Source organism: Sceloporus occidentalis, unplaced genomic scaffold (assembly GCF_023333645.1).
Source record: "Sceloporus occidentalis isolate IW3139 unplaced genomic scaffold, rSceOcc1.0.p SCAF_17, whole genome shotgun sequence".
Taxonomy (NCBI): Eukaryota; Metazoa; Chordata; class Lepidosauria; order Squamata; family Phrynosomatidae; genus Sceloporus; species Sceloporus occidentalis.
In genome coordinates, this window is record NW_028316997.1 from 4,889,432 (window position 1) to 5,033,610 (window position 144,179).

At 36.4% G+C, this 144,179-nt stretch overlaps 1 protein-coding gene across 1 annotated transcript; it reads right to left on the minus strand.

Moving 5' to 3' along the window:
* Nucleotides 1–50,509: 50,509 nt before the first annotated feature.
* LOC149302773 (PDZ domain-containing RING finger protein 4-like) lies at nucleotides 50,510–112,376 on the minus strand. Its single transcript, XM_089482062.1, has 8 exons — nucleotides 112,308–112,376; nucleotides 71,602–71,855; nucleotides 70,746–70,848; nucleotides 59,686–59,784; nucleotides 58,442–58,504; nucleotides 54,470–54,571; nucleotides 52,681–52,797; nucleotides 50,510–52,033 (listed from the first exon to the last, which is right to left on the minus strand). The coding sequence occupies exons 1-8, from the start codon at nucleotides 112,374–112,376 to the stop codon at nucleotides 50,510–50,512; spliced, it is 2,331 nt and encodes a 776-aa protein (XP_089338188.1).
* Nucleotides 112,377–144,179: the final 31,803 nt, after the last annotated feature.

Genomic DNA, 144,179 nt, shown 5'->3' on the forward strand with positions numbered 1-144,179 from the left:
TGTGAAATTTGACACTGTTTAATACCTTGTTAAAAGTAGCGACAAAAGTTTTCCTATTTACATTTTATGAGTTCCCTCAGTTGGGTTGTATTCTGATTTATTTGTATGGAAATGGAGAGCTATTCTCCAGGCAATAATTATTTTTTTCTGAATATTCACGCAATTAGGAATCCAACACAAGGCCATGTTTATCAAGACAAAACAGGAAAAAAAATCTTAATTTGGAGCAATCACCAGAAAATTTCCCATTGTTTCTATTTGTGATGACTGCTCAGCGTCTAGACCTTTTGCCTTGATAATTAGGGCCCACATTTCTAAATATTTTTAGTGTCCATAAAATGCACGTTACAACAGAACTACGAAGTTTATGCAACACAAGACAAAACAATTATATTGTCCTTTTATGTATATTCTACCTTCAAACCATGATTAAAATTATCCTTTCATACAAAATAAAATAATACTTCTTGAGTAATGCATATTAATAAGAACATTATGAGTAAGAATTTGACCTTTAGATATTAAGACCTGAATGCTGAATACCACTGGAATGAATATGTAAAAGCAATAGGAATCCATTATTCACTATTTTCAGTTTGAAGGTTAATTTATTTGCATTGTTAAAAGTTAAAAAATACAGTTAAAATTTAAGGGGGACAGTTTTCAAGGACTCTAGTTTAGGAACTTCCATTGTTCCAGGTTCTGTGGGATCCATTTCCATGATCCATAAGTCAGAAAAGCTGCTGTATTTTAATTCGCATTGTAGTTCAACATCAACAAAAGTTACCCATTTCTAGATTGTATAGTTGTCTTCTCCTGATCTGTTCTGTACGTCTCTAAACTGAGATTTATAGATATGTTTTGTAATTCTTCAATTATGAAGTTGTGGCTTTGTTGCATACTTAGGTATACAGTGTTATAACTAGACTTGTGCATTCGTCTTCGGGCGAACATGAAAACGAACACGAAGAGTGCGTTTTCGTGTTCGTTCCGAAGACATGAAGAAGAGAAGACAGTGCTGGTAAAACGTAGGCGAAGACGAAGACTCACACACGAAGAATCTTCGCCTTCGTCTACTATTCTCCCCGGTCCCTTCTCCATCTAACTTACCTTATCTTCACAGCATCGCGGGAGTTGACTGAAGTGGAAATCCGCAGGTTCGTCGTCAGGGGTTACAGGGCAGTGTGAGTGAGCCTATTGGTCACCTGCAGGGTCTTCCTCTGGCATCAACCAATTGGTTGATGCCAGAGGAAGACCCTGCAGGTGACCAATAGGGCTCACTAGCACGGCCTTTTTAACTCCTGATTTCCGCTCCCGTTAACCCCTGCGATGCTGCGTTGGATAACGGGAGCAGAAATCCGTAGGGTAAAGGGCTGTGCAAGCGACCAATAGGCTCACTCGCACGGCCCCTTACCACTAGTTGCTAGGCAGAAAAAAAAATAAAGCAACCTGGGACCCTGCTGCAACACTTAAAAGTCCGTGCCAGTGACCAACAAAGTCGCTGGTACGGACATTTAACTGACACAGCAGGGACACCAGTGGTCTCCCCGCTGTGTCAGTTAAATGTCAGTGCCAGCGGCCAACAAAGTCGCCGGTGCGGACATTGAACTTAGCATAAATAACTTACTATAACTTTGGACACATAGCATATGCTTGAAATCCAAAGTTATTATGCTACTCAATGTAAAACCAACAGAGGGCAGCATTCTGTCCGAAGATATATTAGCCATATGTGGCAGTGTGTTCATTTTCATCTATTAATTATTTAAATAAAATATATCCGCACTCGCGGACATTAATTCTGTCGAACTTGCAAACTCTTTTTTTCTATTTATTTTGGGGTTTTTTTGTATTAAACTGTTAGACGAAAGCATCATGGGAATGTATTTTATTTGAATAAATGCAAATGAGCACACTGCCACATATGGCTAATATATGTTCGGACAGAATGCTGCCCTCTGTTGGTTTTACATTAAGTTGCATAATAACTTTGGATTTCTTTCAAGCATATGGAACAATGCTACTTAATGTAAAACCAACAGAGGGCAGCATTCTGTCCGAACATATATTAGCCATATATGTTCGGACAGAATGCTGCCCTCTGTTGGTTTTACATTAAGTAGCATTGTTCCATATGCTTGAAATCCAGTTATTTATTATGCTACTTAATGTAAAACCAACAGAGGGCAGCATGCTGTCCGAAGACATATGGCTAATATATGTTCGGACAGAATGCTGCCCTCTGTTGGTTTTACATTAAGTAGCATAATAAATAACTGGATTTCAAGCATATGGAACAATGCTACTTAATGTAAAACCAACAGAGGGCAGCATTCTGTCCGAACATATATTAGCCATATGTGGCAGTGTGCTCATTTGCATTTATTCAAATAAAATATATTCCCATGATCCTTTCGTGTAATGGTTTAATACAAAACCCCCCCCAAATAAATAGAAAAAAAGAGTTTGCAAGCTCGACAGAATTAATGTCCGCGAGTGCAGACATTTAACTGTTGCAGCGGGGAGACCAGCGGATCATGGGACTATATTTTATTTAAATAATTAATAAATGAAAATGAACACACTGCCACATATGGCTAATATATCTTCGGACAGAATGCTGCCCTCTGTTGGTTTTACACTGAGTAGCATAATATTCTGCCCGAGAATATATTAGCTATATATATGGTAGTGAGCTCATTGGTCACCAGCAGGAGGCCCCCTGCTGGCGACCAATAGAGTTGCTGATACGCACATTTAAACTACTGGCGCCAGAGCTGCTGCGGTACGCGTTAACCCCATATTAACCCCTTAACCGGAAAAAACGAAGAAAAAACGAATATTCGCCCGAAGAGAAGACAGGAACGGGCGAATATTCGTGGAATACGAAGATTTTTTTTTTGACGAAGACGAGCACGAAGACGAAGACGTAGAGCCCCCTGGTGCCCAAGTCTAGTTATAACTGTTATTTTCACATATGACTACTCATAGCATTCTACTGAAGAAGTCATAGTCTCTTCATTTTTTTGGATAAGGAAATAAATGGACCTTAAGAAATATCACTTTGGTGTTTTTCCAGAGGGTCTGATAAAATGTGCAAATACAATCATTTTTTATAGAGGTGTCCTTTTACTGTGTTGGAGACTTTGTCAGAATATTTTTCATCAGGCACAGATGGAAAATTATAATTCCCTAGTGTACCATAGTGGCACAAAGACTGATTGGTGTAGCTGTAAAGGGTGTGAAGTCATATTAGCTCATACTTGACATTCATATACAGTCAAGAAGATAAATCCTACATAGGTACGACTGATTCTTAACCAAAAAAAACCCCAGGAGAAGAAGTCCATTTCTCCTAGCCATGTCTTTTTTTTCGCAATTATAATTGCAATGCATGGCTCACTAATGCTTCAGTTCAACACATTGGAGATATTTTCTAGGGTGACATTAACCTTAACAAGTTGGTCAGTTCATATTTTAAATGCCTACTTTTCGTGGTACTTTCTAATAACAGTCAGCTTATACAGTATAGCTATTATATTAAGTGATGTATATTTCTCAAAAAGTTTAAATTTCATTATAGATATATAACATTCAGGCTAATTTTTTTTATAATATTACAAACTAAAGGATAAATCAAGAGCAGCACTATGGAATTGTTTTTTCCCTCTCCTATGAATTCAGGCTTTGTGAAATGAACACAATGGTTATCAGCCAGTTCATGTATTAAAAAATCTCAGAATACTTAGGAGAAGCTCTTTTCTTTCCGTATATTGCAAATATCAACTGCTAAAGACTTCATTTGTTTATAACACGAACATTTTCTTGAAGAAATAGAATGGTAATGGGCATCTCTTAAACACCTCTTTAGGACTGTGTATTTACTCACATACTGCATCAACATATCACTTAGCCTCCTGTAATGGTTATAGGACAATGATAATCACAGTAAATTTATTATGTTATATTCGGTGTAAATGATAAAGTATAACCAATCTGTGCCGCATTGATACTGAATACTTCAACTTGTTTTGTGTGAAGAAAATAGATTAATGTACCGGTATTTGTTTTTAAGACAGAAATATTAGCATAAAAGGGGCATATATATTTATTTGATTTAAGTATTATTTTGCTCTTAGAATACACAAAACAATCATTTTAGGGGACAAAAACAAGATCAAGCTGTAAACATAACAAGTCATTGAATTTACTTGAATACTTAGTGAAAATCAGAATTATAATTCATAAATTATCCTTGAACGAGAAAAGACAGAGCTAAACACATTTATTTAGATTAGTTATTGCAATAATGAGGAGGTCATTCCTCATTGTTTGTCAAATGTAGATTCTGGAACAGAACAGGTAGGTGATACAGAGTAGCAGGTGAAGTGACAGGGTCATCAGATTTCTGTGATAGAGATTTACCAGCATGAATGCTATGTAGGCTTATGATAATGATGACAAAAATGTAAACAATTTGTTGATTTTACATAAAATCTTACATAAAAGAGAGATGGTAATATTTCATGTTATATATCATATTATAATTTTCTAATGTTGTCCTCAATATTGTTTCAGCAATCAGAATCTCTGTTTACTATTTAATAATTATTATTACTAATTATACTGTTGCCATCGCAATGTGTGATAGGAGATATATCTTAAACTCCATGTTTTCTGGATTCATAATAGCCTATTGAAAGAGCACATATTTCATAACTAGACCTTTTGAAGCTTGCTAGGCAATTATAATTTAGGGAACTAATTACGTTTAGAAAATACTACATAATATAAACAACTGTAGAAATATAAATCTAAATTATGAACTAATTATTAAAATAAAGGTATTTTTTTTCAAAAATGGTTTGAGAAATTGCTTTTCTCAGAAATCCTGTTTGTGTTAGACTGTTCCTAATGTCTTAGCCTAATCCTTATGTAAAATGTATGAAACAAAACTGACACACAGAAGGGGTTTTTATAGAACTATAAATCTGATTTGCACGGGGTTATATCCAGACAGGGGCAGGTACCTAGAAGAGGGTGGCCAAGAGACACTAGCATTCAGTGGACAAGGATAAAAAATCTGCAATCGAAACTTGGCTGGACCATAGCCAACAGGGTGAAGTATTCAATCAGTGGTAGGTAAGCAGTCCCATTGAGCCCATGAGGTGGGGAGGAGGCAAATGTATATAGGAGATTCTGCAAAATCCCCCATGTATTTACAAAAGGACCACCATGAAAATGTAAATAGACCACACAGCTATCATATGCATTAAAGTACATATTGTGGCTGGAGTGCCCTTTTAAATGCACAAATACAAAGCACATATCTTATGGATTTTATCACACCATATGCTACAGAATAGGTGTTTTAAATAGCATTTACACTGCACTGATTCGCTGATTTGTTGTATGTATGTACAGGCCCAGCCCGACAATGGAGCCGAGTGGGGCAACCGATCCAGGCGGCACTTTTGAAGGGGCGGCACTTTTGAAGGGGCGGCACTTTGCCGCCCCAAGCCCTTTTTTTTTAATTCAAAGCCGAGAAGAGAGAGAGAGAGGGGCGCCGAGTGGTTTTATCTTACCAAGTTGTCAGTACCCACTCGGCGCCCCTCTCTCTCTCCTGTGCGAGACCTCTAGCTCGGTCTCGGTGCCGGCTTGTAATGTTGAGTGCTGGAAGATGACGTCATTTCCGGCGCTCAGCATTATAAGCTGGCACCGAGACCGAGCAGGGAGACTCACCGCATGACTGCTGAAAGGTAAGTAAGGGAGAGGAAGGGTAGATAATGGGGGAGAGGAAGGGTAGATAATGGGAGGGGGGCGGCAGGGAGAGGAAGGGTAGATAATGGGGGGGGGGGGCGGCATTTTAAACTTCGCCCCAGGCGGCATTTTGTCTTGGGCCGGCCCTGTGTATGTATATATATATATATATATATATATATATATATACATATATATCTATATATGCATTTGTTTATATATATATATATATATATTCACACATACACACATATATATACCTGTGTATATTATATATATATATATATATATATATATATACTCATACAGTCTAGCTGGTTACACTGTGCAGTTTTAACAACTGATTATGTTTATTCCTACATGAATAGCACATAGAAGTATTGCACTGCAATGTAACACCTGAGGGTTTTCTTGGCATTTTTTGAGTTAAACAAATTTCAAAGGTTATAAAACACCTCCAGGCAACTGTAATATAATCCTTTCATCTAAAGGGATGAGGAAGAGCGGCTTTATTTAATGCCAGTCAAGCACTATGTCCAATAACCATGCTGCTGGCAAATCCCTACTGGCTCTTTAATGTACAATCATCCCTACAAGAATGATTGCACCATTCATTGTATATATGGCAGATAGAAGGTTATTGCATGTTGGCTATCAGAAACTAGCACATTTAATTGCTATAAATTATTGGTAGAGCTCCATCTTTTGATTGGTTAACATGTTGTTTTGCCAAGTCTTATCCCTTGTCAGAAGATTTACAGAACTGTGACGCTCTCTTTGGTAGTTCAAATAGCCAACATAAAACCCCCTCTTGTGAATTATCAATCAGCTGTTGCTGGATATAGTGCCACAACAGACTTGGCACCGTGACCCTCTCTTGCACCAAATATCATTAATGTTAAAATGTTAATTCTTTTTTTAGTTTTAATTTTTCAGCAATTCTAATCTGGATTAGAGGAGCAATTGTATTCATTATAACATTTGTATGATTTATGTTTTATTAAAGTATTAAATATCAAGGAGCAAGGAGAAAATGTACATTAACATCACCTATAGTCAAATATAATAAGTGTGTTGCAAATAAAACAAATATAGATACAAAGATCTACCAACTTTTATTTCTATGTGCACGGTACATACTTGCCACCACAAAGTCATCATGTGCCAGCTGACATAGAACCAATAGATGGCAGTGTCAAGATAACATGCCCAGGTTTTTGCCCAACAGGGTAGGCCAAATACCTAGCATCCTCTTATACTGCAGCCTGTGTTAGCTGACACACTAAATAGCTAGCACTCCGTAAAGACTCTGCCCTGCCAATCCTAGAATTCAGTATCCTAACACAGAATGAAATAAAGAAAAAAACATACATAAACAAAAATAAATAATTTGACGTAGTGCTGGGCTAGGCAGTACATGGCCATATAGTGTGACAGAATCCCAGAGATTTCTGTTTCAGGTTGGTGCTTTTAATTAGTATTTATTAGGTTTGCGCTAATGTGGTACCACATACGGTCTTGCAGTAACTTCATCCCATAAGTAACATCCGAAGGGTGCTGCCAAACCCCGCTTTATTTCTGGCTAGTTCAAAAATGAATCCAATTCCTAGGGAAGTTCATATGGAAACTCTGCCAAGTCATCTGTTGTGTTTGCTATATGAAACTAATTGGCCAACTAAAAATTGGTTAATAACAATATTATATATTCCGTGTAATACAAACGGACATAACGGATACAAGAAACTACTCACTGAATAACCTCCATTACTTTTTATAATAGAGCAGAATTTACCTAAATCATCCAGAAAATCACAATAGGATCATGTTTTGTATATAGTCCCTATAATTTCATACCATAAAACTTTTGCTGTGAAATATGTGATCGGTGTTGGGACATGTCATGTAAGTTTTGGAAATCTAGATATTTAAATGTACATACATATAAAAATGTAAGTGTGCTTAGATCATAATTCAGAATGTAATATTGCAATATATTTTAATCAATCAGAAAGGGATGTCCATTATGTTCAAACACCAGGAAATGAGTATGAACTTAGAAGAAAAGTGAATTATGTCTGTCAAAATAAAAGCTACTAACTGGTTATTTATGATGATTGCTCAATTTGCCAAAGCATTATGTGTTCTGCATTAGTCCTAACAGTTGCTTTTGTCATTCCTCTAATAGTAGACATAATTTTTGTTCAGTGAAAGGCTAAGTGCTACACTTGTAATATATTTGTGTGTTGACCTTATGTATTTGTTATTACTTAAACTACTATGTCAGATTTCCTTGGTGATAACGGCAAAGTGTATACTTAGATCTGAGCCTTATTTACTGATATAACTGCCTTTGTAAATCAAGTTCTCGACCCTAATGTATACAATCTGGAATTTGTTGATGATAATGTTACCTGTTAATGGGTCAGGGATAGAATGTGCTTTTTTTATCCCCCATGCATCTCCTCTAGGTCTCATTAATTTTATATGTTGCAGAGACCACAAGTCTTCAATGAACCTTTTTGAAGTCCACATGGAAAATATACATTAGAGTCAAAATGTACACGTTATTCTTTTATTTCAGATATGGTCTGACAATTGTAAGTCTTGGTGATGCTTTACTATGATAGGGCGGGCTGAGAGAGCATTATAGACAAAGCTGTTGCTCAGTTCCACAATATTCAGATTTTAAACTGCTTGATAAAATATTATTTAGACTGATAAAAGTTAAGTTAGTTGTAGTTTTATATCTTTTGTTGAACTAGTTTTTTAATTAGTTCTCGTGCTTTGCAGGTCAGGCTGACTTCTAGTTTTGTCCCATACTGGCTGCATACCTATACCAACTGAATCATTTTTTTGAGAAATTAATAATTTAGAAAACTCTAAAGAACATGGGGAACATTTAGGGTGGTTTAAAGTGAAACCATTGTGCACTTACAATACTGTTTTTAGACATATAAATATGGCAGACTCATAAAACTCAAATTTCTTTCATGGTTTAACTTATACTTATGTCTGCAAGTATTATAATTTCTGTAATTTATAACTCTCTGAATATGTCAATACTGTAAAGTGCTTCTGTTCCCAATATTTTGTTAAAATGCGAAGTACCACATGTAACTCTTCCCATACCAGAAGGACCCTTTTGCTTAAAGGGGTTAAAGTTTGATAACATGGATGGTAGCTGACAAGCTGTCACCATTCTATACCCTATTGTTGTTCCATCTTCTGCTTGTGGAATAACCACAAAATGAAAGTCTTATCTAAAAATGCAGACTTTGTAGCGAAAACTGCCTGAGTACCCATAACAAACTACAAAGATTTTTCTTCTCTAAGCTGGGGTTCTCAGTATAAAGAGTAAGCATTATATGAAGCTGCCTCAGTATAATCTATTATCCCTAGACCGGCAGAGAAATATAACTAAACAGATTAATAGCAGGGCAGTTATAAGGTCACTTTCACAGAGCTGGATGCATTTTTAACTGCCCAGATGCTAGTTTTGGTCTATCCTTTTCTCGGTCCTTTCTAGAAGATAAAAAATGAGCAGCAATTATATTGTCACTGTATTTCAAATTCTTTTTCTTTTTACCCTTTTACAGTTCGGTCACATAGATGGTTCCTTAAATGAGTTTGAGAAAAAGAAAGGCGTTCTACCTTATCAATTAATTGTGTTTATTGATCACAACAAAGCCCTTCCCATAACAATAATTAATGCATTGTAGTTAAAAAAATGTCTTAACATTTAAGTCAAAACTTAGACTGGACTAAACTCACATTCTGATTTTTATTTCCTAAAAAAGGATACAACTTTTTTAATAGTTAAATATGGAACAAGGCAGTAAACTCAATATCTAAACTACTCTAACTGTAGAAAGGGGCATTAAAACAACATAAACACGCTAAAATCTATTTTACTACTAGCTTTAGAGAGTTCTTCATCTGAAAAGTACTATATATGTAGAGACCATAATTTCCTTAACAGGCAAATTCAACATCCTTGTCTATTAAAGAGATACATTCCATACAAATCAGTGCGTGTTCTGACTTTTTCAAACAAATACTTTGAATCTTAATTTCTAATGTAATGTAAGGTAAAGTATACACAGATAGTGTGCACATTATGGGAGGTGTGACAGCCATTTAGAGGGGTGCTATTTTAATTGTATTTTGTATGTATTTTGCGAGTGCTGATGTTATTCATATTAAATCTACATATTAAAGCTGATTGATATCCACTTAGATATAGACAAATATTTTGTTTATTATACATTTTATGTTTGGGAAATCTGTAACATACTAGTTTTTCCTCTTATATTATGTATGATTTTTTTTCCTCTGCTATCCAACAATGACTGAATATTTTTCTACTTTTATACATAAGCTCGCTTAAGCAGTGCCCTCCTTACCTTTTGTTTCCACACTGGTTATGCACTACTTATCCTGTATGATGTTGCTATGTAAATAATAATTATTCTTACACTATTTTGTACATATTTTTTCATGTTTAGTCACTACACATTTTGGTTTGCAAACTAATAAATTAAGGTGGTAGAGTAGCACCTTTTTTTGTGTGAGCTGCTTTTTACATTTATTTCTATATTGTTTTAACTTTATTTTCAATGCCTATATTATTTTGTTTTTTTTGTTAGTTTTTTGTTTTGTTTGCATAATCAGTTTTTTTCTGGAGCTGATTTTGCTCCTCCAAGTTCTATTTTAATATATGTATATATATATAATTATAAAAAAATGACCTCCCCAAAAAAAAGAGCTAAGGAACATCCTGGTTAATATCATTAATGTATCATGCTTCAGGTGACAAGGTCTTTAATCATTAAGGCCTGCACAGGACCAGAAGAGAGAGGTGCTGCAGAGATCTGCACTGCTAGGGATAATTAGCTTTGGTCTCTTGTTCCTGACTGGTAAGACAAGAAGGGATAAGAGTATTGGAGTATTTCTGCCTGTGTCTTCACTAAATTTGCAAGCTTGTTGCCCTCCCAAAAAAACATTTTAGAATGCAAACCACCACCACAGCACCAAAATGTACAAACATTACATAATGTAAAACAGTGCAAACAGGTGTATAACATGCTTTTATATGCCATATAATTCCAATAAAAACATTTCTTGAAGCATGCATCTTCATGTTTCTCATTTGTGATAGGGATAGAACAGAATAAGTTGTAGGGGTCTGCCAATACATGAGATGATGCACTTATCAAAAACAATCATATTATACTAAACTATTCTTCGCCTACTGGGAGCTAGTTGAGCAATATTTATAAAAATTGATGAGGTCCCTTTAAGAGCTGGTGTTTCTCGCGCCTGCCCACTCAATACAGGAGAAGAGGTGGCTGTCTGAGGCCAGCATGAAGGAGTATAAGGGTGTGATGCTGTTTTTTAGGGTGTGGGCCAGGCCTCATAGTTCTAATGAATAATAATGTTAATGGTACAGCATACAAATACATTTTAGAAAATTGTATGCTTTCAACTTTGTGAGACTAGTTTGGGGAAGGCCCTTTCCATTCCAGCCTAAATGTGCCCCTATGCACAAAGCAAAATCCATAAAGAGATGGCTTGGGCTCTCTACCTGCCTATCTTCTTAACATAAACTGACACATATTTGCTATAGAAAAGCTTAAGAGAGAATTCAATGTTCTTCTTTATTGTCTTGGATCTATGGCTAACCCATCCTGTATCTAGTGCAGCCATGTTGTCATTATTAGATTTACATATCTGTGAATTATGAATATGGAAGATGATGGCTATTTCACTCCCAATTAACCCTATATGTTAGTTTGTTAAATTATTATTCTTTTCTTGTATTGTTTTTCCTAAATTTGTAGCTATGTACACCAGGACTGTTAACTGGCATTGGTTACTTATCTCAGAACTGTATTGATGTATGAGCATTTGGAAATGTAGGAACAAAAAAACCTCAATTAATTGTTTTTTTTAAAGACATTTTTAAAAACTGGAAGTTTAGAAATATTACAAGCTTTCGCAAAAAAACCTGTAGTCTTAAATCTAAACATGTATAACCCATTGATTCGACTTCCACTAAACTCCCTAATTTTTTCCTTATTTCAATGCACAAATAATGTCTAGACAGTTGTGGCCGCAACATCTCCAAATTATATTTTATTTTGACAGTTAAAACTATTTCCTGTGAATTTGCATTCATTCACCTAACGTATATGACTGTACATTATTCAAAGCCATATAGAATTGCAAATGTTTCATTAATATCATCCAATAACCTCATTTTCAAATCCATTTTGGACCTGAAGCAACTTCTGAGGCCTGTTTATGTTTTGTGATTGAACTATGTCAATTTAAACTTCTTTAAGAGAATGAAATTGTTTTCCTTTATAATGTTGATTTTACATTTTATTATGGTTTAATTTTCCTCCAACTGTAGCCTTGTATACAATTTTTATTAAGGTAATCTGTATATAAATATATCCTTTGCCAATGTGTTGCAGAATTGGTCCAGATTCCATGAAAAGCAGTAACTCACAAAAATGATGATTCCAGAAAACATAGATATTTCATTAGCATTCAAATATCTACTGCTCCTCTCTGCATAATGCAAAAATTGTGAAAAAAGACTGAAATAGCCTTATCTGCGAAACATAGGTCTGTTTTGCATTGCTTTCATCATGATCTGACAGACTGGATAAATTGGGTTTATTTGTAGCCCTGCTGGTGAGACAATAACAATATCATTTACCCTGAGCAAGAGAAATAAATATATTAAAAACAATGTTGAAATATTCTGATGCAATATGCAAATGCCCTCATAAATATCATTTTAGTAGGTAATCATAGTTAGGCGATACAATTCAACCAGTGAATAGACAAGTCAAAGAGAGTCTGATAATTTAAAATACATTTAGTCACAGTCCTGTATGCATACACACTTTGAAATGGCAGGCATCAGCAACTGCTGAATTGAACACAATGGATTTATTTTTCTTTTCATAAAATGTTTAAATAAAATAAAGATTAGAAAATATTTTATGAAAAGAAAAAGAAATCCATTTTCAACATTTTTGTTAATTTTATTCAGTGTTAATTACAATATCTATACTAGGCATTGGTTTATTATGCTCAGGGGAGGACTGGCCAGGAGGCCAGGTAAAGCCAAGTTAACCCCCCTTAGCTCCCCTTCAGTAACGAACATACATTTTGGCACACATCTTTACGCACACTCTTGCTCTAACACATACTTACACACACACACACTGATACTGCACACATTATTGTAATAGCAAATTCCTCTTTCTTTATGTTTAATTTCAGTGTTGTTAATATTTTCAAATATGATGTATTAATTCAGGTTTTTTTATACATGTGCGAAATGGAATTACACATACCATAACAAATCATACCATTAAAATGATTTAGTGATCAGTTGATGAATTTCAAACACACACGAGCGCGCTTCCGACAAAGAAGGGGCGTGGCTTAGCCTCCATGTGTGTGGCAGCCTGGCGGGGAGGCGCTAGGGGGAAGGGAGGGGAGGCGTAGTCTTCTGACTTCACCTCCTATCAGGTGTCAAGAGGGGGAGGAGACCATAGGAGAGGGGGAGGGGATCCTGCTACCTACCCCTATATAAACCCTACAGACACCTCGCACAGGGCTTACTAGTTGAGCTGTGTACCTGTTCTTTCTACATACCTTAAAGTCTTCCTGGTTTTGACCCTCGGCTTGTGACCCCGTTATTGAGATTTGCTGCCTGCCTGGACCCTGGATTGAGACCCCGAAACCGAAAGTCTTCCACCTGCCTCGGCCCCTGGACCGTGACCCCGATACCGATTATTTGCCATCTGCCTTGACTACTGTACCGTGACCCTGACTTCTCTTGTGGATTTTCTCTCTGGATTAGGTGTTCTGGACTTTGCTATATTTTCCTGAACTAGGCTCCACATCGCGGCCTGACATTGCATCGCTGTTTAAGAAAATATTCACTGCAAAATATAAGCTTAAAATATTTTTATAATGTATTCAAAATGTATTCAGAGTACTATAAATAGTAAAAAAAACAAAAAACTTGATTCTCCATTAACAGAAATTCAAACAATTATTCCAATCAAATATTGCAAAAGAGGATACGGTAAGGTACATAACATCGTCCAGGTTCTCAATGAGTTAAAACTGCCTACTATGTTTTAAAATATAGTGTACTCTAAACAAATCAAAAGTTTTAGCAATCAGTTGAGGAACTTCTAAAAAATGAATAGTTTCAGTGAAATGTCCATTTGTGGGAATTAGAATTGTTGTGTGGTTTTAGATATTATTTGAACACATGTATATGTAATTTCAGATTTAAGATAATTGCACAAAATGTGAAAATCAATATACAGTATTTACCTGCACAGAATACTGTTGCAATTCAACTTTTCTGTAGTCAACATTAAAGACACAGTTTTAGTAATGCTTTGTTAAATGTGCATTTTCTTCTTTTTTTCTGCAGGGGCTTAAAAAAGTATTTTTTTCTTACAATATGGTGTAGTTGTCGAGCAGAGTAAATCTAACATGACTAGACATAGCTTGATTATCATGCAAAACACATTCTGTAAATTCAGCCTTCAAGTGAGGTGTGTGACATGGGGAGGCAAAACAGCAGGTAGCCTAGTAAAAGAGCTATATGAGCAGAACTTGGACAAATACACAGATGTACATGAATTTTAAATGCAGGTGAAGAAGAGATGACTCTTGTGCCTGTGTATTGGCGCTAAGCAAATGTTCACAGCTGGATCTGACAAAAGCACTTATTCGCTAAAGATGTAAATTGACATTTAGATTCTTGCCCAAGAACAGACATATCAGTGACAGTCATGCATTTCAGGAATGACACTTCTTCACAGCTCATCCACATGGAATTCTAATAGCAACATTACAGGTGGCAATGTGCTTTTTGGAATATGTTACACCATGTTTCTTTATGAGCTGGTGGTCATGCTTCTGTGATTCTGCTAAAGCTATATTATTTTGAGTATTTTTAAAAGACACTGATTTTAGCTCAAAACGCATTATGATTTTTACATGTTAAGAAAACAAAAGTGGGCAGATTTAATTAAGCGTGTATTAATTATTAATATATTATGAATATTAAGTACATTTTAAACACATATCATAATTGTCTTTTCTGTGGTATTTTAAGCCCTTAAGAGCAATGGGCGGTTCCTAAACCCATTGAAAACAATGCATTTTTGAGCCCGTACATGTACGGGCCTTGTCATTAAGGGGTTAAAAAAATGGTATTTGTCAACTTGTATACCACCCTCCATTTTCTGATGACAAGTTAGCTACTCTAGCGTCTTTACAGGACAGTGTGCCATTGGCAGTCACTTCAGAGAAACCACTTCATCCCCAACCTCAGAATTCAAAGATCCCAAAGACAGAAAGACATATCAAGTTGATAATCCAACGTACCTGACAATGGACATGATATTCCTAATGCGTAACCATAACTTAATATACAATTTCCTATATTTATCTTCATAATTAGCCACATTTCTTTCTTTTTTATTTGTTTTTCAATCTAAATGTGTACGTCCCTTCTTTACCTATTTTATTTACCCCACTGCTTGCACCTCTACATTCTTTCCACACTAACCTACTTCATTTACATCTACCTTAGTATGCTGTGATCTATACCTTATTTTTAGTCTTTTTTTTGTACTGATACATTCCCAAAGATATCTCTTTTTGATGTTTTCTGTTTATATTGCTTATGACCAGGCCTGGACTGGGACAAAAAATAGGCCCGGGCATTTAAGCCTGAGCAGCCCATATTTATTTATTTATTTATTGTTAAAGCCCACCCTTCATGTACCATCTTTGCATTTAATCATTCACACAAATCATTAACACATTCATTAATGCAGTCTCACAAATCATTCAAGCAATTCATCCACACATGAATTCATTAATTGTCATACGCATTCACACAATTCATCCACACATTTATTCATTCATTCTCATACGCATTCACACTACCCCCTCTCATCATCTTATCTGCCCCTTCTCACTATGTTCCCCCTTTTCACTATGTAACCCCCTTCCCCACTTCTCAATATGTACCGCCTCTATCTATCCCCTCTCCCCCTTTCTCACTACCTAACCCCCCTCTGCCCCTTCTCACTGCAGCCCCTTCCCTCACCCTATTTACCTTGTTGCCAGAGCAAGCAGCAACTGCGACCGCGCCTGTGGCAGGGCAGGATTGACTTAGGGGCTGATGGAGCTGCAGCTCCAGGCTCCTACCTTAAAATAGGCCCAGTCAGGACCGGACTGACTGGGCCTATATGGCCGCATTAAGGCAGAGCCCCTTAAGCCCGCCGCAACTGCAACCGGGTCGGCCACTCTAAGGCAGAGCCGGCCTTAGGTGTTCTGGCGCCTTGTGCGGACTACTCCTCTGGTGCCCCCCCATCCCAAAAAAAGAAAGGAATAAAAACTTGTAACAAAACTCCCCTTTCTCACTATCTATCCCCCTGTATCACTATCTACCACCTCTGCCTCTTCTCACTGTTATCATTATATACTGAGGCAGACATTGACGGTGGTACAGCATAACACCTACCACTATATACTGAGGCAGACAATGACGGTGGTACAGCATAACCCCAATCACTATATACTACGCCAAACATTGTTGTGGTGTAGGCCTACCACTTCATTGTCTGGCTTAGTAGTAGGGATGCACCGAAACGAATTCTGGACTGAAACCGAAAATGCAGCATTTACCTGTCCGAAACCGAATATGACCTCCCCACACCATAAAAAAAACCCTTTTATTTAAAGTAAGTAACACACCAAAATAGGACAAAACAATTAAAAAACAATATTATATGTATATATATATGATTGTTAACAGCAATCACATTCCTATCATGCCCAGGCATACCCAGATTCCAGGATGTACTCGCAGACTTGGCATGATAGGAGTATGATTGCCCTATCTACCCCTTCTCACTCCCTTCTGCCCCATCTACACCTTCTCACTCCCTTCTCCCCTATCTACCCCCTTTCCCCCTATCTACCCCCTTTCCCCCGTCTCACGCCCTTCTCCCTATCTACCCCCTCCTAACTATCTACCCTCTCCCTCTTTGAAGTTCACTTACCTTTCAGGAGTCCTGCGGTGAGGGTGCAAGGCCTCTGCCTCCCAGCTCTGCCACTGTATGGAACAGTATAGAGTGATGGGAGTTATGATGTACTTTTAGAGCATAATTAGATCATGAAAAAGACATTGGAAATGGTACAGCATAACACCCATCACTCTCACACACTTACCAATCCACACATATATACCAATCCACACATATATACCAATCCACACCTATATACCAATCCACACCTATATACCAATCCACACCTGTATACCAATCCACACGTTTATACCAATCCACACGTATACCAATCCACACGTATATACCAATCCACACGTATATACCAATCCACACATATATACCAATCCACACATATATACCAATCCACACATATATACCAATCCACACATATATACCAATCCACACATACACCAATCCACACATATATACCAATCCACACATATATACCAATCCACACATATATACCAATCCACACATATATACCAATCCACACATATATACCAATCCACACGTATATACCAATCCACACATATATACCAATCCACACATATATACCAATCCACACATATATACCAATCCACACATACACCAATCCACACATATATACCAATCCACACATATATACCAATCCACACATATACTAATCCACTCTCACTGAATATTTTCCTACCTTTCCTCTTTTCTCCTTACAGCTCCTTTTCCTCCTCTTCGCTCCTCTTCTTCAGTTCTTCTGTCTTCTCTGTCTTCTTCCGGTTCAGAGGGCATGGACAGCGGTGGGCGCGGCTTCAGTGTTGTGCGCCGGGATCTAACAACAAACCCCGGCGCACAGCAGCTGTTGCCGTGCGGATCACAAGGGAGCGGTATCGGAGGTCTTTAGCAGACCTCCGGCTCCCTTGAGTGATTTTAAGCCGGGCGCAAGGCGGCACCCGGTGCGGACCGCCCCCTAGAGTGCGACGCCCTGTGCGGTCGCACACCCCAAAGGCCGGTCCTGCTCTAAGGGGCCGGGAAGCCCCCACCAGGGCCGGCCTTAGGGGTTTGCGGCCGCACAGGGTTTAAATTAAAACATCAGGGTTTTTTTTCAACTTTATTTAACATCCTCCATGTTAAATAAAGTTAAAAAAAACTTTATTTAACATGGAGGATGTTAAATAAAGTTAAAAAAACCCCGATGTTTTAATTTAAACCCTGTGCGGCCGCAGACCCGTAAGGCCAGCCTTGGTGGGGACTTCCCGGCCCCTTAGAGTGGCGGACCCGGTCGCAGTTGCGGCGGGCTTAAGGGGCAGTTGCCCCTTATGCCCTGCGTTAATGCGGCCGTAGGTAGGGTAGGGGCCTGGAGCTGCAGCTCCATCAGCCCCTAAGTCAATGCGGCCCTGCCGTGGCCCGGCCCACCGGGCAAACGCCCGGTGTGCCCGATGGCCAGTCCGGGCCTGCTTATGACTTGAATAAGGTGGTTTGATGCGCTCAGAAGCTTGCCTGATAAACTAAATGTTTGCTATTGCCATATCCTGTTTCACACTTACACCACTGAACTAAAACTATAACTGATGTATATTGCAACTATGGGATTTCTAGTATATATTTGGTGGGTTTTAAATGAGTCCTAATCATATGGAACCTTTTGTATATATGACAAATAATTTGTTCCTCTAGGCTTATCCCTATAGATCATCAAGCCTGGGAGTAACATGAGATACAGGAGTCACATGAGTTGTTACTTCACTGCTTTTTAAAACTGAAAAAAACTTAATTCCCCACAACAGAAGAAGAGTTTTCAGTATGAAGCTATTGTTTCTCCACCCCTGTGAGTAATATATTGCCAAGCAGTTATATCATTTTTTTTCCAGGAAGTACAATGTCTCATTTAGAACATGAAGTAGACTGCACAGAATTGTCAATAGACAAATAAATTATACTGTTGATTGCAATAAGCATGTCAGAATGCTTTGTGGATTGCTTTGTAACCTTTCCAGAAATCTCTAACTGTATTAGGGAAACGATTGCAATAATGAATGCAATCTTATAACTCAGCCATTCATTATTTCAGATAAAGGTATTTTGACTTTAAACATATAAATTGATTATGTTTAATGAATGCATAACATTTGGAATGTTTGTGTTCATTTTGCAAGTACTTTAAACATTTTACAGTATTCTTTATATATTAATGGAGCAAGTTAAAAGATTTCGAAAAAGTAACAGTTGGAAATATGTTTTAAGAAACTCATTACCCAAGGCTATTCTAATGAAGAAAAAAGTATTCGAAATGTGAACTAATGAAGTAAAAAGTAATGAATATTTAATTTGTATAATTTAAAGAAGCACTTTTAAGAATCAGAGCTACATTCTTCATAAACATAATATTCATTAGGCCTTAACAGTAACTTGCATGCAATTACCAGATTCTTCCTTCAGTATATTACATGATATATAGAAGTGGAGAAAAATCCCTCTGGGATAAGCCGCATAAGTCGTATTTATAATTTTCATCCGCTACCAGTGTTTCACCAAAGTCTTTTCTAACCTACATATATTAATAACACGGTAAACACATTAGGTAGACAAAAGCATTTATTAAAAAAAAACCTGCTGAAGAAAAATAAATAAGTAGTAAAAGCTAGGTATGAGATTAACCTGTTAAGAGATTGTTACACATGGGTAATGTAACATTTTTTCAGGATTGTTGAAGTGATCAAGTGAAATTAATGTGGATCATACCAAATAGTAAACTAGAGATTAAACAAAACATTTCAGAATTAACACCAGTAGTGAAAAATGGAATACAATGGCACATAAGAACCATTCAAGCCCATTTAGTCGCTGTGGAATTTTAAATCTATTTAAGCCCTTGGCCTTCTTTTATGCCTATCATATGTATGTTTTAAATAACCTTTACCACTTCTGCAGGGAGGCTTTTCCACTTCTTATCCTATATTTCTTTCAGTGGAATTTTTTTTTATATTCTCTCACCCTCTAAATTAATTTCTTTGAATTATACTCCCCTCTTGTAATTTGTGCCTCATCTATCAAGACTGTATATCCTGCCAACTATTAGAGTGTTAGTATAGATTAGTTAGATTAATATATGTGTGGATTGATATATGTCTGGATTGGTATGTGTGTGGATTGGTATGTGTGTGGATTGGTATGTGTGTGGATTGGTATGTGTCTGGATTGGTATGTGTGTGGATTGGTATGTGTGTGGATTGGTATGTGTGGATTAGTATGTGTGGATTGGTATATATGTGGATTGGTATATGTGTGGATTGGTATATGTGTGGATTGGTGTATGTGTGGATTGGTGTGTGTGGATTGGTGTGTGTGTGCATTGGTGTGTGTGTGGATTGGTGTGTGTGGATTGGTATGTGTGTGGATTGGTATGTGTGTGGATTGGTATGTGTGTGGATTGGTATATGTGCGGATTGGTAAGTGTGTGAGAGTGATGGGTGTTATGCTGTACCATTTCCAATTTATTTTTCATTATATAATTATGCTCTAGTACATCATAACTCCCATCACTCTGTACTGTTCCATACAGTGGCAGAGCTGGGAGACAGAGGCCTTGCACCCCCACCGCAGGACTCCTGAAAGGTAAGTGAACTTCAAAGGGGGAGAGGGTAGATAGTTAGGAGGGGGTAGATAGGGAGAAGGGAGTGAGACGGGGTAGATAGGGAGAAGGGAGTGAGAAGGGGTAGGTAGGACAAAAGGGAGTGAGAAGGGGTAGATAGGGCAATCATACTCCTATCATGCCAAGTCTGCGAGTACATCCTGGAATCTGGGTATGCCTGGGCATGATAGATATGTGATTGCTGTTAACAATCGTATATATATATATATATATATATTAATATTGTTATTTAATTGTTTTGTCCTATTTTGGTGTGTTACTTACTTTAAATAAAAGTGTTAGATTTTTTTTTTATGGTGTGTGGGGGGGTCATATTCGGTTTCGGCCAGGTAAATGCTGCATTTTCGGTTTCAGTCCAGAATTTGTTTCGGTGCATCCCTACTACTAATGAAGTGGTAGGCCTACACCACATCAATGTTTGGCTTAGTATATAGTGATAGGAGTTATGCTGCACTATTGTCAATGTCTGGCTCAATGTATAGTGATAGGGATTACGCTGTACCACCGTCAATGTGTGCCTCAGTATATAGTGATAGGTGTTATGTTGTACCACCGTCATTGTCTGCCTCAGTATATAGTGGTAAGTGTTATGCTGTACAACCGTCAATGTCTGCCTCAGTATATAGTGATAGGTGTTATGCTGTACCACCGTCAATTTCTGCCTCAGTATAAAGTGATAAGTGTTATGCTGTACCACCGTCAATGTCTGCCTCAGAATATAATGATAACAGTAAGTGTTATGCTGTACCACCTTCAGTGTCTGCGCCGGTATATAACGGTAGAAGCTATGCAGTTTTAAAGTGTGTGTGTGTGTGTGTGGGGGGGTGCCACATACAGGATCTGCCCCAGGTGCCAAATACTCTAGGTACGCCCCTGCCCTCAGGAAGAGATCACCTCATCACACTCCATCATGCACTCTCCACTATCATCATACCCAATCTCTTAATAAAAGGCTTACTCATATTGACTAAAGTATTTTATATACATATTTATATTGCACTCTCCTTCATATATTATATGAGCTAAAGGTTCTATAGATTAGTTTATAGGCAATTGATTGGTTGCATTCCAATTCTGCAAAGGTTAAGTAATTACTTACACACACATGCACAAACACACACTGTCAGATACCACAGGAATTTGAACCTGCAACCTTGTGGAATCTAGGCGAGCCACTTATCCACTACTCCACCAGGTGGATTGTGTCCCGGCCTGGATTCCCATCCAAGCCGTGTGCCCTGCCAGAGGGCTTCGAAGCCGTGTACCCTGCCAGAGGGCTTCCAAGCTGTGTTCCTGCTGCATGCCCTGCCAGATGGCTTGCAGCCGTGTTCTTGCCTTGTGCCCTACCAGAGGTCTTCCAGCTATGCTCCTGCTGTGTGCCCCGCCAGAGGGCTTCCAGCTATGCTCCTGCCATCACCCCATGTTTATTTCCTGCTAGTTCTCAGGACACCTATAGATGGCGCCCAAGAGAAGGACTAAGGCTAATGTGGAGCACAGCCCAGAACTCGATACATCATCAGCCTGCTTACGGCCATGCTTTGAATCGGAACCTGCCCCTGCATTTAGACTACTACCTGAATCGGTAGCCAGTGTCCTTACGCACACACACAAGGTTTTGTGCTCCAGCACTAAATAAGTTAAATAATCAAATACACATGACCTCCCTCCTAAAGCACCTTAGAACTGTCTGTGATTCCTCTCTTAGGGAGCTCTAGACAGTGGGTTCACATCGTGTTACATGACACTGTGGTTAGCCATAGATCTTTGTGGTAGACAGCATCCCCCCCCCCCGTAATATGCAGCTCTCTAGGCTTTTTTGGGCAGCTAGTTCTATTGGCAGTGAACTCTGCGCTGGTCAGGGGACCAGCGCTGCACCTGTGACTAGAAAAGAACAAAGACATCTACAAAGCCATGTCCAGTTATGGTCATACCACCACCCCTAAAGACATCAAGTCTTAAACTTGTTTCAATTGGTTTACCTTTACTAAATTATATTACCTGGACAACCTACTTGAATCTTTCTTTGACTGAATTTATCAAATCAGCTTTTGGGGAGAAAAGCATATAATTTTATATAACTACTATTATAATTTGATTTGGTTTTATGTTGTTCAGACTTTATTTGAGACTTTATTTTAGTTCATTATCAAATTCTATGTCCAGGGTTTATATAGATTAGTTCTGCAAGCATGCATCATACAAGCAACACAAGGTAACTTTTTCTTCCAAACAGTGGTTGTGGAGAGATTTAGATTTGAAATTATTCTATATAAGGGGGGATGGGGGGTTGTATGTTGCCAACAGGAGGGCACGTAATTACCATAACTACTATGTCTGCCTTAGGCTGATAAAGGATTGTAAAAAGTCATTAACAAGAAAATGATATTGACAAATGATATATTTTGTGACTCTACATGGATACCATGCTGTGCTATGGATTCTACATCCACCATTTCTTAGTAAGCGTGTTAATTGTTTTTTGCTATCAGCCGCACTGAAACATCCTCATTTCACTATATAATCTTGTATGAGGAATGGTATGTAATAAATAATATTCTCCATAACTGCAGGCAGTGTTCTAAGGTTATTAGAAACCTGTTTATCAAAATCTCATTTAATGCTCTCTGAGTGGAAAGTACCAGAAACATGCAATATTGGTGCAATTGGGGGGACACATGTCTTTACTCACTAGAAGTGAAATTCATGAAAAATTCCACTTCTTTCCCACTGCTTTTAAAGTAATTTATCAGTGGCTGACCTTAAAGCGCCAGGTCAGACACAAGTCCATTCCCATTTGCATTTTTTCACACATACATTGCAATTTTGCAATGTATTTCTTGCCCAGAAAATGGACAACTGTAGAAAAAGTTTAGCAGACCCAAATTTAACTTATATTATTTATATATTTCTGAAAATTAGACAGTCCAGGGTATTCTACTAAGGTTATCAGATGCCAGCTGAAAAGCACCAGGACTGATTTTACCTCTCCAGTTCAATACTGATACCCATTATCATCAAAGCTACCAGTTTTGTATGTAGTTCTTAGAATAGGGCATAGTATCGTTACCCTGTGGTTTCAGGAAAGGCACATCACCTTTTCATCTATGTTGACATAATAGTATTATAATATTGGTCATGTAAATCATAAGCCATATTTTTGGGGTTTTTTTTATTATGTAACTACACTGTTTATGCTGGCAATGTTGATGATGTTAATAAAGCACCCACACCCAGAAGCAATTCTGTAGAATTAAAAAGAACTGTAGTGATGTTAAGATATACAAATAGCAAATCAACAAATTAAAATAGGAATTTTTATATAAGAAATTATATATTACAACAAACACCTGAGGAAGTCAACAAAATGGACAGATGTTTAATTAAATATAAAAGAAAAAAACCCAACCCACTTGCGAGAGATTATCTTTTTTCACTAATTTTAATGAAGCTATATTAAACTATATTAAGGACCAGTTTCCTACAATTAGGACATTTATCTGTTGTGGATTATTTATGTTAATTGGGGATATGAATTCCTTTGGTAATGGAGAAGCATGTTAGGACTTGGAAGAAGCCCATGAGAGGGGTGAAATGCGTCTGCTACCTGTTCATAGTTTACGTTGAACACCAAGGAGGATCCAGGATTCTGCTGTCTGTTACAGAGAAACACAGGACTTCGTGATTCTGACTTTGTGCTTTGTCTGATGTACCTTGCAGTTTCTCAAACTCTTTGAGTAAGCACAATACCTTTGTGCTTTTTGTAATAAATTTATGTTTTTAGATCGTACTCTTTTATGTATTTATTTATTTTATATGAACCTTTCCCCCTGAGCATGGAATGAAAAACCTAATTTTACCCTCCCAGCACTAATTGAGGATTCCTATATCATATTTCTGTTTTAACTATTGTAGCACCAGTCACTTTTATTATATACTTAACGTTGAAGGTGTTGTTGGCAATATTGTTTTTGGATTAAAAAACTATTTATTAGAAATTATTTAAACTTTATTATTTCTTCAATAAGACTCTAACAATTTGAATAGCTTGTAATACAACAAAACATGGTTCTATTCTGTTTAGTATCAGTTTCTTTTTTGTTCATCTGTTCAAAATTCTAACATTTCATTTTAGTTCTTGCGTGTTTAAAGGAAACCATTTATTTATTTTCTCATAATCATTTTTGTGGAAATATTACATTTGCCTGGAGACACAAAGGAAACAATGTATATAATAATAAACGGGTTTTCATGTAATGTTTTTTTTTCCGTGTCTTTTATTACCAAAATGCACAAAACATTAATCAATGATTCTCATTCTTGCCTAATAAAAAAAAAATCATCAACTTTTGAGATATCTCTTGGGCAATTGTATCTACTAGAACTCTGGCCTTTTAATCTGCCAGTCTCCCTAGCCTACAGCCCTTTAAACTCCACATGTTTCCTTGGAGCTTCAAAACATATCTGCTCATAACAAACTTGGTAACCAAGAGAACCCCTGCTTAACATACTTCATAGAGCACAAGTCACATAAACCCAAATATATATATATATATATATATATATATATATATATATATATATAAGAGAGAGACAGAGAGACAGACAAAGACAAAGAGAGTCTATATATATATATATATATATATATATATATATATATATATAAAGAGAGAGAGAGAGACAGAGAGAGGGAAGGACGTTATTCTCATTTTGCTTTTTGTAATGAACAATTATAACATGACTTAGAGAAAAACTTTGTCCCAAAAGAAACAATTAGACAGAGGAGAGACCTTATTCCAGACATGATGATATATCAAAGCAGTCTGTATGTTATTCAGATTGATGAAAATACATTCAAATAACCTATTAATAATGAGCTTAGAAACTGAGGGCATTAGTGTTTACATTGTAACAGTTTGCTTTCATTATTTGCAACTAGTTTCCTTGAGAGAAGTTACAGGTAATAAAAGTATTTTCAACTCTGTTCTTTCAAAAGTTCACCTGTTGGATTTATACAGCATTTAATGTAGTGTGATTGTTACTGAAGTCAGTATTTTCAGGGCCATATTCTGTCCTTGAATGTTCTTGTTCTTGAATGTACAGTAGTACTACTACTATCAAACAAAGCCATTTCCCTTTCAGGAAACGTATTTGTCCATATGAAAATGATTGTATATAGTAGTTTGATATAGTAGTATGCACATTTAAAACATTTAAAACAAACTATAAAGGTAAGCATCACTTGGATTCCAGAAACAAGAATTTACGTCAACAAAGAAAGTATAAATCAGGAATACAAAAGGAAAACAATATGTTTCATAATATACCTCAGTAGTACACTACGTAGCTGTGTTAATTCCCTCTTTTAATTATTCACTAATTTCATGCATACTTTGACTAATTGTTTAGGATATTTAAATGAGCTTCCTGGATTGGACAATTTAGCTTATGATTAAGCACCTATGTGCAAAACGCGCTAAGTGTGTCCGGCTCTATGTCCTTTTGTAATCTTGATTGAAAATAAAAGAGATTTATACTTTCTTTGTTGGCATCAATTGTCTTTATTGTTCATGGATTCCGAGTGATGCTTACCTTTATGGACTGTATGCTTTCTGGCGAAGGTGAGAACGTGCCACTTTCTTGGGGGAGTTGAGGGTTTCATCTGGAATGGAGAAGCCCAGTGTTTGTGAGTGTTTCATTATTTAAAACAATCTGTACTTTTATATGGTATTCTAGCTCCCTAGGCTGGTTACTAAACACCCCCACACATAGGCCCTCAGGTACCATATCTGGCATTTTATTGTTAATTCCCCTGCCTCTACAACAACTGAAGCCAGTGCTCAGTGATGTCTTATCTAATCCATAAGGTACCAAGGGCAATAGTCAGCATCATATTTTTAGATGATGAATCGTGACTTTTTACATTGTCTCTGTTGAAAGCCACCCCCTCGTTTTACAGAGTATAGTCTATTGAGTGAACCCTCTGTCTCCTCATATGCCTCCTGATTCTTCTTGGCAGACATACTATAGATGAAAAAATTTGTTAAAATGATACTATGAAATGAAATACTACTTCAATTATTTAAAACATACGATTGATATACCTTTAGTTATGGGACTAAAATGTATGTAATGATCATTTATATTCACAAATGGGCGGAGGAAGATGGGCAATGAGCAAACAGAAAGTTGGTGAAAGGCAAAGGATTGGACACTATGATTTGGGCAAAACGACAAAGGGAGCTTATATGAAACAAACAATGTAAATTCAACAATCATCGTAGGAGAAAGTAAGGAAAACAGAGTATGTGCATTTTTTTTATTCTAATATTCATAACTATCTCCTATACTTTGATAAAAAATATATATTTATTACATAACCTCATTAAAATACAATTTAAAATTAAAATATACTATATTTTTATCTTCCTGACAATGCATACTACTTTTTTGAAGTTCCTTTCTTGTGCACTATACAGTAACTGAATCCTTGTAACAGTTAGAATTACAATATATAAATATAGAGAAACTTTATGTTTTGTGTAACAAGCTATATACTTGGTTTACAGATGTGGAATTTGAGACTATGCCAGTTTTATATGCGCATACGTGATGTTATTCTACATTTAACTGTGTATTCTTTTCCCATTATTTGGCTTATAAGAAAAAAGGTTGTCATAAACAAATTCATACATATAAATGAATGTAGCATATATAACATTTGGTGTTCCTGGCTACATTTAAGAGGCTATAAAATTACAATATTTTAACCTGCCTTGATTAATTAGGCTTTTGCATAAATGTGAATTAATATAAATTCTAAGGCTATACCCCTGCGTCATATTTACATCCCTTATTTCTCACATTTTGTTGAAATATGCCTTAACTGTTAATTTCTAGAGAGCACCTGCTTAAGTTATTGTCCATTTTAGCCAGAAATCATGTTGAAAAAATATTACTATGTTCGGTAATTGTTAATCTTGTTTTGCTTTACAAAAGCATTGTTAAAATTATTTGTTACAGCATTAAAAAAAATGAAAAAATGTTAGCGTTCATAATGAAATTGAACTAAAAGCTAGGGAAAAAATGAATTCTATGACTTTAACGTGATTTGCTCCATTAAGCTCCTGGGCTTTTTATAAATAACACATTACTGGAAAGGTAAACCACTAAATTAGTGTGATTCCAGCTTCAATAAGAATGTTTGTTATAGTATAATAGAAACACTTACATCTCTTAACAGCTGTTGGATATGTGTAACTGATCACAGTTATAATCTGGCCACAATATATGAAATAACACATGGTTTTATTTATTTATTTAAACATATTACAGCAGTATATTTTCAAGGACTGCTGTCGTTGCAAAAATACTGCATTTCACGTTAATATCGCTTAATCTCCTATTCATTGCCCAAGGCATTAAAAGCTTGCAGTGAATCAGAACACAATAAACATATACCTTGAAGAATTCACTGCATGAAATTTCTAATCTTTTATACTACATGCCCTTTATATATAATTATATGCTATAAATGATGTAAACAATATAAGAGGTTGTCAATATTGCTCAAATAAGCACTTAATATATAAAATTAAGACGTTTAGGGAGAGAAGGACTTCAGTAGTGCTTAATTGATTGGTGCCATATAGCATTACATGGTTACAAAAAGAATATTACATTAAATATATGTATTGTTTTCTTAAATTTAGCCAAAATCTGTGTGTGTGTGTGGGGGGGGGGGGTAATGGATAGAGCTTAGATTACAGTACATGGTGTTTTGTTATTACATGCTACTTCATATCCGGATAAGGGGTTTTGAATGTAACAATTACCTCTTTTAAATAACCTCTGGTTTCTTCAGACAAAGAAGCAAACATGACAAAATCCCATCTGTTCACTGTGTGCTGGGTTTCCCAGACATATACATTGACAAAAATCTTCCAATTCCAATTTTAACATGATCATTAAAAAAATAAATTTTTTCTTTCAATCTGAATGTTGGCAATACTCAGATGAACACTTTCAGAATATTTTCCAAGAATAAAATGGAAAATATATATATATATATATATATTCTGTTAAATACATGAACTAAATGCTTAATAGCTAACAGATTATATATTTTACAAATGATTTTGCAATATCACTCATAACATATCTGAAGACAATAAAACCATTATTGTAGACATTTTAATCACAGTTCTTTTGAGTTGTGTGTACTGAGACAGAGAAATACCTTAGAATTTACTTTCTCTTTACCTGTGCCTTTTCTCACCTTTTGAACATTTCTCATAATTTCAATTATATTCAGCAGCCAGCGGATACCTATATGAAATATAGAGCTAAATTTAATCATGTGCACTTTCAAGGTGAAAAAAGAAATATTTCTTTGGTATGAATAAAATAAAAAGTGCAAAATACAAAATAATAAGTTTCATATGTCGGTATCACTGAATGTCTTTTCCATCAGAAAGTCCTCAGGGTACAATTTAAATACATGAACTAATAGAGTAAAAATGTGAAATGATTCACGAAACACAAGGAAACTGTTCATTTAATTGTGGATTGTGAAAATAACAAGCCATACACAGTTAATAAGATCATCAGCATTCAAGTCCACATTGATTTGAAATGTTTTCCCATTAAGAACTGATTGTCTGTAAATTATTATCAAGACACTAATTTCAAGTTTTCGTTGGAGACATTATAAAATACAAAAGGGCATTTTCATTAATTACTTGCAGCATAACTACCTCACAGTTAATTATCACCTATTTCTGCCCAGAAAATGTTTGGCTAGGTAATATTAAGTTAATAGTAAGGGATACAAAACAGGATAAGAGCAAGTCTGTCAAAACCAAATTTGACCTGTTTGAGCAAGTTGACTGTGGGCCAATTTGTTTCTGAATTAAACTGAGCAAACCATGTTTATGCATCTCACAATATACTCTTTGTAGTTGTTCTCATAGCAGCTTTTTTGTTAGTCATAGTAATATAAATTTAGAATATGTCTCCTCTTTATAGATTGTATGTTGGCCTTATTGCCAACAAGGCCAGTGGTTAGATAGCAGTGTTCAGGTTTTGTAAAATATTTTCCTTGTATGTTTTTGATTAAGCCAAAAGGTTGACTGAGTGCAAATAATCAAGAATATACAACATGTATAAAGTAGTATTGGGATACGTGAGATGTAATAATTGGTATTATGGACCATAACATATTATTTATTGCTTTATATAGTGCCATCATATTAAACAGCGCTGTATGGGTGGCATTATTTAACTGTGGCTTGTGACATTTAGAAGAAGAACCATCAAGTGTCAAGGTCAGTTTTCCCTGAGATCAGCCTCAGAGGATTCTCAACAGGTGTGGCCCCTTTAAATTTTCATGAGCCCCCCTTCAAATCTTGGGAAGGATTCTGTAGAACCTAGCATTATCTCTTTCACCACCCCAGCAACTTGGCCTGCATCTTCCACTGTTTATGTCCACATGATATACTCATGACCAGTCTGCTTTCATGTATCTGTGGAAGAGGTGTTGGGCCCTTAATGTAAATACTTTCATTGCGCGAGTCAGGCACCTTTGCATTGGATTTTAATAGTAATTATTAGTAGTTATGTGACAAATATTTTGGTCTTTACACATATTTGTCATTAACTTCAGAGCAAGGCAATTAGTAGACAATAGGTCTGACTATATCCTGTTCATTAAGCTTTATTGATGTAAACCTAGGCATTTGTGCTGAGTGAAAATCAATGTAATAAGTCAAGAGAACTCTTTATTATCACCGCCCTTCACATATCTTGTAGTTATCTGAAACCTTTTAATCTAATATGGGTACATTCATGTCCACACCAAGAATGATTTCTGAGTAAAACACATAGATCTTAATTAAGATGATTTTTTTGCTTTGAATGTAAAATAATTATTCTTTTATCTATTGGAAGTATTAAATTAACAAAGGCAACTCACACTAATCTCACAATAAGGATAGTAACTAACATGTGACTCCAGGACATTTACATGTTAGTTAAAAACTTGATGTTGTTAGAAAGATAAATATATAAAATTGAGGAATATAGAATGGTTAAGCAATATTGTTCTGCTTTACAGACATACAATGATGGTAACAAATAACAAATTGAAAAAAACATCAGCGTTGGAATAAGCCTTTTATATGATTTGAGCAACTCATTCTTAATGCAAGTGATATATACATAGTTAATTTAGTGTTCTCTTATTTTATGGTATATTTTGCATTTCTTTTTACCATATAATATTTTGTATGTTCAAAAATATATTTCTACCCAGAAAGCAAAAAAAAACACCCCAACATTAAAATATATATATATATATGTATATATATATAAATTATGTATTTATAATAATATCTATATGTAATATAAATAATTATATACAGCAAGTGCAGTTTTCAGAGGTGTTTTTTTATGTACAAAATAAGCTGCTGCTCATTTGGAATATCAGTAATGGAATGGTAAAACTGATTGCAGCGCATGCATGTTGCAGGTACATTATTTCAGTAGGATGTATATATTGGCATTTACATGACAAAAAATAAATACACTACAGGCGTTCCAGTGTTTATTATGCTTGTCATAAAGATAACAAAATATGTATTTTAACTGTCAAAGGGCTAAGACTTCATCTATTTGAATAAAATAATGGAATACTTGCATGACTTATATTGTCTTTTGGAAATATGTTGATTTAACAGATCATCAAAAGTTCATTATGGTAGAAACATTATAAGAATACTATAAGTGTTTTTATGGTAGCTGCAGTCATCTTGAATGCCCTTTTATAATGACTTAATTAGACTCTCTGGTTCCAGAAGGGCCATTTGCTCCTGCCTTTTAGACATTAGATATCTGTACACAACCCGCCCATAAGTTGACTATACCATCATATTAGTGATTCTGTAATGAATCCTCATTAAACAGATAGTGATAGAAATCCTCATTAGAATGTTAAAATACCCCATTAAAGCCACTTAAAAAAAAGAGGAAATGTCTTACCTTTAATATTAAAATGTATTGTTTAGGAGATATTCTTGTCATTATGCTTTATACAAAGGTTCAGAATGCCAACAATTAGGTTGAGTTCTATGGTTCTCATCACTGATTAGCAAGTAAGAAATCACATAGAAATGAAAGCTTGCTTGCAATTTCTAGTATGTGAAAATATGGAAATATAGAACATGATGAAATCTTGAGCTAAAGCCCCAAGCTGATGAGCATTGACCTTTTGCTTGCTCACGTACGATTGATGCCTACATTGATATAAGACGTTGTAATATTGTAATTTTAACACAGGGAATCCACAAATACTGAAGCTGAGTCTTTAAGACCTTTTCACAATGAAGTATCCATTTTAACTTTAAGTGGTCACCTCTCAGCTGGACTTTTTAATGAAGGTCAAGACACAAAGAGACATCAAGTACCTTAAAAAGGGCAAAATATAGCAAGTGTCAATCATTTTATTTACCCAATAATAACTTGAAAAATTATGATAAGCCAAGTAGATAAACATGTTCTAACCATAATGGATTCAACAATGGAAATGTTGCAATTATTGTGTATGTTAAGTTAAATGAAACACTAATTCAATTTATTTTAAAGGCCAATATAAATCCACACAAATGAGCAAATAACCGAATTGCATTTAACTATTACCGTATTTGCTCGATTATAAGACGACCCCCCAAAATCGGAATATTAATTTATGAAAAAAAGAAAAATCCTGAATATAAGACGACCGTATAGGAAAAAAGTTTTACCAGTAAATGTTAATTCATGTAAACTATGTGAACAATTTTTTGTTAATAAAAGCTATGATTGAGAAAAATATTTTGTTTTTATTTCCTTTTTTTTTCCAACCTGCCCCCCCAGTTATGCACATCTGCCCTAGGCAGAGTGGCGTATAGAGGGTTAAAAGGCATTTCTGGAGGCAGAGTGGCATTAAGGGGGTTAAAAGGCATTTCACAGAGCACTCTGCCTCCAGAAATGCCTTATGCCCCCCATTTAACACTCCCTCCTCCTCCATCCTCCAAACATACCGGTGCTTCTGAGTCCCCCGGTGCTTAGTCCGGGCAGTGTGTAGAGCTCTACGCGATTCGCGTAGACAACTTCCGCTCTATGCGAATCGCTTAGAGCGCTATACGGTGCCCGGACTAAGCACCGGGGACTCAGAAGCACCTGAGTCCCCGGTGCTTAGTCCGGGCAGTGTGTAGAGCTCTACGCGAATCGCGTAGAGCTCTACACGCTGCCCGGACTAAGCACTGGGGAGTCAGAAGCACCGGTAAGTTGGGGGGGGGGCATAGCACAGGAGGATCCAGGTCCCCTGCATCTGAGTCCCCGGTGCTTAGTCCGGGCAGTGTGTAGAGCTCTACACACTGCCCGGACTAAGCACTGGGGGCTCAGAAGCACCGGTAAGTTGGGAGGGGGGGGGCATACACAGGAGGATCCAGGTCCCCTGCATCGCTGCAGGGGATCTGGATCTTAGTCTCATAGTCAGACCTATTTGAGGTCTGATTATAAGACGACCCCGATTATAAGACGAGGGGTATTTTTCAGAGCATTTGCTCTGGAAAAAACCTAGTCTTATAATCGAGTAAATACGGTATTTTGGAAAGATTTTTCAACCTGTATCATAGTTTAGACTGGTTTATGGTCACTTTTAGACTTGACACTCCTCTGACAACTTAAAATAATACAACATTTCAAAAGCATAGAAAAGCAACAGACTGTGTGGATATCTGCACCTTTAACTCATTAAAAGAAGTGTCAGTTTAAATTAATGGCTATGACTAAATCGTGGTATACCACAATTTATAGCTCTATTTAAAGCCTGATCAGGTACAATTAAATTAGACGTGATACATAGCATAACACATTTAAGCCATATGGACCTGATGGCTGAGCACGATTTTGAGGTCATTCTGACCTGGATTCCAACACTAAAAACCAGGAAACAAAGGTCAATATATTCAACTCATAATGAAAAATTGGTTTTGAAAAACTGTTAGTGATTAGAAAATGTGGTAAAAGTAGAGGGATATGCCTGCATAAGACACTGGTATAAATATCCATACAGATAAAATCCCTCCTAAGGTTAGTCCAGTTTTAACTGGTCTAGACTAATTTATGTGGAAGTCACTCATCTAGCATTCACTCCACTCTGATACACGAGGATACTATAAGGAGTAGACTATTTTAATAATTGGTCTCTAAACCTTGAAATTTGGGTAGGCTTGGAGATACTTTGAAATGCTAAATGATCAGGATTTCATGTGTTCTAAAAACGTTCTAATTCCCATCTTTTTGGCTTGCCAACCCGTTGTGCAGCCCCAGGACTACCTCCACTTTAGGGAAGCTGGTAGAGAAAGTAGAGAAAATATAAAGTGCTCACATAGCCCAAAACTAGAAGATAAATATAAATGGAGCAACACATATGTTATTCTGACTATTGTAGAAGCCCCACTACAGTCTACAGTACCTCTGCCTACTGTAGGGCAGCATGGCCTGGTATGCCATAAAATCCACCCAGTCTACCTTTTGCTTCATTCTGACAAACCTTTGTTTGAAATCTTAAATAGTTATCCAGGTTCACTAACCACAAAACCTATCAACTGTTCTAAAATTCCACCTATGAATTTAATGACATAATTGATTAGAATAGTAAAATGTAACAAATCACATAATTCTGCACAAAAAACAATTTTTAGAGGCAATTCATCTAAATAAAGCATAAATATTACTGTTTTTAAACATACCATATACTATGTATATATATATACATATATATATATATATATATATATATATATATTGTACTGATTTTTATTGAAGTGTAAATTATGAATGAAATGGTAAAACCACTTGCTTTTATAAGACATGATTACACGGGTTAATGATCTTTCCATATTGGATCTCTTTCCTACATGAAAAAGATAAATATATCAATAAATATTAACATCTCATATATGTTTGCAGGCTGTTGGCTTTTAACAGCAGCACCAGTAATTTTCTGTTCTGGAGAGTGAAACCATTACTTTTCTCCATCATTGCCTACTATAAAGGCAATACAATTTTGACATAAATAACCAATATTTTATTACCAACTAAAAAGTACTACTGATTTGTGTTTTTCATTCTCACGTAATACTGCCCTTTTTGCCTTTGGCATAACATGGACGAACTGAACCATCAGGCATTCAAGCACAGAATAAGCATTATAAATTCAGGTCACCCCTGAAAGGGGCTTTAAAGGAGAAGCAGATCCTGTACCCCAGAACTGATGAAGACGTCTTTACAGCAGTAGAGCTGTGCCATGTTTATTTAAAAAGCACCCCCTTCTTCACGTATTCTTATTACTAACTCATCTTCCTAAAATTGTATTTTTTCATCACTTTTAGAGGGTTGATGCATGATAGATGCAATACAGAATATTCATCTCTCGGCATAATTAAATGTTTTAAAGAAATCATCAGCTGCTAAACATACTTTTCTTCTGGATGAAATGCACCCATTTGGCTTTGGCAGTTAGTTTTGTGGTGTTTTTTGTGCAAAAACCCAGCAAATATTTATATTGTGATGTGGCACTTAATACGGCTTATTTTATATCCCTTTGCTGAAGTCACATTTTTTTGTCTGTTTTTTTTTGTCTGGTTTTTTTAATCAGTTTTTTTTAATCCTGGTTTTCTCACATATTCTAACGTTAGAAAATGCCCTACATGTAAAGGATTTCAGAATTGAATTCTAGAAGAAACAGCAGCGTAGACTTATAGGAAATCAGAGTATATTTTACCCAAGAAAATTCCGCTGACTATGTTAGCAAATCCACCAATGCAGTATAAATCCTATAAATCTTTACACGTTGTATTGCACTTAATTTGGAAAAAAAGCATGAAGCATCCAGGATTTATGAATAAAAGCTACAATGTTACAATGCGTCCATTCTATCCGTCTGACACAAAATAAATGACACCTTGGCGAAATCTCCCTGAGTTGGTACAAGGACTTGTCAGCACACTATACAGTGATCGAGTCTGAGAGGCAGCCATGATAGGCAATACTGTGAAAAATGGAGGTAATAATGTATCCTACACTTCACAGAATAGTATTCCATCATGTTGAACCCTTATTTGCAAGTTACACATTTAATTCCAAATTATTCTGTGTTTACCATTGATTCAGATGAAAGTGGAGTTGTGTGAGCTAAGGGATATTAAGAGTACACGCTCTATTTTTATGAAAGGTCTTCTTCATGAGGAGATAACTCATGTGTGTATCTATCACTTCAATTTAGGTTGCATGTTGCTTTGAGGTGAAAAAGGGTGGTAAATCCGTCTTCAAACTTAATGCAAGGTAAGCATCTGTGAAGCATTCTAGGATAATGAAATTTTTACGTGCAGTATTTGGTATTCCAGGATTCATAAAGGTTATCAGCAAGGCTTTCATAATAAAAATAAAAAAAAAAATTCCTCAAAGCTTTCCCTAGCTTGCACTAGGAAGACAGGGGTGCTATCAGTTTGACATTTCTGTCAGAACTGGTATTTTGTACCACTGGATGATTCTTTCAAATGCCACTGCTGTCATCTACTCAGTTTTAATTATACCTGAGTGAAGTTTTCAATGGCAGGGAGGGCAAAACCCCCCCCACAAAAAAACACAAAACTTAATTAGTTGGTTTAAAGGTGGCTTTTTATAGTAGAATCATCTAGTAAAATGCAAACACCCTCACTGCATATTTCCCGTTGTGATGCTGCTAAAGATTTTACAAGGGCTTGAAATCAATACACCAAAAAAATATACAGTCGCTGCACAAAGATGACCTTCGGCTTAGATGCTCCAAGCTTTCCGTTTGTATTATGATCCTGCTAATTTATTGTTAAGCCATTTGTTAATGAGCCAAATTGTGGCCCAATAAACATTATTACCTGCTGTCTGAACCTTTACAGATAAGCAATTAAGAATGCATCTTAATAAAACAGTTGCGCAGTATATTTTAATGACTTTGTTATTAAATATGAACCATGTATACGAAATCATTCCATGGACACTTGGGCACAGGAAATAATTAAAACTAGCATGCGTATTATATTTGCAGTTCAATTTAAAACCTTGGAAAATATGAGCACAAGAAAAGGTGCATACTGGCTCTGGAGCCATGAGTAATAGTCCCTTAATGTATGTATGAAAACATATATGGGTATAATATGCCAAATATTCAGTGTACAAGCATTACCAATACAAAAACTCCAAATATTTTAAACAAACTATCCGCTTGTGATAATTGTAGTCGTTAACTTTCTTGTATATAAGAAGAAGGAGTAGAAGCCTCCATTAACCTAGTAATATGTAAGAAGATCCTACAGACTAATAGAAGCATTCTTATTTTTCATAGAATAACCATTGGGTTAACTAGTGACCCCCTCCCCCCTGACAAGTGTGATCTTATTTTTAATATAGATAATGTTAGAATACTGTAAAAACAGACAAATCTATGGAATTCAATGGGATACACCCAAAGTTATTTATAGAGCTTTGGAATATCCTGGCAAAATGTTTATCGGACTTTTTAAACCGGTCAAGATCGACAGGAACTGTTCCAAGAGATTGGAATTTGCCAATTGTAGTACCAATTTACAAAAAAGGGGAGCAGGGAAGACTTGGCCAACTATAGACCAGTAAGTCCTATGTTAGAAGTTGGGAAATAAATAGAATGCATGTAAATGGTTTGCAACATCAGAAACTGAATGGGTTTACTGCAGGAGTTAATATTTTATTAGGTAAGGTATGTCTTTTTACAAATGATACAAAGGTCTGCAACATAGTAGACATGCCTGGAGGAACAAGTCAAATGGCAAATTATTTTAGTAAATTAGAAGAATGTGGCAGCTGCAATTTCATGTTGATAAATGTGAAATAATGCACTTGGGACGTAAAACTCGCAAGGCAGAATATAGCACTGGGTGGACTCTCCTGTCAGTGACAACAGAAGAGACTTGGGAGTAATTCTTTCTGAAGACTTAAAGGTAGTCAGGCAATGCAATAAAGTGTCACACAAACCAGCAGGGTACTTGGTTGTACAGCAAGAGACACTAGTAGCAGGAAGAGGGAGGTGGTTCTGCCAAATTGTAGATCTTTTGTCAGACCTCATCTAGAGTTTTCTGTACAGTTTTGGAGACCCCATCTTCAGAAGAATATTGGCACATATTGCGGAGAGTTCAAAAAAGGGCTACTAAAATGGTTAATAGTTTTCGGGATAAAGAAGACTAAGGGATCTCAATATGTATAGCAGGGCCGGCCCAAGGCAAAATGCTGCCTGGGGCGAATTTTAAAATGCCGCCCCCCCCTTATCTACCCTTCCTCTCCCTCCGTCCATGCCCCCTCCCTGTTCGGTCTCGGTGCCGGCTTGTAATGCTGAGCGCCGGAAATCTTCATTACATCACAAGCCGGCACCGAGACCGAACAGGGAGACTCGCCGCAGAGGAGAGAGAGAGGGGCGCCGAGCGGGTACTGACAGCTTGGTAAGCGAAAACCACTCGGCTCCCCTTTCTCTCTCTTTCGCTTTAAAAAAAAAAAAAAAAAGGGCTTGGGGCGGCGAAGTGCCGCCCCTTCAAAAGTGCCGCCTGGAGCGGTTGCCCCACTCGGCTCCATTGTCAGGCGGGCCCTGATGTATAGTTTGGAAGAACAAAGAGAGAGTGCTGATGTGACAGAAACATTTTATACACTTTAAAGGGACATAAAGTGCAGAAGGGAACATTATTTAAGAGGATGAGAAATGTTAGAAAAGGATGTCATAATCTAAAAGTAGAGGGTCAGAGGTTTAGGTGTAATGTAATGTAAGTAAGTGTTACTGAGAGGCTGGTAAGTAAACGGAACAGCCTCTCAGCAGGAATGGTAAAGGCTACTATAGTGAATGAATTTAAATATGCGTAGAATGGACATAAAGCTGTACTGAATCTAATTTAACACCAAGGACTGATTAATGTCTTTACATAGGGAAAAATTATATCAGGTGGGCCAAACAATTCTGATCTGCCATCTAATTGTTGTTTTATTTCTGTAATAATGTTCTTTAAAATCTGCTAGATGAAATAACACTGGGCACCACTCACAGTGGCTATGGATTATGGCATGATACACATCATGAAAAGCATCTAAACCACGTAAAATCAACCATATTCTCAAACTTCAAATTGAAATGATTGCTTACTCCGTTTCCTTCCTCCCAATATTGCTAATACGGCATAAACCGCATAGGGAATTATTATTTTTATCCATGACTGGTGATTTAATCTAAGACATGATGAAAGCTGGTGGAGAATCTTGATTTTTGTTGTATCTAAAGTTTATGTTACTGCTTGTAACTTGTATCTCCCTCTTGGACATGTTTCTAGTTGAACATGCTTTTTTTTTTTAAAAAAAAATCTTGACTTTTACAGTTTTTATATGTCTGTAAAACAGGTAGAGACAAATAAGCATAATTACACATTATAGCATTATGTTACCATTTTAGTAATAATAATAACCATAATAAAAATGTGTAAGAGAAAAAACAACATGTGGAAAGTACAGGACAACCAATCTCATATCTTCTACCAGATCTGCGCGGACACATTAAGATACTTTTAAAAGTGCAAGATCTGTTCCAGTTTACACAGCACAGAGAATATATTCTTAAATAGTTATTCACCATGAAGCATTTGCTGAATGGGCCCAGAAAAGTTCTTACTGAGTAGCACTGGGGTAGCTACAGGGGTCACAGCTGCAACCCATTCTTCCTGTCTCTCCGTGTTGGTTCAAAATTGTTTAGAAAGGGCCCTTCGGACCTGGACCTGGACCGCACCGATCAAGGTTGGAAGGGCCCATTCCAAACTATTTTGAACCAGCACTGGGAGACAGGAGCGCATTGTGGTCACGTGGACCATGCTGTGAAACCAAGGCTGCCTACACACTGTGCAGGAGCTGTGAGAGGTAAGCGGGGGGACAGGAGGTGGGATATATGTAAATGTGTTTGTGTATATATATATATATATATATATATATATAATGTGTGTGTGAGCATGGACATGTGTGTGTGAGCATGCATGTGCACTTGTGTGTATGAGCATGCATGTGTACTTGTGTGTATGAGCATGCATGTGTACTTGTGTGTGTAAACATGCATGTGCACTTGTGTGTGTTTGAGCATGGATGTGCACTTGTGTGTGTGTAAGCATGGCTGTGCACTTGTGTGTGTTTGATCATGGATGTGTACTTGTGTGTGTTTGATCATGGATGTGTACTTGTGTGTGCATGAGCATGCATGCATGCATACGTGCGTGTGTGAGCATGGATGTGCACTTATAGGTGTGTGTGTGAGCATGGATGTGTACTTGTGTAATATTATGGATGTGTGTGTGTGTGTGAGTATGCATGTATACTTGTCTGCGTGTGTGACCATTAATGTGTACTTGTCAGTGTGTGTGAACATGGATGTATAATTGTGTATGAGCATGGATGTGTAAGTGTGTAAGTGGGGTGAGATGGAATGTGTGTTAGTGAGTATGAGTAAGTGTGTGTAATTTGTGTGTTTACATATGTTGTATGTTGGAAGGGGAGCAAGGGGCAAAGAAGACACAGACCAGTTGTGTGGGGGCAAAGATGACATAGACCAGCTGTTGACATTAGGGGGCCCGGGGCAATCTTTCACACCAGGGCCTGGTGGTTTCTAGTTACGCCCCCGCTGGGTAGTCCACTATACCCTTGTTTCGTGAAGATGCAGTTTTCATTGCTAGAGGTGCCCCTCCACCAATATCTTTGGATAGAGCATCTCATAACCCTTGGATTGAGGCTTTGTTTTATACCACAGATAAAAATCTAAGCAAATTTAACAAATGGGGCACTGAGTTTGGGCCCAAGTTTTCATACTTGGGCCCAGGCCATATAATTTACTAGATAATCTGATAAAACCTAAAACACCTGGGATTGCCCATTGCCTCTACTACTCTGAGGAAGTATATGTGTGCTAATCTGATACACATTTTACCAATCCATACGGAATCCTTGAGCCAGAAGTATCAAATGTGCTAACATAGCTAATAAGAATCTGTATGTCAACTGGAAGGACAGGTTATCAAAATATATAAGGTTTTCTGCTAAAATGAAAGTTTTTAAAAGGTAGACCACACATATAGGTTATTTTAATATAAACCACTGTTATTCATGTTTAGGTATTATCCACTGTTTAACCAACCCCTTTCCAAGGTATACCCATAACGATTTTATACTGAGACAGGTAAGCCTTAGTCATTGGTGAAGTCCCATTCATGGGATAATTCAGTTACCATTATTGTATCCCATTTGATCCAGTTAATTGCTCCACTAAGACAAATGATGTGAAAGAGCTCTTATGAAAAATTTACAGTAGAAACTTAATGAGGTGAAATACCGAGCATAAGCAAATATGAAGCCCTTCTATAAAAAAATACACATGACAAAGTACAAAATCTGCAGCTGACATGAATAATTCACTCTTTCGTGGTATGAGTCAGATCATAATGTGCATTTGTTGCCATTAAATAGTGGATCTATCAGATGAAATATGGAAATTACAATACTTTAATAACTTCCTATATGAACGATGATGAAACTGCCTCAATGATTAAGAGAAAGATATGTTATAATGAACTAAAGTCACTCGAGTGTAAGGTAATTTTAATTCAAATCTCCATCTGCTTATGTATAATTAAGACTCATTTAACAAAATAATGCCAAGCAGAAAGAACTAAGAAATAAGGTGTTACAGAATCTTAACACATGAAACTACAGAGGCAAACTATAATGGGTTATTAATATGCAACACCTTAACCAAAATGGGAGATCTGAACCACCTACCAACCTTTTTTAAATAAAATTTCAAGAAGAGATATATGAAATTGTTAGAGTACCCAAGAAAGCAAAGAGAAAAATGACATCTATTTATTTTTGATGCTACATTTTGACATGTGCTTGACAGTTTTGCTGTTGACATAAATATTGATGTGATTCATCCTGTTCCCAGTATAGCATTAAATAACTTTAAGATAGCACGGTCTCTCCCATTAAACATATTTTTGCATTGCAGAAATTGCCAGCTGGGTTAAGTAAAAAAAAAAAACAGCTCTCCTTTTGAAATGCAAAATGGGGTATTATGTTAATCTTTTGCAAATGTAATCTGGCAGCGCTTCTCTAACTTCAGTGTTTCAGTGTTTTTAAACACAGACATCAATCCTTTCATTTTATGCCAATCTTAATTCATTGTAAAACAGTGCATGCTATTCAGATAAGGAACCTTATTGTAAATGTATTATTTGTGTACTAGAACTATTAATTTATTAACCTATCCGGGACTGGATTGGGGATAAAAAGCAGCCATGGCACTTTAAGGCTACCATGTGCTAAATGGTAGGTTTGTATGCTCTAGCAGCGTGGGGACGTGTATATTAAGCCGGCAGCCCCACACTACACTTACTGGAGCGACAGTAAGAGAAAGCATGAGGTACTATTGGCCAGATGCCCAACGCCACTTGCCCACTGCACCAGATGGCTAGTCCAGACCCAAAGCTATCCAAAAAACTCACATGGTCCTAAACAAGTATATATGACTTTAAAAGTCCTATATAATTAGAAGATTATGTGCAGTGAATGTTAGATAGTAGACTGAGAGCAGAACTAGTGGTAAAGCAAAGATATAGAAAAATATAAAATATTGCTTGTGGTTTATAAATTGTGTAAACCAGGGGTGGGGTTGTCATGGATTTTCTGTTAATGATCATGATTAAATTATTCCTCCCCTATGGTGACAATTTGGGGAAGGAAGTTAAGTTCAGGACGGTTTAAAAAACTGTTCTATTTTTCTGTATCTGGAATAATCTTGATGTCTATTATGTTGCTAGAGACCAAGCCAAATGTTTTAATGGTTAGATGTTAGAGGTACAATGCATTCTTGTAGGAGAGGTAATCCCACACAATTATCACCACCTCTATCTTTTTTATAATGAGTAATTAAAGATAGAGGTAGGTACTTCAGAACAAAGGTGTCCATTACTGACATGCAAGCAAGACATTCAGGATTTGAAAACAACCAAGGGTAGAATCTTAGAAGTATCTTTTGATGTTGTGTCAATGCGTAGGTAGAAACGATTGATGTTTCATGCAGTTGTAAATACTCCTAAACATTACTACTTGCTAAGAATTTCAATGGATAAGACCTTAGTCAATCAAGATGTATGAAACACATTGGCTTTTAACATATTTTTATTGTAAAATAGCCAAGCCGATGACTCTTGACACAGCACAAATTTTTTTTTTATGCACTTGTAAGCTGTCCTACCATACCGATGGTACAAGGATGGACGGTGCACTAGATGGCTTTATCTACATTTTTTTTTTTGCAGTAGCATATTGTATATTCAAGATCTTTCCTGCATGGACCTTAATTTTCTTGTTGTAATGTTTCTTCTAAAACCAGCAATTGGTTGTACCTGCTCCTCTTCTGGGCTACTAAATATTAGACTTAGGCACCGGCCAACTCTTCGTATTCGTGTTCTTCTTCGTTGGGGAAAAAATCTTTGTATTCCACAAATATTTGCCCATTCCCGTGTTCGGTTCGGGCAAACATTTGTGTCCATTCTTCGTGTTTGTTTTTTTTCCATTTGTTTTCTGCCGTTTTTTGTAGAAAGGGTTAATACGGGGTAAACTCGGTACACACTATGCAGCAGCTTTGGCGCCAGGATTTTAAAGGCACCTGCACTTCATTGGTTGATGGCAGACGAGCCCCCTGCTGGAGACCAAAAGAGTCGCTCGTACAGACTCTTAAAATCCTGGTGCCGCAACTTGGCCCGCTCCAAGAGTTAAAAGTCCGTACGAACGACCAATAGAGTTAGTCGTACAGACCTTTAACTCTTGGAGCCAGGAGACCATGGTCTCCCCAGGCCAAGTTCCACCGTCAGGAGTTAACCTACGTATTTCCGCTCCCATTAACCCCTGTGATGCTGTATAGATAATATAGGTTAGATGGGGAAGGGACCAGGGAGATTAGTAAACGAAGACGAACACGAAGATTCTTCGTGTTGTGTGTCTTCATCTTTGTATACGTTTTGCCGCCACCTTGTTCGTATATTCGGTATTCGGGCCGAACAACGAAAACGCACCCTTCGTGTTCGTTTTCATGTTCGTCCGAATATGAATGCACAAGTCTACTCAATATACTATTATCTATTAGCGAATAATAACAATGATGGGATACAATACAACTTAAAACCTTTCTTTCTCAAGTACTTTGTTCTATTTTCAATTGTTTTTTTTTTTACACAACTTTCTATACTGAATAAAGTGAAGCATCATTTGTCATTTTGTAGCAACAATATTCCCATTTAGAGGTGCAGCTCCACATACTCCACATACAAATTGATCAGTTTTGTAACTAAAAGCAGCATCAAGAAATAACATAGTACTGTTGAAAGCCCAAACATTGCCCAGAATTAATTCTTAAATCATGTAAACTTGAACAATTATTTTTCATGTGACACAAAAACAGGAACTGATAGGTTAGTGCCATAGAAACAGAAAAGCATTTTTAAAGGTTCTGTGTACTTTAGATGTAATGAAACAAACAAACAGGAGAGAAAATAAAACAACAGATGGTCTACAGGTAATTTGCTGAGTTAACCAAGGAGTGCAAATATGGCTTGTCTAAATGAGACGGTGAATGTAATGTATGATCTGCTGCTGAACATTTTTATAGTAGATTGGATTTCACAATTTAGCTGTGTCACCTATAGCTGGGCAAATGTTTGCAAGTAATGATTTATTATACAAGCATTAATGCTATATAGATTTCATCACTGAAGATCTGGATTTATCACACACTACATATTAAACTATTAATTTTAGTTCAGGCACTTTAGTTCAGCCACCTGTTCTGTAAGAACATAAATTCTGCAAAAGCAATGCCATTGTCCTACTGTAGCTATACACAGTATATTTCCAACAGAGTTGAACTTCTCAGATGTATAATTACCAAAATATAAATAAATAAATAAACAAAAGGCGTAGGGGCCCATCATTTAAAACGTATGAGGGGCATATTTTCCCTAAATACTGCCTTATGTGAAATAAGGAAAATGCAGCTGTTTGAATACAGATAACTTAAAACAGTGAGCTGCATATATATATATCAGTTATATATCTGTTTAATAAAATAGAGGGTCTCAGCAGAAATCCTGTACTCGACATCGCTTTATAATGTTGGAATTCATTCTTGACATTAGCAACTAAACAAAATGCTACAGGTGACACCCTAAGAAATTTGAATAATCGGTTTCCATAAAATGTAGAATATTTAGAAATACCTAGTTAAATCTTTGAACTGTAATTGTGCTGCAATGTTTTGATCATTGCTTAACAATATTTTTCTGAATAGTATAGAAATGTGTTTTCTTTTGCCCAAATTTGCCATTTTAAAGTATTGCGGTACCTACAAAGCTAAGCTCTGCCTTGGGACACAATTCATTGTTAGATGACAAAAGAGAATGTACCTACAAAATATTTGTCTGCCAAAAGGCTCTTTTGGACATTGACAAAATGCTGTACCCCACACAAAAAAAGGCATTTAGCATCCCCAAAGGATATTTATATAGCCCTTGTCTGATGTTATTTAGAACAAAGCAAGAATTCAGTGCATTCCCAGGGAATTCCATTTAAAAAACACCTAAGGCTTAAATATTGGGGATTTCGTCACATTATATGGCCATATATTGCTTAGCTCATCACTACGTCAAAGTACCCCGAGTTTGGTGAATCCTTTCAAATTTGTCATGGCTATATTGCTTATCAAGGAGCTGAATCAGTGGGACTGCATACCCAGGACGGCACTATCAGTCACTCCCTCTATGAGCGCTGGGATGTGACATAATATCCTAGTGCTCCACATTTTGAGGACTTGCAGTGCTGGGCAGAAATGAACTATAGAACCTGTGTTAACATGACACAATCCTCCATAGCGTTAGTGGCCCGTTGAGACTTCAAGAAGCCTGATCACAAAAGAGGGTGAATGGCTCCATGTAATGTGGCAGAAGGGCTGAAGCACCCCAGGACCTGCATTCCTAGGCCTAGTCTGGAATATGCCACTGAGAGTTTGTGTATGTGAATGATGTTAGCATGTGGGAATGTTGGAGTGAGTTTCCGAGCAAAAAAATTGCACTCAGGTCAGGAGCCAATATCCTTAGACTCACCCCTGACTCTACAAACATTGTACATTGAGGTCTACTATCTAGCTATTTTCCAATGATGATTATATGATAGTATGATTAGATGATCCATCTATTAGTATATCAAGTAGGAAAATATTTTAGGGGAATATTCTGACTTTCTAAATTTCACTGGCTTTAACAATTAGTAAGCATGGCAATGCTCGAGACAGGATTGTCATGCTTTAGTAATAAATATTTTTAAATCATTCAACCTCTTTCATAAATCCCTTTTGTTTTTCTACGGATATTTTTTTTTACTATTTTTTTTTTCATTAAGCTGCTATCTAGAGATTTCTCTTTGACATTCATCAGACGTGTTTTAAAGGAAAGAAAATTATCTCCGAGAAGCAATGTCATCCATTGATTTGCTAAGAGTTTACAATGAATTTTAATGTGAATGATAACTTGTAAATCTCAGGAGCTGCTAAAGTTGACTGAGTAGATAAAGGTGATTTAAGAACAAAAGGAAAAAGCACACTTTAATGATGGTACTCAGCTAAAACTTTGTCTAAACCAAAACCATTGCTAATCTTACCACTACGCTGCTAATTTCCCTGAACTTGTAAATGTCAGAAAAATCCTTCAGGCATTTGCTTGTAGAAGAGCCTGAGACAAGGCAATGACAGGTTAAATTAGAATGCAAGTAATAGACAGAAAGGTATTGGAAGTGTGATATGTTAGGGAGTACTCCCTGCATTAAAGAACAGTATATCAAGTTTTTGGGTTACTGTGTCCAAATTATGTATGTTCTCTAGCAAAGTATAGAACTAAAGGGTTTTTGTTACTAGGAAGGACATTATCCCTTTGGTCACAGCTCAGTATATTGAGTGTAACAATGATAAGTGTTTGGACATTACATTCATAATTATTCAAGACTTAATTACTTAATAATTTAAATACTTATCAATTGTGTAATTCCTAATTACTTCTTTAAGTACTTAAGTTATTTTACAGGAAGAAGTATTTACCTTATTCACATTTTGAAATGTTTCTCTGTCTTTGGATTAATGAAATGCTGTTTAATACTGTTAAATGTGCAGACTTTTATAAATGTATAATCGGCTGTGTATTATTCATTTATTACAGGAGAGTAGTGATGTTAGGACTGGGCTAGACAAAACTTGCAATAAGTTAAGACTGATGGCTCATGTAGCTGCACTTTTAGGTTCAGTTCACAAATGATGTTTATCTGGTTTTGATTCATGTTTTAAACAATATTAGACCCAGATTGCTCTATAACAACAGATTTTAACCCCTTAATGACAAAGCCCATACATGTACAGGCTCAAAATGTATTGTTTTCAATGGGTTTAAGGACCGCCCATTGTCCTTAAGGGGTTAAGCACAGTATTATAGTGTTGGAACAGGTTAGTCATGCAGTGGTTCAATGTGAACCTACCAAAACCTCTTGGAGTACATTTAGCCAGAATTTAATCATGTAGCACATGTAGATTTAAGGGGTTAGTTTTATGTCATTGGTGTAAGGTGTTTTGGGTGGGGTTAAGGAGTCATAGTTATAGGGGAGCCATTTTTTCTGTGAATTCACTAACCTGTTTTCAAAACCTGTTTTTGTCCCACCCTTCCTCTCGTTACAATATGGTTAAGTTGATTCATTTTGCTTTGTTTTTCCCAGTTTTGTCACATTGGCGAAGCTAGATTGGTAAAGTCGCTTGGTAGAGTGGCTTTTAGTGATAACTAGTTTGACTTGGTTCCAGTTGATGTGGTAGGTTTCACGCTGGCCTGTGGCTCAGAACCTGGGGGTGTAGGGGTGTCTTGGTATGTTTCTTACAATTGATCTTTAGATAATTTATATAGTGATCAAGCGCTAAAGTATACAAGAATATATAGCTCCAAAAAAATGTAAATACTACTCAAAAGAATAAGTGGATGCTGCGAGCACTAGAGGTATACCCCCTATACCCAAAAAATAAATAAATATATAAAGTGTCGCGCAAAAAGAAAAAACAAACAAAAAAAAACAAAAAAAAAAACCACAATTTAAAGATATAAAATTCACCAAAGTTGTGACACACACAGTGTATAATCCACCAGAAATATAATTGAAAACAATACTTATATCCTCAATTAAGTGGAATTGGCATCCAACCGTTTTCAAATGGAGGCTTGTTGACATATGAAAATCAAAAACAAATAATAATCATAGTGCTTTCTATATTATATCAGTGAAAGACTTCCCCCCCCAGGATAATATTGCACTCACGTAAGGTTGAGCAAAACAGCTTGCTCAAACTAGACAAGCGTTGTGGGATTTCTCTCCCAAGTTGTATCTCCTCCGTTGTTTACGTTTGAACCGTTTTCTGATCCATACAAATAGCGAAATGCAGATGGGGAGACAGGATATGTATTGCAAAAAGATTTATTTGCAGCAATAAAGTGCAATGTGCTCTTGAATTAAAGTACTGAAGAAGCCTGCTGATAGGGCGAAACGCGTTTAGGTGTTTGACGTTATACCCGGGAGCTGTTTCTCGCCGGTTGGAGCTACAAAGAGGACTCCGATACTTTGAGACTTTAATTCAAGAGCACATTGCACTTTATTGCTGCAAATAAATCTTTTTGCAATACATATCCTGTCTCCCCATCTGCATTTCGCTATTTGTATGGATCAGAAAACGGTTCAAACGTAAACAACGGAGGAGATACAACTTGGGAGAGAAATCCCACAACGCTTGTCTAGTTTGAGCAAGCTGTTTTGCTCAACCTTACGTGAGTGCAATATTATCCTGGGGGGGGAAGTCTTTCACTGATATAATATAGAAAGCACTATGATTATTATTTGTTTTTGATTTTCATATGTCAACAAGCCTCCATTTGAAAACGGTTGGATGCCAATTCCACTTAATTGAGGATATAAGTATTGTTTTCAATTATATTTCTGGTGGATTATACACTGTGTGTGTCACAACTTTGGTGAATTTTATATCTTTAAATTGTGGTTTTTTTTTTTTTTTTTTTTTGTTTTTTTTTTTTGTTTTTTTTTTTTGTTTGTTTTTTTTTTTTTGTTTGTTTTTTCTTTTTGCGCGACACTTTATATATTTATTTACAATTGATCTTTGGATAAGTTGTTGCCACTTTGTAAGTGGTGGAGTGGGAATATTTATAATATTGAGGGTAATTATTTTATTTTTGGGGAATTGTTATTATTGTTCAATTGTGACTGTTTGACAATGACTTTGACAAGCTGTGGACAAATATATGTTCCATTTAATAAACGTGTATGTGTCTTTATTGGGGAATTCGGGGATTGTCATGCATAGGGCAGACATATAGCTATTTAGAACCAAAAGCAATGCATAAGACCAAGCAAGACTGTTTTATAGTAGATAATATACTAGGAGATACTCTTATTTGCCATCAGATTAAATGGATGAAATGGGTAAAAAGTGATTCTTATGTAAAAAAAAGGTAAGTAAAAGAATGGGATAGTGAGCATAAACATTTCATTGAATCTTTTTCCGGCACCAGAATCACTTTTATACATAACCTTTATGTTTCTATCAGGTGAACATATTCAGCACAAGCAAAAAAGAAAAAAAAAGACATAACACCACAAAACAGGTATTTTTGACATATCACCCAATGTTTTGAATATAATTGGTATGGAGGTCTTCATTTTAATATTAATATAATAAAGTATTTTGTCATGACTATTTTGAGCAATAGAGAAGCATAGCCCCTAACTTTTCAGGTGCCCAAATTGCCATACCTGTGTTGGGAGTGTGGCAAGTGGCAGGGAGAGGTATGGCTATCCTTAAGTTCGTGGGTGAGAGGCATGACCACCCATCTGGGTTACCTGACTACTCACCTAGCAAAGCTAGGGCTGACTTTCTCTTCTTCCCCAATTAATGCATGAGAGGCTTATTTACAAAGGGATAGTTACATGCATAGTACTTTATAGGTAACAATATAATGATACAAAGGAATATACTCAAGGTAAATACTTGGTAACATTAAAGGCTATTCGAATAAATTGAAGCAAATATATTATCTAAATCTTGCACATCCAATTTTCACCTATTTTTTCATAGTGTTATGTTTCTTATGTCAATGGCTACCATTAAGTAAAGTAAAACGACAGTAACATTAACCATTTTGTCAAAGATGAATAATAATTTATTTTGCTTCCATTTTAACAGTTATCATATCTAGCTACATGACTGATGCCAATACAATTCCTGGTAATGCCGCCCACTGACACCAGACTTGGACAAACACAGCTGTAATTTACATTTTTTCATGTTTTAACCAAACATGTTTGTAACCATAAGATGATATGTGGCACAATATAAAGTCTACAAAGGAAGTATAGTTGTGCGTATGCAAAAAAAAGATACAAAACGGTTTCTTTTGGTATTTATATTATCGTGAAAGTAGAAAAAAAAAATCAAGAGGACTAAATCCAGAATGAAATTTACAACAGATACCATACATAATCGTAAGAAAACAAATGGCTTTTTTTCAAGTTTCATTTTGTTAAAAAAAATGTATATCTTAATATTTTCACGGGTAATGAAATATTAATCATACTTGTTTATGAAAAACAAAATGTAAAATTGCTCAATACTTTTGCTTACAAAAATTGAAACTATAAACAGTCACAAAATATATATAAAAATGCCACATTGAACGAGGCAATCGTACGCTACCTAAAAAGGTAGCATACTTCTTGGCAGCCATACTCAAACAGTAGTGACTGATAAAAAGGCATTGTGTAATCTGGTACCATCAGGAGACTTTTCACCATGTGTCATAAGTTCTTGTATTGTCATCCAGTTGTCCAAAATCTTTTTGTTACGTTTCTTCATCATTTTTTTGTGACTCAGTTCAATGATACTAATTTCTTTTTTGCTCTCGCTGCCGCTTTGAGGGCTTTCTTTTAGGCACTCCAACCTGCTACGCATCATAAACTCTCGCCTTCTCCTCTGCTCCTTGGCTCTCATAAGGTGTTGTTTCCTCTCCTCTTTGCTCCAGTAACGACCCATTTTCATTTCACTCATTGTATCATCATCTGTAGTCATTCCACTTCTCTCTTCCTTGATTTTTAAGGCACGTTCTTTTAAAATCTTATCTCGTATTGGTCTTTTGGCGATGTATCTTGTTCCGTCACTTCTGATCTTTACCTTCCATTCCATCCTTGGCTCTGCTGACCTTTGTGAATCCTTGCACATGGTGACCAAATTAAGCTGGCTTTGTGAATATTCAACAGCAGATTTCTGTTGAATAAGTTGCATGTAACTTTGATAATGTCTTGCATGAATGGGTATATTTCCATATCTATATGTAGAACTGTGATAAGGGGAAAGGTATGGAATTTCCTCTGCACTTTGTTTCTTGAGTTCTGAAATTGTCCTGCTCTCAAGCACATTATCCTGAAACTCAGTACTCAGGTTCTGTTCATTAGCTTTATGTTTGTTTGGTGCGTTCTCAATTTTACTTAGTCCAGATGATAAATGATTTGTTACAATAGTGCTTCTGATATTTTTTCTGTTTGTAATACTAATTATTCGCTGGAGAGAGCTGTCAGGGGATCTGTCTACAATTAGAGGAGTGCTCCTACAACTCTCAGCTGTGTTGTAAGCACTTGAGCTGTCCTTATCTGACCTTTCCAGGTTTTTTATGACCTCACTCACTTTATCCCGCTGAAAATCTGTACTGGTGTTATAATTCTGGAATCCATTTTCCTGGATGGACCAAACACCCTCTCTCTGTTCTCTGTTTTGGCGTTGATGAGCCTGCATAATACTTTGGCACTCAAGCTCTATATTTCTCAGTTCTTCATTCAACATCTGTAACTCATGCTCCACTCCACCCTGTTCTGCCGTGCTACATTCAATAGTGCTGCTAGAGTAATACAGATCATACTCTCCTCGGTTTCGAATCTGGCACTTAAGCTCTAATAGCTGCCTATACCTGTCACACTCTTCGTCTTGATTGCCAACAAAATCAGAATCCATGTACTCTCCTGAAGCAAGACTTCCATTACAGTGCAATTCAATGCTTCCTATTGTTTCTTGACTTTGCCGTAACTCCCTGTTTGTTTGAAGAGATATGTTAGTGGGACCCTCCGCTGTGTTTTCTAGTTCTGAGCTCTCATCGTTGCGTTGGCTTTCATCAGTCCTCCCAACTCCACTATCCTTTTCATGGTTGTTGGATGAGGACGTTGCTGTGTCTGTAGTGCCATCTTCTTCTTCTCGCTTTTTATGCTGAAATAAAAAGGATATTTAATGGACTTATTATCACCAGGTACACTTTTTTTTATGATCCTGTGTCATTTATTGATTTTAGGGAGCAAGTAAGATAAATAACCAATTATATGGATGATTTACAATTTAATTGGGAATGTACAGTATTTATTTTTTAATATCAAATTATGCTAAAATAACTATTTAGGTGCCATAGCTTTGTATGGTACATCACTACAAAAACTGTATTTATTATAGGAAAATGGAACAAAAATAAAGGTAATTGTTGAAAACCCTTTCTTTAATAAGTGCTCAGAATTGTTTTGACTAGCAGCACCATGGACAGGGACACTGTAAGACAAAGCTGTTGGTAGCAGGGTACAGAGCCACTTACAATAAACTCATAAAACAAAGACATATCCCAACACACATTCAACCACAAGAAGCATTACCTCTGCTTACATGGTTATAAAATCACTTTATCTTAATGTGATGTTTGTTTTTGATTGTTTTTCAACAATTGCAATGGAATAACACAATATCCAAACAATTGAAAGGAAAAATCTTACCCATGCAATACAGGACAAACAGGAAACAATAACGATTTTGTTAAATCTCAATGCAAATTAAATAAGATGCTGTTGAGTTGCATATTAAATACTATGTACCTCTTGCACTTCATTAGCTGTGTACTGCATAGCTTCGTTATGTTGTTCTTCCAGCAGTTCCATGTTTAATTCCTCTAAGAATTCATTCCTTTCATCATCCATCCACCCTTCATCCAGCTGTAAAGAATACATTAGCACATTACTTTAACACTAGCCCATGGTAATGAAGTGTATGGCCTAACAGCAATGACTAGGCTTTTCCTTTCATCATAATGGCTTTCTTCTGGAAAAATAAGCTTTTTATTTGCTTCATAATAATACTAATAATAATAACAACATATCTTGGATGCCTTTCATCCTTTAAACAATAGGACTCATATTATTTAAGGTATAAGATAACAAAAGAGCTCTTTTAGCATTATAAGCTCCACTACTGTGCCTAGTGCCAGAAATTGGCTGTGTGATAATACAAGTTGTTTGTTTACGGGTTAAGCTATTATTTAAATTCTTTAAAATCCATTGTTGTAATTGGTATAAGAAATGAATTGAATTCTCCCATTACCATTTGTGCAATAACCTGGCACAAGGTACACAGACCTGGAAAACATCCAATTTAGGAAAGCCACTAGGGACAACAATGTGCATCAACCAAGAAGGACGTTGATACCTTTTATTGGACCAACATCTTCCTTAAAACTATGGTTTCCAACCATTTTCCCTGAAGTTCTGTTTAATCATTGATGAAGTAACATGTGTTGAAATGGTGATATTTCTTTTGCCTTGTAGTGCAGTCATATTGTAATTAGTGCACTGCGTTATTGTTTTTTTCCTCTGAAAGTAACCACCTTACATGAAGATATTATTTTCTTCTGCCTGCATGTCTTTTGGCATATTACTATTATGCATTATTTTTGTTTATATGGCACCAACAATGTTTGCATCATTTCTCTACGATACATATATTCAAGGGGTATTGCACAACTAGAATTGACAGACTAAGACAAACAAAAGCAAGGTTACAATTTAGAGGTATATCTTTTTGGACATTTTTAACAATATTTATATATTTATATATATTTTTAACAATATTTTATTGTACACACACTGGTTTGAGAGAAATAATGCCATTATATTAGTTTACCGTCATGGCTTCCATTTTGGCTTTGTTTTGCTATTCTCTGGAAACACAGATTTTATATTGATAAGCAAAACTAAAAGCCTTTACTATTTTTCCCTCAAACATTTATATGTGCCCCATCTGCTTTTGTATTGCTTTTGTATTGCAAAAAGTGTCAGCCTTAGACCTTAGATATTAATTTTGTGCACTCTACACCACAGCAGAATGAAGTGCTATTTTAATGCTAAATAGACATTTTATAGCTCGCTCACCATACAATGGTAGCAGGACTAGCCAAATGTAAGTGTAGCGTAGCACGACACCTTACTATAGTATATTAATAGTAGCCTAGTGTACGGCCTAATGACAATGGCTGTTTTTTTATTTTCATCATGGCACTCTTCAATAAAAGGCAGACTAGGCAAGTACCCAGTGGGAGACAAAATAGACAGAACTCAATGTTATTTCTGACTGCTCACAATATTTTCATTTTCAGCATGAGCTGTACACTTTGGTAATGTTCTGCTCAACTCTGACTAATCCCCTGCTTATATAGCTTTAAAGTTGTATATAACAAACCGCCACACTGACCCAAGTTCAAAATGGAAACTCACACCCTCAGGTGTCTTCATTTTGAGCTGTCAGGTTGGATAAACAATACATAATTCAATTATTACAGATTGGTCAGAGAAACAGTATGACAAGTTGTTTTATTGAAGTCTCTCTACTAACCGGTATATCTGGTCTTCCAACCAGCAGGACAATTTTCTTGCATTCATCGCTGGACAGCAATGCCACGGCCTCTTCTCTGTTCTGTATATCTTGGCCATTAATCTAGGTTAAAAAAACCAAACCAAACAAGAATGGCACATCACTTTCCATTGCCACATAGAAACACAGATAAAAGGACTAATATCAACTAATTTGTGATAAAATGTACAGACAGTGAAATCCACACAACAGACTCATCCCCTACCCAAGACGGTAAATGCTGTCACTCAATTATATGCTTAATATAAGAACACTATTGATCGGTGAAAGATGGCAAACACCAGAAGAGGCAGTTATGTTCATAAATGTCCAACCTGCGCCCCAGTAACATACATCTAGCAACACAATTAACCAGCCTCTGACAGGTGACGTTCATCTTTCACAGTTCAGAGTAATGGAAGTGTCACTCTGAGATAATAGCACTGGTAGAAGGAAGAATGGCAATTCTTTAGCTGAAATCACTCATACTGTAGCGATGCACTGAGCCAATTAGAGAGAACTGCAGTATTATCTCTCGCCAGGCAATACTTAGAGGACACTGCTGATTGTAATTCAATGTAATCATTCTGTAATCCTGTAAAATAAAATGCCTTTCTCTATTAGGTTGCAATAAATAAACTCTAAATTGGGTATCCTTTGCCCACACTACTGAAACTTGAATTCATAGGGAAAATAGCTCAAACAAACCCAGTTTAACAAAATGTTTGATTACATGGGAATATATGCCATGTAAGTGAAGCTAATGCATTAAAGTGTTGCATTATGTCACCTTAAATTACCACACTTCTAGTTAATTAGATTTTTTAAGGCAGCTGTAAATCCTTAGTTGATGATGACTCTAAATACTACAAGACCTTAAACATCAGCATCATAATTCATGGCTGGAAAAGCCTGTGAATCAAGCCTTGTACATGATGAAATAACTAAGCTGCTTTAGACAGAAAGAGGTCCAATTATAATAATGAACATCCCGAGAGTTTAGTTAAAACTGCCCTCTACATGCATCATATTTCATAATTACAACCAATTTGGTTGTAAGGACAATTCATTCTCAGATCCTAATGTGACAGTTTTTGAATTCTGCTTATCTGCAGATGTATTTGGCTTTGTCACATTGCAGTCCTCTTGTTAATACACTTGATTGCAACTCTGTATACTTATTAATAGCAGATTTATGGGAGTCATTATGGAAACAATGTGTGTACTTTTATTGTAAATTCAACGGGTACAACAGCATATTACTTTAGAGCAGAAACAAAACAAAAAGGGTTTTTTATTCCCGGTAACACACTATTTTGTTAGGAATTCTGCCATCATTTGGTAATTATTCTATAACATGAGCTAAGAACTTTGAATACAGATTGGAACCAGCCTATTTAAGGAAGCTTATCATATAATTTCTGTGAACACGGGTTACCAACACAAACTTATCTCGTACCCACCTTTGTTTTATTTATTTATTTATTTAGGCTATATGTAGCAGTGAATTGATCTCTGATGTGTAATCTCTCTGTTTCTAGGTCTTGTCTGAATGAGTGATGATAGAAGAATTGGCCCTATCGACCCACCCTAACTATGTCTACAGCTCTACATGTTTACTCACATGCTATCTGATCATTGAAGGCTAGAATTATATTCTGGACCATATAGGCACATAGATAGGTATGTCCGAGCACTAAAAATCTAACCTGTGTTAATTAACATCAATTTTAGAAGCGGTATCAGCTTCATTGAACTGTCTGGTTTAAAATCGATGGTAGTAGAGATTCTACATTTTCATTGACCACACATAGTTGTGAAAATACTCAAGAATAAAGATGATGGAAAATATATTTACTTCCAAAAACAGTACAAGATTTATTGTTATAGTTTTCGTTGCAGATGAACTGGGAGACGTTATATTATTACAGAGCTCTCTTTTCCTACTTGCCAGTTCTCTTGTTGCTGTAAATTACAGATGATATTATGTCATAATCCAGTTTATTGAGTCTGTTACTAGCAATAAGCAGAAAGATTTTGTCTGACCAAGGCTTATGCCGATTATTACTCTCTACTAGGCCAGGGGCGACAGGAACGCAGCCACAAGCTAGAGGGAAGAAGCTAGAGATGGAACTCTGGAACATTTAATTGGTCAATCGAGCTGCTGTGATTTAAGTCACTAGTTTCTTATGGTTATCAATATCAAGCACCTCATGTGTCATACAGGTCCATATGTGTCCATATGTGTCAACATGTTATAAGGCAGAACCTCCTTCCATAAAACATATTCTTTCTATAGAGTTTCCATGCAAAGAACTTTAGCAAGGGCTGGTGGGTATATTACGCAATCACCACTTATTGTTGGGATCTTCTGATATGTTTCACAAAATTTCAAAATTACAAATATATCAAATTCCTGGAAACATCCTACAAACTGATTGTAAAGTGCACTGGGAACATTTAACTCGTACTTCTAAAACACTTTGTTTTCAAGTCAGATTTCCATAAAAAGTAAATCAATGTATTAGAAACTTGCTAATAGTCTAGCTCAGGGGTGGGCAATTAATTTTCCCATGGGGCCACATGAGAAATTGGAATGGTTTTAGAGGGCCAGACCTCTACAAACTACAAACTCCGAAGCCTTGTCCATTTTGTTAACTTATGTGCTGTTTAATAAAGTTATTCAAGCCTACGTCATTGGTAGAGGTGCTTGAATAAGTAAGGCCTGAATAACTATTAGCACAGCACAGAAGTGAACAAAATGAACAAGGCTTCGGAGTGCATACCGTATTTTTCGCTCTATAAGACGCACCTGCTGATAAGACGCACCTAGATTTTAGAGGAGAAAAAAAAGGAAAAAATATTTTGAGCTAAAAAATGGGCTAAAATATTTATTACAATAACTGAATAAGCTATGAACACAGTAAGACACACGCAGTAAGACACACACAGACACAGTAAGACACACACAGACACAGTAAGACACACACAGACACAGTAAGACACACACAGACACAGTAAGACACACACAGACACAGTGAGACACACACAGACACAGTAAGACACACACAGACACAGTAAGACACACACAGACACAGTGAGACACACACAGACACAGTAAGACACACACAGACACAGTGAGACACACACAGACACAGTGAGACACACACAGACACAGTAAGACACACACAGACACAGTGAGACACACACAGACACAGTGAGACACACACAGACACAGTGAGACACACACAGACACAGTAAGACACACACAGACACAGTAAGACACACACAGACACAGTAAGATACACACACACACAGTAAGACACACACACACAAACACAGTAAGACACACACACACAGTAAGACCTCCCTCCCTAACCCCCCTTCTCAGTATCTCCCCTCTAACTCCCTAACCCCCCCTTCTCAGTATCTCCCCTCTAACTCCCTAACCCCCCCCTTCTCAGGATCTCCCCCCCCGCCCCGGTCACTTACCTTAAACTCCTGTGTTGGAAGCGTGAGGCGTTTGTCTCGGGTGCCGGCGCTTCACTGCTGATCGCCGGCGTCTGACGTCATATGCCGGCACCCGAGACAAACGCTTCCAACACAGGAGTTTAAGGTAAGTGACCGGGGCGGGGGGGGGGACACCGGACTCATTGGTGAGTCACCAGGACACTCCTTGCGGGCCGGTCCGAGCTATTCAGCGGGCCGGATGTGGCCCGCGGGCCGTGCTTTGCCCAGGTCTGGTCTAGCTCATAAAATACCAAAAAAGGATGCCAGCGATCTTATTTTGGTCATTGCAGTCTGCAGGGGTTGTCACCAGAGGGCTTATAAATGTAATAATGCAAAATTTATAATTTCCAATAAAAGGAAATACATTTATTTCACATTGCTGGCTGTATCACATAATGCCAAAATCCCCCAAAAAAGAAATAAAAAATAACTTAGTAGGCATACTTGTAAAATCCTGTCTCCTTCTCGAATGCGACCATCTCTTGCAGCAATACTATTTGGATCAACCTAAAGCAAGGACAAATACCAAAAAACAAATAAGATACAATGCTATTACAGAGTGAAGAGAGATTAAAGTGTACAATTAAAGAAGCATTTGGAAGAATGTTTAACATATTTTATCTTTTTTTTTTTTACCAAGTTCATCTTTTTTAACAGTACACTGTAGGTCATAAACCCTTCTGAAATCTGATGAACGTCACTTTTTGTTATGGATAAATTCAAGGCGCTTGCTTTAAACTAACAGGTAGGGCTCTCTGGCTTATCTAAGTTGCAATATTTCAGGAATGAATAATGATCTAGGGGCCATACTGGGAGCACTATCTATCACCTTTCGCTTGATGGTTATCCTAAACCATTCATTTAGCACTGTCATGCCAGGAGCTATTATTCAAGCAGAACACCTCAAGTGTAGCATTAGGTTTTAGGTTACATTTCATATAAAATGTTACATAATCTTTTTTTTTAATAGCCTCTCTCCAAAATAATAAATCAGTCTTTTATTTAACTGTAGAATGCTATGTAATTACAAAAAAAACCCTTCATTCTTCAAGCAAATCAGTAACGTATCATGCAGAGAGAGGATTTTTGGCAATTGAAAATGAAATAGTGATTTTAGTTTCAAGCCAAAATAATAATAGTAAACATATTGATGAAATGCTTTTCTGCTGATGGAAAATACTGTGTTTGCATCATTGTTTTAAATGTATCAAATGCGACAAACCCTGCAACCCTGCTTGTTACAATGTAACTGCTCTTCTTGTGTGTTTTAGCCCATTCTTGTGCTTGATAGCTTGGTGACCCCAGTCGCCCCTCTACCTTCCCCCAATAAGCGCATAAAGGATGCACACAATGCCTCAGCTCCTCCATGGAGACAAATAGCTCTTTTTGTAAATAGAATATATTCATCACATTCTAGTCTACTGATTAAACATTACATATTGACGTATTTCAAAAGCATAGAATAAAAAAACATTCAAATCAGATAGAATATTTCAATCTCTTTAGTAGGAGCGGCCTGACCTGTTCTTAAAATATCTTCTAAGGGTCACAGTTTTGGGAAGACATGTGCCTCTTTGAAACCCTTTTGCCAAATCATTTATTCTGACTAATGTCTGCTTCATGTCTGTCATTCATTGTTATTTTCTATTTAAATATCTGCCCTTCTATGTACTATGTACTCACTGTACCTCACTGACATAGATGCCTGTGTCTTCTTCATCATCTGTTCTGTAGCAGACTGTAAGGCCCAGCCTGTCTTGATTAGTAAGGCGACATAGCTCAACCTCCTGTAAAAGGCGAAAACACATAGCATTAAAATGGAATTCATGCCTTTTGTAGAAAAGGAATCAGAATTTGTACTTGAAGGTTCTTTATATACAAATTCAAAGTAGAATACACTCTAAATAAAGTCCATACATCTACTCTTGGAACTGATAAACACAAATACGGTCTTATCATTTTAAAACAGTTTGTAATGTAAATACAGATTAGTCTCTTTTATAGAGTAAGCGTTACAAATATTACTGTATCTGTTAACATTAATTCATTTCATTATAGCTTTTATGGCCAAAGAACTGTAATAAAAAAACACGTATGGTCCCTGGCTCTGTATATTTGTCCAGTTTCAGGGTTGGATTAACCATAAAGCAGACTAAGCATTCAGGTTACATTTGTACTATAGAAGGAGGGTCAATCTGACTACCATCTTGCATTGCGTTGCTAAGAAAACTTCCATTTGACTATTCACCAAAAGTTAATTTGACTGCAGTTAGCAGTTGACTCAAAATCAACAACCTGTCAGATGCAACAAAAGTTAGCTAATTTCTCAGAAGTGGACAAGCTGCCTCAGAACCTGTGATAAAGTTGAAGAACAATAATTGAGTTAATCCCAGAGAGGCTCATATGACAGAATCAACCATTGACTTGTATGATCAACTGAAATAAAAAACTAGATGGAGATGACAAAAGTTACCGTATTTGCTCGATTATAAGACGAGGTTTTTTTCAGAGCAAATGCTCTGAAAAATACCCCTCGTCTTCTAATCGGGGTCGTCTTCTAATCAGACCTCAAATAGAGGTCTGATTAGGAGACTAAGATCCAGATCCCCCGCACCGCTGCAGGGGACCTGGATCCCCTTGTCTCCCCCCCCCCACACACACACACACACACACACTTACCGGTGCTTCCTGCTGTATTGCCGGGGCAGCGGGTTGACGTCTACGCGATTCGCGTAGACAACGTCCGCTGCAGCCGGAAGGAGGCGTGGCTAGCAGCGGGGGTTGTCTGCGTCCGTCGCGTAGACCTTCCCCGACTGTCAGAGATCAGAGTTCCCCGCACCGGTGCGGGGAACTCTGATCTCTGACAGCCGGGGAAAGTATACGCGACGGACGCATACAAACCCCCGCTGCCAACTCCACCTCCTTCCGGCTGCAGCGGAAGGCGACGTCAACCCGCTGCCCCGGCTGGAAGCACCGGTAAGAGAGGGGGGAGGGAGGGGGGAGAGAGTGTGTGTGTGTGTGTGTGTATTAGTTAAATGGGGGTATAGGGTGTGTGTGTGTGTGTGTGTGTGTGTGTTAAATGGGGGCATAGGGCATTTCTGGAGTGGCGTTAAGGGGGCATTTAATAGAGCACTCTGCCTCCTGAAATGCCTTATACCTCCCTATATGCCACCCTGCCCCATAATATGCCTTTTAACCCCCTAAATGCCAGAGTGGCATATAGGGGTATAAGGCATTTCTGGAGGCAGAGTGCTCTATACAATGCCTTTTAACTCCCTTAATGCCACTCTGCCTCCTGGAATGCCTTATACCTCCCTATATGCCACTCTGCCCCACAATATGCATTTTAACCCCCTAAATGCCAGAATGGGATATAGGGGTATAAGGCATTTCTGGAGGCAGAGTGGCACATAGGGGGTCAAAAGGCATACCATGGGGCACAGTGGCATATAGAGAGTTAAAAGGCATATCATGAGCCACAGTGCCATATTGGTGTGGCAAGCCTGGGGGCAGATGTGCGTAACTGGGGGACAGGTTGGAAAATACAAGGAAATAAAAACAAAAAAAATATTTTTCTCAATCATAGCTTTTATTTAAAAAAAATAGTTTACATGAATTAACATTTACTGGTAAAACTTTTTTCCTTTGGGGTCGTCTTATATTCAGGCTTTTTCTTTTTTTCCTAAGTTAATATTCAGATTTTGGGGGGTCGTCTTATAATCAGGGTCGTCTTATAATCGAGCAAATACGGTAATTCGAAATTTATAGCAACCTAATGATACATTAACAAAAACTGCCATGGTGCTCAATGAAACAGCAACTTGATGTTTTATATGCTGATGAGTTGCTGTTAAGGTTGGGTACTATTGAGTAATTTTGTAACTTAACTCATAATTCAAACCTTTGGTAATAGGTCTGAACGTATAACTTTACAACCTACATGATGAAGACCTTACCACCCTCCCACAGTTTGAAAGAACGTATGTATTTTTATAGAGTAAGCATTGAAAATATAACCAGTATCCCCGCTTGTCATGGGGGAGGCTGAGATTTGATTCCCTGACAGGGTGGTGTTATTATAGTACTATGTAATCTGGTGCCACTCTATACATAGAATATTAAGTGCTTTCTTTTACTTCTCAACTCTGAGCTATAATGGTTCTTTGTGTTTGTACAGACACTCCAGCAGCAGTCACGCTGGTTTCAGCACTTATACTGATCCGTTGTATGTGAAAGGTTTGGGAAAACAGTGACAAACTAAGTTTCTACAGCAGTTAGATTACTATATAAACCTATCCTAAATCCTCATGGCATGATGATGATATACAACTGGGAGTGACTACCCTCATTGCTGCATCAGAGATGACACTTTCAAACATAAATTGCTCTTCCAAGGAGTTTTCCGATAAGAACCGTTATAAAATATGGCACTTGGAAAGTAATCTACAGCAGCAGGGAGAAATCACTAAATTATTTTCCACAGTCACAATCTCTAACATTGAAACTAAATCTCTTCTGTTGCATTGGGTTGCAGCCCAGCCTACAATAAAAGCAGCCTTGCATAGTGACATTTTTTGTTTCATCACATTGTTAGATTTTAAGGGTTTCAAAATTATCCTATGCAACTGCAATCGCATACCAAAAATGTGGAACTGGTTTAATGGAACCCGTGATTCACTGGATATAATCATTTTTAAATGATTATAGGATTCAACTTTATATTTAAGTTCTAAATTGAAATGGAAACATTTAAGATATATTAAAAAGTAAAATTAGCAATAAATGACTAAAGGGGGTTAAAATACAGTATGTTAACTAAAATCATCAAACAGTCATGGTTGGATGAGAGAAATAACAGCTAAAATAAGGAAACAGTTTGGGAATTATTTTTTTTTTTTAAAAAGGGAAATCAGTATCATAATATACATTGTTCTTTGTCCATTCTACATGGCTTCAGTATGTTATAATATGGGATTTACATATAGAAGACCATTGGAAAAGTTCAGCACAGTTTATGTGAGGGGTTCCAAACGCATGATGCTAAATCATGCACCAAGCATTAACAGAAGTATGAGCGATTCAAGGACAGCTACAACACAGCAGAACTTGCAAACTACAAGTAAAGAAGACAAAGTACTGAAAACAGCTGTACGGAGTACGGTGCTGAAAACATGAATGTTCAGGCTGCTGTCCATGGTGCTGGAAATATATAACATATAAGAATAATACGTGTGGTTCCTACATGTCACTGAAGTATATTATAGCTTCACACTATGTATTTTTAAAGTTTTTATTGATGTTTGAAGGTTGGTATTTATTTTTATTTGTCAATTTTAATCAAGTTATTTATCCAAACTAAAATCTTAATGATAAAAACATTTGATATGCTAATTATACGGCAAACAAGTCTCAAATCTCCATGATGCATTTGCATGTACTAAACAAAGACATCTATAAAGCTTATTTCTGCTAACTAGCACACAGTAACAGCAGTTCTAGATTTTTGTAACTAGATAGTTTCGTATAAGCCATTAATATGAAATTAACACAAACACTTTCCAACAGTCATATGGCTAAGCATCAGATATTTCACAGCATGCTATATTATTGTATATACCTCCAAACACCAGTTTGTCCCACTCTCTGCTTATGTTTTAACCTGCATTACTGCTCAGTGCTACAGAAAATATGTTCTGCTCACTGCCTTTACCCATTCGAATACTTAACCCTGTGTGATCAAAAATATAACTGCACCATAAATTGCAAATTTTAAGAGAGATGCCTATAAACTTTTTTCATTACATTTCTCAGAGTGTATCCTACTATGTCACACTTGCCAAATAAACTGTTTCATTTACCTTAAGTAGACACTCACTTTGGTTGTAAACACAAGTTTAAAAACACACAGAACTTCTAACTACGTTATATTTTGTGTGTGACAATACTCCTTTACACCATTTGTACAGTCACTGAAACTTTGCATTTCCAGATAATGCAAACTGGTAGCCGTTACAGCAGAGGGGACTAGAAAAATAATTTTGGCCATGTTATATTGAAACAAATGGCCTTTTTGTAATCCACTAATTTATACTGTACATGCTCAGTTGTACGTTAAGTAAATTCTATAGGAAAAATGTTTTGTTGTAGTAGTAGGCAATATTTTTATTCTTAGTGGACAAAAGTCAACTGTCGTAAATAACACAATAATATACTTTAATAAATTTTTTTACATAAAATGATATAATTCAAAGTGTTCATTCATTCACATTAATAACAATGTATATGAAATTGGACCATTTCAGAAGGATTCTCAACCATCATGATCATATTCCAGTGCCAAATAATTTGCAATCACATCATATGTGTGTTACATTTCTGAAGAAAAGCAAAACACAAGAACCTCTGATCCAGGGGTGCGATAAATAAAGCGGGAAATTAATTTCATCATTGGCTAATGTTTCAACATCAGCAATTGCCAATTCTCCCTCTAAATTAAATCGTTACCTTAGGGTCACTAATGTTGTGCTCAGGCCAGTCTAAGACATTATAAGTTCTGCTGAAGGAACCCAACCGTAAAACTGTCCCAGCATGTTATGCTTACTGAATACATTTAGATTGGCCCCAAAACATCAATATTTAGGGACATTTTCACAACACAACACACAGATATATATATTTTATTTATTAGCACTGATTACTTTAGAATGTGCCCTGAAACATTACCTCAAGCTGTTCTAAAATTTTAAACACAAATAAAGCATCAGGCAAATATTTAAATAATAAGGATTTTAGTAATAAGAACCTCTCATCTAAATTTATATAAAAAATTGATTCAACTACCAAAATCAAGCTTTCAAAATAAAGTTAGTTTTTCTGGTCGAATGCTCTTTTTACATAAAAAGGCATGCGCCATTGGTGAATATAATTATATGGTTCTTAACTTATAATAATAAAGTTGAAAACACATTTTAAGGCTTTCATGCACATGCCTTCTTTCATATGCCATAACATTACTCAACATTAAATAATACTAAAAACTAAATAAAATGGGGGGCAGCAGTTCTATAAGGTTCAGTAGGAGTTAAAGGTGTATACCAAGTTTAAACTCATTGTTTGTTGGAAAGGAGAAAGCAACACAATTGATAAAATGTTCAATAGGAATGCGATAATGAAAAAAAAGAATGTTATTTTTATTTAAAAAAAAGTCAAGTCATTTTGTGTAACAATATAGTGATTCTGATTCTATAGCACTGGTGTCTATGTGGATTAATAAAGCAAAACAGGGAGAAATGTCTGATAAATGATATATATCAAATGTCTAAAAAATGACATTTGTTTCCATTTTGCAGATCCCCAAGATGTATTTCTTTCCTCATGCAGTCTGTAGTATTATGATATAAGATTAATTTATCACAAAACAATCTTGCAGGGAAAATGCATTTAAAGAGGTTTCTTTAAAGTGGCCGCCAACCTGTAAACAAGTTGAATCTGTTGACAGCTTTGCAATCACAAACAAAATTGGATTCCCTTCTGTCTTTTCACTTATCAGTGATGACAGGCAGAGAATGCCATGACTTTTCGAAAAAGAAAAAGAGAAGGAACAAATCAGAATTGATGTCAGATTCACCTAAATAGATATGGTCACTAGTGCTGGGAAAAAAAAGACACTTGTGTTTATCAATTCCATGTGCTAGATGGAGATAATGCCCTGGCCGGAGGACTGTTAACTTGTATTATCTTTCAATTTTACTCAGTATTGCCATATCAGATAATATGTTAATTGTGTAGAAAAAATGTATCTTCTTTTTATCCATTATCAAAGGAAAAAAAGTGTGCTATGATCATTATGAAATAGATAACAAGGAAAGCATAATTATTGTTATCATCAGCCTAAAAAAAGGACAGTCTTTGGGACTATAGCATTAAACATAGGAAAGTTTGAGCCACAGAACTAGAGTCTCCAACCTTTTGCGGAAGTGCTCAGGGAAGGCATGGTTAACGGAACTGATACTGATGAGAAATGAACAAAGAAAGAAGACAGAAAAACAAGAAGAAGCAAGAGAAGAAGCAGAGATAAGGAAAAGGAGACATTCATTTCTGAATGGAAAAAGCCCTTTGAATATTGTCCAAACTGAAAGGGCAGGAAACGAGAATAAAGGGATTATATCCACCTGCACAAGTCGAGTACATGCCATCTCTTTGTTTCTAGGTTTATTATTTAACCATTAAAAGTAGTATTAATATTAACATGAAAACACATCTAACATTGGGCCTATATAAAATAATTAGCCTGAGTTTAGAGGAGCAGGCAATGAGAGGCATTCTGTCAAAACAAAAACACTTAAAATACAAATATTGGTTAAGATGATTCTTTTATTGTCTAGTTGAACTGCAGACTTTCAAGATTAGTTTTCAGAAATTCTTAAACCCAAGCCCAAGTATTAAATATTGAACTGTAGACAATTCTATTTTTCATCAACCAAGTACAAATAATGATGACTTATAGTCTATTTGTCACAAATATGAGTAACCAAGTTCAAGGTAATGCTTCGGTCATGTTACCATTGTCAAGTTGTGTATGACTTGATTTATGGCGCTTACTTGTACCTGTACAATGAAAAGCTGAACGACACCAAAATAATTTATGTCTTCAAAAAAGTCATGCTTTCTCTTTACGTGACAAGTAAAATAACAAAAAATGTCTACATAACAATATCCAACAATTAGCAAATTATTTCTAAACAATTACCCTCATTAATTTTGTAGACTCACTGGTAATATTACATGATCAAGAAAATTGTGCTTCTTTTTTCTTCAAGTTAACACAATCTTCATGACTCAGCGCCAAGAAATAACTCTATTCTGGCCACTGGCATGATTTAAAGGTTTCAAAACTACATTTTAACCCTTGTCAATCTCATAAAAAGCACAACTGGACTGACCATACATCTCTTCCTAGGAAATATTTTATCAGTGTATTATAGTGTCCATTATTTCTTCTTAAAGGGCATCAATCTGCTCATGCAAGTATAACTACTTAATTTAAGATTAGCAAATCCTATAACATCTAAAATACTTCTACATATATTAAGTAGACAACAGAATAGAGAGAATTCATCGAAGTTGATCGCACAATGACATTGTACAACCAGTAACACTATTAGCAATTTTTCTGTTTTCCAGAATCCATCCACACATCACTAGAATTCAAAACTTTTTTGGCCAAATGTTTGGTTCTGCCCTTAACAGGGAATTGAGATGTCAACCAAAACCTAGACAGAATAAATAATGAATGATATACTCAAAGGTATTAAAAATGTGGAGTCACCAAAACCCCCCACAATTACTCTATAAGAAGACAGGACTCCACTGTGCCTACCTAGAACTGAATGAGAACTGAATCTCATCTGACATCAAATCAATGATTACAGTGGGACGATTAGCAAAAAATAGAGGCTACTGAAAATCTGGGCATTTACTAGTGTGATATTACTCATGTGAGCTTTTAATAAAGATGAATAACTAATTTAAGAAGGCAAGCTTCTCCACGTTAAATCACCCATAAGTGAAAAATCTGTCTGCTATTTTAACAGTTTCTTGAATGTCAAATTAAGTGGAATAAACAGCGTTATTTTATTATATAGTTCAAGTATTAAACGTAACCCTTTAAATTATAAAATGTACATTTCTCCAATATATTGCTAAGCTTTTGATGGGTTCATACTGGGTTTAAAATTATGCTCAGACCATCTGGATCGATCTCACCAGCCTTGCCAGTTGTTTTGACAAGCTCATCAAGTTATGGTATCATAACACTGCGCGTTCAATTAACGTATGACCTGCATCTATGTTACCTGAATGTATTAAATGCTGCAAGGCATAACAGCCTAACTAAGAACTCATAGGGTCTGACACTGAGTCTCAGGGTTTTTACACCCAGATTATCAGGGCCACACAATGTTTACCTGGTTCCTTCTACATTTACATAATATCTTTACAACTGGTGCTTTTTCACAGATATAAATCCTTGATACATACATGTAATTTATATTTACCCCCTGGGCGGTAATATAATTATTTTTTTTTAATCAGGAACTATTTTAATGACTTAATTTGTTTTTTTTGTAGGTGAACTAACTCATTTTACTGATGTGCCATGCTCCATAGAGTCTGAGAGCACATATGAATACTTACCTGAAATGCAGGGGAAAACACTAATGTTTTTCAATTAAAGTTCTTGCCAGGTAGTCCCTAAAATGAACTTGCTTCATTGACTCTGTGGGCTGAACTATTAAACAGATATTTGGTAGGCTGCCAAGGTCAGCTCATTTTGAAATTTTTCAGATATAGATAAAAAAAAATGGTGGTTATACCCATACAGAGTTTCTACATGCAAAGTTTTATAAGAAATGTAATGGCCAAAAGCAACCAACGAAATGGTGAATTCAACAGGAACGTTCCGTCGATCACTATAGTAATACCTTTGTACTATAATAATTTTTTAATATAACCCACAATATGCCCCTATTTATGGCTGATATCCTTGTGTTAGATACAGAACAGCATGCACAGAAATGATTCAGAAAATTCCCAATTACAATATTCTGGAAATTCTGTAAATGATTTCCTAAACAAAATGATTTACATATTAGTAAATCATTTTGTTTAGTAAATCATTTACAGAATTTCCAGAATATTGTAACTGGGAATTTTCAGCTTTTATTATAGGGGTATTTGTTCATGAAATCCCTATATTCTGAAAACAAGCTGTATTCTTACATATTAGGAATATTCAATGGTGATATCTATATATCAGTAAGATACATATGTTGGTTATATCCAGATGAAAAATTAATTTTCATGAAAAAATATGAAGTAATAGAATTTGAAAACAAGTGTGATCAACAGAAATACAATTACATAGCTTACTCTTTACAAGCATAGTTTATTAATAGTAAATTATGCTTAAGCTCTCTTTTATTAAAAAAAAGGAATTCCTTTGGGAAGCTATTGTAAGGCAAGGTAAAGCCCCAATATTTTTCATAAGCCTCTTCATGGACAGGAGTGTCCATGTACAAACAGGTTGCCTATCCCCACTAACACGTATTCCCAAATCTCTTCAGATGTGAACCCGGTGGCATCATGTTTATGCTGTCAGCAAAAAATCAGCAAATGAGAAAGGCTAAGACAATTGGTGTGACTGTAATGATCATACAGGCCTAAGTCCCAAAGGGGACTAATGAGGACCTATGAGAAAAGGACTGAACACGCTCCTTCATAAATCACTGGGCACAGTATGACTTGGCCAAATGTAGACTAAGCATTTTCATAGAGTAACATCCTTTTTTAAGGCTGTCAAGTGGGCTCCTCTCCTCTGCTTTTTTGATACTTTTGAAAATGTTGCTCATACTCCCTCCATTACCTGTGTCTGCTCCCCCCAGTAAGACTTTTTTAAGACATGGGGAGAGTCTTTATACATAGGAGCATCCAGATTTTAAATAGTTATCACATTAAATGTGTCAAAACAAGGTTCAGAAACACATAATATATGATATAATTCAAAATAATTCAAAACCTTTTTGTATATAGCTGGGGAATTTTGTATTTACTCCTATATTCCTCATTGTGAGTCTACTAAAAAGTGCTAAATGCCACGTTCTTCTTTAATCTATGTGCCACTGCGCTGTCTGCGACAGTGGGTTCTTTTTTCTTTTAGCCTTACTGACCAGTTTCATATAAAGCTCTGCTTTAATGACACCACCTTCTTAATAATCCCTTATTTAAAATACTCTCATAATATTTTTTTCCTTAGATCTAAAGATGTCTAGGCTGTCACAAACTGACCTAAATACGTTTCCATGTTAGAAAAATATGCCATTCTAAAATCTAAATCCTTTAGTTATTTAAAATAGTATCTCTGCATATGGGGTACTTCACAACGATGTTTTTCTGATGCTCTATTCCAGTTTTCAAAGCTGAGCATAGAGATCTGTACCTCTGTATTGTATGATCGCCCTACACACGCCAATTCCACCGCAGCTCACTTAGTAACCAAAGATCTGTGCTGATTGAGACCATCAACAATTGGAACCCTTGAAATCAACACCCGCAAGCATTGTATAGTAATTAGGCACAGAGGGAGATAAGTAGAAATAGCGGGCCATACTATGGTTAATCTTTTGTGTGCCTTCTATAGATTTACTAACACGCTCACTAGAGTAAGTAGGTTTATCATATAGATATAGTAGATATACTCATATCTTCCCACCAGTCATCAATATGTGAATCAGAAGATCTATTGTTTTTTTAAGGTTTTTCATTATCTACCAGATGTATTGCTTTAACCTTGCTTTAAAAACACTGAAATACATTTTAATAAGGTGAAAACATAAAAAAACAACTTAATGTATGGCAGTGCAAAAAAAACCACTTTTGGTGGCCATTATGTTTACAAAGGCTCCGATGTACAAACTGTTTTTTATAAATACTTTTTCTGTGTTAGATGGATCGTACATACCACTGTATATTAAGTTGAAAATACATTTAAATATCTCCACAGCAGAAAATTCATTATAAAAAGTTGGTAATAGAACAATTGATTTTCTTTGTTTTGACACAAAATACAGAAATACACTAGGCACTATTTGATTAGATGTTGCAAATAATACATGTAAACACAATTATAAATGAGCTCTGCTATGCATGGACGGAAATATGAGCTGTCCGACAAAATGAGAAATGAGCTTACCTCATACTCAAAGTCTTCGGTTCTCTCTCCATCAGCAGGCAAGCTAGAAAGATACTCATTACCTTCATAAAATTCATGCTCCATTGGATGAAGAGAATGGCAGCTATGTGGGAGAAGTTGGTGCGAGAAAACCATATGAGACAATGTTCTCTTTTTTAATTAAAAAAATGACAAATTTATCTTTGGCTTTCTTGTTTCAAGGGGTTAGGACGGGTTGCAAATCTAAAGAAACACTGAACAAAAAGATATGTTTCTTTTCATTTACTGTACACTTAGAGAAGTCATTTTCATAGCTTAAATTGGATTCCAGGCAATGATCAGTGCACCAAATCAAAAGAAATCTTGCACTGCATTTATAACAAAGGCACAGCAATGTTCCACAGCTACAGGATTCCAATCCTTCTTCTTGAACACTAGCTTGTCTGCTAATGAAGCCATGTCCACAATTCATATAAAAAAAAAATGCACAAACGTGCGCACAATAACTTCAATAAATACAGCAGTACAAAATATTGAAATCTGCCATTATGGCTTAGGCATTAAGTTCTAAAAAAAAAGTACTTTCTAGTCTCTACGTGGTGCTTGAAAGCATGATCAGGAAGAATATCTTCTTATTCATTTTTACATTCTGAAATAAGTTTTGGGTAATTGTGTGCATACTATACAATGCCCAGCATGAGTCTTTTTATAGGAAGGAGCTATAGGATTTTTTTGTTTGTTAAGCGTAGCTGTACACTTCCTTGTCTTGAAATTTATAAGGTGCTATCACCAGCTGGGAACTCTAGCTTGATACAGTGTCAGTCCTAGATGTTAAATCAACCATCAATAACCAAAAAATATTGGGAAATGTTCTTACCTGTCGGAGAGAAGAAAGGGGCAAATGTCAGGAACAGGAGGAGTAGATGGCCGGAGTTTGGCTAAAGCCATTATATGTTCAAAGGTAATGTCGGTCTGTGTGCTGACATTAACAAGATGTACCTCCTGTGAGCTTCCATGAGCTCTATTAGCAGGTGCTCTTCTTAAAACCTGAACTACTATTGGTTCCTTAGCATTTCGCAAAGCTTCAACTGCTTCTTCATGAGTAGCTTTGGAGAGATCCTTTCCATTGACCTATTAAAAACAAACAGAATTCAAACATTAAATGCATTTTACAACCTAACACAAAAATACCCCATATTAAAAAAGTAATTATAACATGGGATTGCGCTATTACATTTATATTGCAAAAATCTAAAATAAAGGGTTAAAGAATAAAGATCTTCCTTTATAATCTACTTCAGAAACTGTAGTTATTTTATGGAGTATGTGTTTTATGCCTCTTGGTTCTTCCTGAAACAATGCCTAATGTTATCTTAAAGAAACAGTAAAGACTCTTAACAAGGAAGAGTTACATTTAATTATATGCTGTATATAAAGACTGCATTAATGTTGTTCTCTGATTTTCTATAATAAAAATAAGTATAGATATTTGTGATCGCTTCGAACAGAAAGACAAACTGAAACCGTGATATTGCAATAAAACACACCATGCCTCAGACATTCAGGACTTCATCAAATTAGTTCAAGTTTCTTTTCATACAGTGCATACAAGTTTTGGAAAGCCACCAAAGGGCTATTTTTTCACACAACTTTTGTACAAAAGTATGCAGAACCAACCCAACACCATTATATTTTCAGCAGACAATGTCCATGTTGTTTGGACAGGGCCTGTCTAAGTGGTAGAAAACTAAGGCCTAAGGTAGATGAATGAGACAGGAGAGGCTCAGCAACAATGTGTAGAATTAGGTTTGGTGCATGCCAAAACACAATGTGTTCTTCCATACACAAATTACAAAAAATTAAAAAGGATAAAAAGACGTGCATGTGAGTTGGTGAGTTGGGCCACATCTTGGCTTCTTGCATGAGATGTGGATGACCTGCCCTATGTTTAGACATAGTTTAGACATTACAAAAAATAATTATATATATCATTATAAACACATTATCTATAGATCTTAAGTATGTTTTATCTAAAATTAGGAATAATAATTATAGATAACAGAACTTTTTAATATTACAGTAAAATATGTGCCATTCATGTACCGTATTTGCTCGATTATAAGACGACCCTGATTATAAGACGACCCCCCAAAATCTGAATATTAACTTAGGAAAAAAAGAAAAAGCCTGAATATAAGACGACCCTAAAGGAAAAAAGTTTTACCAGTAAATGTTAATTCATGTAAACTATTTTTTTTAATAAAAGCTATGATTGAGAAAAATATTTTTTTTGTTTTTATTTCTTGTATTTTCCAACCTGTCCCCCAGTTACGCACATCTGCCCCCAGGCTTGCCACTCCAATATGGCACTGTGGCCCATGATATGCCTTTTAACCCTCTATATGCCACTGTGCCCCATGGTATGCCTTTTGACCCCCTATGTGCCACTCTGCCTCCAGAAATGCCTTATACCCCTATATGCCACTCTGCCTCCAGAAATGCCTTATACCCCTATATCCCATTCTGGCATTTAGGGGGTTAAAATGCATATTATGGGGCAGAGTGGCATATAGGGAGGTATAAGGCATTTCAGGAGGCAGAGTGGCATTAAGGGAGTTAAAAGGCATTGTATAGAGCACTCTGCCTCCAGAAATGCCTTATACCCCTATATGCCACTCTGGCATTTAGGGGGTTAAAATGCATATTATGGGGCAGAGTGGCATATAGGTGTATAAGGCATTTCAGGAGGCAGAGTGCTCTATTAAATGCCCCCTTAACGCCACTCCAGAAATGCCCTATGCCCCCATTTAACACACACACACACACACACCCTATACCCCCATTTAACTAACACACACACACACACACACACTCTCCCCTCCCCTCCCCTCTCAGCCCTCTCTTACCGGTGCTTCCAGCCGGGGCAGCGGGTTGACGTCGCCTTCTGCTGCAGCCGGAAGGAGGTGGAGTTGGCAGCGGGGGTTTGTATCCGTCCGTCGCATATACTTTCCCTGGCTGTCAGAGATCAGAGTTCCCCGCACCGGTGCGGGGAACTCTGATCTCTGACAGTCGGGGAAGGTTTGCGCGACGGACGCAGACAACCCCCGCTGCTAGCCACACCTCCTTCCGGCTGCAGCGGACGTTGTCTACGCGGATCGCGTAGACGTCAACCCGCTGCCCCGGCAATACAGCAGGAAGCACCGGTAAGTGTGTGTATGATGGGGGGGGTGTGAGACAGGAGGATCCAGGTCCCCTGCAGCGGTGCGGGGGATCTGGATCTTAGTCTCCTAATCAGACTCTATTTGAGGTCTGATTAGAAGACGACCCCGATTAGAAGACGAGGGGTATTTTTCAGAGCATTTGCTCTGAAAAAAACCTCGTCTTATAATCGAGCAAATACGGTAATACAATTTAATGATTAGTTTTTTAAAATGTTGTTATCGATAACATTTATTGTTATACCTATTTATATAATAGAGAAGCCCATTAAGACAGTCACACATCATAAACATACTTTGTTAAGCTGAAGTCACTGTAGGCTTCTTTTCTCTGCTGGTAATGCATTTAACTTTTTGACCTTTAAATAGATCAGTCTTGTACATTTGATATGATATAAGCAGTTATGACAAAATGCACTGTACTAGAAGTTCATCAACATGCTGAAAGTCTTCTGTAAAGGTCAGAAGTATATAAATCATACGTTCTCCTAGGAATACTGAATACTTAATTGCATGTAACTAAAGGCAGTTGTCTTAGCAATTAGCAAAATGATGGGTATACTTAAAAGAATTTGTTTTTATTAGAAAACCAAAGTTAACAAACCGCTCCCTTTTACACCCACTTTTTTACCAACATTTCCTTTACTCCGACACAGGTAGCTTCACAAAGTAATTGGGGATTCACAAATCACTACTAGAGGAGCTTATTATAGAACTGAATTATGCTTGTGTTCTTTATTTATGGAGATTGGACCTACAAAGCTTGATATGACAAGTTACAATATACAAGAGACTTGACCACATCTGACTGCATTTTTCAGTGACTACTCATCACTACTCAAGATTAAATACTAGAAAGAAAACTTGAGAGGCTATAGCTATTGAATGCAGCATTTGAATCCCACCCAACAGTACTGGGTGGTAAAATCTCATTATCAACCTCCAAATTCAGATTATGGGGCCTGTGGAAGCAAACCAAGGCAGCAAGGTGAAATATATCTACTGTGTTGGAAATTACTAGGCAATAACAGAAATAGCCATATTTGCATATCTTTTCACACTCGTCATTATTTTAGATCACTCAGGGTTTGGCACGCAACTCTACAGAATGTTTCTTTAATAATTACAGGAGACTTGTGTCTTGTGCTGTCACAATATAGCGTATTTGTGTCATTTATGCTTTCACAAACATTCTGCTATGTCTTGTTAAATAAAAACACTTTATCTAAAAGCAGAGTCCCTTTTTTCTATGCTTTGATGCAACAGCAAAACATGTAACAGCAGTTAGGAAAGAGAAAATAACCAATTATGCCCCTTCGAGTAACATTTATGGCTTTCATTAAATTCTAGAAAGCAATATTTCAGTAGTTCATTTCCAGGGCCATCTCCACCTTTATAGTATGTTGCTTGTGATCAAATAAGAAAACAGTAAAAAGCTATATAATCCATCTAGAACTGCCAATTATGGTTTTCATTACAACCTAATTATAGTATATAGCTTTCTGTTATCTGAGTCAGACGCAATGTCCGTGCTTCCTTATCCAAGGAATTGTTCCAATATGAAGTAATAGCTTCTAATTTAAGAACAAAGGTGAACTAAGTGTAGTTAATGACCAACCGATACAAGTAATTGCCTTCTTCATAATTTCCAGTCCAGAAAATTCACCAAGATGTACAATACTGCAATGCTAGATTATTGCTCTTAAACGCATACCCTTAACAATTATAAACACTAAGGCATTTAACAAATTGACATATAATTTTATGGCAAATTCCATCCTAAACAAGGTCTCATTCACCTGCGATGACATCATGTGTAAGAAATGAACCATCCATTGTTTTGAAACATTAAAACTGCAATTTAATGAAACAATATATCGGTTCTCCAATAAATTTCACTGTGGCTTTACAACATACCAATTAAAATCTATCGAGAAAGGACAAATGGCTTCTCTGTGAAGGGGCATTTGTTATGCTTCCAAACAGGACAAGACTGGGGATTAAAATGGCCCTAACGTTTTAAGGCTAGCGGCCGATAAATGACATATGTAGCGTGCAGCAATGAGTATCTAGCACACGGCCGCACACTAAGGTATCAGATCTGCTATGCATGCGTCAGTAAAGAGAGCAGCATCGCCTGGCCCCAACCCGACGGGCATATGACTAGGTTGCCAGATAGGAAGACTACGCCTGCTTTCAAAAGTGAATCATGTACAGATGTTCTATAAATGGAAATTTACAACAAATTCTGTTCATAACAACTATATATATATATATATTGGTTATAAATATAAGTGCAGTATTCTCATATCATAACCATGATTGCATTAAATGGAAAATTAATAATGCAATACACGGTACTTATGTGAATGCAACATATTTATGGAAAATGTGTGGAAATGTGGGGGGAAAAAAAGCCACAGTTGAGGGTCTGGGAATCAAGCAGAGGAGGGTGGGCAAGATGTGTTGGGGAAATTACCAAGTACACTCCTTTGAGTTAAGCATTATCAGCCAAAGACACATTTTTTTTATATAAAAGTCCACATATAGCTAGAAAGTATGTAGCAGGCAACTAGCATAAACCCCACAATGAATGGATCCCTTCTATTCTTCTTTTAGGAGCTTTCTATGAATCCCCTTTTGATGAATGCATGTTAGACAGAGCAAGACAGACTTGCTTATGATCGTTATATTAATATACTATTCGGCCAGACATGACCTCTCTGCTAAAAATTGCCAGGCTCCCCACAAAATAGGTAAGCAGTTATTACAAAATAGTCTTCTAATAGCCATAATTCTAACGAACCACTGAACACATTAGTTTGACCTTAAGGTGTATGAAAAGGGCATCTCTTTTATTCTACACTTGTTAAAATACTTTACTTCCTAAGAACATTCTCTTATGAGAAATATTTTTACTTCACCCAGAAATGATCACATCAGATTTAGTTAATCACAAATTCTCAGATAATGACACAAACACCTTAAGTGACACTTTACATGATCTATCTTTATAATATACTGTTCATTATGCATGGACAGAGTCAAAGGAACCGTACGCTTACTACCATTGAAACAGTTCAGAAACAGACAATGATATTCTTCACAATTTCCCTTTCAAACTAAGTGGTTTCAACAGATTGATGGCTGCATTCTGGCAAATTGCAGTACTCACACTTGTGCACTCAAGACTTTTAACTCTATGTGACTACATACGCAGTGAATAACGTTGCTTAAAAAAGGTTTTTGAACATTGCAGATAATACATGTTGGATAACTTATCGTCACAGTGACCTTCTCCATGAAATCTAAAGGCGCGTTAGTCTCAGTGTTAAGGAACTCAATTAAAATGTACAAAGACTCTAAGTGCCACTAAAAGTTGAACAAGTTTTATTCTTATCACACATATTCATTGCATAGACACTATTTTGCAAACCTCTTTGTAAATAGTTTAAGAGGTACATTATATAAAAAGTTAGCTAAAAAAGCCCCTAGACTAAGAATACAGTGGTATAAAAAAAATAAGGTTACCTCTCTGTTTTTGGATTTTTTTTTGGTAGATTGACTTCAGTGGCTATTTCTGATGTGTGTGTGTGTGTAACATAACATTATGACCACCTGCCTAATATTGTGTTGGTACCCCTTTTGCCACCAAAACAGCCCAGACCCGTTGAGGCATGGACTCCACTAGACCTCTGAAGGTGTGCTGTGGTATCTGGCACCAAGACATTATCAGTAGATTCTTTAAGTCCTGTAAGTTGTGAGGTGGGGCCTCTATGGATCGGACTTATTTGTCCAGCGCATCCCACAGATGCTCAATTGGATTGAGATCTGGGGAATTTAGAGGACAAGTCAACACTTTGAACTCCTTGTCTCCCTTAAACCATTCCTGAACTATTTTAGCTTTGTGGCAGGGCGCATTATCCTGCTGAAAGAGGCCAATGCCATCAGGGAATACTTAGTCTATGAAAGGGTGTACATGGTCTGCAACAATGCTTAGGTGAAAGACGACTGGCAGGACCCAAGGTTTCCCAGTAGAACATTGCCCAAAGCATCACACTGCCTCCACTGGCTTGTCTTCTTCCCATAGTGCCTCATGGTCCCATGTGTTCTGCAGGTAAGCGCGCACTCGGCCATCGGCGTGATGTACAAGAAAACACTTTTCATCAGACCAGGCCATCTTCTTCCATTGTTCCATGGTCCAGTTCTTATGCTAATGTGCCCATTGTAGAGGACGGAGGTCAGCATGGGTGAGTCTGATTGGAACCTATTGCTTGAGTTAAATTGGATTCCATTTGCTCTATAGGTTTAACACTGTATGCATCAATCTCTGCATTCTAAACTATTCAGTGGAATCGAACTAGTGCATTGACAGTTATATTGTAGAATTCAACAGTAAAATGAAAAAAGGACCCTGTCAAATCATATTTCATCCTAATAAGTATAAACCAGGAGTGTTATACACAAGGAATCATTTGAGATCCTAATTTTAAAGCAATAAAGATGCACAAAAAATGTATATGTTAATGGAATTAAATGCTTAAATCTATATACTGATGAAAATACTTATTTTCAAAATTCACTTTGTCATTAACGGTTATTAGCATTTTTGTACAAAATACTATATATATGTTTATACCTTTTACTGAAGACTTAAAGAATAAAAATGTATTTTCATTATATCAAATACAATATAAATTATAAAAATGTGCAAATTTCACTGTAAATGTCCAGGTATCATTCTGGTAAACAAACACAAGAGTCAATGATTTAGAAAATACTGTAAAATGAAGAAATCCTCTACAGCATAGTTTTGTATAACCATCCAACTGAATACCCATTCACCAACAACTCAGATCTTAAAAATGTTTAACTGCATGATCAGCTTTTCCTAGGTACTAAACAGCAAAATGTCCCTGTATCTTGCCCATTCATCTGCAATTGTTATATCCCATTCCTGTCGGAGAATAAGAATTGTTCATTAATAAATTCCAAAACTTCTACTGACCATTATTCTGGACCCAACAGATGAAACATTTCTCCTGTGCAATGAAATGACATTTTTCTCCTCTACAATAAATCCTTACATCTCAATTCTTAAGTAACCAGTGTTTATGGACCAGAATGATATGAGTGTATACTATTATACTTTATTATTAGCTATACATAGAACTATTGAATTATCCATCTATACGCACTTCACAGTCAACAGAACCTAGACCTTAGCTAGCAAGATTTTATGTGCTTGTCTCATCAAAACAATAAGCACTTGAGGCATTTTAAATTACTTTAAATAGATAAAATAATCACAGTAGAAGGCAAGTAGATGCTATCCAGTGTTCCATGTCAGTGTAAATTACCTTGAGTTTTAGACTATGTACATATAATCAGTAAAGATTATTGAGATAGTATATGAAAACCTGGAAATGCTGAAGTGTTATATTAACTTAAGCATTTACCAAGTTCATTTGTAGATCATCTAAGACAATTAAAAATGAAGATTAGCAGAGGAGGCATTCAACTGTAAATATGAAAAGCTTTGCGATGGATTTAACAAAGCTAAGATATAGAATAATTAGGCAAGTGTTTGGAGACTGAGGTCGTGAGTGCACAATACTGCTCAGTATAAAGTAAATGAAACAAAGTAATTCAGATAAACTGATTGCTTGTGAAAGACACAAGACCTATACTTATTAACCCCTTAATGACAAAATGCATTGTTTTCAATGGGTTTAGGGACCGCCCATTGTCCTTAAGGGGTTAAACATTTTTTGTTGGAGAATATAACAAGAATGAATATGGATTTTGGAATAAGCATTGTAGGCTAGATCTAAATATTTTTGCAAGAATCAGTAATGTGTAAATATGTGTTAACATTACCTAACTATTCTGCAGCGTTTCAGAAACCTTAATTTACCTACCCAGAAGAGCTTTTATATGTTGTGCACTATTCCAACTCCAGTATGCATCACACATTCTTATAGTATTGTAAACTTCTCCACCGGGAACACCTTGAAATTATGATTTAAAAATACTTATCTGCAAACACTTAATAAATCTAGCATTGTACCATGGTAGAGCCAGTTGTTCTTACTTACAGTATCCCTTTGACTTCACTTAAGTTCAAGAATTTTATTTCTAGTGCATACGTGTTTAAAGTCACTCACTTTGTAGCCTCTGACACTTCTACCAGAAATCTATTCCAGTTATCTACCCATACTGCAGAAGAAAAATACTTTCTCACAATACATCTGAGCAATACATCCTATGGTCAATTAGTCCAGCTTCTCTCTCACTTTTCATATATACCTCTCTTCTGTACTTTGTTTTGTCCCTTTATTATATTTAAGTGTTTCTGTAATAGCCACACTCTCTTTTGACTTAGCTCCAAGCGATACATATGTCAATCATCTAGTCTTTACCGATTATTTTTTCATGTTGTGAACCATGTTTACAAGATCAACTCCAGAGTTTGCATATGCTATTTATAAACAGTGACATCTGACAAGTTATCTTGAAATTATACAACCACCTCTATTTTCATGTTACTAATGCATCCATCTAGCAGGTTCCAAGTTAGGAATCAAAGAGCAGTACAAGCCCACACAGTTACAAGCCGATACAACAAGTAGCCAGATCCAGCTGAAACAACCAGGAACCTATTGTGGGTTAAATACAGGTTCACATTCCCAAATACACCCATCAGGTTAAGTTCCTAATGATAGCCTGTGCAGGCAAACATACTGAAATCCTGCCTGTAGTCAGTAAAGTAGTTTGGAAAGTGTAGGAGAGTGACAAAGTGGTTAATGGCTAGCTTATGAAAATAATAGGAAAAATATGATATTATTGTTATTATTATATATAAGATGTAGCAGCTCTCTAGCTAGGTACATTATTGTTTATGAACGACTATCGCCATTCAGCTACTTTAACTAAAAGATTCTACATTAGAAAATCATTAGTATTTTGTACCTGCATGCGAAATTCTGTCATTTAAGAAATCCAGTCTAATTCTAGTAATGAAGCAGTTTCAGTTAAGCTAGTTTAGGTTTTGTTAGTTGGGAGTAATATTAACAATCCCTTATTAAGTCAACACCTCCTATTCATTTATATTGAGACATATTAACACAAGACGCAAAATTATGTAGTAAAATCATTTATTTCATTTATTATTAGAAATGTTATATATATATATATATATATATATATATATATATATATATATATATATATATATAATATAAACACTAATTTTCAACTGCCAAAAAGACGGTTTGTTAAAACTTGTTTTAGGCAAAAGATCAAATTCTACAGTCAATAAGTCCTCTTGGTGTTATTGAAAAAGAAAACAAGTGACCCTTATCATCTGACCCCCTTCAAAAACAAGAGGTATCCATCAATGAACTGTCCATTCTAAGAATGATTTACGATTTCCAATCCATTTTGGAAAAACAAAGCAGGGGCATTTCACTAGACAGGTCAAGGTTTTCTCAAATTGTTTCCTTGGCTGAAGCAGGTTGAATTATCAGAAACACTTGCAGTTTCCATATTTTTGATAGCTAATAAAACAAATGGCAGCTTTCACATGCATGAGTGAAATATGTTAGTGCTTGTATCCTTGAAGAACAAAACCAGAGAAAGTTCTATCATGCATTTTGTGTCGTGCAGTACCATATGGTTTATGGCTACATCATTTCTATGCACAATATAATTAATCAGAGATACTACAATTCAAATGACAATGGAAAAATATACTCATGTTTTGCCTTCAAGGCTTCACTGAAAAGACTGGATTACATGCAAAGCAAAAATGTTCCACTTGTAGAGTACGTCATAAAGAGATAAAACTCTAGACGGAGACCATAGTAAAGAATATCGTGTAGTTCATACTTTGTTTAGACCTAAAACATTGAGATTTTGCCTTATGTAATATTTGTATGACTCTGGAAGGTGATGGTGCACTTGTACCACCAAGACATCACCGTGAAGTCACGGAAAGACACTTTGTAGTAGTTACTTGAGGTGCAGATAGGTTATCTGCACCCATAGGTCCACGGGTTGCTATTCAATTAAGATTCACCAGTCTTTTTGGAACATTTCTCCTAAATTCTAAGGTTGCTGTCAAACATTAACGACAAAAGCTATGTGCATATAATCTCCAAGGACGAACTTACTTGGACCTTAATCTTTAAGCATTTATGATATGCATGATTTTTTTCTTTTGGGTAGTGGGGAGCCAATGCCTTTTTTTTTTTTTACTCATGATGCCATTCGGCTCATTGCCATAACGTTTTCTAGTTTCTTGTTAAGCGTTTAAATTCATTGGTGGATTTGAATGAGCAGGTTAAGTCTCAAGATTAAATTTGATATAAAGTGGTAAAGGTAGTGTCTTTACCATAGTTACCCATGCCATGTTTAAGTTGCTCATTTTTTACCTCTTTGTACTAGAATATACTCCTATATATAAATCTCAGTTTGTTTAAATACTTTATTATTTTTTAGCTTATGTCTTGAAAAACTGGCCAGCAAAATATCGGTCATAATACTTCTCACATACTTTCACACTCAAGCTATCACCAAGCTTGTTATATTTCATCTGTACGTATTGTTCACTGTCTCATAAAAGAACAGGGAAAGCTTTAAAACTAGAATTAGCGGCATATTTTCTCTGCATGAAATCCCATTTGACTTCAAACTTGTGTAGTCAATCAAATCTCTGCTACCATTCATTTTAAAGCATGATCTGTGTCTTTCTTCCCAGTTCACTGCCGTTATTAGACAGGCAAAATATTTTTCCTCAGCTCTATAAATTGCTCACTGCAGGTTAATCCATGTACCTTTTTCATGATTAGCAAAATGTTCTTAACTTCAACAGCACTTTTTGTTTTAAGAAGAGCCTTTATTCAGAACTACCTACATATCTAAGAGAACACTGATATTCATTTAATCTGTGACAAAAATGTAATTAAAATATTACAAAAAAAAGAAACATAATAAACATGGGAGCATAATCAACAGTTGCTTCTCCATTGACTTACTTTAGTTTTAATCAGCTACAAAGTACAATTAGTAAATTATATTTATCCATAAAAACACAATTTATATGGAAATGCTTTGCATAGATATTACACATAAATTGACTTTTAATATTTTTTTCCAGTTATCATCGTGTTCTCAGTTTTAACCTCAGAAATGGTCACCATTAATTCAGAATATACATTAATCCACTAATAGATTATACTTCAGTCAAGTACAATCATAAGAAGGCTGCTCAATATTTCCCTTATATACGTATGGTCCATAAGACAGTATTCTTTACACGTATATATTGTACATATATTTCATTACATTCACGAAAACGTTGATTTAACAAAACAGAGGAAAAATGTTTAAAGAAACATATATTTTTGAATAAGATCGGCTACCTTTTTTTTTAATCAACTAATGAAAATAATTCCAATTTCAAACCTGTACTGTAAAATACTCTGTAAAACCTGGTAATACACAAAATAACTGAGTAATCAGGTGAGCGCTGCGACTGCTCGTTACATTACACTTTATTGATACATCAGATTCTGTAGTGCTGTAACAAAAGGGATATGAAAATATTAAAATGTTCAATATACAGAATGGACAATAACATTAGGTAAAGGAGAATCTGACAGAGCTATGTAGGGAATAAGAACAGCACAGGTATAAACCAGTAATGTTACCGTTTATCTGTATAATGCACTTACTTTTAATGGTGCATAACTGTATAAATTGCCAGGGCTAGCAAATTAACTCGAAATCACGTCATGTTCCTTGTTTATGTAAAGATACTGCTGCAGGCTGGTTAGTGAATATGTCTTATCTGTTTGCCTCGCCAAAACAATTAGCACTTGTGGCCTTTATGAAATTACTCTGCTGCGATAAAATGATCGCGGTGAAAATATTTGAGCATATTACGTTCCATTTCAGATGAATTTCTCAACATTTAATCAGTAAAGATTAATTAGCTGGCACCTGGAAAGCAATGAGACTCTGAAGTGCTAACTTTTATGTTGAGTGTGCACGTGGCTAACCTGTGGATCTTTAAAAACAATTTTAATTAAAAAGTACTAAAGAAATTATTCAACTGTAAATATTAAAAGCTCAAGGAAGGGCTTAGCATAGCTAATTAAGTGTATATTTAATTGAAGCAATATTTGGTTGTAATTGGTGTTCTGTTATGCTGAGGGAAACATGCAGACCCTCTGTGAAACTATATTACATTTCAAGAATGATATACAGAAACAATGTTTCAGGAAAGTGATACAAAGACTTTGGTTGTATTTGTTTACGGTTTATGTAGTGTATGATATCTTATACTAATTATGCTTTGTTAAAAGTTAAATTGATAAATCTACATAACCATTTACAAAAGTAGATAATTTTTATTGTATATAACCTAAACTCCTATTTAAGTAACTGGCATACCTGATAACTAGCCAGGGTAGGCTACCTGGAGCTCTCCCTCTTCTGGGGCAGTGGCTTCATACGGGGGTGTGGCTAGCCAAATAAAGGGGCAAGGTTAACAGAACATGGAGGTGGGGCTAGTCTTGCATGGGGCAGGGCTACCTACACTCATACAAGCAGAACGAGCCATAGACAGCCAGGAATGACTTTGGAGTAGGAGTGAAAGTGGGAGAGGTGTGGGCATGGCATCATCCAGAGATGCTGGGTCAAACATGGAACATTCCTTGGTATGCTAACTGGAAATAAAGTAAACATTTATTGAATACAAGTAAAAACATCTATTTATCAAATATATTAAAAACCACAAAACGTTCATGTAATGAGTGAAACAATTACCCCTATAAATGCCCTTTCACACTATAGAATAGTAATTTTTTGTAGACAACTGGGAATTTTTTTCCTAATTACATGGAACATGGGACTGTTCATCCCAAAGGTGTTCAATGGGGTTGAGAACTGTGTGGGTCAGTCTAGTTCTTCCACACCAAACTCATCCAGCCCCGTTTATGGACCTTGTTTTGTGCACTGGGGCACCGTCATTCTGGAATAGCCTTCCCCAAACCATTCCCACAAAGTTGGAAACATACAATTGTCTAAAATGTATTTGTATGCTGTAGCATTAACTTTACCCTTTACAGGAACTAAGGTGGTCTAGCCAAAACCCTGAAAAACAGCCACAGACCATGATCCTTCCTCCACCAAAGTTTGCAGTAGGCACTATGCATTTCATTGGGTAGCGTTCTCCTGGCACCAACCAAACTCAGATTAATACATCCCACTTCCAGATGGTAAAGCTTGATTGATCACTTCAGAGAACACATTGTCAATGCTTCAGAGCCCAGTGGTGGTGTGCTTTACGCTTGGTATTTCATGAAGCTCCTGACGCACAGTGCTCATGCTGCTGTTGCTTCCATTGGCAGTGTGGAACTCTGTAGTGAGCAATGCTACAGAGGACAAATTAGTTTTACTCACTATGCTCTTCAGCACTCAGCAGTCCTGCTCTGCGAGTGTACGTGGTCTACCTCTTTGTGGTTGAGCTGTTGCTACTACTAGACATTTCCACTTCACAATAATAGCACTTACAGCAGATCTAGCAGGGCAGAAATTCCATGAACTGACTTGTGGCAAAAGTGGCATCCTATGACACTGCCATGTTTAAAGTATGACCCATTCTACTGCCAATGTGCTTGATTTTATGCACCTGTTACCAATGAGTGTGGCTGAAACACCTAAATTCAATAATAAGGGGGGTACCAAGACTTTTGTCCATATAGTGTGTATTTTATACAGTATAAATATATATATATTTGAAAATATATAATTTAATGAAACTTGTAAAACTCATTATTAAAATTAAATGTTGCAGACATGATGATATCAATTCCACTGGACAATGACAAGGAGCTATTAATTGCTGATATGTAAGTGCGATATGAAGTAATTTAGTCAATTTAGTCCTAGCTCTTATAAGATCTAGTATTATGCATTCATTAAATCAAGCTTGGGGCAAAAGACTGATAATGTGAGTATTTTAATATTCCTGATGCGCTTGTAGAACTTCATGTCAAACCCGCTGTATAAAAGCGATAAAAAGGAGAAATGGTGTAGCTTCAAAACCTGACTACCTTTGATTTAATTTCATAGGATGCGTAAAGGCTGAAGTCTGTTTTCAGCCTTCAGCAAGAGGAAATTAAACTCTCCAAAAACAGGCTATTTTTGTGTTTGAAATTTCTTTAATTTAGCAGGGTGATGACTTATTTTGATACACAGCGCTCGTTTTATATTGTATAACCAAGTTTTAGATACTACAAATGTGTAATTAAAAGTTTTGTTTTTAATATGCAAGAACTTGGAACTTGGTTTCAGGTTCAAGTCTATAAAATAAATAATGCAAAACTTTCACCTTGTATTTTAAAATGTATGAAGTGATCCAATTACATGTCTGAGTCTGCAGTTTAAAACTTAAATGTATTCTAAGATACCAGTATGGTATGAATTGGTGTTTATTGTAGCACTGGAAAAAGCTTGCTATCTTTTTTAACAATACAATATACACTCACTGACCACTTTATTAGGTACACCTTGCTAGTACTGGGTTGGACCCCCTTTTGCCTTCAAAACTTCCCATGTGACATACTTTCTACAAGGTGCTGGAAACATTCCTCAAAGATGTTGGTCCATATGGACATGGTGGCATCACACAGTTGAGATCTGGTGACTGTGGAGGCCATTGGAGTACAGTGAACTCATTGTCATGTTCAAGACACCAGTTTGAGATGATGGAGCTTTGTGACCTGGTGCATTATCCTGCTGGAAGTAGCCATCAGAATATTGTACCCTGTGGTCATAAAGGGATGGACATGGTCAGCAACCATGGGGTTTAACATTCATAGAAGGGTATATATGTCATTACTTTTTGATTAGCATACAGGTAAGAACAGAATACACAATGCTAACATGAAACCAACTGCTTAAACCATTAAACTCCTACAAGGCACATAGTAATGTAGTATAATGTGAACATTTCCATTTTTTTCACATAATAAACATCAGCACATGATCAGTTTTGTCTGTTTATACGATTGGGCTCTTCTGGATCACCTAAAGCTAGAGCTCTCATTGAAGAATTGATTGAAAGTACAATTTGGAGAGAGTCAGATGTTGTGTAATAGAATACAATGCTTGTTTCTATAGTTCTGTAAGAACAAGTTCCATTATAACACAAAAAATACACTTCAAGCATAAACTGCTTTATTTTAACTTAAATTTTGCTGTAATATTAGTAGAATTTGTATTTAGAGAGCCGAAGGATGATGTTGGGGTAAAAAAATAGACACAGTAAAATTTGTGTTTTAAAATATGAATTTAAATTAAAAAGCTGTCACTGCCAATTACTGAGAATTTGACAGAAAGCTGCAGAGGACATAAAGGGAACAATTGTGCTTTACTTCAGAGAACCACAGTGTTAACAGGGACTGATTAGCAAGAGAATCTCTACTGAATTCAAAACTTTTGAATGACATAAACATGAGTATGTTCGTTACAAATTCTTTTCCCTTTTGAATATCATAAAACCAAATGACGTATGCCAAAGCAATCTATTGATAGTTGATCTTGCAGTCTCAGGGTTAATGTATTAATCCTATACTAAAATACTTATTTGTATTTTTATATCACAATTCTTTTTTTCTGTGTAAGCAAGTGCAACCGGATATTTCATGTGATATTTCAGTGCACAGCCGAATCTCATGTAGAAGTATGGGCCATATCAAACCACATTACACATCTAGAAAAATTTGTTAAGGACACATTTTATATGCAATACTGTTATTTTGAGAATAGCCTTTGGGACCATATTTAGAAAACAGTTAATTACATGCTAAACTATGGAAATAACAGTAAATAATTAATTACTAGCATTAATACATTCATTTTATAATACTTTTTTTATAAACATGCCCTGCTCACAGGAAGTGCTACTTATAATAAAAGGTTTTTTTACGCCGTGTGTAGTCTCTAGGGAGATGGGGAACTGTGTAAAAATGGATCATTAGAAAAAAGTGGTTTTTTTAGAAAACGTATCAAAATCTAAACATTCAAACTGAATCTATGGTTCGGTCAATCAGACATAATTGAATTACCAGTCAAAATCAGAATTTTAAGGATGATTAAAATATGTATAAAATAGCAAGATTGTAATGTTTCAATAAGATTATGGGGTTGGTTCAATTTAGTACATTTGACATAAAAGTATCTCTGTTATATCTATCTCTCTTTGTTTCATATTCAGTTACAATGTGTTACTTGGAAATAGAATCTACCAGTATGATATTCCTTTAACAGTATGACATTGACCATTCATCATATGGTATAGTCTAGACAGTCTATTACACATTTTCCTGGCTATAATTGTTGTAATCCAAAATTTTTACCCATCCTTGCATCATGATGACTGAACATATGCATGCGAAGTAGCCATGGAATCACATTTATTTAAGTAACAATATTGTGTACATAATAATAGTAATAATAACATATTTGATGTATTAGTAATTTTAGATGCCATGCTATCATCAAGCTGTAACATAACTAAGAGAAAAAGTAACATACAAAACTCCTAAATTCAGGCAGAAAATTGAACGGAGATTATTCACTCCTATGCATTTGCAATGGGCAGTTGAATTTAAAACATTGCGTCACGTCAGGTGAGCACAATGTACAGTACTGTGCAATGCTTTTAGGCAGGTGTGAAAAAAAGCTGTAAAGTAAGAATTCCTTCAAAAATAGACATATTAATAGTTTACTTTTATCACTTAACAAAATGCAAAGTGAGTTAACAGAAGAAAAATTTAAATCAAATCAATATTTGGTGTGACTACCCTTTGCCTTCTAAACAGCATAAATTATTCTAGGTACGCTTGGAGAACTAACCACAGTTCTTCTTCTGCTGTATCAAAGTAAGGAATATGTCCTACCGGCCATACATTGTCTCCTCATTGCTAGTGTCAACAAAAAGTATTCCCTACTCTTCTGCATTACTAGTATGAAACTTCTTGTGTCCAGACAGAGAACAAGGAGGTGCCAAATACTTCATATATTGTTACCCGCAGCTAATCCTAAAACTAGGGAACAGTAATAAATCTTGAGGGCTGTTCTGAACAAACTTGCACCAGGCATTTCAAGTGCATTGCAATTAAGTCAATGTTTATGCAGACTTTCTATTGTGTAACTATGTGTGTGCGATGATTTAATGCAAATCTCTCTTCATCTCTAAAGTGCTGTCAATCAAATGCAAATGTTCTAACTGGTCTGTATACATCTCCAAATAAAGCCAGTGATCTAGAAATCTCTTCTTTCTTGTAACATATTTTTCTTCTGGTTTCAACTAGGAATTTCTATGGATTTTAAACTAGGAATCCATGATTTTACTTCAAAACAAAAATTGTTATCTAGATAGTAATAGTTAGTTCTATGAGTCATCGGGTATAAGAGAGAAATGTGCATATATATTAAAATCTAGTTATGTTAAAATATGCTCATTGTAGATATTACATTAAAATGCATGAAAGAAGACATTTTCTTAAAAACTAGTTTTGATTTGTTGGATGCACTTTTGTACAGTTTTTAGGTTCTACATCCACATGCAATTGGTACACAATTGTGTGCTGTCACACTTACTGCCAGCATTATTCTTGAGATCTGAGTTTGAAAAGTCAATGGCTGTGCATGCAAACTAAAATATATTTGAGCAATTTGAGCAAAAAGCTTTCTTAGATTGACCATCTGCATTACAGCACTTGGTATGAAGAGGCATTGTTTGGGTGGGTAGACTGTGCTAATAGGCCTCACAAAGTGATTATTTACCAGTCAGCAATACTGTTCTTCTTGATTGAAGGATAATGTGGTTGTTTACTTACCATCAAATATTAAAATACATTAGTGTCCCATTAAATAGAAATAACATATATCAGGCGAAGGACACTAAAACACTGAAATTACTTATAATATATATTTTTTCTTTCAGAAAAATAATTTTTAAATTGAAAAAAAATATGTCTAAATAAACATAAATCTATGAGGTGTGGTATGATATCAATGGTTTATGTTTGTATAGCCTGAATATTTCATTTACTGTAATTCAAGTCACTTTCCATATTTCACAAGGATGTGACAGGGCATCCAGCAGGCAAATTCACCTGCTGCACTTACAACACTAATGACCACGATGAACCATTCTTTAGTGAGAGCCTGTTCATTTATTTTCATTGCTGCGAGTGTCTTTAGAGGCCAGTACTGCAATCACAGCTACTTACAATTTAATTCCCAGAGATTGAAAAACGAATGCATACAACCTGACACAAGGTGCTATTGTCTCAAGTACCCTTATGGAATCATTAGATTTGCATTAATCCTAAATCTACAATTACAAAATCACTTCTACGTAAATATGGCTTTAAACCTAGACTTACTATGCACAAATATATATATACCGTATTTGCTCGATTATAAGACAAGGTTTTTTTCAGAGCAAATGCTCTGAAAAATACCCCTCGTCTTATAATCGGGGTCGTCTTATAATCAGCTGCAGGGGACCTGGATCCTCCTGTCTCCCCCCTCCCGCCCCACTTACTGGTACTTCTGAGTCCCCGGTGTGTAGCTGGGGCAGCGTGTAGATGTCTACGCGATTCGTGTAGACAACTTCCGCTGCAGCAGGAAGGAGGTGTGGCTAGAAGCGGGGGTTGTCTGCATCCATCGCGCAGACCTTCCCCGGCTGTTAGAGATCAGAGTTCCCCGCATCGGTGCCGGTGCGGGGAACTCTGATCTCTGACAGTAGGGGAAGGACAACCCCCGCTGCTAGCCACGCCTCCTTCCGGCTGCAGCGTAAGTGCGTGGGATCTACACGCTGCCCCGGCTACATGACAGGGAAGTCAGAAGCACCGGTAAGTTTGGGGGGGGGGGGCGGGGGAGTGTTAAATGGAGGGCATAAGGCATTTCTGGAGACAGAGTGCTCTGTGAAATGCCTTTTAACCCCCTTAATGCCACTCTGCCTCCAGAAATGCCTTTTTAACCCTCTATACGCCACTCTGCCTCCTGAATGCCTTAAACCTCCCTATATGCCACTCTTCCCCATAATATGCCTTTTAACCCTCTAAATGCCAGAGTGGCATATAGGGGTATAAGGCATTTCTGGAGGCAGAGTGGCACATAGGGGGTCAAAAGGCTTATCATGGGGCACAGTGGCATATAGGGTTAAAAGGCATATCATTAGGCACAGTGGCATTTAGAGGGTTAAAAGGCATATCATGGGGCACAGTGGTATATAGGGGGTATAAGGCATTTCTGGGGCAGATGTGCATAACTGGGGGGGTAGGTTGGAAAATAGAAGGAAATAAAACCAAAATATTTTTCTCAATCATAGCTTTTATTAAAAAAAAATAGTTTACATGAATTAACATTTACTGGTAAAACTTTTTTCCTATAGGATCGTCTTATATTCAGGCTTTCTTTTTTTCCTAAATTAATATTCAGATTTTGGGGGTCGTCTTATAATCGAGCAAATACGGAGTGTATATATATATATATATATATATATATATATATATATATATATATATATATATTATATATTATATATCTTAACAGCTGTAACAATTAAGGTGCAATTTTTTTTTTGGTGAAATAATGCACCACTCTTTGTGATAAAGGTAGTATCAGTCTAGATGTTTCCTGCTTACCGACTTGAAGTTTTGTTGGCTAATTTGTAGAACGTATTTATTGTACCTTTTAAGACTGTGTGATATGATATGATATGCTCATGCCAGTCAAACATTATGTCCTCTTGCAAAAGAGACACCAGGGAAGGAAAGAGGGGGAGAGGGACTGGTCCTTCCAAAAAGGAACATTTGAGAGAAATGCCAGTCGCTAGGTAGAGAAAGATAAAGTAAATTTAACACGAGGTAAAAGGAGGGAGAAAAATAACATTTACAAGTGGAATGTAAGCCATTTAAAGCTCTAGGTCTTTTTGTTGAGTGGCTTTGGAGAGGTTGGGGCTAGCTGTGTGCAGGGCCTCGCTAGTAGTAAAATAGGAGGAAAAGGGGTCAGAAAGGGGTTTGCATGGCTACACACTGCTCCCCCCAATCTTTCCTAATTTGCCTGTGACTGGAACATTCTTTCCCTCTAATTCCACACTATAAATGGAGGAAGATACATTTAGACACCACAACTACTTTCAGCAAGAACTTAGGTCTTCAGTGCAAGTTCTAAAGAAAAACAACTCTTCAAAGACCCAGGATTCAGATTCATTTAGAGGCACCATTCATTTTCTAGCCCGTTCTGTGATTAAAGGGGGAAGATAAGCAAATAGAGCAGAATTCAATATTCTCCATTTGAAAACAGATCAATTACCAGGACAAATGTCAATAAGACAGAAACCACTATATTGCTACAAGCCATTAACACCTCACTGAAAAACATAATGTGCAAAACCCACCACCTACTGTTTTATTAGTTAAATATTTTTCAAGTGCTGACATGCACTAAAGCAACGTAGTGTGAACTGGATTGATCTTGTGCCAATTGTAGTTTAAGTGGCTTCTCTGTATTCTTTATTATAAGATGTGTCTAACATAACAGTTTGTGGAATTAACCGAGTGGTACTGAAAGCAATAGCTTGTTGTTCAGCTAGTGCTGACAGAAATAGAAGTAGACAGGAGGCTAACTGCTTTATAGAAATGCATGAACCATGTGAAGTACAAAATATGGCAGACAAAACACTGGAGAAATTTTGTTTCTTTGAAGCACGCTACATCTAAGCTGGCAAAGGATTGGCAATGATCAATGGGTGATACTGCTCAATTTAAATGATGCACTGAAATAGATAAGACATATCTGTAGTTAATTCACTAAAATGGCAATCCTACCGCACAATCAACAACTAAAAAATTGCACTTAATCAATAACATTAGGTTATAAGTGATGAATCAGTCTCATACATTCTGCTGAAAGTCTGTTTCTCTCCAATTAGGGGCCTGCTTCCCGCCTGGGCAGATCCTTAATTGAAGACTCAGATTGCAAGACAGGCTCCTCTGCCACAATCATTACCAGGTAGTTTGAAGCCATTAACGTGCTTGTGTGTGTCAATTTCTTTTTTGTACAGCACGGTCATAACACAGAAAAGACTTCAAATGACAACACCGCAGATGTTCCAAACACAGTGAATGTTACCATAACAGGACCACAGATGTTCACATAACAGACAGATAGAGGCAGAAACAGCTATGGACCATATGACCACAAGACACATTTCAATATAGTTTTCCTGGTTGGCATTACATTACCAAATAACTCACTCAGGCACAGTTGCTGAGCTAGCCGGTAATAATACAAAGTAACAACATTTTAAAGAACATATATATGTAGGCACCAATGTTTGCAAATTTGTCATGCCTTATTAGAGAAAGTATTTCCCTCCAAAAGTTTATTTTTTTCGTATGGAAAATATGAATTTAATTACCTGGCTAGGTCATTTCCCTACTGTTTGCAGCCCAGTCGATAATTTGTAAGGAAATGGATATGGATGAGCATAACAAATCCTTCCAGGGGCTGCCACTTCGTAAATATATTAAGATGGTATTTTTACCTTATGAATATCAAGTTTTTCACAAAAAAGGAAGTATATGGGCAGAAGCATCACAAAGATTGCTGGCCAGCAAGTGCCTGGTGGGTCTCTGGCAGCAATGGCTGGATATGCTTGGGAGCACAATGCACGAGTAGTACGAGTAGTAAAGTGTTATGTCCTGTCCCTGGCTGCCTAGTCATCCCCATTGGGGTCCTAGAATAACATCTACCCCTTGCCTTAATTGGAAGAGGTGCCCTCACAAAATACCCCATATTTCCTGTTTTCTCAATTATAATACACATTACAAGGATTTGAAGAGAAGGAAAATGGCTGACCCAACAGGGAAGCAGAGGCTTGCTGGAAAATATCTTCTCAGCTTCTACAATACAATTGGCATTCTACCAAATATATTTTACAACTAATCATAATATCATACTGCCTTATCTGTGATACAACAAGGTGTACTTTTAAACAGTGAAATACTACCAATTAAGACACAACTGACATTTTCAGACAATGCAAATCAAATCTAACTGGTCCTATAAACGGTTTAATGTAAAACGTGTCCATTACAGATACTTTACCATTAATCTCATTAATAAGTAATGTTGTAATATTAAAAATGCTACTTTAGTATTTAAAAATATGTAATGTGTTAAAATATTCATACTGGACTATACATATTGTGATCCTGCACCCACACAGGGTACCAAACAGCACAGTCCTCTAGGGTATTAACGCCACATCTCAGTTAGGTAATCACCCACGATTTATTTGTAGTCCACGTATGAAGTTATTTACAGGATTACATAGAACACAAATTCCCTACAAACAAAAGCCTAGCTCGTCTGAGCGCTTACTAACATATAACTCCCTCACTACTAAGGGTCTAAACTAACACAAAACATAATCCCACCAACCTCTTTGATGGTCTCTTTTGTGCATAGCAAGCTCTGCTGCTTCCAAACAAACTCTCTCTCCCCCTCTGTCCAGCAGGTCAGGTTATATTGCAGTCGGTGCAGCTAATTACTTGCAGCTGACCAGTGCATTGGAGTCAGCTTAAACTCCCGGCCTGGAACCCGTGTCAGTCCAGGTGCATGTAAACTGCGGGGTGGAGAACCAGCCTGCCCTATATGTCGTATAAAACCCTGCAAAATCGAGGGGGAATGTATACCCCTTCCACGACAACACCCCGCACCTTGTTACAATATTTAGAACAATTTAATCTTAAATCTATTTAAAACTCATGATGGCATCATTTTTGACAAATTCAATTTCTCCTGTAGGTTTAAGATAGTCCCTAAGTACATTAAAAATACATTTTGTAGGAATGTAGGAATCTCTCATTGTTAAGGGGGTAGCAAATATTATTAAAGTTGGAATTATTGCAAATTTGTCTTTATAAATAAACTCTATGTTCCTCACAGTGCCTGCTCACCAACCTTAAGTTTAAAAAATTATAAAAACACAAATTCAGCAGCTCACAGAATTACACATGCTGTTTCTTCCCCTCTTGCATGTAAAGCAAATAAACATTAGCCCATCTGTCATATTATTATAAAGCAATATAAACTTTTAAGGTTTTTAAACTTCTATGGCAGCAATCTGTCTGCTTTTGTGTCAGATGACAATTAACATTATTTCTTTGACGCTATTGGCCATTCAAAAGGAATAGTATTGATGGTTAAACTGAGCAGGAGGGTAGAACATCACCTTTAAAGAGGGGAATATATATTTTTTTATTTTAATTATTTTCTCACTGAATGACAAGTGCAATTTTATGAACAAAAGTTTCCTAATATGACTACAAGTAAATGAAGACCTAGTTATGTTTTTTTCATAAACTGGTGAATAGCATTTTTGTTAAAATGCAAGTAATATAATACAGATTTTAATGTGTCAGAAATATTGATTAATTTTAGGATGATTAAAAAAACACAATAAAGAGAAAAATAACTCATACTCATACCTTTCATAAAAGAAAAATCCCTAAGTTTCTCCCAATGTAGAATTTCAGTATCGCTATGATACTAATGAGCATTTAAGTAATGTGTATCCTCCCTCATCCATTGTAATATCATTAATCCATGTTCTGCTTTGAATGGGTAACACAATTCACTGCAAAATAAAAACCTTACTATCGACAACAGTTTAGTAAAGTAAAGTGTTTCACTTTGTGCGTCCAGAAAAAAAGGAATGGTAGGGGAAATGTGAAAGGTGATTAAAAAATTAGGGGATTGTGAGAAATGAAACATTTACAACTGTAGTAACAATTAACACCTTAAATGCTGTTACATTGCATTATCTCCAGCTAGTCCAGCAACTGTGCCTGTGTGAGTTATTTGGTAATATGATGCAAATTAGTATATTCACTGAGCGGGCCCTATTATTTTTTCATTTATTGTGTTTCTTATCAATCCTTTTCCAAGCCCTCGTGCCTTTGCAGTGAGCAGAGAGGTGTGCTAACATCAGTATCAGACACTGTCAAATGCACTCTTATCAGTCCTAGCAGGGTGCAGTGGGAATGACCTGCCAAGGCTCAAGCATTCTCTTTCGTCTGAGCATCCTTTTTGTGGAAAGCCTGGCTCTTTGTCCTTATTATGTGATCTGTCTGTTCTGCTGCAGCAAACTTCTGCATCTAGAAGAGTTATTTTAGACCTGAAATGTTCACTTTCAATGGCACTTTTTCCTTGTCATCAAGTATTTCTACCAACTTTGTCAAATCTTCAAAAAGCAAAGTATTCCACTAAAGCTCAAAAAGGAGCAAGACATACAGTAAATAATACTGACACTGGTAGATGGGAACAAACAGAGGCAGGGATGTAGACAGACACAGGGGATCCTTCATTCTTAGACTTCTTAACTTAAATCACTATGTTTCTCTTACCTCTAGAGACAAACTGTTTTACTGTCAACTCTGAAAGATTAGTTCAGCCACCAAGGGATAACAGCAATATTTTTCCATCTGGATAAAGGCATTCTGTTTCTGAAGTAAAGCTAACTAGCATTTTAGGAGTGCACGGTATACAGATGATGAAGCAAAATAATCATTTTGTGATGTGATTTAAATATTTTATTTAAATTTCATTTCAAGGTTAAGTGACAGAAATGAATTTTGCAGCACTGGAAGCACATGTATAACTAAAATATACCGTCCAAGCTCCAGAATAGGAGAGGCAGAGCTTCCTGCTTATATCAGCCAAGCAGAGGATAAAAATGATCCAAGGTCTTGCATGCTAACTCTAGAAAATAAACTTAGAAAAAGTGTTCATTTTAATATTCAAGATATAGTTTTAACGTGAAAAAAACCCCTCTACAATATTGCTATCCCTTAACTGCCCTTGGAGAAAATTTTCCTTTGTGATGCCAAACCTTTGGATGCAGCCTGTACATTTCTACCTACACTAAAAGAAGGTTAAGCAAATCTGAGTGAAGCCTCCAGCCCCAGAGACTCAATTTCACTTTCCCTTTTTTCCAGTATAATGTCCCAGTGGAGTCATGAAGACATCAATCAGACAGTGAATCCTAAATATGTAAGTTTAAATGGGTGACAGTTTATTGATTCCAAAATAAATTAGAATGAAAGCAGGATATAAAACATATTTGTATGAAGAATAGACAATTGCATTAAAATAAAATGGGGTTACTAGTAACAATGTTTAGAGCATAGTTCCCAAAACATTTAGTGTCAAAAACCTTTAAAATTGACGTAATTCATATACCATTCTGGATTTGAGAGATTGGGAAGATTTTGTTCCCTATAAAGTTATAAACTTTAAACTCAATACTTTGTTTTTTGTCACCAAAAATAACATTGAATTAAAGAAGAATGACAGTGCTATTTGGCAAAGGTGTGTTCAATTTAGCATGCTTCACCAATATATTTACTCATTTAGGCAAACAAGATCTGCCGAATGGTTCTTATCTCCTGTCAAATTTTATTTTTGTATATTTAGTTCATAAGCTGTGCACTTTTGTGACATTTTGAACATTTATGGCTTTTCTTGACGTGTTCTTCTGTGGCAAATGGGAACATAATTAACTTTATTCTATTCTATAGTCTAATTTCTAAATATGACAGGAAAAAATTTTATATTTAATCTTTTAAATATAAGATGGGCTCATTCATTTAGGGTTATAAAACCAGCAGATCAGCCCATATCACAGGGGAAACTAGAAGCATTGCTTGAAGAGCATTCAGTAAATTCTGGATTTTTTGAGTACTTCTACTCAAGAATTGAAATAATTTGAAGGTTTAATTAATTTATTACTGAACAGTTAGGCAGGGTGCTTTTTCCTTTCTGTTTTTTTCCTGAGTGTGTTCTTCAGTAAGCACATTATGCTAATATGCTCATATATCATCAGGGTACTGTACACCACTACTAATAAAAAGTTCATGTTTATAAATAAAATAATATAGAATAGTTGTAAATAACTTTCTTCAACATTTACAGCCAATGTATTTTCTGTGAAATGCCTCAAAAAATAACACACAAAGATTAATGGAGACCTGTTTTATATATTCACAGCTCATTATATATGGACTTTATGAATGAAGTGCAGTATTTCATGTACATAGTAGAGGTGGGGGCAGCCTGTAAAATGGTGCCCAGATTGAATAATCCGGCGGCTATAGAAATGACCCAAATACATATTATATGGGAACGTTCCCTCTCCTGAGAATGTGACTACTATCAGTGGGCAGAATTAGCCACAAGCAGGGGCAGGTCTAGCCACAGTTACACTTTTAGGGACAGGAATTGAGGAGAGAGTGGGGGTAACCTGCGGTCCAAGGTGACCAAATGCCAAACCCCTGTCCAAATGAAGAATCTAACCAGGAGCCCTGGGGAAGAAGTTGTTTCCCTGAGACTCAAGATGAAACCAGGCGAATTGCTGGGTATATTTTCATTCTCCTTGCTGATGAGCCAGGCTGAATCAGGTATGGAGCTTATCTTGAATCCATCCCAGCTAACCCGCCACAGTAGTATAGTTTGATATCTAGAATGGGTTTCGAAGGATTTTAAGGAAAACTTTAATTACCCTGCAAACCACTATATATCTGATACAATGCAGGCAATTATATTTGTATTTTGCTCAAAAAACATATGCTAATAATGCTAAAGATGGGGAACTCCACACGTGGGCAGGTACAGTCTTTTTTATGGTCTAATATCAATGAACATTGCTGCTATCGCAAATGTAAATCCCACTTTATCCTGGAGCTTAATGCATGAAAATGAAATGCCAAATTTTAAATAAAATATGCTAGAACCAGTAATGTAAAGTACACAACACATTCTCGCTATTTTATAATGACTATAATTCAGAGATTTCCTATTAAATACACCAAGAATACAGTAGAGAGGGACAGAGCTTTAAATCTCCAAACCTTTGGATGGGTAGGAGCAAAAGTACTTGACAGTAACAAACGATTCAACAGACTAACTTACTGGTAGGCATTTCATTGCTCGAAAAATTAGCCATACGGCCAATCACAACCCTATGGACAGACACAAATCCAAAAAAAAGAGCCATCAATCAACCAAAATAGCTGGCACTGAGTTCTAAATTACTAGTTGTAGATGGCAGAATGGGGGGAATCACTCAATGAGAGTTTTGATTCTTGCCTAGACCATACCTTCAAGAATCAGATGAGCACATATTGAACTAAGCATTTACAGAAAAGTCCATGCAGTAAAAACACACTTTTTCTGCAGACTAAAACAAAGTACATTTTCAGACTGTCATAACTTTACTAGTAGGTGCTCTGCTGTGAAAGATGTCACTTCAACTTTTATCTTATCTAAGTTTGGGATCTGTAGAATGTTGCTTGCTCTATTTTTTATTTCTTTTAAATTAGTAATTTTTATTTAGAACTCACACAATGTCAGTGTAAAGTGTTCTTTTCTAAAGGGTAAATCTATGCCCTTGTGCACTACATGAGCCGTACCACACGAGCATATTATACCCTCACAAAAGGCGCCACGCTAAATGCATAATTAACCAGCACTAATGCAAATTCATAGATGTGAAAACTATTTTCAATCCATAAACTATTCATCAAAGCACAGCAAACGTGTGGGGAACAGCTTCCGAAAACATGCACAACTTGGCCTATGTTTATGATCTTCTGACAGGAGATGTGCAAAGAGAAACAGATTACTCATTCATAAAGAAGTAATGAACCAGAAATAAAAATCACATGTGTATCATCACTCAAGAACAAACCATTTACAGCTTCTTGATGTCTCACAGAAAAAATACTTGTTCCTATCACATAACAACGAACAAAGGTAATCGTGTTTTCTTTTTTTTTTTTTGTGGTCTCCCATCAAGCAGCATGCTCTGGTTGTACTTACATTTTCATTTTTCTAAACTAATGCTCGTTTAATGGAAATTGCGTCCACATTCTTATAGATAGGTGACAGAGGGTAGTCTGTGCCCTGGTTGGGAATTAATCAAGTTCGCATACATCTCTTTTGCAGTAGTAATGTGTTTTTATGTATATTTGTTTTATTAATGATTGCATAAAGTTGTCATACTGGCATTAACGATATGTTAAGATATTGTATTTAATATATCTTCTGCCAGTACAAAACTGATTTTTATGCATACTTGCATACTGCCCATCCTCATCAGGTTCCTACTAAATTGAAAAAAGCAAGTCGCAGTAAAAAGACACAATATCGCCATCCCTCCGTCTGCATGCTTGGCATCACCAATTTATCAAGGCAGATTGTTAATGTCAAATGGGGGGATGGGTTTGTGGGGCACCTGAATGTTTTTTGGGACCTTGCGTAGGATACTTTACATGTTTAATTAATGATGTACATTGTGTCTATGCAAAATTACAGTGTTAAAAGTCAAAATCATGGTGTGTTTGTTAATAAGCTACAGTCGGATATATCTCTACATGCTGTGCAAGAATTTGTCTTATTTGGTGTTTACACTACAGAAACAGTATAAAGAAGACATTACCAGGATTAAAGGTAATAAAGCTGACTTTTAATGAGGTTTTCTTAAGTACCTTCTTTCTATCAGGAGGTCGTATCCTGTGGGACCATACTTATAAGGGCAGCAGACCTTACTACAGGTCATGACTTGGAGGTCAGAGGCTGATGGTCTAGACTGGAATTTGATACACAGGGGAAATTAATAGACATTCTTAATACAAGCAACTATATGACCATTTTATGTGTACCAAACAAGAGGCACATATTATATATATATATATATATATATTAATTTTTTTTGATACATCTTACATTCTAACAGAAAGAGCTAATTTTCAAATCAAGAGATAGCTAGTCACCTTGATCTGGACTGCTAGGAATCGTTGATATAATCATGAGGACCTTCAGCTACTGCTATCCCTAAAAGTATGTGGATCATCACTTGACGTGACCCTGTTGAAAACTGGCACTAACACAAGAATGAGGGACAGGAAATACCTATATGTGTTTGTAACAGTATGTACATATATATATATACACACACACACACACACACACATGTTTATATATGTACACACATTTACATAACTGCAATAAAAAAAATGAAAAAATAGTAATAAAAGAGGCTAAAATCGTATTTTTTTTTTCTCTAGCACTCCGTAGCCTCATTTACCTTCTGAAAGACACAATCAATTGACGGACACATTTTTCTTCTCTTTGTTCTTTTCCATCAATTTTAATGGGTATAAAGCATCATTCAAACAAAATGTAATGGGACAAGAAGATGGATGAATGCATTGGAAACTACCAGTCACGGGACAGAACACATCCTGATGAGGTGAATATAACCACCGGAGGGTTCAACTACAGAACAGAAATAATATTTAAAGAATGGAACTGTGTAGCTGTGTTACATGGTATCTAAAGAAAATGTCTGTTCACCACTGTTTTGCACATTTCGTTGTCATATGCATTAAATACTAATGATAGTTTGATGCAAGCACAGACAGTAAAGGGAATAACAGGGTTTAGAAAAATACCACTCACAACAGTGACAGAAAACCCAACATTGAAGTCATAACTATAGGTTTTAATACAAGTAGATTTGAATTCTACAATGCAGCACTTACATAAATACCTGGTTGAATTTGTGACAAGCCTGAGTAATAAAGGCTTTCTGATTTATTGAAGTGGTAGTCTTTGAGGACAGACTGTAAAGTAGTGGCTGCAGGATGAATATTATTATTAATGGCTTATTTATATGTGAAAATATTCCACTGGGTTGCACAATGGACTGACACAACATACACAAAAAATAATTAAAAAAAGAGCATGGACGAAACAGTAAAAATACAAAAAAAACACACAAGTCTAACATAAATAACCAATACTTTAGCGTCTAAACACCAGTGTTAAAACATCCCAACAGGTTTAATACACACTGACTATTCAGATTTTCCTAACACAATACTGTGTTCTAGAGGGCCACATCCACCACTTACATAGTGCCTTGTAAGGTAGTATTTTTAGTAGTTATGGCTTAATAGGTTTGGGGGTAGTGAACAGGGGCAGGGTCTATATGTACACTAAAGCCAGGGCCATCTGCAATTTTGTCTTCCCCACTCTCTTCCCTGCAATTCCCCTGCACTGATCACACTGTGATCTTCAAGTACGTCTCTATAGACTTGCATTGGGGATTGCAATGCGTGTGACAGACCCTGCAGGGGAAATCCTGTCCTCCGAGGGGATCAGGCATTCCTCATGTAACAGCTAAGCAATGCTGGCTTCTGTTGACAGGGGGAGTCCAGGCTGCCAGGACATTGCAAAAAAGTCAGGACGTTAATGTACGTACTAAAGGGCTTTATTGAATTCCAATTTAGAAAACGCTATTTTTCCTGAAACTTACCTACAGGGACTTTAACAACACTGCACTCTCCAGTGTATCCAGTTATATCTCCAGTGTTACCTCCAAATATTCTCCTAACCATCCTCTTTGCACTTCAAATATTATCACCTCTTCTCAGGCTTGTCTTCAGGATTTTACCCTCTTCTATCAGACTTTCCTCTATCGCTAAAAACCCACCTATACAGAGAAACACTCAAACCCACAACCTGCATTTAAAAAAAAAATCTGTTCTGTTCACCTTCGAGCTATCCATACCAGTGAGTCTCCATGTGACCTTCACTCCAATCCAATCATCCCCACTCAAGCAGTGCCTCATCTTTTGTCTCATTCACCTTTAACCTCCCAATAGATTGTACACTCTCAAGAGCTTCTCCTTCTGTACCAGTGTGTCTTAACGTGTGTGAATGTTATTGTCCATTTTGCACATAAATTTTACTGATGTTAATTTTTACTCCCATAAAAATAAAATGCAATGATCAGCTATGACCCATCACTCATTACTCACAGTAGTGTATTACTTGGTTCTGGCAGAGCTTGCCAATCTATCAGTGTAGATAGGTCACGGTATTTTAAATGGCAGGATTTAAATTGCAATTATTGTCATTATTTGACAAAGGTATATTCTGCTTTTTAAGGATACATTTAAGACAACATCTAGTTTAAAAAGATATGTATGTTATGATGTTTCCTTCAGTTTTGTAACATCATAGCTTTCCTAAAACCCCATAGATACATTTCTTAAATATAGTAATCTTAACAATATATTTCCATTTAAACAAAATGTGATCAAAGCTACTCATCAAATACCATGAAAATGCCAGAGCTTAAGCCTTTCTCTAATTGTTTAAAGTATCACTCCTTTATTCAGTTGTTTATTTGGCTCTTCCCCAGTTCTGTAGCTTCCTCCTCATCTGGACAAGTACACAACTGCAATTGTAATTAGCGAGATTGTAATCAAACTTCTGTTGACCTGCCAAATGTGTCACATTCACTAATGACCAAAATGAAAAAATGCAACTCAGTGCTAATTCTTTGGAGACTGGGACTCGAAAGTTAGCTCTATTGGTAAACATCGTAGCTTATTGAGATGTGAAAATACAGAAATGAATGAGCTGCTAAATCCTAATAGTTGTGGCAGAAATACACTGATATAACGTTGTTTGCAACTGGCTTGAGTTTGATTCACTTGAAACAGCTTTTTGATCCTACTCAGGAAGGCCTGGCAAGGGGGCCAGGGTTGTTGCCCCTTCAGCTGCTCTACTTTCAACACTTTAGGCGCCTACTAGAAGCCTTTTGTGTGTCCTGCTTGCAATTCAGCGAATATCAAAGCCACAATAATTTTAGACAGCATTTATACCCTGAGGGGATGCTGTCTGTGTTCCTATTATGAGGTTTCTACACAGCCAGCTTTGATTAATGTGTGACACCTAGGACTGGATAGTACCCAAAAAGCACATTGTCTGTAAAAGGTATGTTGTGCCATTTTGCTGGGCTTGCCCTCTCTAAAGGTGAAAACTGCCTAGTCAGGGCCATGTGATTTTTATGTTTGATCATGTTTTGCTTTTATTTCTTTTTTGGATACATTTTACAAAATTTACTGAAAATATACCTTTTTAAACCTATGTTACATAGCTTCTAAGCCCATACTGCACCGTCTACAAATGCTGTCTGTAAGGTGATAGTTATGAATGTGTCACCATTGAGGATTTCCTATTCATATCCTGCTCTTGTCTATGGTTGAGAGCTAATCTTTCAGCTACGGTCTGTAATGAATATCACACAACATTCAATTGCTTTATCAATTCCTCGTAAATCGACTCAGTTTAATTGCAACATCGGATTTTATAGTATCTAAATGTTGAATAATAGATCTGTCTGTGCTGTGTCTTAATGGTCTTATGAAGGACTCTGAGCTACTAATGACTTATTGCACCTTCATAAAGTAGCATAATTTTAAACTAAAATGTCACCTTTTGTAAGCAGTTAGTTGACTAATCTCTTTTGCCAAAAGACATCCTTCAGTGTAGAGATGATTGAAAAGTCAATAAATACTTTTAAACTGCAGGTGACCTTTCTTGGCAGTATATCAAATATTGGTAGTCAAGAAAAAGAACATTACGATGCTTGTACATGAATATCAATAGCTGCTGAATATTTTCATAAACTGGATGTATTATTACATTTTCGGTTAACATTTAAAATATATATTTTTATATTACATGTTCAGGAGTGGCAGTTCCTAACACGGCAAATAAAAGGAGATGTTGAATATCAGTTGATTTTAGTAGGTATTTGACACTATCTCTCTTTAAAGACTCATAAATAAATTGCAATAGGCAATAGGTGAGTGACTGAAGAAAGAAAGTTGCAGTTAATGCAGAACATTCAAAGGATGATCATGTTACTACCAGAATACCTCACTGATTCCCGATAAAATTAGCCAAAAGACTAATGATATAGGAAAACCAGAAGGAATGGACAAGGGAAACTGCAGTTCAACCTTGATAAATGTAAAATCTATGCAAGTAGTTTTTGAGTCAATGTTACTGGCAGTTTTGTGTACTGACAATTTTAATGTTATTATTTTCCCTATTGTAATAGAACTACAGAAACACTCTGAAAATAAGTGTATTGTAACTTGTACAGTACTGGAGAGTCTATCTCTGGAAGGATATCGATAATCTGGAGAGTGTTCAGAGAAAGGATAATGGTTTGCAGGATAAAAATCATCAGGAAAACTCCAAAGATTGCAACAGCTATATCTTGGAGAAAAGGGAATCCTTCCTTTCTTGCCTATGAAAACTTCGCTTGTCCAGTATCTGGTTCTTGGTACATTTCTGTTGATTAACATATCACTGGAGAGGTTTTTATATTGGCCCTGCACATATACAATGTTATAATATCCCCTCTAGGACCCCGCTTTTCTGTAGTATATAGATGCAGCTGAGATCTTCCAATCCCCTTATTAATTGTGGGCATCTCCTTTGTATCTTTTCTAGTTCCATAATGTCACTTTTAAGGACCAGTGCTCAGAACTGCATCGCATTTTCAATGTGAGGTCTTACCATTGACCTATAAAGAGGCAAGTAGACAGCTTCCTCCTGTGAATCAATACCCTGTTTTATGCATGCCGATATCCTATTTGCCTTTGCAGCTGCTGACTGGCATTGTGCACTGTTGCTAAGTCTGTCATCTACAATTATTCCTAAATCCCTCTCCTTAGTAGTTTTTCCAGGGAGATACCATTTTAAGTATGTGTTGCGTTGTTATTATTTTTCCCATAATGCATACATTTTACATTTTTCTATTTTTAACTTAATTTGCCAGTTGGCTGCCCATTACCCTACTCTGTCTACATCCTCATGCACAGAAGCAACATCAAGGTTAGATTGTATTACCCCACCTAAGGCATGGCTGACAAATGAAACGTGGAAGAACATTAATAAACAAAAAGGAAGACTCAGGACAGAGCCATTAGGTACTCCACTTAATACCTTGGCACAGTTTGATAATTTTCCATATACAACCACTCTTTGCATTATTTCCAATCGAAGTGCATACATTTATTCCAATCCAAGTACATACATTACTAAGCCTATTTCTGACAATTTATACAGTAACCTTTTTGTGTGGCACTGTATCAAACGTAGCAAAGTCCAAAATAGATCACTGCCACTCCTCTTTGCACTGACTTCTTCTTAGAATGCTATTAGGTTGGTTTGACAAGACCTGCCATTCACAAAACCATTTTGACTTCTACTAATGATATTCTGATTCAAGATGTATTCTTAAATGTATGCCTTTAGCAAATAATCCTTCAAATCATTTCCCTACTACGGATGTCAAGCTCACTGGCCTATAGTTGGCCGGCTGAGATTTTGATCCGTTATGAAATATGGGTATCACATATGCCTTGCACCAGTCTACTGGCCTTGAAATTAAGGATACTGCTTGCTGCTTCCAAGCTTAATGAGCTGCTGAAAGTAAGCAAAATAATAAATATTTAACATCTCCATGTGATCTCTCACTTTTTCAAACTCGTACCACAACGTGGTGGTTGAGGAGAAGGGAGAGAGCTTTTGGATAGGATGTTGATCTGTTAATATTGCTTCCCCCAGACAAACATTTACGTATAAAAACCACAAGCTACATAGGTAGTTTAAATAAGCTAATTAATTCATGCTAAAAACTGTGGTAATATCCCTTTACCCATGGGCCTACACAACCCAGTGCAGGCCTAAAACAGCACCCAAGATAACAAGCTCCATTGAAGCTCGCTTTTACACATTATCACATGAGATTTGTTTACTCCTGCACCACTTGCACATTCATTAACACATTCATGCACTTTGTTATATAATAAGAATAAAGGAGAATATAATGTAATTTTATGTTATAATAGATGCTCTCATATGGGGTGTTCAGTGGAAAGACCAACTCCAACTCAAGGAATGTTGTTGGATTACATTTCCCATTCTACTAATGTAGTTAAAGCATTCCTGGTCATCATGTGATTTGAACTTTGATAGTAACCATGGAGCTAGCCATTAAAAGTCTCTAGTTTCATCTGTGTTGCATGGATTGTAGTCTTTTCACTAAGAATAAATAAAAACATGCACTATAATTCACCTAAAATCCAAAAAATTGTGAACTCACCAATTCGAAATTTGCCTTCCCATTGCATGCTATGTTTACTACAGATTCCTGCCTGTAAACCTATATATGTCTTTTATTAATACAAGAAAAGGCAACAGAATAACAAATAAATAAAAATGGTGATTACTGATGAAAAATTACCTTAGCAAGATGCACAAGGTGAACTTCTCTAATCAAAATATTACCTTCAAAGAACTGTCCTCATCAGTAATCATTTCCCAATTAATGTTTCCAATTAACTGACATCACACATGCATAACCCTCAGTTGTTCCTTTGATTGCTTACCTGGTAACTTTTTTAGCAAGTGTGCAAGTCTGACTCTGGGAAAGAGCTATTGAGAAGTTTTATTCTCAAGTGATGCAGTCTTTATAAAACAAATTGCCATTGTGTTTCCTTTGGCTTATTCGATCCTCTAGTCGGTTTGGAAAAATTAGCCCTTGTATTTGAGTACATTTAAAATAATATATTGTGGTTATATTAACATATTTTTTTTTTTTTTTTTTTTTTCTCATGCTACTCACATATTTTAATCATTACAAGAGGTATGTATAAAATGCATTGAAACACATGATTATTGTTGGTCAAGGTAAACCAAGAAAAATGTTTTACTCAAAATAGTTTTTACATGAAAGTGCCTTCCAACAGATTTGGTGGGGTAAAGTCCATAAAGACATTCTGTTCTGTGGAGCTGGGCAGCAAGACCATGAATAAACCCCATACAGCCATTCTGGATTCTAGACTGTGACTTCTAAAAACAGTTACATTGAAATCAGCATTAAACAACTTTTACAAAATTATTCAAAAGGGTGCTCGGAATATTAGCAAAACTCAATGCATTTCACACATAATTTCCAGACCATAGAAAACTTTATGTAGAAGCCAAAAACATACCAGCGACAAAGTAATCATTTTAATGCCAACACATGGAATATAGCATTAAAAAAACCCCAACCCTAATCCTAATTTAAATTATTTGCTTATCACCAAACCACATTTACATCTGCATAGGGACAGCTTCCTATTCTAACATAAAGAATATTCACTTTAAAAAAATCCAAGGTAGCACAAAAATCTTTGAGGATAAACATAACAAACAGTAGAGTCATACGTAATAACACCACGGACCGTGAACAACTGAATATTCCTTAATAATGCTCTCACAAACCTAATAAAGTTTGAGCACATAGTACTAAATCCAAATCAAACGAGTTGATCTTCAGCTCCGCTTTTTGCAGCATACCAATTGTGAAAGAGAAAACAGGAGGAAATATCACATAACATTAAACCACAAATAAATATTTATCACCAAAAGCAATATCCCTCAGTTTCAAAAAAAAGAAAAAAGCACAGTGCAAAAAGAACCAGGAAAATACTGTCCCCAGGAAACAACCTTCAGAAGTACTCCAGCTTCTGATCACAATAATTGACATATAAATGTAATTATGCTTTTTCCCCTAAATTTTTTTTGTAATAAAATGTGTTCACTATTTTTAGCGGGAAACGCCAAAAAAGATATTCATTAAATACAAGGGTAAACAGACAACAAAACAAACATCAGCAAACATAAGAGTTCTTGCACTACTGGCTGTACCACATTTGCTGTAAGGTGCTTCTGCTGTGACAACAATGTGTGTGCAGACGTCACTTAAGTTTTCCTTTGATCGGGGTTTAGATAAGGAAACAGAGCACGTTGTTCTGTGATTATGAGATACATTCGCTAAAATGAGTATGTGAATTGGAGAAGTTAACAATCTATTGTCAGAAAAAGTCTAGATTGAATCCGGTCCCTTATATTTAATCGATTGTTGTGCTTCTATTCATGGATAATGCTACAGAGTCTATTCCATAATACTTTATCCAGATCTTTTTAATATTGTCTTACGTTACGGAAAAAGACATATGATTATAGAATTGTTTACTTTGAGAGCCAGGTCAATTAACAAAGGTTAGGGTAATCAGTTGAGTTGCGGAGGTAAGCCATCTGTCCAATCAATAGCAAACAAAGAAAGCCAACTCACGCTGCAAACTATCTCATCATAAAGAGTTTTTTAAATGTTGGTATTCCAAGTCAAGCTGCTGTCAAGTCTATAACAGAGACAGCGTCAGATGTGTTGGCTATAACAGGTCAGTGGCCTTTTCTGTCGGTCGGGCAGGCAATCAAGCTATTTGTTGAGTCTGTCAGGCCTACTGGGTCAATTTCCCTTCTCCTAAGATTTTGTCAAACTAGAATCTTGACAGTCAACTTTCTGGGAAGAAGCAGATTGCTTGGCTACTGACACTGGTTGACAAAAACTGAGGAGTGGAGATGAGTTGCTCCTTTTTAGCCAACTCAATTAAGTAGGGCTGAAAAACTAGACTGTAATCTTTCGCAATATACATTTCAGTCCTCCAGCATACTGGAGTAGACTGCCTCTTCTTACAATATCTGCACGGGGGAGATAGGGTAACCAATCTCTTGCGGATCTGAACTAAAGATCTACATGTGCTTCTATAAGGAAAGCACTCTGTTGGGGAACTTGATGATTAAACACTGTACCACCACATGCCCATTAAGCATTTGCATCTACTGAGTGAACATGAACATTAAGGTACATGCATATTTTCAGACCTAGAGTAAACAAAGGCGGGACTCACAACAAACTGCAGAGTCTCAAATCAATATGGTAGGTGATGGTAATTGTGTGAATTGTTAGTTACTATGATTGGCTGAAAACAGTCTTTTGTGGGTTCATTCTTACACGTAATTACTTTAATAGAATATAGAAAATTAATCTCCCTCTGCATTGCCAAAGCACAATCTCTTTCCGTACACAGTGTTTTGTTTCCGACGTATCTATTCATGAGAATGAATCATGTAATTTTCCCATTTTATTGAGGACTGTTCTTGCGGTTCCAGCTGTGTGTTCTAAATAAAGAGACTGCGTGATGTAAAATTCTGTCCTATAGGAACGAAGCACAGGTCACCAGTGCTTACGATACCTGAAGTCTCAGTGGGATTCACTAGCGGTATAAAAGTGATAGGATACAGATTTGACCCTTATTATACAAAATACAGTAGATACAGAAATTTTGCTGTTTTAAACTATATACAGAATGGCAAATATGGTCATTTTGCTTTATGATCCAAAAAATTTAGGATTTTTTTTTGTGGTTTTCTGTAAGGCAATTTAAGATTCAGTTTATTCTGCTTTTCAGTAGGTATAAAGGATGAAGGGAGATGCCTGTTAAGACTGAATGTTTTATCTTCAAAAGAACCCAACTGTGGAAACTGATTACAGAAATACAGAAATAAAGGAGAATCTGATTTCTGCACTGGAAGCAATGCACAGACTGTAAGGAGGGAGAAACTAAATACTCCCTTCCCTTCATCATTATGAACATCTCTAGACTTTAACTCTAACGTGTCCTCACACAAACAACAATAGAAATATTTTGTCATTAGCAGACAAACACAGGTATAGCCAAAGGTATGTGTAGCCAAGCACTGCACTGCAGCATATAGTATCTGAGATGTCAGTCTAATTTTGTCCTTTGCCCTTTAGGAAAGAAACAGATCAAACAAGCACAACAGGGTTGTGATCTCAGAGCTACGAGACCGTAAAATTAAAAGGATTTGATCAAGTCAAGTGTTAGTGTTTGAGATGACTAATTCATTTTAATTCATCAGATTGAGCTACTTAAGCCTTGGTCACCCCAGTGAATGGTGCCTCATCCATTGGCAGGTGGCAATGAAAAGATGTTTGATAATCCAAAAATTAACTCCTTGATGGTTGGAGGTTTAAACATATTTTGCTAACCACATAAATATGGCTGTTAAAATATACTCATTATAGAAGCTTTCACAAATCACAAGGCACATCAATGTTGTCCTTCTATCTCTTATCATTGACATTAAACCTACAATACAATGTGAAGTACTGTAAAATGAGTGCATATTAGGGCTGGAAATGCTCACATTTTTGAAGATTAATGCTCATCTGAAAAACAGTAAAGGTGAAGCACTAACTCATACATTCTATCTAGAGTGCTTATGGTGATACTGATCTTAAATGTCTGACCAGCAATACAGCATATCAGGAAACAAGAAACTTGGCGTTAGAATTAATGATACCCTTAGCAATAAGTTTTGAAATGTTTTTCCTTATTTGCTCAAAACGTTTACACCATGAATAATTAATTATTCTTCCTAAAACTATTTATGCATAAAAATACATATTATGAGTGATTTACCTTAGGGGTTTGATTTAAACTACTAGACTATGAACAAGTATGGTGCAAATAGATAAAGTGGAGCAATCACCATGGAAACCAACATAATCATCCTACTAACTGCTCCACTCCTACCACTCTACACTTGATTACCTTACACACAATCCCTAATACCAAACATAAGACAGGAAAGTGACTACAGGTCATTGTGTGTGTATATATATATATATATATATATATATATATATATATATATATATATATATATATATATATATATATATATATATATATATATTAGTTTTTTTTAATTTCCAGAACTAGCCTTATATTTGCCTCCAGAAGTAATTAACAATGTTTTAACAAAAAACTTTTAACAGTGATAGAGCAGGTCATTTTTATATTCAATTAATGTTCAAGATCGTTTTGGAGTCGTGCTAACGAGGCTCTGATCACATTACCATGAAAATGTACATTAACACTGCAACTGTGAGGGCTGCCTCACATACACAGTCCACTGTATAATTAGCCCCCTGCCACAAGAATCTTGCCAGGAAGAAGTTGAAGAAAGAGTGAAAAATCTTTGGGCACTCCATGGAGGTACAGACGTGCCAACAGAGCACCATCACTCTGCACTGTATATAGACTGTTAAACTGCTGGAGTTTAGCCAATGTCACTTGCAATTTGTCATTGATAGAACAGCCTATTACAACAGAGCCTAGAACACATGTATTGTATGTTGAGAGACAGCTAGTTTCCTAAGTAAACAGAATTTAAAAAGTATCCAATACAATACAGAGGGTGATTTAATTTACCTTCTAATCTAGTTAGTGTCTATATTAATATGAAATATCTACAACAAACCAAATAAAAAAGGACAAGTAACCCCTTCCTTAAAAGTTCCAGTTATTTACAAACAATACATCTGGATTCCATGTTTGCAATTGAAATTCTTTCTTGTAAAGATATAAACTTTTATAGCGTGCACAGGCGTTTACATGTAAGTCGGATTGTGAGTACTCACCTGTGCCACTTCATACAGCAGTTTGTAGTGCTCCTCTCGCTTCTGAAAAGTGCACAAATTGCAACCCATTGTAATCTGCACAAATTTGGGAAGATTTCTAATTTCCTGTGTTCTGAATGGCAAATGCTTTGACAGGGAATCACCCTCCCGACTTGAGTACTGCTGTTCATCAGTCACTCCAGCATGTAAACACAGACACACCACTGTTAGCTGCAAGCATCAACCAGGACTGTGTGGCAAGCTCCTCTCCCCATCGTCTACGCTGCTATATCACATTCGCACACACACTCCCCCTAGTCTCTGCATCACTGCACATGACTACACAGAACCCAGCTCATGAATATTAATACAACCTCATTGATTATTTATGACAGATCATGTTAATAGGGAGGAGTGTCATAGCTACTCTTGATGACAGATGAATATTCACTAATTAAGAAGCAAATGTACTGTGGTTAAACGAAAAGTGCCAGTGTCAGTAACCTGAATAAAGAGACAGACATCATACAGGTATAGAGAAGGTTGTTGTAGAATATAAAGGTCCATGATTTTATGTGGGATACTCATAGTGCATACTATATCTGATATATATACAGTATATATATATATATATATATATATATATATATATATATGTATATATATATATATATATGTATATATATATATATTCACAGATCTAAGTATCAAGTACATGGTTACATTGTGTGTGTATATATATATTGAGATGTGGCAGCTGCAGGGTTAAGCCATGTACTACTTTATATTGATATGACTGAGAGACTGAATGTCATCTAAAAAGGCAAAGCAGAAATTGTTGTTACTTCATAAATATTGTATTATATCATGAACATGTTACATGCAAACAAACTCTTTCCAGTTGTCAAAATATTTCCTTCTGTAGAACAATGGGATCAGATGAATTTACAGAGCACTTCTTTATGACAGGTGACAGGCAGGCATATCATTCACAGCTTGCATCATCTAAAGGTAATTAGACTGGCAGTCTCATTGACAATAAAAAAGCTGTCTGTTACACAAAGATCACTGATGGGAGGCTACCTTTAGATAATAGTGTCTGAAATTCATCTTGCTTTGAGTACAGCCTAGAGATATCTGCAGACCTGAATTTGGCAGCTGCCCATGTCACAGAAGTACAATGAGCATTTCATTGCGTAGTTTTTAGATTTTCATTCTAAAACAAGTTGGTTGGATTTGAATGGAGGATACCCTAATCTCTCCATGCCAGGAATCATTCCGTAATCCATGGCCAATAATAAATTGATTTACATATTTGCTAAAATAGTGTGCAGAAATCTGTCAAACCATAATGCATTCGTATCGGTTGTTTTGCTATAATCAGATGCTTAAACTATTCTATTCTATTCTTAAAATTCTAGATATGCATATAACGCATTCTAAATCTTGGCCTGGTTTAAATCCAGGCTTACGCAGGTATATCTGACTCGGACAACCTCGGTATCAGGTAGAGGAGTTTAACTTGATCATTAGTCTCTAACGATAACTAAGTGTAAACACTGCAAAAGCTGAAATGCATATAATAATATTTAGCTTTGAGTACATTCTGTGGAGAGTGTTTGGCTAGGTTTCCACTTGGGTTTTTGTCCTGCGTTTTTTTCTTGATGAAAAACGCCAGGAAAAACGCCAAGAAAACTGCCACTGCATTTACCTGCGTTTTGGTGTTTTTTCTGGAGTTTTTTCTGGCGTTTTAGCCTTTCTGTGGAAATTGCTTTTTTTGACCTTAGGCAGTTTTTCCAGCCTTTACAAGTTAGAAGTTTCACCCAGCTAAAAGGGATTAGGATAAATGGCAAGTATCTGCCCCCTGATGTCATTTACTTGGTAGAGTTCTACTTAAACACCCCGGCGGACCCTTTTGTCACTTTTCTGTGGTTTGTAAGGCGTGCTTTATTCCGAATGTCTGCTCCTCTAGGAAGATTGGCCCCAAATTATGGTGCAAATTGTTTGCTGTTGCTTTTGGCACGCAGGATCCAGTTGATGCGTTGCGTATGTTTGTTTGTAATGGCATGTTTGTTCCCAATGGTGTAAAATTCAATATGAACTTTGTTTTGTGTGAAACTGTTTGTTTCCAGCCTATTTCTCGTAGGACACGCAGATACTGGGTCCATCCTCTGCATTGTAACTGTGGAAAAAAACGCCATAAAAAACGCCAAGGCAATAAACCCACATGGCTTTTTCATGGTGTTTTTTCTCTCCCATAGACTTCTATTGGAGAAAAACGCCAAGATATCCTTGCAAAAAACGCCAGAGTGTCAACATGCTGCGATTTTGAAAAACTGCCACAGAGCCCAAAAAAGCAGAAAAACGCCAAAGAGGACTGAAAAAACGCCGAACAGAAAAACGCCAAGTGGATATGGCATTGTGCGATTTCCTATTGAAGAACAGCTAACATCTGGCTGCAGCGTTTTTTCACAAAAAAACCGCTGTGTGGCTGAATTGGCGTTTTTATCGGCGTTTTTAGCAAAAAAAAAACAAGTGGAAACCTAGCCTTTTGAAGACAATCATTAGTTAAACCGTTATAACAGATTGTTACAATTACAGCAATAAACTAAAATTCTTGTAATAAAATGTTGTAAGCCTATAGCATGCAATACTAATTTGTGAAAGACACGTAATCAATAACAAAACATTAGTAGTAAATTGAATTACTGCGTTCACATAAAATCCAATGTTTTGGGCAAGTTTGTGTTTTTATTCTCAGGTATTAGAATTGTGCACAATTTGGAAAGGTTACCAGAGTAAAGTACCAAGTGCAAGCCCGTAAATCTAAGTTTAAAAACCCAACTTGTTATATATTGCTACAATCGGATTGTATTTTTAGATGATCACCTTTTGGCTGGCAATCACAAAATCTGAATGCCATTCCTATATTTAAGAAAAGTAAAAAACAAAAAAGTCCTCTAGCTGTTATTGCCCTGGGCACATTCAATTATAGGTGGTCACTATGATACAGACTTTTCTTACAGAGATAAAAAGGAATTTAAAATGTGACAGATATGGTTGTATAAAAACTGCCAACATAGGCATTGCTGTTGAAACATTTTTATTCATCCATATAAACACTTAAACATTGTCTATATTTCAACCAATGTATAATACATATTGTCTTTAAGCGTAAGAGCACAGCTATGTGTATCCAGCATGTGGCTGCACATATGTTATTTTATGGACCACTAAATTTCAAGCGTTAGGGCTAATTTCAATCACCAGTCCAGCCCAGACCTTAAGTCCTGTAAATGAAATACAAAAATATCATATGATACAAAATTATTGGAAAACAGATTAGTATTTCATGTACTTTTCTTGTCGAAGAAGAAAAATAGAAACAGATTTATGTGACTATATTGTGCTAATTTTCCAGTGTTAAATTAAACTTTACTGGTAAATCATATATATTTGTGCTTACGCAAATAATATAATGTATATGCTTTTAAAGAGAGAAGAGACAGGTGAAGTGTGACATTGCAAATTCTTGCCACCAGGTGGGGGTGAAGAGCAAAATCAGAATTCCCTTTTTAATGTTATGTTATATTTATTTATATTCCTTTGTGTGAAGCACATATACAGTATTTATTTTAACATTGTGTAGGATATTTACTTTTAATGCAGACAAGGCATGGTGCCCTCTGTGCATGGGTGTATGCACATGCTTGGGTGTGAATTGTGCAGATGTGACAGATGGTGGATAACAGAAAAGGCTATAGCAACAAAAATTATCAACTGTCACTTTTTTCCAATAAATGTCTAAAAAGCAAAAAAACTATTAAATAAGTTATATTAAAACAGTCACTATGGTGTGCATTATGTATAATAAAAATATAATGGTTAGTGTACCTAATATCCAACATACTATATGCCCCTTGATTGACTGCTTATGTGGAAAATGCTGCATACAAAAAAATACTAAGTAATAATAGTTCTAAAGTTATTAACTCATTGATAATTAAGTTTGGTAAACTTCATGCATGACAGTGTCCAAGTAACATATCAAATGCACCTGTGTACAGAAGCCAACCTAGATTTCAGGTAAAGGTTAGACAAGGAAAGATTAGAAAGAGATTAGAGGGCAGGAGTAAACTAATAACCAGAGAAAAAAGGGGAAGATGTTATAGTAATAGGAAAATCATATGAAAAAAGCAAAGATTGTTATGCTTACCTAAATATGAAATTACCACACAGACAACCAATTTAATTGCTGTTTTACATTTCTGGTCAAAAGTGGAAAATATGCATTAGTTTATAGCTGTATAATATGATATCAGCTGTTTAATATCAAATCTATACTACTGCTCTCAAGGCCAAAGCAATGAGCCAACAGAAAGATACATTTTGTTTGAACCCAATCAATGTTTAAATCCTAGGTATTCTGCTCCTTATTTTTCAATTTGACAATGGTCATCTGTTACAGAGATAACAACTACACATTTTTGTAAAGGCCATAAAACACATTTCAGAGGCTAATGTTTTTGGTCATTACTTGTCCAAGCCTTGACCTATGGGTTAAAGGTTGATCCAGATGGTCCATAGAGTTAAAAGTATATGACCTATCTATTTGATAATATAGCAGCATATCAACAGTAATCCTTAAACAAGTTAGTATTTCGTTCTCTTACCCCCCTGCCTGCACTAGATATAAAAATAGGTGTACAATGGGAATCAGATGTACCTTGAAGTGTCCTCTGGATTATCTTCAGAAGGTCACGCCAGGTCACAACATGGTATTTCATATGAACAACCCGGAAAGGGTTGCAGTAGAATCCCTTCAATGAGTGGGCCAGCATGCAGAAGACATAAATGTGCATGGAACATCAATGATCAGGCAGGGAACCTACATATGCAGTGCTAAGTGATGGCCCAAAAATCACATGACCCAGTAATATTTTATTGTGAAAAATCAGCCCTGGAGTCTGCATTAGAAACCAACAAGTCCTTTGCTCAACCTTGATTTGGCATCTATTGCAATAGTATATACTGCTGTTTAACTCTATAACCATTCATGGTTTTTTTTCAATTCTTCCACTCACTTATGGTGCTCTAGTCACTCTAACATCTGATATCTCACTTTTCTACAGCTACTACAACAATAACTTATCTTAATACGACCAGTGATACATACAGGGTGTTTTGATTATGTTATGTGTGTATTTAGTTTAATATGTATTCAAATAGTCCATGCAAAATCCTATTTCTATTGTTGCGACTCTTCATCAAAGGCGTGGATAACTGTGCATGTGCTTAGTTTGTCACAATACTGTTCATCTTTATTCTCTGTCTTACTTTGCTTCAAAAAAAATTTATTTTTCCAAACCCTGATTCCAAAATGTCTGTATGAGTTTGTAGGTACTGAGTGTTCAAAAAGTTGTCTTAAATATTTCACTTTTCTAATAAATAACAAGATGTGTGTTTAGTGTTATAGCATAGACAATGAGTACACATGCAGGGACAAAGAGAGACACTAGTCTGGTCTGTCTATACACACAAGATCTCTCTATTAACATTAGTGGGGTAATCTGTCAATTCTAGTTTTGCTAAGGTAAAAATCACCAAAACAATTACTGCTGTTTTTGTGGGCATAAAGCCCAATAAAATGAGTCTCAATAGTATGTTTCAGCGGTTTGAAAGTTTTGTTTTTTTTGTATAATTGTTTACAATACTAACTACACATATTTACCTGCTAAAGTATATCTTTACTCATCATGGTCACCAATCTACATTATTTCTGGCTGTTTCTGTTTCTCTAATGGACCTATGCAATGGAAGTTTACCATTGACTTGTACAAGATGTCTACTATATTAAAGACACAGAGGCATGGAGATAAAAGGCCAAGCCATTTACTGAACACTGTGGCAATTTTTTGTAAGGTTTATATAATGAAATCTGTAGAGCAATGTATCAAACTTGTTAGCTTTAAGTTTAAACTTAGTAACTGATGAGATCTTGCTGAGTGGATGGAGTCCCTGAAAGTAGTGATATAGGTGTACCACTATAGTGCATAGTGAAAATACTGCTTCCCAATCATTAGGGACCCAGAACACCTGAGTTCCAGAATTCCATTGCTGACTTATAAGAATGAGCTGCCCTGACACTGTAAGGCCATTGGTTCCCTGATGAAGTACAACTGACAGCTGGACACTGACATTGCCTGATCAGCTAGATGGCAAGCCTGGGCCTACATATAAATAATAACCAGCTCTATATATTTAACAGCAAACTTCAATAGGAAAAAAGAATGTTCTACTTGAGCAAAAAATACAGTACTATATAGAGTAATGTATATTTACAAAAACATGTTTTTTTCTCTTTTTGTTCCAATAATTTTCCTTTATTTGAAGACCTGGAGGCTGCCATTGCTGCCAGTCGTGAGATATTTTTTTTTCTGCTCTAGTACCACACTGAGCTGATTCTTTATGGCAATGCTAATGAAGTCTGCTCATCCACAGACTTTCATTAGAGTATCCAGTTGGGATAAACCTGAGCCATTGTACGGTCTAAGGCAGTAAGAGTCAGGCGTTTGTCTAGTAGATTGCGCTAAGGTAACAGGACTAAAGCACATATAATGCTAATATGCAGATTCCTGAAAATACTATATTATGCAAAACTAGAATATCTTTAACAAATAGAACAACATAATAAATGAAAACATACTGTCAGGCCCCATCCAGGCTGCAAGGCTGCAAATCTTTTGTTTTTCCTTTTTTGCTATAGTTCCCTTTTCTCACTACAGTTCCCCTGTCTCGCTACAGTTCCTCTGTCTCGTTGTAATCCATTCCTGGATTTCCTTATGCTCTGTCCTGTACTTCTGATTCCAGTCCTGCTCTTAGCTTCAGCTCCTGTTTCCTTTTGTTAGTTGTGCCCCACCCATTTGTTATGTTTGTCTCAGTCTGCAGTCTTTAAGTATGTTTTTATCTCTGTTCTGTGTTTAGATTTAATGTTTAGTTTCAGTTTATTAGTGATTCAGTAGGCAGGGTGTAGTGCTAGGACCCACCGAATATTGGAGTACTTTGGCATAGTGGTGACTAAGAATACTATGGCCATAAGATGTCCTAGGCTAGTCCTGTATCTTTGTGTGTCTGTATTTTATGTACCTTTGCCCTCTTTTCCCTGGATTTCTCTGTCCCCCTTGCTTTCTATGTTTCTGCTGTTACTCTGCTTAGCTTTCCTTCTCCCAGCCTGCAGCATCCTGCACATTTCTCTGTTGAGCTATGTCTCATGCCTGCTCCAGGGTGCCTGCAGGAAATCACAAAGTTTTGTTCTGGACAACATCCGCTGCATCACGACTGGTATGTGGCCGCACAACCCTAGGTGCTCAACACCCTGGAGAGTGCAGTCGCCCTGCACCAGGCCCTGTCCAACTTCACTACTGCGCAATAACTCCTGAATTCCATCATTGGGCGCTCTGGGTCATTACAGTCGTCTGTTGGCGACTAATTAAGTAATTCTTAACTCCTGACGGGGAACTTGGCCTGTCTCCCCACTCCAAGAGTTAAAGGCCTTTAACTCCTGACGGCGAACCTATGGAATTCCACTCCTGTTAACCCCTGTCATGCTGCATAGATAACGGGAGTGGAAATCCATTCAGGAGTTAAAGGGCCATGCGAACGACTCTATTGGTCGCCTGCAGGGGCCTCCTCTAGCATCAACCAATTGGTTGATGCCAGAGGAGGCCCCTGCTGGCGACCAATAGAGTCGCTCGTACAGACTTTTAAAATCCTTGTGACGCAATATCGCCTGGGCCCGCTCCAAGAGTTAAAGGTCCGTACGAGCAACTCTATTGGTCATTCGCACGGAGCTTTAACTCTTGGAGCAGGGAGACCAGTGGTCCCCCCTGGCCAAGTTGCGGCACCAGGATTTTAAAAGTCTGTGCAAGCACACTTCATTGGTTGATGTCAGAGGAGGCCCCTGCCGGCGACCAATAGAGTTGCTAGTACGGACCTTTAAAATCTTGGCACCAAAGCTGCTGCGTAGTGCGTAACGCGTTAACCCAGTATTAACCCCTTCTACAAAAAAAACGGCAAAAAACAACGAAAAAAAAGGAACACGAAGAATACGAAGATTTTTTCCCCCACAAAGACGAACACGAAGAGTTGGCCGGCACCCAAATCTAATAAATAGTTATCTCATCACACTTTGATTTTAGATTCACTACATATGCCAGAGTAGTACATTATACCAAAACATCTCAAGTGCTAGCCCTTTTCATTTAGCTTCCTACTGGGTAGTCCATGGATTAGTTCTATGGCACTTGATCCAGATACAAGCCATTAGCAAATCAATACATGGCTTGTATTTCACTCCAAACCTACGCCATCTGAGCATTATGATGTGGCAATTACAGATCCCCTATCCCCATGTAATATACTGACTACAAACAAATTATTCTAAATTACCAGGGTTCAATAAAAAAAGCAAATTCTGTTTATATCTAACCTTACAGTAGTTGTTTTTACATAAATGGCTGAAACAATAAGAAACAGTTGATTACTGTCACAAGGGTTAGAAGTGTGTATTATTCAGGGAGATTAGTTACATTTTATTATCAGTAATACTCCTAATACTAGGGGCTCACTGATCCAATATCCAATTGTGCATAATTGTGCATAAGTTAACCGTTTGTCTGTCATCTTCTATTTTGGTTAAGATGTGCTCCATTCCAGGATATGGCCCTACTACAAATACTTTAATTTTCATTCGTTCCCCATTCTCTGTAGATTGTAAGATTGCAAACTGGGCCCTCTTTAGCTAATGTATAGGTTTGTCTAAGTTTGTCAATTCATTTTATGTTACAGAGCACATGTAGACTATATGGCTAACTGTACCTGTAATGGACATCCAGGCCTAAATTCATATTTAATTTGCAGGGCCATTGTGAATTTTTATTTAAGTTTCTCCATAAGTCCTAAAAAACACTTTCAACATCCACAATTCATATTTCTCAACCTGATTTTATGCTAAAATTATAATACAATCAAAATTGTCTTTTTCTTTTCATAATAAAAAGGTCTAGAGTATTGTACACAGGATAAGTGAGTTTTCCTAATACTGTAGTAATCACACTGATTGACTATCTGAATTGTAATTTGCTTTTGATATTGTGTTTACTGCTCAAAGTCCACAGTACAAACAAATTTAATGAGTACTAATTGATAACAAATTGGCATTGCCACTATGAGCAACTCAACAACATCAAGGCAGGGTTCCACAAAGATTAGCAATCATTTGCTGTTTATTATACCTCTAGGGGAGAAAGCCGGATAATCAGATCTCCAATGTTAATTTTACCTAACAGGCTGGATGATAGCCAAGGACCAACCTGATTGAAAAATCGTATGACATTAAGGGTCGTGGATCAGAGAAGTTCACCCCGACTGCTCAAAATTAAAACCGAGGGCTTGTTTTGGAGGCAGTATACCTTTGATAAATGAAAGACATCCTAAGGCGAATGGACCAAAGCTTTATAGAAAAAGAAAGGATGTTATATGAGATGTAACAGCTCCTTGGCGCTATCATTTATTGTATGTTACTGGATGCCACAAATGCCACATCTGTTTTAAAATGTATTTTCAGTTCCAAAATAAACACATATCCCCTCAAATTAAATCCATGAGGGAAATACAAAAAAAAGAAAATTTCCTCTACTCGGAAATTGTGATTTGTCAGATGTGTTAATTCAGAAATCAGATTAAGGGATTAAACATCAATTAAGTGTCAAGATATCTGACCTGCCTTTTCCACAAAAACAGCCCATTACATACCAAGTAATGCAGTTTCAAAGAACTCTTAGGCAGATCAAATTATTACATCAGGGGCGTAACTAGAAACCACAGGGTGCAAAAAAAATGCCCCGCCCCCCAACTTCAACAGCTGCCCCTTGCCCTACCCTTTCAAAATACACACTGGCACACATATGTAAACATGCTTACACAAATTACATACAGTTACTCATATTCACTAGCACACATGTACACATTCATTCAACACACACTCCATCACACCCCACTTACACATACATGTTCACACACAAACAGCTACTCATCCATGCTCACACACAGACACCTACACATAATTCCCCCCGCACAATTACGCGTGTGCTCTGTTATACATGTGTAATTTATAGTTGCTGTGTGTAAACTAAATACACTTGTGGTTCCAAAATGTAGTATACACATATAATTTAGACCCATTGCATGGAAAATTAAGTGCATTATACATACTCATAACAATCATAACTGGGAACAATAAAACCCTGTGACTTTTATCAAATAATAACCCTTTCGTAGGTAATCACAAAGATGACATGCTTATGGCAGAAACATTATGGCCAGGGGCAGTCTAAATTCTCTGAGCTGAGAAGTAGGACCTCAGTAGGATCGTGTAACACAAAGTTATATGACCCCACAGTAGCAGCATAGCAGGGCAGCCCTACAAGCTGGGCTGAAGACAGTCTACAAGTGAGGTAAATTGATGTATATGAGCGAGCGTGAAACAATGCCACCCTTCCTCTGTAAGGGGCAATCACGAGGGCTGTAACTTGGTCCCCTTCCAAAGGTATATGTGACGTCAGTGTGGGGCAGGGCTTTTGTCCTTGCCCCAGGCGTAAAGAGTCTTAGTACTTGGTTATTATTGTTAGGAGGTATTTAAGGTAATAAAATATTCTGGATTAAGTCACCTATATTCAAACAGGGATTTAAATTGTGAGAAAATTCTTAGAAAAGTATTATACCAGACCAGAGTATAAATAATATATGAGTAGTGTAAATGCAGCTCTTGGTGTCACTAAAAAAAAATTACACATTAAGTTCTTATGTGTAAAAAGCCCAAATACTTGCAGTAACAATAACAGGTCACTCTTGGCATGTTTTCTGTAATGCTGGCATTTAGTTTAACAATATTTATTACTTAATACGCTAATTTTAAGTAAATGCCAATTTTTACACTAATATATGCATTGTAAAATCAGTCATGCACTTGATTGATTTGATTATATATATCAGTTCTAGAATAAGCCAGGTGATTTACTCTGACATCACCAGACCACCTTATTGAGTTGCCCCAGTAATAAGATAAATAACAAGAACTATACGGTTTGAGAAGACAGATAAAGCAAGCAAACAATGAAATCTACAATGACCAGGAGGGCTAGGAAGGAATAATCCTTTCCCCTTATAAGGTTTTAATGCTATTCAGGAACAAACTGATGCTATAATTCTATATACAGAGTGCAAAAAATGGAAGTCACTATAACATATCCCAGAGAGAGGTTTATATTTTTTAGCACAACAAACTTAATTAAGAATATTAACATTTGTATTTTTTCAGTTCTTAAGCAAGTAAGTGGGTTTTTTTTCACAGCAATCTATTAGAATAATTATTTTCAATTATAGAAAATGTGTCTACACTTTCTATAGCATTTCTCGATTAAATAGCTTATTTATCACTCCTGGAAAGTGAATCAGCGAAGCCAGGGTGTTTAATGACCAGATGCACATCTTCCAATAGTGTATAATAATACATTTGCATCAAAATTACAGTTCAAAGACTTTATCTTTGCTCGGTGACAATTATTAACAGGAAACCACAAAGTACTTCCAAGCCTTTCATTGTCAGCAAAATGCTTTGTAATGATCTAAAACTAATGTGCCCATCCTAAAATAATCCCCCTGCAACAATGGTTTACTTTTTACATCACTTGGATTTGAAACATTTTCTATTTATTGCCAAGACATCATTAGCTAAAAGTCCCATTGCTGTCCAATCAGTCTGGCTTTTGTTACCCCACCGTCTGCTGCATGAGAAAATTAATGTTATTAAATGTGTCTTTTTCCTAAGATTGGCTGGTATTTGGTTACTGTGCCAGCTGTCTAAGAGGTGCTTAGGTCTGCTCAATGCTGACCCAGCTCATTGTCTGGGTAAAGCCCAAGTCCCAACATAGTATGCTAAATGTAGTTTTTGGAGCCTGCACCAGCTGTTAAACTATTGTACAGGTACTTAAATGAATTACAGCATCCTAACCTCTTGCTTGGCAGATAAATTGTTCACACTACTGAACCAAAACTTATCTACAACAAGCCTACAAAAGCCCATTTGGAGGAAAAAAGAAAAAAAAAAACCTACAACAACTACAGATTGAAAAGGTCAAAAAAAGTATAAGAAAAATACATGACTATTTTTTACAGACCACAATGCAGTATTTAAACTATTAATCATGATCTTTTAATACTTTTATTTACTCTCTGATAATGTAGAGTTTGGTAATGCATTTTGGCATTTATCTGCTTAAAGAATTAATGATGTTAACTGTTTTTTTCTTTGCTATAATCCAGCATTTTGTATAATAACTTTTACTTTTAATAATATATCATATTATATGAGCTGGAAACGTTGTCCTAAATAAAATTCCATCTAGCACAATTTTTTAGTAATAGCTTATGCATTTAATGAAAAGCCACTTAGGCTCCCCCATTTACTGGATATTATATGGCAGCATAGTCTGCTTCTCTATCCGCTCCATCTGTTCCCTGCACAAAGTGAATTTTGGCTTTAGAAAAAAATGCTATTTTGTTAGCTATCCCAATATAAAGTCTGGATACTGTGGGAATTAATTTAGTGTGGGTTCAATGCAGGGGTGTAATGTAAGCCTTGGTAGTGCATGGGGACTCCTAATGCTTCTTGGTGTGGTGGACACTAAAAGATCTGCTGCTAATGACTTCTGTAATCACTTCCTGTTGCAATGAGGGTTTTTTTAAATCGCTGTTTTTGTATACAACTGGAATCTTGCATTCATTTTTTCCATAATACAGTCACACTTATTCTACAAATACTCAATGACACATTTTTAGGGGTCATAGTAACCTAAAAAGCATAGATACAAGAATTTGCCTAATTATCCAATTGGTCTAAAGCACCTATACAAATTGACTCCTCTAATTTTTTACTAAGATACTTTTGATAATGAAAAATGTTGGTCTCATTTTCTCTCACAATGTTAAGCAGAAAATCTATGTACGTATAAGTAATTTGTCTTAATATTATGTGGTCTACTCATAAGGCTTTCAGAAGCAACCTTTGTGAATTTGTTCAAGGCAACGTGACTCAGCTGAAGAGATGCAACCTGTCTCTTAGACTTGTCTATTAGACTTCTGGAAATGGACCAAAAACGATTTTGACAAATTTTTCAATTAGTTAAATTGGTAAATTTCTTTCAAATTTCTACAAATCTGAATTCACAACTGTTCTGTCTATTGGCAATTCAACTATAGCTTGTTGACTTAAGTGCCAACTTAAGAATGAAGAATTTAAATTCTTCACCGAGAATGAAAAGAAAACTCATCTATTAATAAGAAGTAAATATGTCAAGTTGAAAAAAGGTTTCAACTCAACAAAATCAGCTCAACTATACAGTAACATAGAACTCAATAAACTTATTAGGGCTGTCATACTTTATGACCAACTGAACCACTGACTTGACTGCCAGTTTCCCATGATAACACAATGACCAATCTAACAGCAGACAAATTCAACTTAACAGTAACATGATGGCAACTTGGCCAAATTTAAGCATGTGAAACTTCACTGCAATTAATTATTCCGCAACTCAACATTTCCATGAATAAATTAGTTGTTCTTTAAGTTAGCTTACTTTAGTGCTGTTGAGTAGTTTCCAATTAGTCTTGAGTTATTTCTTTAAAATACTTCTCTTTAATTACTGATAAAGACTTCCTCATGGAGGGCAATATGCACATGGTACTTACTGTAAAAAAAAAGCATAGAAATTAAGAGGAAAGGTTTGCCAATGGCTAGGTTTGACAGGCCCAGATTGGCACACCAGACAAAAGCTCTTTGGGTTGGTACCCAATAGCAGACTTCACTTGCCATTACCCAATGCTTTAGTGTGTGGCTGTGTGCTGGATACATGCAGCCATATGCATGGTGCTCTGTGTATTCAGCAGGTGGTGGCACACACTTTATGGGCTGCTGGCTTTAAAATACCAGAGCTTTTGCGTAGAGACCTAATAATTTAAACGCAAATGCACACAGTCTTAAAGCCAAAGGAGGCTCGATTAATTGTTTCAAATTGATAATTTATGGCTTATATCATTTAACCAATTAATCAGAAGGGGGAGGTCAAACAATGTCAAATGGTTTATTTTTTGGTTTTTTTTTAACATGGTGTTTTGAAACAAAATAGAATACATCCAGTTTAGTGTTACCTTGTTTCCAAAACAGACAATTTGCTGAAACTCTACAGGCATTTGTGGGGGGTTTACTCATTCCTTTATGTACATAATTACTAATTCCTATATGTACATATTTAAAATAATGTAGGCTTTGCATACAGCTCACAGCTCACCAACAATAATGCGTTTGTCTTGTATAACTATTTTACTTGAAAAACATGTAAATGAAAAAGTGTAAATGTAAAAAAAATTTTACTTGCAGGTACAGCGGTTAAACATTAAAATCAAGTCTACACCGACAACATAAATTAACATTTAATTATTTCATGGTGACTACCAGTTTAAACAATATTCTTTAATTATATATATATTTTGACAACTTCATGAATGTGTAAACATCACCAAGAACTGCAGCCTGTACAACTTTGTAATTGCTGTTATGCAAACAATAATAAGAAAGAGTGGACTGATACAATCTGGACAATAACTTGTTTGTAATGTATATAGGATTCAGCAGGATCTCAGCTTCACAGTACATTGACTATTACTCTGTGTGGGAGTAAAGTTGTGGAGATGTTCCTCTGAAGCTACCAGAACCTGAATAAATATATTTACTCAACAACCAACTGTCAGAGCAGTATAAACTATGGCTGGTCAAGCTTGTGCAGGCATAAGATAGATAAATTCAGTTCATGTTGGCTCAAAAGCCTTTAGTATAAACAGTGCTGCTTCATATAATTCTACATGTTAGTATGATAATTATCCTTTATAAAAATATATTTCATAGTGTACTTTAGAAATATCCTACAACCTGATCTAACCTTTCCTAGGAAGAGTGGGAGGTCGGTCCCTAGGAAAGGATGGTTAAAGTGGACCTTGTCGTTGAAAAATACTGTTGTGGCACAACATGATGTGTGTGAAACCTAGCATACAGCATTCTGGGTCTGAAGAGAAGACATGCTGGTCAAATAAGTGCAGCTCCTATATTGACATATTTGAATGCCCCAGGAACTGGTACTGGCATACATTTGGTTGACATGTCCACCTCAACCAATTTAACAATATCATAACAAATGGTAGAAGTGTTTTTAATGTTTTCATTCACCATTTGTGCATGTGTTTTAAATGATCAACACATTGAAAATATAATAAATGGGAAATAAAATGCATTGTTAAAAAGCAAATACATTTTCTGTTTTTGTATACATGCCCTTAACAGGGCTTATAGATATCAATCTATTCTTGATTTATACTTACAAATTACTAAAGCAATAGCTATTATATCACAACAGAGATAAACATATGCTTTGCCAATCCACTGTTCAATGATTGCAACTGTGCTGTAGAAAATAGCATGATTTTGTTGTCACATTAGCTTGAATGGCTTGTTACACGTTAACCATAAAAGCAGCTTCATTCAGTCTCATTTCCATTAGGTTTTATAGGCAGCTTTGGGGACTCCATCCATCAGCCATAGACGTGATAAGAAAATCCCTGCAATAAATCCTTCCACGTGGGACAGGTCTGCCAAGATCTTGCTTATCAATACAAATAGACAGGCGGAAACAACTGACATATATTTTACATGACAAATTAGCCGGTGCAAAAAAATACCACGAATAGTAGATAAGCTTGCCGTAGCACATGGTTTCCTATACTCCCAAATCTCCTAAAAACAAGAAATAAATCAATTGAAAGACAAAATATATTTTCTAATTTAATTGTTCTTTCCAGTCCTCACAGTATCACCCAAAGTATACGCTAAATTAATTTCACAATGGAGTGACACAAGTTGATTTGTATTAATTCCTTATTGATATTTTGGTAATCCGTACAAAACAGACAATGTCTGTATAGCAGATAAGATTGACTTTTTGTCTTTGAAAGTGTGATAACATTGAAAGCAATCAATATTTCCATCACTTGGGGCATCTTGGTGGCTTTCCTTTCACCAACTGTCAAGAGGATCTGGGTAAACAAAGCATTTCTTCGATAAACAAGTTTGTTTTAGGCTTCTCAAAATATGTATACATGACAAGGTACAAATTAAACAAATAAAAACCATGAAATTCATGATTTCTATTGGTTCCAGAAACTGTTGGAATACACAGCTTCTCCATAAGCATTCCAAGAGACAGACTGTCTCGTAATGACCTGTCCTGTGCATCTTTTTGCAAGTTGCTGACAAACACTTGGGGATAAAAAACCATGCAGCCAACCAAACTGATAAATAATAAATGTGCCTATATCTGTACAACTCATTTGTACCTCTGCGGATAATGTAAATATCAGAATCCCCCAAAGAAATTACTGCAACTGTTTATGCCTTTGTGCAAGGCAGGGTGCAGAAAATGAATGACCATATTTTTTTGTAATGTACCTACCAGACCAAGCGTATTTCATCAACTGGTAGGAATGCAATAAAAAATATTAGTCTAGATAAAACAATATATATATATCACAACCTGATCCCCCCTTCCTTTGGCTTAAAGACTGTGTCCATTTACAGGCAAAAACATATTGATTTGTGTCTAATGGGAGATATGAACACCAACTTTGCACAGATGAGAAGAGTCATGCAAACAGAGATAGTTTAAATACCTTTAATGGAAGACTGGAATTCCCACTAGAGAAATAAATGCACTTCAGTAGACACACTTAATATGTAGGCATCCCAGACAAGCAGTATGGTAAATGTTAATACTATTGCTTAGTGTAATAGAGGTCTAGATAAATTTACTTAGTTTGGAGTTCTGCTGACCAACTACAAGGAAAGTATTAACATTTTGGATGGTTCTACAATAAAAATGTCAATGATTATTGTATTGTTATAAAATCTTTTATGGCAATTCATTATTATATTTTAAATATCAATACAGTATGAATACAAAAGAGGCTGATACCAAGTTATACAGTAGTGTAAACTGTATCTGCAAGATATAGGTAATGACCAATACTATATCACATGGAATTCAGTTTAGAATTTTCTTCACATTTGACTTCAGTGGGAGTTGTAATATACATGTGCAAGAAGTTTACATAGAAATATTTGGTTTCAGTAAGGCAACCACGGGAGATTTAAATAAGACAATCAAAACAAAGAATTCATGCAACATCAATTCACATGCAGTAAAATGCATTGGCTTCCATATAAAAAGTCAACTCCAACATGCAGTAAAGAATTAAAAAATAACATTTTCCACCTTAGACTGGTCCTTTAAGATTTCTTTTCACCATACCTTGTTGCTACTTTTCTTGCTTCTCCTCACCATCGGTCAGGCCCCATCCAGGCTGCGAAGCTGCTTACCTCTAGTTTTTCCTTTTTTGCTACAGTTCCCCTGTCTCGCTACAATTCCCCCTTTGAATTTTGGTCTCCTTTATAAGTTGTGCCCCACCCGTTTGTAATGTTTGTCTCAGTCTGCAGTCTCTAGTTATGTTTTTATCTCTGTTCTGTGTTTAGATTTAATGTTTAGTTTCAGGCTATTAGAAATTCAGTAGGCAGGGTTTAGCGCTAGGACCCACCAAATATTGTACTTTGGCTTAGTGGTGGGCTAAGCATACTATGACCACATGATGTGACTAACTCTCTAATTGTTATCAATTGTTATTGTTGTCCTAGGCTAGTCATGTATTTATGTGTGTCATTATTTTATGTTACCTTTGCCCTCTCTTCCCTTAATCATCTGAGGATCTTGGTTCCTTTCGCCTCTCCCCATGTCCCAGTTAAAATTCCTATCCATGCTTAAAGGAGAAGCGTCGGTGGAACTCAGCTCCTCACTCCATCCCCTGTGTTTTCTGCCTTGCTCCCTGTCCTTTGTTGTGTCCTGTGCCATGTATGTATTGTCTGGTTATGTTTAGAATCAGTGTTCTGTGTATTCTTATTTATGTTCGGCTTGGTTGGTTATGCTTTATTCAGTTTCTCTCTCGCTATATTTCTTGCTCGGTCTCCCTGTTGCTCGCTTTGTCCCCCTCACTTATTATGTTTCTCTTTACCCTCTGCTTTTACTCTGCTTAGCTTCCCTGCCTGCAGTATCTTGTTCTGTAGAGCTATGTTTCATGCCTGCTTCAGGGTCCCTGCAGGATATCACCAGGTTCTGTTCTGTTCTGGAAACATCCGCTGCCATGGCAGGGCACTGGTATGTGGCCTCAAAACCCCGGATGCTCAATACACGGGAGAGGGCAGTCCCCTGCACCAGGCCCTGTTCGACTCCACTACTGCGCAATCACTCCTGAATACCATCTTTGGGCGCTCTGTGTCGTTAAAGTCGTCTGTATGGACCGAGTCCTTGACACCATCGTTCACTTTCTGTATATATTAACTCCTCTTTGCCATTCCATTTTGATTGCCGTTTTTAAAACTAAAATGCCACTTACTGGAAAAATTGGCCTACTGGTCATGTGAAGATATTGGTACCTGCATGGAGTTATTAGTAAGATCCACAAGATTATCCAATCTATCTATACGGTATCTACTTATTATTATATTAATAATAACACTGATAATCTTGTTACCAACCATCAAACATGATGGTGGAGGGGTGATGGCTTGTTTTGCAGGCACAGGACCTGGGAACCTTGCAGTCATTGAGTGAACTCCTCTGTATACCAAAGTATTTTGGATTCAAATGTGAGGCCACCTGTCTGACAGCTAAAGCTTGGCCGAAATTTGGTCATGCAACAGGGCAGTGATCCCAAGCACACCAGCAAATCTACAACAGAATGTCTGAAAAAGAAAAGGATCAAGGTGTTTGACTCAGTCAAAATCCAGACCTCAATCCGACTGAAATGCTGTGGTAGGACCTTAAGAGAGCTGTGCAAAAAACAAATGCTCACAAACCTCAATGAAGTAATATTGTAAAAAAGAGCAGGCCAAATTTCCTCTACAATTATGTGAGAGACTGATAAAGAAATATTGGGAGGAGGTTTAATTGCACCTCCCCCAACACATTAATAAGGTTTTGGTAGTAGTATCAACTGCTTTGTGTGCCCACTATGTAGGAGGTAAGAGTAGGTTCTCACCCTATTGAGAGTGTGCCTTGACATGGCGGGTGAGCTTAATTATGCTTTGGCCAATTCATATAACCAAAACCTCTCAATTATATTATCTTTATTTATTTGTTGCCAAATATTAGGGTGAGCAGCATTTTTTGTTTTTTTGTATACACTGTACAGCCTATACACTGTATTTTTACCATACTCATGCCTGTTTGGTAGGCCTCATATAACACATTTGTATTATTTGAGCCCGAGAATAGCTTAGCGCATCAACATCTTGTCTTTTCCCTAGAGACTCATAAAGTCATACAGAAAATGATGGCTTTTCCATTTTGGCTTTATTTTTGTTGGATTAATCATGACATGGTGTAATATGTCATGTGTTTTTGTTCATCTGAGGTAGTGTTTACATAATTTTTAGACCTGCTAAGGAACAGATGATTATTATGTCCTGATATGTAAAACCATATAATTCAAAGTGTGTGTGCTTTCTTTTTCACACATCTGTATAGAACATAACTCCATTGTAAGTTGAAGAGTACCTGTACTGTATTTGGCAAAGGAGGGAGTTAGTTGTCTGACTTTTAATTTCTGGCACATGCTTTCTGCACAGTAGTAGCAAGACTACACATCTCCCTCATCAGAACATTGCAGTGTGTTACTGAATCCAATCATGGCAGAAGAGATTTAGAGCTGCTTTGTGGGATGGAATATGTTGGACATTATTACTGAGGTTTGCCAGTGGGATACAGTCAGTAGAAGTAAAGTTCTGAAACTCCAGCATGTTCAATCTTCTATATTTATGACAGTGTACATTTTTCTAGCCATTTTTATTTTTTACTTCTCCCAGAACAGTGGATGTTTCCAAGTTCTGTGCAAATCACGGAACCAGCTTATAAATAATTAGTATTAAACCTAGGAAAATCAGAGATATGTACCGTACTTGTTAATTCACATATGCCCAGCATTTTTTATGGATTTGGTGTGCATGTGACTTAACAGGAAATATAAGTTACTATAAAAATTATTTATTAATCAAGTCAGGGTTAACAATAAAAACTCATTCTCACTATACACAATGTTATGTGAAAGACCAATTTCTGGTGTTTCTTTTTAATAAGCCATAAACTAACCTATGTCTTGCTCTTTTTCCCAAGGTAGTTCAAGTTTCAAATGTATTTTTCTCCTGCCTCTTTACTGACATTTCCAAATAATGAAATATTAATTTTACTGTCAGTTCCACATAGTAATACCCTAATTGTGTATTTGCAGTATAACAGTAGATTGTATAATGGGCACAAAGGACGTGCTAAAATATGATGCCAGTTTAAGATCATCTGGGCCCATAGACATGTGGATTTTAGGGCCGCTTACAGATGCACAATGAACTTAACGGTCAGGTACTGTAGTGCAGGACCATGTAACTACATGTCTCCTCCCAGAGATGGTAGTACAGCAGCATGTTATTGCTATGTGAGCAGCGGCATTGTCACAGCTGTGTAAACCTTTAGAGCACAAGGGGGCCCTAGGCATGTGCCTAGTGTGTTGTTCAACAAAATAGCAGGCTGACACACAACTGTTATTATTAATTGTGTCATTTAACATCATGTTCCCTTGTACTGTACAATGAAAAAGCATAACAATTGATGCTTCACAAAAAATTCGATTTACAAGAGGACCCAAGTCAAACAAGCTTGCAATCTAGAACTAAATGAGTTTAATTAATTATTACTGCTACTGACACTTATTTTACAACTCACATTACATCTCCCCATGTTTTACACCTCACCATTACATCCCATGTCATATTCTTACTTTGATTCCTTGCCCCTATCATATTCCTTGCCCCAGCCTCCTGTCAAATTAATTGCCCCTGTCAAATACCCAGTCCCTCTGGTAATATCCCCAACCTGCTCTCAGATCCCCTACCCCATCATATGCTTTTACTCAGGCTTGTATAATAACCCCCACCCCCTAGTCATATTTCCTCCCAGCCCCTGTATTGGAATCTGTGTTCTTGTACTCTTACATTATTTTATGCACTAATATATACATATCCACTCATTCAAATAAACACGCACGAAAAACATATTTCTGCATGCACACTAACATAGTTACACACACCTACTAACATACTACTGCACACACACACTGACATGTTGACATAGCTGCAGCACTCTCAAATCTTAACACAAAACGTATGGTTAAAATGTTAGTTCCTTTTTCCTAAAGTCTAGTTCACTATTATATTTTTTAATGTCAGTTTTCCATGATGATTAATCTATGTGTCAAGGACCGTGCTGAGATCGTATAGCCGGGTGGGTAACCAGAAGGCAACGAGGCAATCCAAAGGAAGGTAATGAGGCAATCCAATAGGTCAAGGAAGGTAGCAAAGGTGCAGACCGGTAAAACAAGCAGGGTCAGGCCAGGTCAGGATAGGATATATTATAATAGTCCAGTAATCAAAGTCAAGGTCGGCTGCCTGGAACTCCATCAATGATTGTCAGGAATAACACAAGGAACTGGGGGCCAAGCGGAGCAGAATCAACTTAGCTCAATATCTAAGCCCTGAATTAAGTGTGTGCTGGGGTTTTATAGGGCTCTCAGTCAAGACCCCACCCACGAGCTACAGATTGACACCCCCTCACACAGTCAGCCACACTACTTACCAGGGAAGTGCCAGCCTCCTTCTCCTCAGGGTCCACCAATGAAGCCACATCATCAGGGCCCAGGACACGCCCCCCACCAGCTGCAACACGGAGACAGACTCACAGTACTACAGCAGATTATCAGAAACTGATCCAGAACATGTTTTTGATTAAACCTCCATAAAAAGTTAGGACTTATGGTAATGGAAAGAAGAGAAGTGGACCTAACCATTAAAAAAGCTGATTATTTAACAAATTCCTTTAAAAAAAACAAACAAGAAACACTTGAACTTCAGTGAATAAACTATAAAGCCTGTGCCAAATATGCCAACCTGTTTTGTAGAAAGAATTTGGCTTGCTTCTTTGGTTTGTGCACCTGAACTGCATTGTGGCTTAATTACAGACAGCAGGAAAAAGGAAACTTATTTTTCATGTCTAATAATTACTGAGCGGTTGGCATGTATAAGCTTGATTTGAATACTAGTAAACAAGGGAAAATGTGTGTGGAATAGCAGGATGTCCACAACAGTTAAGAAGTATACACATTATATAGATATGCATGAACTTGTGAGCACCTGCAACTCTTTGTGCACTTTTACTCCTAGTCCACAAAATGCATGCATAGTGTAAGTGTAAAGAAGTCACTCATCTTAAAACATAAACAGAGAAAATGCAATTTAAGCAGTATACTAATATTTATTAAATGAAGCTGGTATGGGCCTTTTAGGCTTGATCATCATCTCTGACTTCCAGAGTCTTTGAGTGACATCCCAGGGAAGTGGTCCTCAGGTGCAATGCTATATAGTAATTTAATCAAAAACCCACAATACACCTACTAACAATTTTTGCTGTTTAATAGCATCCATTAGTTTAACCCCTTCGCGACCTTTGCCGGTTCAGGACCGTCATAACAAGAAGGTCACTAAATGACCTTTGACGGTCCTGAACCGTCAAAAAATTAAATAAGCTTAGAAAGTGATCAAGGATCACTTTCTTCGCTTAAACGGCCTTGCTGCAATGCCTCGATGTCGAGGCATTCAGCAAGGCCGAGATCGGCATCGGGGGCCATGTCTGGCCCCTCCCCGGGGCGTCAACAGCCGCCATACATTGTATGGCGGCGGACGCCCGTTTTAAAAGCGTTTAGGAGGCGATCAACGATCGCCTCCTAAACTTAAATGGTGTCGCTGGAATGCCTCGATCAGGAGGCATCCAGCGACACCAAACACTTACCTCTAGGTGGGCTGTGACCGCTCCGGAGAGCGGTCACAGCCGCCGCTGCCGGTGATCTTCGCCATCAAGCAAGATGGCGGCGGCCCGGGAAATAAAACAATAGAGACGAAAAAGTTCGCTAGAGGGTCTCCAGACCCTCTAGAGAACTGGCTCCACTTGCTGGTTGAATACAGGTACTGCATTCAACCATGCAAGTCAATGGAGCCCAGCTTTCTAATCACTATGTGATTAGTAAAATATTCAAAAAAAAAAAAAATATGGAAAAAAAAAAATAAAAAAAAATGTGCTAACATTTAAAAATAATTATGCAGTGATGTCACTAGATGAACCATCCAGTACCAGCAAAATGTGTAAAAAAAAAATATAAAAAAAGTAAAAAAAATAAAATTAAATTAAAAAATAAAGTTTATTATTTTGAGCAAGTGCTAAAATTTCTCAAAAATCTCAACAAAGAGTTAAAATAAAAGCACTTCAAATACCCAAGGGGTGTCTAATATATAAAAAAAATGGCTGATGGGGTAAATTGGAGTGGCCTAGCTCAAAGATAGGGCATAGGTACAGACTGACCAAAATGGAGAAAAAAAGCGCACTTCCCAAATGTGGCATTTTAAATCTGAAACAACCCGACAAACTCATGCATGTCGGGTATCACTGCACTCAGGAGATGTTCCTGAACACACATTGGGGGGGTGTTTGACAGTGGCGTATACCAGAACCTGTATATCTATACCTAAAGTACAATTTGTGTGAAAAAAAAAATAAAAAAATTACTATTACAAAGTTTGACAAAGTGTAGTTCTATAATTGGTGCATGGAAAGGGTTAAAATAACAGCATTTGGAATACCCTGGGGTGTCTAGTTTTCAAAAATATATGGTTTGAATGGGTTAAATTGAGTTAACCGGCTTCAAAGATATTCCAAAGAGGAGAGGGAGGCACAATGACCAAATGACCACCTGAATTACGCATGCCCCAAAAGTAGCCTTTTACCAGCCAAACAATCTGACAAACCCATGCATGTGGGGTATCGCTGTACTCAGGAGATGTTCCTGAACACACATTGGGGTGTTGTTTGACAGTGACATATACCAGAACCTGTATATCTATAACTAAAATACAATTTGTGTGGAAAAAAAAATAAAAAAATTTACTATTACAAAGTTTGACAAAGTGTAGTTGTATAATTGGTGCATGGAAAGGGTTAAAATAACAGCATTTGGAATACCCTGGGGTGTCTAGTTTTCAAAAATATATGGTTTGAGGGGGTTAAATTGAGTTAACCGGCTTCAAAGATGTTCCAAAGAGGAGATGGAGGCAGACTGAGCAGATTTGTTAAAAAAGATTTGGAAATCATAAAACGCTGCTTGTACTTATTGCCCTATAACTTACAAAAAACAGCAAAAAAACATAAAAACATTGGGTATTTCTAAACTCAGGACAAGTAGTAGAATCTATTTAGCTAGTTTTTTTACTTGCTTTTTTAGGTGAGTAAAAGATTTTTCAAATAAAAGTCATAAAATGTGTTTTTTTTCAATTTTTCACCATGTTTTTTTAATTTTTTTTATAGTAAATAAGATGATACGATCAAAATAATGGTATCTGAAGAAAGCCCATCTTGTCCTGAAAAAAACAATATATAACTTATGTGGGTACACTAAATGGGTGAGGAGAAAATTACAGCTGAACACAAGCACCACAAAAGTGTCAAAACAGCCTCGGTCCCACAGGGTACAAAACGAAAAATGAGCCCGGTCCTTAAGGGGTTAATGTTTAATAGGTCATGTTGTTCACATATTTTCAACATTGCTTGCTGCTCATTTTATTATTTTTCATTGTCTCCAAGTTCCAAGGTATTCAAAATACCTAATGATGCCTGGCAATAATATTAACCAGTGATATTATTTTTATTATTATTTTTTTGTATTTATTATTATTATTATTATTTCAAAAGTGCTTATATTTATCTTAATGTTCTAAAGCAGTTAATAAAAAATATGTATTGATGGTAAGCTATTCACCTGAAAAACAATATAATTTAGATGGTGTCTGTAACAATGGCAAGTAAAAACAAATATTAGTCGCGTGCTGACAACAGTACACCTGCCCTTTCACAAACTGTCTCAGAGGAAAGCCATTGATTTCCTGGTTATTATGAACATGAAATTATTGAATGACAGATAATAGAGTGCTAGGTCCTACAAGTATTTTCCCAAATGGGTTATCTAGCTGTGGTTGTCATAGCAATGTTGATGTTTGAAAGAGCTTGTGACAAAGAACTGTTTGCACAGTTTTTTTTAGCAAGAGTGATTCTGTCTGCTTACATGCAGGTAACATTTTGTGCAAACAGATGTTAAATGTCACTGACATAATTCGTAGGACCATTTAGGATTTTCGCCCAGGACCCTTCTCTTAGGCTGTTCTTGTATAGACTAATACTCATGTAAAAGCAGCTATGCAAGTGCCATGCATTAACTAAAACATTTCTCCATATCAAATAAATTAATAGATATGACAGCCCAGAGTCTAGTGGGAACGGAGGTTCCACATCACGACACACAACTCATTAAACAAAAATGAATAATCCTCAAAAATCAACGCTTGCCTGCGCAGTTAAAAGGTTAGCTCCTTGCCAGTATAAGATGGAGGGATTTGGTTAAGCCTCTATTTAATATCCCATATTATTTAACTACATTGAGATATACAAAATGATTGAGTACTCATGACAGCAGGTCGATGGTTCCAGATAAGCAGATTCCTATATGTGTTTCATGTCAAAGTACTGAACCTCAATCAAATAATCACAATATTAAAATAACACAAAGGAACCAAAGAAAACTGGGAATATGCACCTTTCCAGATTTGTTGGTTTTATCCCAACCAGTGTTAATACATTATAGATTTTTCTATACTAAATGATTATTATTTATTTATCAATATAATATTCAGGGCTTATGAAATAATGTCTGTACTCATGATGTATATTTCAATTACCACTTCCATTTTTTTTTTACATAATACGTATGATAATATGACTTTTACTTCATAAATGTATAGTTGATTTCCAATATGGAAATCAGGAAGCCAGGGAAGCTTCCAGGCATATTGCCTCAGAGGTCCCTCTCCTTATGGAAGCCAAGGTAGGTGGGGTTGCTGTGATCAAGTACTAAAGAAAGCAGGCAGTGGCCACAACTAGTTCATGGTGTCTCTGGGACAAATTCAGATGGTTGCCTAGTATGGGAATATATTGACTCTGTATAAGAAAAAAACTAAAACATTATCAGATGAAAATAAATAAATAACTAAAACCAACCGGTTTAGCACAAGTAGTACCTTTAACCATTTCAGTGCCTGAAAGTTGTTTGCAGTCTGGCCTGGTTTGATTTATCTTGTTAAATGGAAAGTTGACAACTTGACATTATATTTTACAGACAATGTGTGCATATTTTATGAGCCACCAAATATTAAGCAACGTGTGCCCTTGAAATCTCTACAAACTGCTAAATGTTTTACAACTACTATATGATTACAAAGAAAAACAAGGAGCATATGCTGTGTGTTTTTACATAAAACTGAAATGAGCTTTCTGACTTTAAACACTCTGCCTTCTGTCCAAAATACACCCTTAACGCAGTCTCAAAGGTGATAGATTCTCTCTGCAGATATTATTTAGATGTTGAAAGTACCAAGGCAACATCAAAAGAACATTAAGGGGGGGGGGGAATAATCCGTAGGATGTTTAATTACCTATTTTCAGGAAATTTGCTATCTGTTGTATCTGAGATGATAAAACCAGCACTGGCCAAATGCATTTCAGTGTCACATGCGCTGTAATACAATTCTGAATCACCACCTAAGTGTGGTGCATTTATAAGATAGAAAACAGGTAGCTTTAATTGAGACGAAATTAGTCCAATAAGCAGTTATTCCAGTTTAATACAATGTATATACATGCTATAATACTGGATAAGACAATTTTTTTTTCTTAACGGGAAAATTCAACTTCTTTCTTTTTTTTTTTTAATAACGAATATAACTACAAAAATACACAGATTATTCAAAGAGCTGATAGCATTGATTGTATTAAATGTAATGTAACATAAACGCAGACATTCACTACTTCCTGCTATATGGAAAAAAGTTTCACTGTACTAATCTCTGATGTTAATGCACTTCCCAAACAAACAACTATGTGCTGTTTTAATACAGCGCTTCAATGTTCTGTAATATATTACTCTGAAACTTCAGGACATTACTGCAAATCAATTGCCTCTTTAGTATGCTTTAATATTACTTCTACCATTACCACCTAAGTACAATTTACTCGTATTTGCTTTTTAAAACAGCTCAGTTGAATAGTATAAAGAAAATAACTCATTGTTTCAATTTCCGTCTGCCGCACTTACTTTTATAAATCGTTTGTTATGTATCATCGCTGCATGTTGGAAGGCTGGTTTTATGAGCTGTATTATATTTGAAAGTTTTTGTTTTCAAGAAGTGCATTCGGATGGATGTGTAAATGCACATTGAGTATTTTATTCAATGTATTTTCTAACCTTGAGCAGCGATTAAAGCGATGCTTTAGCATTACTATAGACTTCAATGAGCTAAAGACTTCACGTGTTAAAACACCGGCGAGCATTGACTAGCCCGAGAAAATCCACATATTTTCACAGGATAATTTTCAAAATAGTTGAACAAGAGACAACAATAGAATCATTTTGTTTTTTTAAGATTTAAGGAGCATGACCATTTAAAAGGGATTAATGATCTCACAACTGGCCCGCACTAGCCAATCTGGCACACTGGGCAAAAGAGCCACACACTCACCCAATCTAATGCTCCACTGCAGATCAGGGGCTGTAGTGTGCGGTCAGCGGTTGGATATGCCAAACCAGATGCTACGTGAGCATATCCAGCCGTCTACTCCAATTATGTCATCAGGCGGCCACTGAATTTTAAGTGCCAGGGCAGCCCCATCATCTCCAGTCCAGCCCTATCTCACAATATGTAGACTTTATGATAATCTTGTTTAATAACTATACCAAACAATATGGTGTAAACAATGTGTGTTGTTCACCTCTTTACACTTGAAGGGTTAATAATTCTTTGGTGAGAAAAAAAAGATACACGTGCTCCATAAATAACAACATCTTGGATTTGTTTTGTTTGCAAATGTTTGCATTTGTTAAATGTAAACACCTTACATTTTGAGATAACTTGCCTTCAGCACGTATGCATCTGCACCTTAAGTATTTTAGTTGTCATGTCACCTAGTCAAATCAAGTCAACCTATACAAGAACACGTACCAATTTGAAGAGTGGCTACTATAGAAAATGTTGCCTTGCAGCAAACTTCTGTCACCCCTATGTTAACCTTGTTTCAGTAAATCAGAAGCACCCAAGCACAAAGGTGGTGTGTGAACCTTTCTAGTGTCAATGTTTGCCCTAGGTCATGATTATTCAATAGGAGCCATATGAACATGTTGTATTGTTTTTAAATGTTTGTTAAAACAAATGATAAAAAATATAAATAATGAAAAATGTGAACGACCCAGACAAACATGAGACATTTTCCCTTGTATCCGCAATTGAAGATACACAAAGATTGTTATTTCCCTTCTAATGGATCTAGGTAGCTAATTATCAAACCTCAAAAGTAGCCTTTATTGTAGCACAATGTACCAACAGGAAGAAATGCTTCACTGTGTGGATAAACCGCTCAATACAAAATGTTGTTCTGATGGCATTGAGAGCGAGTCAGTGTAAAACAAATATCAAGTGGGAATTAAATAAACTAGGAACTGAAAACCTAGCTGCTCTGGCACGTTCTTGTCAATCAATATTTATCTAGATGAAGAACACCTGCTAGAATAAAGTGAAACAAGGAGAATTATTTTTCCAGTAATCAAATATACCTGGAAACAAATAGAACATTTCCCTATAAATTGCCTGTAATTGAAAGCATAGATTTAATTAACAGTGCTACTTAAGCTCAATGCTGATCCATCTTCTACCGGGTGTATATTAGTGAAATACAACAATAAAATAAAAGATTTAAATGTGTCTCCTCCACACCACTAATAATTTTGTAAATCAGCTAAGAATGAAGAATTCCCACTTGAAAGTGACATCCTAAATCTGTTATTAACTTTACATCTACAGTGGATATAAAAAGTCTACACACCCCTGTTAAAATGTCAGGTTCTTGTGATGTTAAAGAATGAGACAAAGATAAATCATGTCAGAACTTTTTCCACCTTTAATGTGACCTATAACATGAACAATTCAATTGCAAAACAAACTGAAATCTTTGAGGGGGAAAAAAACACTCACAATAACCTGGTTGCATAAGTGTGCACACCCTCTTATAACTGGGACTGTGGCTGTGTTCAGAATAAACCAATCACATTTAAACTCGTGTTAAATAGAAGTCATTACACACCTGCCATCATTTAAAGTGACCTTTGCTTAGTTGCATCTGAGAGCAAAAGCCATGGTCCGCAGAATCTCATTATTGAAAGATATCGGTCAGGAGAAGGGTACACAAGAATTTCCAAAGCATTAGATATACCATGGAACACAGTGAAGACAGTCATCATCAAGTGGAGACAATATGGCATAACAGAGACATTACCAAAAACTGGACATTCCTTCAAAATTGATGAAAAGACAAGGAGAAAACTGTCAGGGAGGCTTACAAGAGGCCTACTGCAACATTAAAGGAACTGCAGGAATTTCTGGCAAGTACTGGCTACATGTGACAACAATCTCCTGTATTCTTCATATGAATGGGCTATGGGGTAGGGTGGCAAGACTTTTCTTTCAAAGAAAAACATCCAAGCCCGGCTGAAGTTTGCAAAAACAAACATCAAGTCCCCCAAAAGCACGTGGGAAAATGTGTTATGGTCTGATGAAACCAAGGTTGGCCATAATTCCAAAAGGTATGTTTGGCGCAAAAACAACACTGCACATCACCCAAAGAACACCATACCCACAGTGAAGCATACTGGTGGCAGCATCATGCTTTGGGGTTGGTTTTCTTTAGCTGGAACCGGGCCTTAGTCAGGGTGGAGGGAATAATGAACAATTCCCGATACCAGGCAACTTTGGCACAAAACCTTCAGGCGTCCGTTAGGAAGCTGAAGATAAAGGGGAATTTCACCTTTCAGCACGACAACGACCCAAAGCACACATCCAAATCCACAAAAGTAAGGCTTCACCAGAAGATTAACATTTTGGAATGGCCCAGCCACAGCCCAGACCTGAATCCAACCGAACATCTGTGGAGGGATCTGAAGAGGGCTGTGCACAGGAGATGTCCTCGCAATCTGACAGATTTGGAAATCTTTTGCATAGAAGAGTGGGCATATATTGCCACATCAAGATGTGCCATGCTAATAGACTCCTACCCAAAAAGACTGATTGCTGTAATAAAACCAAAAGGTGCTTCAACAAAGTAGTGGTTTAAGGGTGTGCATGCTTATGCAACCAGGTTATTGTAAGTTTTTTTGTATTTTTTCCCCTCAAAGATTTCAGCTTGTTTTGAGATTAAATTGTTCACGTTATAGGTCACATTAAAGGTGGAAAAAGTTCTAATTTGATTTGTCTTTGTCTCATTCTTTAAAATCACGAGAACCTGGCATTTTAACAGGGATGTGTAGACTTTTTATATCTACTGTATGCACATGTGTGGATGTACATATATAAATGTTTTTACTGCTTACAATGTCAATGTTGGATGCTTCACTCACAGTTCACACCACAGACATTTATAGGGCTCAAAATACTGTAGCTAATTATACTGAAGTGGAATATAAATATTATATATATAAAAAAATCTGATTTTTAGGGGACCACATGATAACTGTTTTGCCTATTTCCTATTTCACACTTTGGGAAATCCATAGATGTCAGACCTTTTTTTTAGAATTTCCTCATCCTTGACCATTTTGAAGGTAATTTGGATTTTTTGCAAATGATCTTGGTAGGCTTCTGTGAAATGCCTGGATGGCAAACAGGTGGATGAGCACTGAACTGAAAACATACCTAATGAACTAGAGTTAAAGAATCCAAGACAGTGGCAAATTCCATGTTTTATTGCATTCTGAAACCTTTTCATTTCAATTTCTCTGTGTCCCTGCAGTATCTGCATATCAACAAAAATAAGGACGGTACTATTTCTTTATTTTTATAGGGGATAGTCAACCCAATCCGTTTGTTTCAGCCGACTGAACTTATTAGTCAGACCTCTGTGCACAACCACAAAAAAAAGAAATAGACTAATTGGCTAGGAATTGCCTGCCAGATACTAAGCCACAACCAGAGTCAGTCTTCCCTGAACAGTACTTTTGTACACATACACAATCCGTAACTATTCCACTTCTTAAGAATGGTGAGAATAGTGTGAATTTTTTTCAGCTACAATAAACACATGTATTCAGCTTCTCTGGAAGGAAGATCCTCTATTCATATTATGTAAACTTTTTATTACTAAGTATTGTGTATTATTTGTGTATGGGTTTTTCACTGTTTATAAAGTCCAAAGTTAATAATGGTCATTATTATTATTGGTATTATTTATTGTTCTTTTATATGTGCAGGGGCGTAAGGTGAAGTTGCAAGTCAACTTGCATCCATTCGACAGGCCGGCAGGTGAGTGTACGTAAGTTGTAAGGGATTTTTTTTGCAAGTGCTTATACCAGTTGGCTTTTGTGAACTTGCTGGCCCAAGTACTCCATGGAGGCCCCACATCGCAACTTACAGGATGTTGTAGTCCTATCTGCTTC

What these genes read in the sequence shown, in the direction of transcription:
- LOC149302773 (XM_089482062.1), bottom strand. Translation starts at nt 112,376, where the DNA reads ATGGGTTGCAATTTGTGCACTTTTCAGAAGCGAGAGGAGCACTACAAA. An exon ending in TGCTGTATGAAGTGGCACAG is followed by an intron (nt 71,856 to 112,307) that starts GTGAGTACTCAC and finishes TGTTTTTAATAG; the next exon opens with GTCAATGGAAAGGATCTCTC. An exon ending in CAGCTAATGAAGTGCAAGAG is followed by an intron (nt 52,034 to 52,680) that starts GTACATAGTATT and finishes TTTTTATTTCAG; the next exon opens with CATAAAAAGCGAGAAGAAGA.